General features: G+C 47.7%; 28 non-coding genes and 1 pseudogene across 28 annotated transcripts; all 29 read left to right on the top strand.

Annotated features, from left to right (window-relative positions):
* The first annotated feature begins 19,000 nt into the window (after positions 1-19,000).
* On the top strand, positions 19,001-19,072 carry TRNAA-UGC (transfer RNA alanine (anticodon UGC)). The gene has a single exon. It is a non-coding gene; the product is annotated as a tRNA-Ala (tRNA).
* A 266-nt stretch (positions 19,073-19,338) lies between these two features.
* On the top strand, positions 19,339-19,412 carry TRNAK-UUU (transfer RNA lysine (anticodon UUU)). Its single transcript has one exon. It is a non-coding gene; the product is annotated as a tRNA-Lys (tRNA).
* Positions 19,413-19,676: 264 nt separating this feature from the next.
* TRNAA-UGC (transfer RNA alanine (anticodon UGC)) lies at positions 19,677-19,748 on the top strand. The gene has a single exon. It is a non-coding gene; the product is annotated as a tRNA-Ala (tRNA).
* An 11,461-nt stretch (positions 19,749-31,209) lies between these two features.
* Positions 31,210-31,281, top strand: TRNAA-UGC (transfer RNA alanine (anticodon UGC)). The gene has a single exon. It is a non-coding gene; the product is annotated as a tRNA-Ala (tRNA).
* A 266-nt stretch (positions 31,282-31,547) lies between these two features.
* Positions 31,548-31,619, top strand: TRNAA-UGC (transfer RNA alanine (anticodon UGC)). The gene has a single exon. It is a non-coding gene; the product is annotated as a tRNA-Ala (tRNA).
* Positions 31,620-31,885: 266 nt separating this feature from the next.
* Positions 31,886-31,957, top strand: TRNAA-UGC (transfer RNA alanine (anticodon UGC)). Its single transcript has one exon. It is a non-coding gene; the product is annotated as a tRNA-Ala (tRNA).
* Positions 31,958-32,223: 266 nt separating this feature from the next.
* Positions 32,224-32,295, top strand: TRNAA-UGC (transfer RNA alanine (anticodon UGC)). Its single transcript has one exon. It is a non-coding gene; the product is annotated as a tRNA-Ala (tRNA).
* A 1,286-nt stretch (positions 32,296-33,581) lies between these two features.
* Positions 33,582-33,653, top strand: TRNAA-UGC (transfer RNA alanine (anticodon UGC)). Its single transcript has one exon. It is a non-coding gene; the product is annotated as a tRNA-Ala (tRNA).
* A 268-nt stretch (positions 33,654-33,921) lies between these two features.
* On the top strand, positions 33,922-33,993 carry TRNAA-UGC (transfer RNA alanine (anticodon UGC)). Its single transcript has one exon. It is a non-coding gene; the product is annotated as a tRNA-Ala (tRNA).
* A 5,168-nt stretch (positions 33,994-39,161) lies between these two features.
* Positions 39,162-39,233, top strand: TRNAA-UGC (transfer RNA alanine (anticodon UGC)). The gene has a single exon. It is a non-coding gene; the product is annotated as a tRNA-Ala (tRNA).
* Positions 39,234-39,496: 263 nt separating this feature from the next.
* On the top strand, positions 39,497-39,568 carry TRNAS-UGA (transfer RNA serine (anticodon UGA)). Its single transcript has one exon. It is a non-coding gene; the product is annotated as a tRNA-Ser (tRNA).
* Positions 39,569-39,824: 256 nt separating this feature from the next.
* Positions 39,825-39,896, top strand: TRNAA-UGC (transfer RNA alanine (anticodon UGC)). Its single transcript has one exon. It is a non-coding gene; the product is annotated as a tRNA-Ala (tRNA).
* Positions 39,897-40,160: 264 nt separating this feature from the next.
* On the top strand, positions 40,161-40,232 carry TRNAA-UGC (transfer RNA alanine (anticodon UGC)). Its single transcript has one exon. It is a non-coding gene; the product is annotated as a tRNA-Ala (tRNA).
* Positions 40,233-40,487: 255 nt separating this feature from the next.
* TRNAA-UGC (transfer RNA alanine (anticodon UGC)) lies at positions 40,488-40,559 on the top strand. The gene has a single exon. It is a non-coding gene; the product is annotated as a tRNA-Ala (tRNA).
* Positions 40,560-40,821: 262 nt separating this feature from the next.
* TRNAA-UGC (transfer RNA alanine (anticodon UGC)) lies at positions 40,822-40,893 on the top strand. Its single transcript has one exon. It is a non-coding gene; the product is annotated as a tRNA-Ala (tRNA).
* A 263-nt stretch (positions 40,894-41,156) lies between these two features.
* On the top strand, positions 41,157-41,228 carry TRNAA-UGC (transfer RNA alanine (anticodon UGC)). The gene has a single exon. It is a non-coding gene; the product is annotated as a tRNA-Ala (tRNA).
* Positions 41,229-41,485: 257 nt separating this feature from the next.
* TRNAA-UGC (transfer RNA alanine (anticodon UGC)) lies at positions 41,486-41,557 on the top strand. Its single transcript has one exon. It is a non-coding gene; the product is annotated as a tRNA-Ala (tRNA).
* Positions 41,558-41,812: 255 nt separating this feature from the next.
* On the top strand, positions 41,813-41,884 carry TRNAA-UGC (transfer RNA alanine (anticodon UGC)). Its single transcript has one exon. It is a non-coding gene; the product is annotated as a tRNA-Ala (tRNA).
* Positions 41,885-47,049: 5,165 nt separating this feature from the next.
* TRNAA-UGC (transfer RNA alanine (anticodon UGC)) lies at positions 47,050-47,121 on the top strand. The gene has a single exon. It is a non-coding gene; the product is annotated as a tRNA-Ala (tRNA).
* A 5,192-nt stretch (positions 47,122-52,313) lies between these two features.
* On the top strand, positions 52,314-52,385 carry TRNAA-UGC (transfer RNA alanine (anticodon UGC)). The gene has a single exon. It is a non-coding gene; the product is annotated as a tRNA-Ala (tRNA).
* A 242-nt stretch (positions 52,386-52,627) lies between these two features.
* Positions 52,628-52,699, top strand: TRNAA-UGC (transfer RNA alanine (anticodon UGC)). Its single transcript has one exon. It is a non-coding gene; the product is annotated as a tRNA-Ala (tRNA).
* Positions 52,700-63,112: 10,413 nt separating this feature from the next.
* Positions 63,113-63,184, top strand: TRNAA-UGC (transfer RNA alanine (anticodon UGC)). The gene has a single exon. It is a non-coding gene; the product is annotated as a tRNA-Ala (tRNA).
* Positions 63,185-63,447: 263 nt separating this feature from the next.
* Positions 63,448-63,519, top strand: TRNAA-UGC (transfer RNA alanine (anticodon UGC)). Its single transcript has one exon. It is a non-coding gene; the product is annotated as a tRNA-Ala (tRNA).
* A 5,705-nt stretch (positions 63,520-69,224) lies between these two features.
* TRNAT-UGU (transfer RNA threonine (anticodon UGU)) lies at positions 69,225-69,296 on the top strand. The gene has a single exon. It is a non-coding gene; the product is annotated as a tRNA-Thr (tRNA).
* A 31,840-nt stretch (positions 69,297-101,136) lies between these two features.
* On the top strand, positions 101,137-101,210 carry TRNAA-UGC (transfer RNA alanine (anticodon UGC)). Its single transcript has one exon. It is a non-coding gene; the product is annotated as a tRNA-Ala (tRNA).
* Positions 101,211-101,474: 264 nt separating this feature from the next.
* Positions 101,475-109,225, top strand: LOC142574912 (uncharacterized; annotated as a pseudogene).
* Positions 109,226-112,679: 3,454 nt separating this feature from the next.
* On the top strand, positions 112,680-112,751 carry TRNAA-AGC (transfer RNA alanine (anticodon AGC)). The gene has a single exon. It is a non-coding gene; the product is annotated as a tRNA-Ala (tRNA).
* A 256-nt stretch (positions 112,752-113,007) lies between these two features.
* TRNAA-UGC (transfer RNA alanine (anticodon UGC)) lies at positions 113,008-113,079 on the top strand. Its single transcript has one exon. It is a non-coding gene; the product is annotated as a tRNA-Ala (tRNA).
* Positions 113,080-124,056: 10,977 nt separating this feature from the next.
* Positions 124,057-124,128, top strand: TRNAA-UGC (transfer RNA alanine (anticodon UGC)). Its single transcript has one exon. It is a non-coding gene; the product is annotated as a tRNA-Ala (tRNA).
* Positions 124,129-137,158: the final 13,030 nt, after the last annotated feature.

The raw sequence follows: 137,158 nt of genomic DNA on the forward strand, positions 1-137,158 counted from the left end.
CAAACTGCTCAATTTTTGATACGATTCCATCAAAAAACTACACGGAGTGCGTAATATTCCCGTTCAAACGCAATTCGGGGGTATAGCTCAGTCTTCATCCACTGTTGGGAAGGGGACTTTTTCTGGGACGTGTTACAAAGGACTCTAAAAAATGAGCTACCTATAGATCCCCACGGAATCAGGTTTCTGCCAGTATATGACGACGAAGGTTTCCCGTACGACCTGATCATGCTTACGGGTCTCCACTGTTTATGGCGCGCAAGAATGGCGGGTTACCATTGTTACCCGGATGCCCGACCGGCGCGTCTATACTTTTGTGAATGCATGCAACGGTATGTCGAAGTGCAGAAGTTGCAACAGCCTGTTCCTGAGTGGCTGTCGAGGGTTGAACCCCTGACAGCACTAAAGGAATTTTAATCCGACAACGTCGTGCCACAGTAGCGGACGGCAACGAATGTAAATATTACTGTTCTTTGTTTCGTTTGTGTATTCATTCCTTTTTGCTTCTTTGGTATTTGTTTATATCATTTAGGAATTTGAGTTGTGATATGTCGAGGACTGGCAATAAAGAAAGAAAAGGGGGGTGCTCAGAGGTAGGGCGCTTGTTTTGCATGCGAGTAGCCCCGGGTTCGAACCCCGGTTACTCCACGTTGGCTGAATTACTTTTTTTTTGTACAATAGTGAAAACGATGAACTAATTATTTAGCACTGCACACATAATAGCACGCAAGGCGCACTGACGTAATCGCCTTCCGTGTACTGACTTCCTCCGCCGCCACATAGTGTAGGCCTTAGCGCTTCAAGCCATAATGCACGTGATTAGATCAAACTGCTCAATTTTTGATACGATTCCATTAAAAAACTACACGGAGTGCGTAATATTCCCGTTCAAACGCAATTCGGGGGTATAGCTCAGATGCATTCCACTTCCGGCGAGTGTAGTGTAAGGACGTGGCTGTCATGAGCTCCGTCGGAGCGGCATCAGCGGCCCAGCAGGGCCGCGGTTCTAGGTTTTTTGTTAACGAGGATCCTCATTATCAGGTGCTACTGCCTCAACTACCAACAGGGCGACTTGTTACGAATACTTTATTTTTGCATGCTGATATGCGTGCAAGGCCATACCGGGCGGAAAACTTCCGTGATATGCTGTCGAGCATGAAGTTGCTGTCTGACGTTGTCGCCCTAGGGGCGTATCCAATGAGTCATGTGTGGGCCGTGAATTTCAAAAGTAGTGACGGAGTGAAAGAATTTCTGCGGGCAAAGGACGTGAAAGTGAAGGACAGACCATGCATCGTCGTTGACCCTGGAAATCAAGCAATGCACCTCAAGCTACACTGGATGTTACACTACGTGCCGGACGACAACATCCGTGAAGCCCTGGCGCCTTACGGCCGAGCCACGGATGTGGTAAAAGATTGGTGGCGGGTGCATGGCCTTCAGCATAAAGGTTCGTCGACGCGCCTGGTCACCCTGATGCCGAGGAAGGGCTTGGGGGCGGATGACGTGCCTCATCTGTTACGGATAGCCGGTGAGGAAGCTCTCGTGCTGATTCCTGGAAGAGCACCGCTCTGCCTTCGTTGCCGCAACACACGGCACATCCGGCGCGACTGCCGCGTCCCTCGCTGCGCACGTTGTCGCCGTCATGGCCATGACGAGTCGCAGTGCGTGAGGACATACGCAAACGTGACGCGGCGGACGGCTGCGGATGAAAGGGCTGAACTTCTTATGGACGAAGTGGATGCCGAGGAAGCCTCTGCCGGGAGCGCCAACGAGGCGAAGGTCACAGCGACACAACCACCGAAACCGCAGGGGCAAACGACTGCCGGAGCGGTGGGTGTGCCAGGAACGCCTACGCGACCTGCGAGCAAGGGCTCGGCCGTCGACGTTCATAAGCAAGACATCGCGGCCAAAGAAACGCCTGACGTCTCGACTATGCCATCAGCTGACAACGAAGCGATGGACGTTACCAATGCTAGTGTGGCGATCGGGAAGCGAACACACGAAGAATCAACGAGCGACGGCGGGAAAACTGGCAAACCGAACAGCGAGGAACCGCCGCCAAAGTCGGTGGTCACGCGCCGGCCGTCATTACGGCCGACGCCGAATATCCCGCCAGACAAAAGATCGGCGGCGCCGACGCCAAAGTAGCCGTAGGGACTTGTGCCTGCAAAGGCACTCAGACGCGAGCTTGCGAGAACCCAACGCTACCGAAGGGTCGGGGAAGTCAGCTGCTGCTCAAGCAAGGTATTTTATGGACTGCACTTCAATGTGTCGCGAAACAGCTGCGCTGTCCGTTAGCACTTGTAGACGAAACTATAAGTAGACCTAGAAGTGCTACGTGTGATTATATACCTTTTTCTTTTATGCCTACCTTTCCCGCCTATTAACAACGATTTTGAAGAGGGGAATACAAGTTGCTACTATTAATGTACGCGGCCTCGCTTCAAGACGGAGGCAGTACCAGCTCAGCCGACTATGCGTTGAAAATGAACTCGATATTATAGCTATACAAGAGACGAAAGTTGAAAGCGAGGAGCAAACAAACAAAGTGGTAACACCTTTCAGAACATATTATTACGTGTAGCTGACGTACGAGTCTACAATATATTTACACGTAGACAAGCGGTGGCAATGATGGCGACGCTATATCAAGCGGTGGCCACGTCGTCTTCCTTCTCCTCAGTGCAGCCACACTGTGGCGGCTGTTCCGTAGCATCACCCCCGGCAGTAGAAGCGCCGTCCCGGTGCTTAATCTACACATCCGCGGCGAAAGGTGCGTGGCATGGCTTTAGTCTCGCCACGTGAACGATGTCACTTGCAGCCGACGATGACGCTGAGAGGCTGGCGGGGATGACTTCATACGTGACATCGGTCACTTGTCGCACCACACGGTATGGGCCAGTGTAGCGGGACAGCAGCTTTTCGGAAAGGCCCACAAGCCGAATGGGGGACCAGAGAAGCACCAGAGAACCCGGAGTAAATTGTACGTCGCGATGGTGGCAATCATAGCGGCGTCTCTGATGCTCCTGCGAGGCCTCGAGACGGGTGCGGGCCAGCTGGCGCGCGTGGTCGGCGTGTGCGATCGCGGCGCGGGCGTATTCAGTGGTTGAACGTGTGGCCGAGGGCAACAATGTGTCCAAGGGAAACGCGGGTTCTCGGCCATATAGGAGATAGAATGGTGAATAGCCGGCGGTGTCGTGACGCGATGAATTATACGCGAACGTCACATATGGTAAGTGAAGATCCCAGTCGTGGTGGTCGGTAGCGACGTACTTGGATAGCATGTCGGTGATGGTCCGGTTGAGGCGCTCCGTGAGGCCGTTGGTCTGTGGGTGGTAGGACGTGCTGAACTTGTGCTTAGTCGAGCAGGAGCGGAGGATGTCCTCGACGACTGCCGACAGAAAGCTGCGGCCACGGTCAGTGAGTAATTGGCGCGGGGCACCATGCACTAAAATGATGTCATAGAGCAGAAACTCAGCAACGTCAGTAGCACAACTTGTCGGGAGGGCTCTGGTGATTGCGTACCGCGTAGCATAATCAGTAGCGACGGCGACCCATTTATTTCCGGAGTCCGAGAGAGGGAACGGTCCAAGAAGGTCTAGACCAACACGGAAAAGGGTTCCGGTGGGATGTCGATCGGCTGAAGACATCCAGCTGGAGGTGTGGAGGGCTTCTTCCGGCGCTGACAGGGCTCACAAGCGGCAACGTAGCGCCGCACGGAGCGAGCGAGACCCGGCCAAAAGAAGCGACGGCGTACACGGTCGTATGTGCGCGAGACACCCAAGTGTCCAGCCACGGGAGCGTCGTGAAGTTGTTGGAGGACAGTCGACCGCAAGTGGGATGGAATTACGAGCAGAAGGTCACGGCCGTGTGGATCGAGATTGCGGCGGTATAGTGTCCCTTCCTTAAGGAGAAACATCCGGAGAGAGGCGTCGCCAGGCGTTGACTCCAGATGGTCGATGAGGGGCTCGTAAGGAAGGATCGCGGCGTTGCTCATTGCCGATTTCGAGCAACCTGGACACAGAGAAAACGCAAGTGATGGTGTCCGCATCAGCCGGGTCGTCGACGGGGTAGCGGGACAAACAATCGGCATCCTGATGCAAGCGTCCCGTCTTGTATACCACTGAGAAGGTATATTCTTGCAGGCGTAACGCCCAGCGAGCGAGTCGTCCCGTGGGGTCCTTGAGCGAGGATAGCCAGCAGAGCGCGTGGTGATCAGTGATGACACAGAAGGGGCGTCCGTACAAGTATGGGCGAAACTTGGCAACAGCCCACACAAGAGCGAGGCACTCGCGCTCTGTGATTGAATAATTGCGCTCGGCGGGTGATAGAAGTCGGCTGGCATAGGCTATAACGCGATCATGTCCACGCTGGTGTTGTGCTAATACTGCTCCTGTGCCGTGACCACTGGCATCAGTTCGAACTTCCGTTGAAGCAGACGGGTCAAAATGGGCCAGAATTGGAGGCGTGGTAAGGAGAGTAGTGAGCTGCGAAAAAGATGCGGCATGGTCAGGTCCCCAAGAAAATAGGGCGTCTTTCTTCAAGAGGTCGGTAAGGGGACGGGCGATGGTCGCAAAATCCTTCACAAAGCGTCGGAAATATGAACACAGCCCTACGAAACTACGAACGTCCTTGGTAGACTTCGGAACAGGAAAGTTCGTAACGGCGCGAATCTTGTCCGGGTCAGGTCGCACGCCTCTGGCGTCCACGAGGTGTCCAAGGACGGTGATTTGGCGGCGAGCGAAGTGACATTTTGACGAGTTCAACTGGAGACCGGCGCGGCGGAACACGTCAAGAATCGCGGAAAGGCGGTCTAGATGCGTGTCAAATGTGGGTGAGTAAACGATGACGTCGTCCAGATAGCACAAACAGGTGGACCACTTGAACCCCTGAAGCAAAGAGTCCATCATTCGTTCGAAGGTGGCGGGCGCGTTACAGAGACCGAAAGGCATCACCTTGAACTGATAAAGGCCGTCAGGGGTAACAAATGCAGTCTTCTCTCTGTCCATGTCGTCGACGGATATCTGCCAGTATCCGGACCGTAAGTCGATAGAAGAAAAATAAGTGGCACCGTACAGGCAGTCTAGAGCGTCATCAATACGTGGAAAAGGGTACACGTCCTTTTTTGTGATTTTGTTCAGGTGGCGATAATCTACACAAAAACGCCACGTTCCATCCTTCTTTTTGACAAGTAGACGGGAGAAGCCCAGGGACTACAGGAAGGCTCGATAATGTCCTTTGCAAGCATCTTTTTGACTTCCTGTTGGATAACAGCTCGTTCTGACGCAGAAACACGATATGGACGACGGTGAATAGGGTTCGCATCGCCAGTGTTTATGCGATGGGTCACGACGGACGTTTGACCTAAGGGTCGATTGTCAAAGTCAAAAATGTCGCGATAGCCTTCAAGAACGCGGCAAAGGGCTGCAGCTTGAGCAGGTGTAAGGTCAGAGGAGACCATCTTCTTCATGTCGACGTCAGTACTGTGCGATGACGTCACGGTATGGGCTGAGCTGTAACGATCTTCCACTGTGAATGGCTCGACTTCATCATCCTGCAAAGCGCGAATTATAGCCAAGGAGATCCCCTGAGGCAGAACTTGCGCGGTTAGCGCGAAATTGACGAGTGGAAGGCAGGTGCGGTTACCAGTAATTTTCAGCACAGTGTGCGGCACGATAACACCATGTGTAAGCATAACGGCCGGAATTGGAGCGGCCACGTAATTGCCGTCAGGTACAGCTGGTGAGGACAACAACTCTACGTGTGTCATAGAGTGAGGTGGTAGGCGAATAAAATCTATGCAGCTCAGATGGCTGGGAGGCGGGACCACAGGGCCGGCAAGAAGAGGCAAGTCAAGGCGAAGTGAGCCGGCCGAACAGTCAATGAGGGCAGAATGGTGGGCAAGAAAATCCAGACCGAGAATGAGTTCGTGAGGGCAATGCTCGATGACGGTGAAGAGAACGACGGTGTGTCTCTCAGCAATGGTGAGTCGGGCAGAGCACATGCCAACAATAGCGACAGTCCCTCCGTCGGCGATTTGTACAAATCGGTTCGGGGCAGGCGTCAGAACTTTCTTGAGCCGACGGCGAAGAGCAGCACTCATAATGGACACATGCGCCCCGGTGTCAATCAACGCGCACACAGAAACATTGTCACCGAGAACGTCCAAAAGATTCTTGTTCGTCGGTAAGGTGAAGCGAGGATTTTGAGCCAATGTCGTCTTTGCAGCTTCACCTCCAGAAGCTGCGCTGTCTAGTTTTCCGGTCGGGGGTGCGGCAAGTAGGTCGGAGAAGGAGCACGGCGAGACGGGGGCGAGCGAGATTGACGACGGGAGGGAGAAGGCGAGCGGGAGTAGCGGGGTCGTGTCAAAGGCGTCCCAGGGTCAGATGATGGGGTGGGCATAGAAGGGGCGAAGGAAAAGGACGCACTAGAGGGGGGAGGGTGGTAATTAGGAGAATAGCGTGTGGGGGAAGTCCAGCGGCTGCGGCAGTGGCGAGCGACATGTCCAATGCGTCGGCAGTTAAAACAGATCGGCTTGTCGTCCACGGTTCGCCATTCGGAGGGGTTGCGCTGTCCATAAAAGTAAGAAGGGCGCGGTGGGGCCGTGCGTGGAGAGAGAGGTTCCGAGCATGCGGAACGAATGGAGTGCAGGCCGACGTTGGATAACTCTTGACGGACGATGGCCTGGATCAAGGAGATTGTCACCGGAGAATGATCAGGTGACGGAAATGAAGGGGCCGCCGGTTGTGCCGCTTCGACCTCACGACGAATAATGCGGGTCAAGTTGTCACATCGCGGCGGCTGGTGGAAGAGGTCGTCACAGGATGACGTAGCAGCTGTGTTGGGAAGTCGCGTGATGTGCTGGGATAACCGGCGGCTTTTAGCATGCTCAAGACGGCGGCACTCCTTGAGGATCGTATCGATGCTGGTAACGTTGGTAAACACCAGTAAATTGAAGGCGTCGTCAGCAATCCCTTTGAGGACGTGATTTACCTTATCGTCCTCAGACATGGTCGGGTCAGCCTTGGCACAAAGGGCCAAGACGTCGAGAATGTAGGACACGTAGGACTCGGTCGACGTCTGTACACGTGTGGCTAGGGCTTTCTTGGCATTGACTTGACGACCGAAGGGATTGCCAAAAAGGTCGCGGAGCTTCTCTTTGAAGAGATCCCAGCTCGAGATCTCCTCTTCGTGAGTCTGGAACCATGCAAGTGGAGCTCCGTCGACGTTCGCGAGCATAATAGTCGAATCCCACCTGTGACTGGTGCTGACACGTTCGTATAAGCGGAGCCAGTCGTCAACATCAGGACTGCCGACTCCGTTGAAAACACCAGGATCCCGAGGTGGGGAAATGGCGACGTAGGTCGGGGCTGCAGGCGGAGACGGATGCGTAGAGGAAGCGCCGCCAGCAGGAGCCGAAGTTGCGCTGTCGCCGTTGCGACCGCTGCGAAGCTCCATGACAGGTACGGGGAACGTCCACCTCCACCAAATTAATGTTACGTGTAGCTGACGTACGAGTCTACAATATATTTACACGTAGACAAGCGGTGGCAATGATGGCGACGCTATATCAAGCGGTGGCCACGTCGTCTTCCTTCTCCTCAGTGCAGCCACACTGTGGCGGCTGTTCCGTAGCAATATTATAAAATATGCATATGTCACGCTGTTTGCATGTCTGGCGGATGCGCTGTGTTGGTTCGAAGGGGTATTGATATAAATGAAGATATGGTTACTGTGAGCGAAAGTGGGCGTTTTATTGTTCTTGATTTTTCTTTTAATGGATCATAATGGAGGATTATATGTGTGTATGCGCCAAATGATATCAATGAAAGATGTCGTTTTTTCTCGAATCTAGAAGAGTACCTTCGTTGTGAGAAGTACATCATCTTTCTTGGTGACTTTAATTGGGTGTGTCATGCAGAAGATCGTGCTAAACGTAAATTCCCGCAGAACAAGAGTGCAGTGATATTGAGCACCTTAGTAAATGACTACAACCTAGAAGACGTTGGTCGCCTTTTGGCCAGTACTTTGCAGCCGCAATTTACACGCTATCAACGATATAGCCAGGCACGACTTGACAGAGCTTACATCTCGTTAGATCTTGTGCCTCTATTCGATAACTATGTCGTGAAGCCGGTGACCTTTAGCGATCACAGTATAGTGTTGTTTGCACTCGGTGCCAAGCCAAAAAAGCCGCGGTTCGATTGGGCACTTTGGAAATTTAACAAAAAACACCTAAGTGATGACAAATTTATAAACCATGTAAAGCACGAAATTAAAGACATGTTGAGTAATGATAGTGTACCTTCGGCAGAAGTATGGGAAGACATTAAGGTTCGCGTGAAAATGGTTGCAATTGAAGTAGGAACTGTTAGAAGACACAATGAAAAAATGAAAGAAAATGAGCTCCAGAAGGAACCAAATTTTCTGATTTTTATGGACAGTGCGTACTTGGAAAATTTAGTGATGAAATCAGAACAGTTAAAAGCGCGACGGAAGCTATTGAAATGGAAAAATATAGAGCAGCAGTTATTCGGGCACGGACGGAAAGACTGTGGGTTGATGGAACGCCGAACAAACGCGCCATTTCCGATGAAAAGAGGTACGCAAGTAAAAATGAAATAAGACAGATTAATTATCTGGGTGAGGTTACTTCCGACTCGAATATGATTGAACAGGCCTTTACCGAACACTATCGCAAGTTGTTCGGCGTCCCAATCCATGTGGGAGCTCAGTCTGAAGCAAGTTTCTTGAATTTTATGCCGCGCGTTGATGGCGAGGTAAAAGCCAGTCTCGAGGAACCGATAAGCGTCCGAGAAATAGAAAACGCGATCGAAGAACTTCCTGCAGGCAAATCACCGGGTCCCGATGGCTTAGGAGCCGCCTTTTATAAGGCATTTGCACCTGGGCTTGCTCAAGTGTTGGAGCATGTATACTCTGAGGCACATAAATATAAGCGACTGCCACCTTCTTTCAGAAGTGCACACATGGTTTTAATACTGAGAACAGATGACCACAAGGCGCTTTTATCGGTTGGGTCATACAGGCCAATTAGCCTTACAAATACCGATTATAAAATACTCATGAAGGTAGCAGGGATACGCAATGACAACGTCCGAGGATTTCGGCTACAGCTTTCTGAAGTCAAGGTACTGGCATACGCTGATGACATCGCAGTCTTTTGCGAGGATCGTGATAGCGTTCTTGAAGCTGTACGTCTTGTAAAGAAGTACTGTGAACAATCTGGATCCCAGATCAATTGGCAAAAGAGCATCGGTATATGGCACGGTCATTGGGACATTATACCAGCTCACTTTGCAAACATCCGGTGGTCAACAACGCCAACTAAGTACTTGGGTGTGCCGCTCGAGCACTATAATGACACCGCACAGTACTGGTCCGATGAAGCTGATAGAATGAGTGAAAAATCAAAGGGTTGGCTTGGCCGAGATTTGTCAATGTTTGGACGCGCTTCTGTGTGCAATCTCTTTTTAGTAGCGAAAGTGTGGTATATTATGCAAGTGCTATCAATGTGTCCTTCAAGTGTGCAAAAAATGCAATGTGTTTTTGCCGTATTCATATGTGCTTCTAGTTGGGAGTGGATAAGCAGAACCAATTTGTTTCGTTCAGCTCGAAGTGGTGGGCTAGGCCTGTCGCATTTGTTTATCAGACAAATTGTGTCGCGTTTTCTTTTTTTTCGGGATCAGAGAAATGATTTTCTACGCACAGTAATTCAAGTCCGTTTGGGAAAAGCACTGCCGCAATATATTGTAACAACCAGTGATGTGAAGGGAGGAAGTATTAGGGGATATCTGCGCAAAGTGGTTGATTCACTTCATATGTTGCGTGTGCGGTTTCCCATGGAATATCTGTGCTCTGTGACAGGAAAAACACTGTATAAAGACTAAGTTGACACAATGTTGCCAATACCATTGTACAGGTCTGTAAACTGGGGAGGCCAAGATGATCATGTACTGAAACGGGTGAAAAAATGCCAGTTAGACCCTCTCAAAAAACGTTTTTCTTTAAGCTACACACAAACACGCTACCCGTAAAAACATGCTTAGACGAAAAAGGAATATATGTGCCATGGACAGTAAACTGCTTACTTTGTAAAAAGCCAGAGACCATTGGACACGTTTTCATCGATTGCTGGAATCCAATATTTCATGGGGATGTTTTACAACGTACACTTAAAAAAGAACTACCGATTACACCTCTTGGTATTCGATATTTGCCAACCGATAACGAAGGAGGAGTTCCGAAAGATATGTTTATGCTCCTTGGACTCCACAGTCTGTAGAAAACGAGAATGGCAGTGCGACACTCGGATGTCGATACCCGTCCGGCGAGAATAAACTTCATCGAAAGTGTCGCGTATATTCGGGAAATATATCGTGCCCCGAGTGAGTCTCCCGAGTGGGTGGCTAGTCTTGATGAACTGATCAAGCTGAAGCGGTTTTAATATATAATGTTAGCCAAAGGGTGCTTGACATGTTTTAGCATTTGAATGTGTTCTTTGTTTGTGCTGCAAACAGGCAATAAAGGAAAAAAAGGGGTATAGCTCCGAGGTAGAGCGCTCGCTTTGCATGCGAGAAGCCCCGGGTTCGATCCCCGGTACCCCACGTCGGCTGAATTACTTTTGCTTTTTTGTACAATAGTGAAAACGATGAACTAATTATTTCGTACTGCACTGAAGGAATCGCCTTCCGTGTACTGACTTCTTCCGCCGCCTTAGCGCTTCAAGCCATAATGCACGTGATTAGATCAAACTGCTCAATTTTTGATACGACTCCATTAAAATATTACATGAAGTACGTAATATTCCCGTTTAAACATTACGGTCGATCTACGGCAGGCGGGTAAACCGCCTCCGTAATTCCGTTCTGTCTAGTTCGAGTAGGGTTGGGAGGTTGGTGAGTGCAATGGCCGTCATCCTGAGCGCTAGTTTTTCAGAAACTTGCCAGGAAGGGGGGCCCAAGTTGCACTTGAGTGCCCTTTCGGAAGGTCGAGCGGCGTCTCCTTTATAGGCATTCGACGTGGTTATCGGCGCACCTGTATGAGCGCTCATACCTGTGTAACTGTGATGGGCACCACTCTACCGTGTAGCCATGGCGGTTAATATTGAAGGAACGCTACGTGTAGCTACGTTAAATGTACGAGGGCTCAGTGCAAGAAGACGGCAATGTCAGCTAAGTCGTCTCGTCTTGGATAATGACTTACATATAGTGGGAATCCAAGAAACGAAAATTGAGAGCCAAGAGCTAACCGACAGAATGGTGTCCAATTTTAGAGCTCCCTTTGACGTGGGCGTTTGTCACGCGGTTGGTGGATGAGGCGGCTGCGCTATATTCCTAAGAAATAATTTTGGCATTTGTGTGCAGTCAGTGTTTTCGTGTGAAACTGGGCGCCTCTTAGTGGCTGATTTTTGTTTTGTGGATGAGGATTACCGTGCTATTTGTATCTATGCGCCGAATATTGAAACGGACCGTCGATCCTTCTTTGAGCGTCTTGAAGCGTACGTAAACTGTTCCAAGGTCGTAATACTGCTGGGTGATTTTAACTGTGTTTGCCATGCTGAAGACCGAGCAAAATGTTCACGCGTTCGTGATAAGAGTGCCGAATTTCTAAACGCAGTGGTGCATGATTATGACCTGGAAGATGTGGGTAGTGTTTTTGCCAGCGGTACTCGCCCACGGTTTACCCACTTCCAGCGTGATAGCCACGCTCGATTAGATAGATTATACGTGTCAGCCGAACTGGTGCCCTTATGTTGTGAATATGATGTGCAAGCTGTAGCATACAGTGATCACTGCTTGGTAACTGCCACGTTCGGGAAAGGACAGAGCAAATGGCCCTTTTACTGGGATCTCTGGAAAATGAATGCGCAGTTGTTACATGACGATGTTTTTGTCGATGCCGTAGTAAAGGAACTAGAAAACCTGACTTCAGCCAAGCCATTAAGCTTTGCCATTCAACGGGAAGAATTTAAACACAAAGTCAAAACATTGGCCATTCAAAGAAGCAGTGTCATTAGACACAAGTAGAAACAAGCAGAAAGAAATCTTCGTCAGCAACTGCAATTTTTTATCAGCATGGAAAGTGTTGAGCCTGGTGTGTATGTTCACGAATTAAAGAAAGTGAAAACTGAACTAGAAAGGATAGATACAGAAAAATACAAAGCAGCACTTGTGAGATCAAGGTCTGAGAAGTTGTGGGCGGGAGAAATTCCAACGAAACGAGCCTTGTCAGACGAGAAAAGGTACGCATGTCGGAAGGAAATCCGCCAGCTAGCTAAAGGCAATCACATTACGTGCGACAAAAATAACCTCAAGCAAGGGATCGCCGATCACTTTAAAGCATTTTAGGTCATCCGCGGGACCTTAAAGTCCCGCGCACGACCAAAGCGAGCATTAAGGAGGCAACGACTGTCGTTGAAAAGTTTTGTGATTCAACTGCAGCGCAGATAAACTGGGATAAGAGTTACGGCTTCTGGCATGGTAGTTACGGCTTCCGGAGACCTTTTATCGACTGAAGTGGTCGACGTTACCAACGCAATACTTGGGTGTGCCTCTCGGAAATTACCGTGAACCTGAATCGTACTGGCTCGATCAAGTTTCGAAAGCAAAGGAAAAGGCTGACGGGTGGAGAGGAAAGCAATTGTCAATGTTTTCTAGAGCCACTGTCTGCAACCTCTTCTTAGTGTCTAAGATATGGTACGTTATGAATGTGTTGTGTGCTGCGAGGGTAAGCGTACAAAAAATTCACCGAGTTTTTGCTATTTGCATTTGGGCGTCTACCTGGGAGAGGATGAGTCGAACGAACTTGTTCCTCCCTGTCAAGAAAGGTGGGCTTGGTCTAGCTCATTTGTTTCTGCGACAAGTCGTGTCACGTTTTGTGTTTACGTGATCAAAACGATCCTTTTCTCCGAACGGTAATACAGGTACGGTTGTGTAGACAAATACGAGGATTCATTGTTTCGACTGTTCACAACATTGCAGGAGCCGTGACTGGTTACCTGCGTGAAGTGGTATGTTCATATCGGATGTTGAATGTACTTTTTCCACAGCAATACCTGTCAACTGTTACAAGGAAAAAACTATACAGAGATCTCGTGGACACGATGTTCCCTGCACCTTTGTACCGTCTTCCACACCGTGGAGGCCCAGGAAAAGACGTCCTAAAGAGAGTGAAAAAAATGCCGATACGGCAGTCAGGTAAATCTTTCTTCTTCAAATTACACACAAACACACTTCCCGTTATGACCTGGCTTCATGAAAAGGGTATATTCATCCCCTGGACCACCGACTGCTTATTATGTAAAAAACCGGAAACCATAGAACATGCATTCATAGACTGCTGGGACGCCATCTTTCACTGGGATGTTCTGCAGAGAACATTGAAAAAACACTTACCCCTAGACACATATGGAATACGCTTCTTACCGATTGATAACACCGAGGATGTCCCGTATGACCTTATTATGGTCCTGAGCCTCCACGCAATGTGGAAAACTAGACTGCAATTCCAAAACGGAGACATTGTTGTTCGACCGGTTCGGGAAAATTTCATTGAGAGTGTCATGTGTGTGAGAGATGATTTCAAAGCGCTGCCTGATCCACCACAATGGATCTCTGTATTTGATGAATTAGCGTTGTTGAAAAGATTTTAGTACCGTGTTGACAAAGTGTGGCTCACACGTTTTATCCTTTGTAAACCATGATTTAGAACGTCGAAGTCGGCAATAAAGAAAAAAAACTAAAGCTCAGAGGTAGCGCGCTCGCTTTGCATGCGGGAAGCCCCGGGTTTGATCCCCGGTACCTCCACGTTGGCTGAATTACTTTTGCTTTTTTGTACAATACTGAAAACGATGCACTAATTATTTCGCACTGCGCACATAACAGCACGCAATGCGCACTGAAGGAATCGGCTTCCGTGTACTGACTTCCTCCGCCGCCACATAGTATTAAGTGTTGGCCTTAGCGCTTGAAGCCATAATGCACGTGATTAGATCAAAATGCTCAATTTTTTATACGATGCAATTAAAATATTACATTAGGTGCGTAATATTCCCGTTTAAACGCAATTCGGGGCTATAGCTCAGAAGGGATTCCACTTCCGGGAGCCGAGGCGAACGGACGTGCTATCATGTGCTCCGAAGGAACGGTATCAGCGGCCCATCTTGGCCGCAGAAACAGGAATGTTGAAGAAGACAACCAGTATTACCAAGGGATGCTGCCCCATCTGCCGAAAGGTCGGATTGTTTTTAATACTGTTTTTTTGCATGGCGATATCCGTGCTCGGCCGTACAGAGTTGAGGACTACCGTGACGCCCTGGCCAGCTTGAAAGTGCTCTCCGAGGTTGTCGCCTTGGGAGCTTTCCAAATGAACCTCGTGTGGGCCGTAACAATGAAGAGCTCGGAAGCCGTCAACAACTGCTAACAGCTGCAGCAATTACTGTCAAGGGCCGGCGATGCCTGGTGGTCGATCCCAACAACCAAGACCTACGTCTTAATATGCACTGAGTCCTCCATAACGTCAGCGATGAAGATGTACGCGAGGCATGAGCGCCGAACGGCGAGGTTACGCAAGTTTCACGAGAGCGCGCGCTCAGGGCGTGACAGACAAGGGCTCCACTACGCGTCTGGTGAATCTCAAGTTGAAGCCTGGTGTGAAAAGTGATGATATCCCGCACCAGTTGCGTGTCACCGGAGAGCCTGCTTTATTAGTGGTGCCTGGAAGGCCACCGCTTTGTTTGCGCTGCCAGGGAAAATGCCACGTTCGCAGAGAGTGCCGGGTGCCACGATGCTCGCGCTGCAAACGTTTCGGTCATGACGAAAGTCAGTGTGCGCCTACATACGCGAATGTCACAGGGCCCGTAAAGAGTACTGACTCTTCTGAGCTCGTCATGGACGAGGCGGAAGCTGAGGAAGCGGCGGCAGTAGAAAGCGCGAAGTTAGAACCACAACCAACGCCCCCGGCCACGGTCCCCGCCCCCTTGCAGCGGGCCGTTACTTCGTTGTCTAGCGAGCAGCAGCCACCGCAAGAAAGGCAGCCTGACCTGTCAAAGGACGCGCTGCACCGGTCGAAAGAAGCTAAGGAAAGCTCAGCAGCAACAACGGATCCCTACGCGCCGAGTGCAATGGAGACCGACGTGACCACATCGTCGAATAAGCGGGCGCACATCGAGACGGTGAAAGTCCACGACCCGGGTGGTGGCCTGAATGCCGAGGAGCCGCCTGCGAAAGCGGCACCGGTACGACGCTCACCATTCAGGCCGAAGCCCATCGTTCCCCTGGATAAACGCGAGGCGGACAAGGCGCCGAAGTAGGCGCTGGGGTCTGCACTTCACGGGTGCCAGTACAAAATGTCGCGTAAGACTTTTAAGCGCACGGACGGCAATGAATTGTCGCGCCGGCAACCGTCCGTCGAAGAAGGTGCAGATGTGCCAGACATAACAATGCAAGGAATGGCCGACTGCAATGAAACGAATGCTGTGCGGTCATGTACAGAGGTGAGCGCTGTGCGACCCATTTGCTCCTCACATAATATGCATGGTGAAACTGAAAAGCCAATGCGAGTAGCCACACTGAATGTCAGGAGCTTAGCGGCCCGGAGAAGGCAGTACCAAGTGAGCCGCCTGTTTTTGGAAAATGACTTAGATCTAGTCGCAGTGCAAGAAACTAAAGTCGAAAGTGAGGATCAGACGGCCCGCATGGTGGAAACCTTTCGAACGCGCTACAATGTTTGCATTTGTCATGCTGTGGGTACATCTGGTGGTTGCGCGATATTCATTCGTAATAACATAGGCGTCTCGGATGTGAGCATTGTTGTCTCGGAAGCAGGACGCTTGCTTATTATAGACTTTTTATTTTCTGGTCAGCCCTGGCGAGTGATCTGTGTTTATGCACCGAATAGCGAGACTGAGCGCGTAGCCTTCTTCGAAAAAATCGAGTGTTATCTGCAGTGTTCGAAACGTATTGTTATGCTTGGTGATTTCAATTGTGTGCTGATGGCAGAGGACAGAGCTAGAGTTGTACTTTGCCGCGACAAAAGTGCAAAGGTACTAGATGCACTAATCCACGAGAATGATTTGGAGGACCTGGGCTGGCTGCTTTCAAATGGAAATCGACCCGTGTTCACGCACTTCCAGCGTGGAAGCAGTGCGCGGCTCGATAGAGTGTGCACCACGGTTGACTTTGTGAGCATGTGCACTAAGTATGAAGTAAAGCATGTCTCTTTTAGTGATCACAGTCTTGTAATGGTCACAGTTGGGGGCAAGAAAGAGAAAGCGCAATTCAATTGGCAGTTATGGAACTTTAATGTTAAACTGCTGGGTGACGAGATATTTAACGAAAAAGTAAAGAAAAAAATAGAAAGCATGGCCGGCATTGCCGCAATGTCACGTGCGGCTGAATGGGACGAATTCAAGAACGAAGCCAAACTGATAGCTAAACGAAAGGGGAACACTGCTCCGTCATAAAGAAAGAAAAAAAAACCGAGGAATTGCAATGCCAGCTTGATTTTATGATCAGCATGGAAGCCTCAAATCCCGGGATATACGGTAAAGATATCCGTGAAGTTAAGGGCGAGCTCGAGGCTATGGACGTCGAAAAGTATCGATCAGCAGTAATAAGGGCGCGAGCCGAGAAGATTTGGATGGGGGAAACTCCTAATAAGCGCGCATTGTGTGATGAAAGGAGATACGCAACACAAAATGAAATCAGAGAAATTACGTATCAGAACACTATTACCAGCGACATTAAAGAAAGTGAACGTGCATTTGTCGAGCACCATGAGAACATAATAGGCGTTAAAAGAAGTGGGAGCATTCCGCTGCACAGGATACCCTTGATTTAATGCCACGGTTAGATGGTGATACTCGAGCCCTTTTGGAGAAACCCATTAGCGTAGACGAAATAAAACAGGCGATAACTGAACTAACGCTGGGAAAGACACCTGGGCCAGACGGTCTCGGTGCCGCATTCTACAAAGCTTATGCCGATGAACTGGCGCCCATTTTAAACGCAGTCATCACGGAGACGTACGAAACGAAAGAAACGCCGCTCTCTTTCTGTGCTGCTCACGTGGTGCTGATTCCTAAAACTGACGACCATGCTACGCTGCTATCTGTGGGTGCGTACCGTCCGATAACGCTCACGAACACAGACCCCAAAGTTTATACGAAAGTGCTGGCAAAACGACTGCAGACCGTCATCAAATTTCTAGTCGGACCACACCAAACATGTGGCATAAAAGGTCGCTCTATCCCTACAAATGTGCATGTAGCCCGTAGTATTCTTGAGTGCTGTGACCTGTTTGGCGGGCGGGTCGCTATGTTGCAGCTGGACTTAGCAAAGGCATTTGATCGTGTGTCGCATGAAGCTCTTTTTTGTATCCTTGAACACGTTAACATAGGCACAGTTATACTCGATGGTTTAAAAATGATATACAATGACAGCATGGTAAACATCGTGCTGAATAAGACACTAACTGAGAACATTAAACTCAGATCATCAGTGAGGCAAGGTTGTCCATTGTCACCGCTGCTCATTGCAATTTATTTAGAGCCTTTCTGTCTATCTCTAATAAGTAATGAAAAAATCAATGGTTGTAAGCTTGAATCGTCCCATGTTAAAGTGCTTGCATGTGCGGATGACGTCGCAATCTTTCGTACAGATCGCCAAAGTGTACTAGAGGCGATAAGTGACGCTAAATGATATTGCAGGCAAATCGGCTGCGAGATCAGTTGGGACAAGAGTATCGGCTTTTGGCACAGAAGCTGGGACATCACACCGTCTGTCTTTGCAAATCTACAAAGGACGGTGTCTCCTTCAAAATATTTGGGTGTGCCGCTTGGGCACTACGAGAGTACCGCGCAATACTGGGAGGATGAGACGTCGTGTGTAAAAGAGAAAACCGGAGGATGGGAAGGTCGTGATTTATCAATGTTTGCAAAGGCAACTGTTTGTAACATATTTTTAATTGCCAAAGTGTGGCATGTCCTCCAATTTTTGTCGATGACCCGTGTGAATGTACAGAAAATACACAGAGTATTTGCTGTTTTTATCTGGGGTACCACTTAGGAAAGGGTCAGCCGAACCAACTTGTTTCGTCCTGTTCGAGATGGTGGTCTTGGATTATCGCATTTGTTCTTACGACAGATTGTTTCTCGTTTTGTCTTCTTACGAGATCAAAGTGATTCATTCTTGCGTACGATGATCCAGGTCCGTCTGAAAAGCGTTTTACCTGAATTTATTGTGTCTAGTGCACAGCCTGTAAACTATCGGCTTAAAGGCTACTTGCGACGGGTAGTCGACTCCCTTCGAATACTAAAAGCTTAGTTTTCCCTTCAGTACCTGAGCACAGTAACAAGAAAGAAACTTTACAAGGATTTAGTTGAAGTTATGATGCCAGGAGCCCCAGGACAAGATGTTTTAAAAAGAGTTAAAAGGATGCCTGTGAGAGCAAGCGTAAAGTCGTTCTTCTTTAAATTGCATACATCTACCCTTCCGGTCAAAACATGCATGGCCGACATAGGAATATTTGTACCATGGACGACAAACTGCGCTATGTAACAAGCCGGAGACCATTGAGCACGCCTTCATTGAATGCTGGGATGCAATATTTTATTGGGACATCATGCAAAGAACTCTTAAAAAGGAACTGCCGATAACAGCACAGGGTATACGTTTCCTGCCTGTAGACAGCCATCAGGGCTTTCCGTACGACATGATAATGCTCCTGGGCCTCCATAGTCTTTGGAAGAGAAGGATGGCGGTAACGCACGCTGATGTGTATGTGCGCTCAGCAGGAGAAAATTTTGTTGAGAGCATTATTTTCATACGTGAGATATATCGTGTACAGGCAGATCCGCCTGACTGGTCGGGTATTCTTGATGAATTGGTGAATTTCAAGAAATTTTTGCTTCTCACGTTGGTCCAAGAAGGCCAACGTGTTATTATGTATGTAGGTCATTTTGTGACTAAAAAAAAAGGGGGGGGGTATAACTCAGAGGTAGAGGGCTCGCTTTGCATGCGAGAAGCCCCGGGTTCGATCCCCGGTACCTCCACGTTGGCTGAATTACTTTTGCTTTTTTTTATACAATAGTGAAATCGATGAACTAATTATTTCGCAGTGCGCACATAATAGCACGCAATGCGCACTGAAGGATTCGCCTTGCGTGTACTGACTTCCTCCGCCGCCACATAATAGTAAGTGTAGGCCTTAGCGCTTCAAGCCATAAGGCACGTGACTGGATCAAAACTTCTCAATTTGTGATACGATTCCATTAAAATGTTACACGAAGTGCGTAATATTCCCGTTCAAACGCAATTCGGGGGTATAGCTCAGAGGTAGAGCGCTCGCTTTTTGCATGCGAGAAGCCCCGGGTTCGAACCCCGGTACTTCCACGTTGGCTTAATCACTTTTGCTTTTTTAGAGAATAGTGAAATCGATGAACTAATTATTTCGCACTGCGCACATAGTAGCACGTAATGCGCACTGAAGGAATCGCCTTGCGTGTACTAACTTCCTCCGCCGCCACATAGTAATAAGTGTAGGCCTTAGCGCTTCAAGCCATAAGGCACGTGACTGGATCAAAACTTCTCAATTTTTGATACGATTCCATTAAAATACTACACGAAGTGCGTAATATTCCCGTTCAAACGCAATTCGGGGGTATAGCTCAGAGGTAGAGCGCTCGCTTTGCATGCGTGAAGCCCCGGGTTCGAACCCCGGTACCTCCACGTTGGCTGAATTACTTTTGCTTTTTTATACAATAGTGAAATCGATGAACTAATTATTTCGTACTGCGCACATAATAGCACGCAATGCAAACTGAAGGAATCGCCTTCCGTGTACTGACTTCCTCCGCCGCCACATAGTAATAAGTGTAGGCCTTAGCGCTTCAAGCAATAATGCACGTGACTGGATCAAAACTTCTCAATTTTTGATACGATTCGATTAAAATGTTAGACGAAGTGCGTAATATTCCCGTTCAAACGTAATTCGGGGGTATAGCTCAGAGGTAGAGCGCTCGCTTTGCATGCGAGAAGCCCCGCGTTCGAACCCTGGTACCTCGACGTTGGCTGAATTACTTTTGCTTTTTTTATACAATAGTAAAATCGATGAACTAATTATTTCGCACTGCGCACATAATAGCACGCAATGCGCACTGAAGGAATCGCCTTCCGTGTACTGACTTCCTGCGCCGCCACATAGTAATAAGTGTAGGCCTTAGCGCTTCAAGCCATAATGCACGTGACTGGATCAAAACTTCTCAAGTTTTGATACGATTCCATTAAAATACTACACGAAGTGCGTAATATTCCCACGCAATTCGGGGTATAGCTCAGACCATTCTGCTTCCGGCAGCCGAGCTGATCGGATCGTTGAATCATGGCCTCAAGCGGGGCGGCGACAGCGGTCACTTTGGGCCGCGGAAACAGGTTCAGCAACGACGACGAAAGGGACTACCAGTTTATTTTGCCCCAACTGCCAAAAGGACGAATTGTTCTCAACACCGTCTTTTTACACGGTGATGTAAGAGCGAGGCGGTACAAGGTCGAGGATTTTCGGGATGCGCTTACGCCCACAAGCCTGCTGCCGGAAGTTGTGTACCTCGGGGCCTACCAGGTCAATCACGTCTGGGCCGTGACCCTCAGTGACGCAGCTGCAACAAAACGCCTGCTGGCCCTGAAAGAGCTTCAGGTGAAAGGGCGTCGATGTGTCATCGTCGACCCGTAGGACCAGCAGGTGAAACTCCGGCTTCACTGGCTGCTGTACGGCGTTTCCGACGAGGACGTCCGGGCGGCATTCACAACCTTCGGCAAGGTAGAAGAGGTGAGCAGGGAGCGTTGGCGCGTCCAAGGCATGGGAGACAAGACCTCAACCACCCGGACCGTGCTACTGAAGCTGAGAAGCGGCATTAAAGTGGAAGACCTGCCTCACCAGGTCCGCGTCGGCGGAGAGCTGGCATTGGTGGTCGTACCTGGGCGGCCCATGCAGTGCCTGCGCTGCCAAGGGACAGGACACCTACGCCGTGATTGCAAAGTCCCCCGCTGTTCGAGATGCAGACGGTTCTGCCACGTCGACGCTGACTGCGTTAAATCTTTCGCGGCCGTGACAGGACCAGCAGCGAGTGATGTTGCTGCAGAGCACGTCATGGATGCAGTCGAGACAGAGGAAGCAGCTAAGGGAGCCGGTGTGCAAGTGCCTTCATTGACGACAAATGCCACGACGGTACCGGAGGTCGCTCAAGCCAAGGTAGCCGAGGGTGCTGAGCAGGTGACTGGGCCTGCACGTGTCGAGAGGGACGAAGACCCTGTGAAGGCAGGTGCAAATGAAGGCGAACGCGAGGAGACTGAGTCAGCGATGCAACAGGGCGAGGATGCAAACGACGAGGACCGGGCGGCTAGTCTCGGTGCCACCTCCAAGCGCCCCCGTGACGAGGGCGGAGACAAGGACAGCGCGGCATCCAGCACAAGTGACGGGCCACCAGCGAAGACGCCTCTTGGGAGGCGGTCGGTCTTCAAGCCGAAGCCAAATGTTCCGCCCGAGAGAAAGCCTGGTGACAAAGCACAGCAAAAGAATAACGCCGGGAAGACGGGTGGTCCCGGAGGCGGCTAGCCGAGGGCTGGTGGTGAAAGGTAAGCACCATGCTCCGGGTCTATCTCATACTTTAGTTCATAATGGCTCCTAATCCGTCGCTCACTATTGCCACACTAAACGTGAGAGGGTTGGCGGCCAAGCGTAGGCAAAGCCAAGTCCTACGGTTGGCCGCTGACCAAGACCTAGACGTTCTAGCTGTCCAGGAGACAAAGGTTGACGGAGAGGAGGAGACCGGGAGCATGGTGCGGCGTTTCATGACTAGATATTATGCGGTCGTGAGCCATGCGGTAGGGACGTCCGCCGGTTGTGTCCTGTTTGTTAAGAAGTTGCCTGGCCTTGTTGTTAAAAATGTATTTTCATGTCAAACCGGAAGGATCGTTTTTTGTGATTTTGTTTTTCGTGAATTGGAATTCAGAGTCATGTGCATATTTGCACCGAATGCTATGGAAGAACGCGCTTCATTTTTTGCGAACCTTTTTCAGTATATTAGCACTGATAAGTGCATGGTTTTGTTGGGGGATTTCAATTGCGTTTTGTGGGCTCGGGATAGAGTCAATAATGCTGGTATTCGCGATAAAAGCAGTAGTGTGTTGACTAAGCTAATTAGTGATAATGAACTGGACGATGTCTGTGAGTGCCTGGAGGGGGAGCGGGAAGTCATGTACACACGATTCCAAGGTAGTAGTCATGCGCGGTTAGACCGCATATACGTATCGCAAGACATAATTCCAAAGTGCCATAGTTATTCGGTGGCACCAGTATCGTTTTCAGATCACTGCATTGTGAAATGTCATATAGGCACGGGGAGGAAGAAACAAGATTTTAATTGGGAACTATGGAAAATGAATGCCTTACTACTAAAAGACGAGCCATTTGTAGAGGCAGTACGTGAGGCCGTCAGGAAAGTAAGTGAAGAAAACAGTGAAACAATAGCAGAGAAATGGGAATACTTCTAACAAAACGTAAAAATGAAAGCTTTAGAAAGATCGAGCTGCTTACGATTTGAGAAGGAAATGAAAGAAAGGGGCTTACGAAAGACACTTAAGCAGCTGATAGCGCTGGAGCGCGAAGAGTCTGGGACGTATGAGCAAGATGTAGGAGCCATTAAAGAAAAAATCGAGCAGCTTGACAAGGAACGGTATCAAGGAGCGATTGTGCGAGCAAGAGCTCCTTGATACCGTTCCTTGTCAAGCTGCTTGAGCATTAGTAGCTGGAGAGACGCCCACTAAACGGGCGCTGGGACTCGAAAAAGCGCAAGCTCGACGGAATCATGTCGACAGAATTTTATGGAACGGCACAGTTGCCGACGATAGTAAGAGCATAGGCCGAGCGTTTCTAGAGTATTATCAGTCACTCTTTGCGTTTCAAGAAGTGAATATAGACGAGTTCAGAAGGGCCTTTCTATCTCGGATGCCGCGAGTGAGTGACGATACGAAACAACGATTGGAATGGAAAATAACAGAACGTGAAGTTGAAAAAGCGATTGATGATTTGAACCAAGGCAAATCAGCTGGACCGGACGGTCTGGGCGCGTGTTTATATAAAGCTTTTAAGAAACAATTGTCGCCGTTACTAACAGAGCTGTTTAATGATGCGTATGATAACGAAACTTTGCCGCCTTCTTTTGGAAAAGCTTATACCATACTCATCCCTAAGAGTTACCATGCGGAGAAACTTAGGCTAGTAACATCTTACAGGCCAATATCTTTAACCAATGTTGATTATAAGGTTTTTATGAAAGTTTTGGCTGCCAGATTTCAAAGCGTCATAAATGACATAGTGGCAGATCACCAAACGTGTGGTATCAAAGGAAGGCCCATTTTTTCGAATATTCACACGATGCGGTGCGTGCTGGAGTGCTATGACGCCACCTCGGGTGGAGTCGCGGTGCTCCAGCTGGACCTCGAGAAAGCGTTTGATTGTGTCTCTCATGATATTTTGTTTGCCATTTTGGATTACGTTAATGTTGGTTCCATCATCACTGAGGGAGTGGCGTTGGCGTACCAGAACTGCACAACATGCTTAATTGTGAATAAATCATTGGGGGCCCCCATTAACGTCATGCGTTCTGTGCGTCAGGGCTGCCCTCTCAGTCCTCTTTTGTTTGACATTTACATAGAAACTATGTGTTTGGCAATAACTGAGAATGAGCAAATACGCGGGTATAGCTTGGCAGCCACACAAATCAAGCTCTTGGCATATGCAGATGACATCGCGGTGTGTTGTACAAGCAAAGAAAGTGTGACGGAAACAATAAGGGTAGTGAAAAATTTTTGTGATGTGACGGGCAGTAGAATGAACTGGGGAAAGTCCCTCGGTTTGTGGCACGGAGAGTGGTCTTCGGCCCCGGACCATTTTGCAAATGTGAGCTGGATAAAATCCCAGACCAAGTACTTAGGTGTCCCCATGGGCAGTTACAAAAATAGCGACGAATACTGGACGAACCAAGCAAAAGAAACAAGAGAAAAAGCAGACAGGTGGAAAGGCATCAACCTGTCGATTTTCAAAAAAGCAACTGTGTGTAACATGTTTTTTATTACGAAGTTGTGGTACGTCATGCAAACGTTGTACTGTTCAAGGGTAAACGTGCAAAGGTTGCACAGAGTGTTCGCGGTTTTTATCTGGGGCTCTACCTGGGAAAGGAGTAGCCGAACCAATCTGTTCCGGCACGTGAAGAAAGGGGTGCTGGGCTTGGCGCATCTTTTTGTACGCCAGCTTGTGAACAGGTTTTTGTTTTTTCGGGATGTGCGTGATCCGTTTCTGCGCACTGTATGCCAACTCTGGCTGAGAGGTGCTTTGCCGGCACTTATTGTTAGTACAGATAGTATGCCCGGAACGCTTCGTGGCTATCTTAAAGAAGTTGCAGATAGTGTGCGCTTTCTTTCTGTGCGTTTTTATTTTGAGTATGTATGTAACGTTAAAAGGAAAACATTGTATAAAGATATTTGCGATATTGTATTTCCAGTGCCATTGTACAGAGCGCTATACAGTGGAAGATCAGGACTAGATGCCCTTAAGCGAGTGAAAAATATGGAGGTGCCTACTGGGGTAAAGACATTCTTTTTTAATTTACACACAGGAACACTCTCAGTGAAGACATTCATGGAAGAACGTGGCTTTCTTGTACCCTAGGGCTCGCACTGCTTGATTTGCAAGCAACCAGAAACAATAGACCATGTCTTTTTGCATTGCTGGGCCGGAGTGTTCTTCTGGGGTGTCCTACAAAGAACAATGAAGAAGGAGTTACCGTTAAATCCGCATGGCATCAGGTACTTAGCGGTAACGAATGACGACGGGGTTCCCTTCGACCTAATAATGTTCAAGGGCCTTCATAGTTTATGGCGTGCAAGGATGTCTGGGTACTACTGCGACCCGGCCCCGCAGGGGCGTCTGCGCAAGCAGGCGTTTGGTGTGTTGCGACACCACGTACCCGAGCACACGAGGGTTGGACCCTCCCGCGTGTAGCCGTGCGCGGCTTAGCCGTGTCCGGGGAAAGGGGGATCCTGGGGGTTGAGCCGATGCCGGGTGTTTGGACCATTAAGGCCCCCCGGCGGAGGCAACACGCCTCTTTGGCCTCTGCTTCACGTAGACGGCACCCCCGGACTGACCCACCCGGGGGAAATCGGTAGTCGCCTTTTCCTGTCCTCCTCTCCAATCTTCGTCTTTCTCTCTCGTCTTTTTCATCTTTCCTGTCTTCTCATCACTTCTCCTCACTTCCTAGTTTCTCGGCGGCAAGGGTTAACCTTGTGTAGCTAGCCAGCCTTGGTTAAGCTGTATTTGGTTATAGCAGCGATGTACGGCTGGCGTTGGCAGGGTTTCTATAGCAAGAGCTCCTGTCACGTCCCCCTGTTGGGCTCCATGGTGGGTGATCGGCATCGCGGCCGAAAACCCAACTGTACTTATGGAAAACGCTTTTCCTAAACTGCCTGATCGCCCTCAGAAACGAGGGCGCACCGAAGAAGTGTTTAAGTTTTTCGGACGCCAAGTCCACAATTTTCCTCGTTTTCATGTAATCCACGCAGAAAAACCAGCTAAACAAGTACGAACAATCTCCCCATTTCTAGTATCTAAGTCCCTCACCGAAGTTTTTGGCCCAGGATATAAGGTGTCGAGGATGGCTAGCGGTGACCTCCTCCTGGAGCTCCGCGACCAGAAGCAATTTGAGAAGCTGCCACAGCTAGTATCATTTGGGGAGACCCAAGTAGTAGTAACCCCGCACCGCACGATGAATACCACCCGCGGCGTTGTCTCGGATGATGATTTGCTGGAGCTCACTGAGGCTGAACTCTTGGAGGGCTACAGCGAACAAAATGTCATAAATGTCAAAAGAATCAAGATAAGGCGCGAGGGTAAAGAAATTGCGACCAAGCACCTAATCCTCACCTTCAATTCAAGTGTCCTGCCCGAATCAATCGAGGCCGGGTACATCAAGCTCCGTGTAAGACCGTATGTGCCAAATCCCTTGAGATGTTTCAAATGCCAACGTTTTGGCCACAGCTCGCAGAGCTGCCGAGGCCGCCAAACATGTGCGAAATGCAGTGCCCTTGAACACGCAACTGAAGAATGTAAGAACTCTCTACACTGTGTAAACTGTGATGGGGATCACGCCGCGTACTCACGGTCGTGCCCCTCCTGGAAGAAGGAAAAAGAAATTGTAACCATAAAAGTAAAAGAGAATATATCGTTCAAAGAGGCACGAAGGCGGGTAGCATACCTGCCAAAGAAAAGCTTTGCCGAAGTGGCGCGTCAGGGGGCAGCGTCACAACGGCCTCCGGCGGCTGTCGGACCCACAGTGAGTGAGTCGCCAGTTACGCCGTCTGCCCCCGCGGCGGTTGCAGCTAGCGCTGCTCCGCCAACCGAGAAGGGACCATCGACCCCGAAGGTGGGCGCAGCCGAGGCTGCCTCAACCTCCCAGGTCCCATCCAGCGCTGGCAACAGCCGGCTCAGCCAAATCCCCCAGGGAGCCCCATCGACCTCCGGGCTGGTGGGCGCAGGGGTCTTGCCCTCCAAGGCGGGACTCTCCCTGGTGACTTCTCGCTCGCAAGAGCACGTGTCCGGCGCCTCACAAGAGGCAATGGACACTACACCTATCCTCAAGGCGCATCAAGCGCCTAAGGAGCGGCGAGGCTCCCTCGAACGCTCCAGAAAGGGCAGAACCCCTGTTACAGGGCCTCGAAAGAGCTCTGTAACCTAAGGCATCACCTCCCTTTCCATAGACACAGCACTTATTTATTTCCAATATGGCTACACAAATAATTCAATGGAATGTCAGAGGTCTTCTTAGGAACCTTGATGACTTACAAGAGCTTATCCAAAAACACAATCCAAAAGTGCTGTGTCTACAGGAAACACACTTAACACCACAACACACAAACTTTCTCCGACCGTATGTCAAGTTCCGCAAAGATCGCGATGATGCTGTCGTATCATCAGGCGGTGTTGCCATTCTTATTCATAAAAGTATTTCCTGTCAGCGTTTACAGCTACAAACGCCCCTTGAAGCAGCGGCGGTTCGAGCTGTTTTTCTCAATAAACTCGTCGCCATTTGCTCGCTTTACATACCCCCACACTACAAGTTAACGAAACATGAATTCCAATCGTTTATAGACCAATTGCCAGAACCTTATGCTGTTCTTGGCGATTTCAATGCGCACAGCTCCCTGTGGGGCGACTCTCGTATAGATGCGCGAGGACGTCTTGTCGAACAATTCCTTTTCTCTTCTGGTGCGTGCATTTTAAATAAGAAAGAACCCACTTATTACTGTCTTGCAAACAATACCTTTTCTTCAATCGATCTGAGCATAGTTTCCCCGTCCATACTGCCTGAACTCGAATGGGAAGTTACGAACAATCCCTACGGAAGCGATCACTTCCCCATACTATTAAGAACACTTAAAGAAAATGAATATCCACCACAGGCTCCTAGGTGGAAGGTTGACACAAGAGACTGGAAGAAATTCCGAAACTTAACTAGTATATCATGGGATGACATGTCTTCTTTAGAAATCGATGCTGCTGTAGAGTACTTCACAGCCTTCATAATAGATGCCGCATCTAAATGCATACGTGAAGTAAGTGGTTCGGCATGCAAACGGCATGTCCCGTGGTGGAATGATGAATGCAGAATCGCACGTAAGAATCAGAACAAAGCGTGGGGGTTGCTACGCGCTTCCCCCACTGCAGAAAATCTTGTCAACTTTAAGAAAATAAAGTCCCAAGGCAGAAGAACCCGCCGACAGGCTAGAAGAGAAAGTTGGGAGAAGTTTTTATCGAGTATAAACTCTTATACAGATGAGGCGAAAGTATGGAACAAGGTAAATAGAATTAGAGGGCGACAAACATATTCACTCCCTCTGGTAAATACACAGGGCGATACACTGCAAGATCAGGCAGACTCACTTGGGGAGCACTTTGAGCAAGTGTCGAGCTCAACGCACTATTCCCAATCCTTGCTTAAACATAAAGAAATAGTAGAACGTAAGCCAATCATACGAAAGTCCAAGCAGAATGAACCGTATAACCGGCCTTTCGGTATTGCCGAGTTGAGAGCTGCCTTGAACACATGTAAAAGCACTGCACCGGGACCTGACAGAGTCATGTATGACATGATCAGAAACATACATACTGACGCACAAGTTACACTTCTTACACTTTTCAATACTATTTGGGCTTCAGGATACCTCCCATCCACATGGAAAGAAGCGATTGTAGTTCCTGTTCTAAAACAGGGAAAAGACCCTTCTCTAGCATCAAGTTATCGTCCAATAGCTCTAACTAATTGTCTGTGTAAGCTTTTTGAAAAAATGATAAATCGTAGACTTATACATTTCCTTGAGCTCAACATTATGCTCGATCCTTATCAGTGTGGATTCAGAGAAGGGCGGTCGACAACCGATCATCTGGTGCGCATTGAAGGAAATATCCGCGATGCATTTGTACATGGGCAGTATTTTCTATCGGTATTCCTTGACATGGAAAAAGCGTATGACACGGCATGGCGTTACGGGATGTTGCGAGACCTGTCGGAGATGGGCATCCGTGGAAACATGCTGAACATAATTGAAAGCTATTTGTTGGATCGTAGCTTCCGCGTGAAAGTCGGCAACGTATTGTCGCGACCTTTTATACAGGAAACAGGTGTACCCCAGGGAGGAGTACTCAGTTGCACTCTGTTTATCGTTAAAATGAACACACTTCGTCGTTCACTGCCAGCGGCCATTTTTTATTCCGTCTACGTAGATGATATACAGATAGGTTACAAATCTTGCAACCTTACTGTGTGTGAAAGACAGGTACAGCAGGGCCTAAACAAGGTGTCCAAGTGGGCAGACCAAAATGGATTTAAAATCAACCCGCACAAAAGCTCTTGTGTTCTCTTCACAAGAAAGAGAGGCCTGGTACCTGATCCCTGTGTAGAACTGGGTGGACAACAAATTCCCTTCAAGAAAGAGCACAAATTTCTAGGTGTTATTCTCGACTCCAGGCTCACTTTCATTTCACACATAAAATATCTTAAAGAAAAATGTCTAAAAACCATGAACTTACTTAAAGTTCTATCCCACACTACATGGCGTAGCGACAGGAGGTGCCTCCTAAATCTTTACAGGAGCCTAGTTAGATCACGATTAGATTATGGTGCCGTAGTATATCACTCTGCTGCACCGAGTGCGCTAAAAATGTTAGACCCCGTTCATCATCTGGGTATCCGCCTGGCCACTGGCGCATTTAGAACAAGCCCGGTGGAAAGTCTATATGCAGAGTCAGACGAATGGTCACTACATTTTCAGAGAACGTACATCAGCTTTATTTATTTTCTCAATGTGCGCTCCAATAAAGAACATCCGTGTTTCAAGACTGTTAATGACTTAACGTGTCAAACACTTTTTAATAATAAACCCTCCATGAGACTTCCTTTCTCACTGCGTGCAAGAGAACTTAGCATGGAAATGGATGTCCCTGTTCTTGAACATCGACTAATGCCTCCAACTAAGCTATTACCGCCCTGGGGGTGGCAGGTGATAGACTGTGACGTATCCTTTGTAGAGGTCACAAAACACGCACCCGACATCGAAATCGCTATGCATTTCCGCGAACTTCAATCGAAGTACAGGTGCTCCGAATTCTACACAGACGCGTCTAAATCACATGCTGGTGTATCTTATGCTGCTGTTGGTCCCTCTCTTTCTATATCTGACTTACTGAACCCGCAAACAAGTATCTTCACTGCAGAAGCTTATGCAGTACTGTCTGCAGTAAGACATATACAGAAATTAAATCTCGACCGAGCAATTGTATACACAGACTCGCTAAGTCTCGTAAAAGCGTTAATTTCATTACAAAACCTTAAAAATCCTGTATTCATTGAACTTTACTCCCTCTTATGCAGTATTTATATATCACATATACATGTAGTAATATGCTGGGTACCTGGCCATAGAGGCATCGAGGGTAATGTACTGGCTGATAAAATGGCCACATCACTCACATCACTAAACACTTTTTCTGCAGCTGCTGTCCCGGTGACAGATCTGAAGCCTTTCTTGCGTAAGAAACTGCGACAATACTGGCAACGCATGTGGAACGCAGAAATAAACAATAAACTTCACGTTATAAAGCCACAGCTAGGTTTTTGGCCCTCTCCAACAAAATCACGGCGAACAGATGTCTTATTCTGCCGCCTCAGAATAGGGCACACATTTGGTACACACAATTTTCTGCTTACTGGAAATGAACCGCCAACCTGTGGTCGATGTGGTGAGAGGCTGACCGTCCTCCACGTCCTCTTGGAGTGTCGCAAAGCTGAACCTGAAAGAAAGAAGCATTTTCCTCTTGCATATCGTTATTGCATAACTCTTCACCCAGCTATGTTTTTTGGTAAAGAACCATTTTTCAACACCAAAGCAGTCCTCAATTTTTTAAATGAGTTTGTCCTACATGTTATGAGCCCAATAAATTCGTAGCGCATCCTCTCTCCAGAGGATGCCGCTGTGATAGTTGTTTTATATAGCACCTGCCTCCAGGCCCTTGTGTCTCAAGGGCTCTAACGAGGCCATGGTGCTCTAGTTAATTTTAGAAACCTATGCATTATTTTATATCGTATCATTATTTTACAATGCACCTTAATGCTCATAGTACACGTCATTTGTCACCGCCATAATTTTATTAAACGTACATTTTACGCACTTCACAGCGACTATATTTTAGGCCCCTTTACAGCCACGTCACACCAACTTCACAGAATTCACAAATCACTAACACTTGCATGGCGCTCTTTGGCCATACCTGGCCCTTGCGCCAATAAAACCCACACATTCATTCATACTGCGACCCGGACGCTAGGCCTGCGGGTACGTATTTCCGCGAAAGCATGTCTCGTTTCATTGAAATAAAGAAAATAAAAGAATGTGTACCCGAATGGCTGTCGAGCATAGAACCTCTGACAGCACTGAAAGAATTTTAATTAGACAACGCCAGTCGTTATAGGACTGATGGCATGCATGTTCTTTCAAAATGTTTTGTATTTTTTAATTGTGCATTGTAATTTTGTTCTGTATTATGTGCTCTGTACAATGTCGAAGACCGGCAATAAATAAAAAAGGGGGTATACCTCAGAGGTAGAGCGCTCGCTCTGCATGCGAGAAGCCCCGGGTTCGAACCCCGGTACCTCCACGTTGGCTGAATTACTTTTGCTTTTTTTTGTACAATAGTGAAATCGATGAACTAATTATTTCGCACTGCGCACATAATAGCACGCAATGCGCACTGAAGGAATCGCCTTCCGTGTACTGACTTCCTCCGCCGCCACATAGTAATAAGTGTAGGCCTTAGCGCTTCAAGCCATAAGGCACGTGACTGGATCAAAACTTCTCAATTTTTGATACGATTCCATTAAAATACTACACGAAGTGCGTAATATTCCCGTTCAAACGCAATTCGGGGGTATAGCTCAAAGGTAGAGCGCTCGCTTTGCATGCGAGAAGCCCCGGGTTCGAACCCCGGTACCTCCACGTTGGCTGAATTACTTTTGCTTTTTTTTATACATTAGTGAAATCGATGAACTAATTATTTCGCACTGCGCACATAATAGCACGCAATGCGCACTGAAGGAATCGCCTTCCGTGTACTGACTTCCTCCGCCGCCACATTGTAATAAGTGTAGGCCTTAGCGCTTTAAGCCATAAGGCACGTGACTGGATCAAAACTTGTCAATTTTTGATACGATTCCATTAAAATGTTACACGAAGAGCGTAATATTCCCGTTCAAACGCAATTCGGGGGTATAGCTCAGAGGTAGAGCGCTCGCTTTGCATGCGAGAAGCCCCGGGTTCGAACCCCGGTACCTCCACGTTGGCTGAATTACTTTTGCTTTTTTTTTTACAATAGTGAAATCGATGAACTAATTATTTCGCACTGCGCACATAATAGCACGCAATGCGCACTGAAGGAATCGCCTTCCGTGTACTGACTTCCTCCGCCGCCACATAGTAATAAGTGTAGGCCTTAGCGCTTCAAGCCATAAGGCACGTGACTGGATCAAAACTTCTCAATTTTTGATACGATTCCATTAAAATGTTACACGAAGTGCGTAATATTCCCGTTCAAACGCAATTCGGGGGTATAGCTCAGAGGTAGAGCGCTCGCTTTGCATGCGAGAAGCCCCGGGTTCGAACCCCGGTACCTCCACTTTGGCTGAATTACTTTTCCTTTTTTTAATACAATACTGAAATCGATGAACTAATTATTTCGCACTGCGCACATAATAGCACGCAATGCGCACTGAAGGAATCGCCTTCCGTGTACTGACTTCCTCCGCCGCCACATAGTAATAAGTGTAGGCCTTAGCGCTTCAAGCCATAAGGCACGTGACTCGATCAAAACTTGTCAATTTTAGAGCGCAGCTCTTTGGCGTCCGTTCCTGGGTTTCGCGTCGTCGTCGTCGTCGGCCTCGTAACCAGCTCCGCCCCCCTTTCATCCCCCCAGCGCTAGCAGCGACCGACTGATACCGCTGGATGCCGCTGACGCCGCTAGAGAGTCAAGATAACGTGACTGCATAGAACACCGTCGCCGCCATGCAGAAAGAGGAGGAAAGGGTCCCCCCCCCCTGTTCTTTTGTGGCGGATAGGGTGCTCTTCAGTTGCCGACGCGCCGGTTATTCGTTGTCCCTGAAACCAACTCCGCAGCTGGGGTTGACTCACTATCGGCGTCAGCGGCATCAGTCAGTCGCTGCTATCTCTTCCCTCCTCCCTTTATCGTGTTGTCCGCTTGCTGCGCGCGCTTCTGCCCCCATCGTTTGCCGCTGGGTGTACACGCCGCCCCCCTCCCCCCTCTTCCTGCGAGTCTCCGGTTGTCAAAGCGCCGGCTCGAACTTAATTCCTTTCTTCGCTCCTCCTCCAATGCAACCCCTGTGCGGTGGCAATCAGAGAGCCAGATCGGTGGCGGCGGATCTGTATATGTGCACCGCCCGAGCCGAAATTGCCGCTGCCGTTCGGCCTGTGCGGTGGCAATCAGAGAGCCAGATCGGGGGCGGCTTGACATAAAGACAAACAGCAATTTCCTAACACTTATGCGGGAGAACATCCCGTTCCTCTCGCTCGTAACGCGTCCCACGGCTGTGACAACCTCGCGAGGCACTTGTATACATCTCGTCTTTGAGAATCAAGCATTGGTGTACCAAGTCGAACATATATCAGTCTATTTCTCCGACCACAAAGCTTCCTTCATGACTGTCAAGAACTGTTAGTGGAGTCTTTGTTAAAGGAATACGTGTGAAAAATAAACAAAAAATTCTGTGATAGCGCATACATGTGTTGCTCGATTTCTTTGCCTCAATCTATCGAATAGGTGAAACAGCTTATTTGCTGCGCTCAAACTTCGCATTAGGAAGTAACGTAATCGTCGGTAATTTTTTTTGATACGATTCCATTAAAATGTTACACGAAGACCGTAATATTCCCGTTCAAACGCAATTCGGGGGTATAGCTCAGAGGTAGAGCGCTCGCTTTGCATGCGAGAAGCCCCGGGTTCGAACCCCGGTACCTCTACGTTGGCTGAATTACTTTTGCTTTTTTTGTACAATAGTGAAATCGATGAACTAATTCTTTCGCACTGCGCACATAATAGCACGCAATGCGCACTGAAGGAATCGCCTTCCGTGTACTGACTTCCTCCGCCGCCACATAGTAATAAGTGTAGGCCTTAGCGCTTCAAGCCATAAGGCACGTGACTGGATCAAAACTTGTCAATTTTTGATACGATTCCATTAAAATGTTACACGAAGAGCGTAATATTCCCGTTCAAACGCAATTCGGGGGGGGTATAGCTCAGAGGTAGAGCGCTCGCTTTGCATGCGAGAAGCCCCGGGTTCGAACCCCGGTACCTCCACGTTGGCTGAATTACTTTTGCTTTTTTTTGTACAATAGTCAAATCGATGAACTAATTATTTCGCACTGCGCACATAATAGCACGCAATGCGCACTGAAGGAATCGCCTTCCGTGTACTGACTTCCTCCGCCGCCACATAGTAACAAGTGTAGGCCTTAGCGCTTCAAGCCATAAGGCACGTGACTGGATCAAAACTTCTCAATTTTTGATACGATTCCATTAAAATGTTACACGAAGTGCGTAATATTCCCGTTCAAACGCAATTCGGGGGTATAGCTCATTCTGCTTCCGGCTCCCGAGCTGAACGGATCGCGGGATCATGGGCTCCAATGGAGCGGCATATGCGGCTGTTAGCCGCGGCAACAGGCTTTCGACGGAAGAAGATAAAGATTACCAGATAATTTTGCCTCGCCTACCTACAGGACGTATTGTTCTGAACACAGTTTTTTTGCACGGCGACGCTCGTGTTCGCCCGTTTCGTGTAGAAGATTTTCGAGACGCGCTTCAAGCTGTTGGTATGCTCTCTGGCGTCGTCGCCCTTGGAGCATACCAAATCAACCATGTATGGGCGGTGACGATGAAGACAGCCGAGGCTGCCGAAAAGCTGGCGGCCCTGAAGGAGCTGCAGGTGAAGGGGCGTCGCTGCCTGGTCATCGACCCCAAGGAACAACAGGTGAAGCTTCGTATCCACTGGCTTCTGCATGGGGTGGACGACGAAGACGTCAAGACCGCGCTGGCCTCCTTCGGCAAGGTGACGGAAGTGACCCGGGAGCGCTGGCGAGTGGATGGCGTTTCCGACAAGGGCTCGACGACCCGAGCAGTGCTGCTGCAGCTGAAGGCAGGAATGAAAGTCGACGACCTGCCCCACCAGATCCGCGTCGCCGGCGAGCTTGCGCTGGTGGTAGCCCCAGGACGTCCCATGCAGTGCCTGCGCTGCCGAGGCTCTGGCCACGTTCGTCGTGAATGCAAGGTTCCCCTTGCTCGCGGTGCAGGCTTTTTGGACACAACGACGCGGACTGTGTGCGTTCATACGCAGTAGCCGGGGGTTCGGCGGAGAGCGAGCCGTCGACGTTAGACCATGTAATGGACGTGACCGAGGCGGAGGAAGCGGCCACGGGAGCTGGAAACGGCAAAGTGGCGGCAGAAACCGGCGTGACGACCAAGCAAGCCGAAGGAGGAAGGAATATCCCTCCCCCCAAAGAACCAGCAGCTACAGTCGAGAGCGTGAAGACGGCCCCGCATGAAAATGAGAGCCGCCAGCCAGCTACGGATGCAACGCGGGCAGAGGCGGACGACAACGCGACCCCTGCTAGCGCCCGCGTCGAATCCGTCTCGGCACCGGTCAAGAGATCCCTGCAGCACGAGGAGAAAGTCGACGGAAAGGCTGGCGGTGACTCCGAGGCACCACCCGCTAAGACGCTACCTGGAAGGCGCTCCACCCTCAAGCCTAAGCCGAACTTGGAGACTGACCGTAAGCTTACCCCGAAGCCGACCAAAGAGGAACCCGGGCGACGGCCGCCGGATGGCCACGGAGGCGTCTAGCGGTCAGCTAGACGTTAAGGTGAGCACCATGCTCCGGGCCTTCTCCCCTCCGGTTTTCACCAATAATGGCTACCAACCCGTCGCTTAGCCTCGGCACGCTAAACGTTCGAGGTCTGGCCGCCAAAAGGAAACAGAGTCAGGTTTACAGACTACTAGTGGACCACGACCTCGACGTTTTAGCCGTGCAAGAAACCAAGGTAGACGGCGAGGAGGAGACCGGGAGCATGGTGCAAAGATTCACGTATAACTACTATACGGTAGTGAGCCACGCCTTAGGGACTTCGGCAGGGTGTGTGCTGTTCGTGAGGAAGCTCCCTGGTCTTGTTATAGATGGTTACTTCTCCTGTACTTCTGGTCGACTTGTCTATTGTGACTTCAGCTATTGTAATGTCCAATGGCGCGTGTTTTGCATTTATGCGCCTAATACTGTGCAAGAGAGGGCAAATTTCTTTTTGAGTTTAAAGCATCATTTACATGTGCAAAAAATGATAGCCTGTGTAGGCGACTTCAACTGCGTATTGAAAGCTGAGGATAGGTCTACGCGTCGCGTGGTTTGTGACAAAAGTAGTGATATCCTGGCGCAGATCACACACGAATTCGAATTAGAAGATATCGCAGAATGTTTTCGCGGTCACGGAGACGTAAGCTACACTCACTTTCAGGGCACAAGTCACGCACGCTTAGACCGTATGTATCTTTCATATGATTTAGTTGAAAAATGCCAGTGCTACACAGTTACGGCCATATCATATTCTGACCACTGCCTGGTAAAATGCACGGTGGGAAGGAAGAAAGAACGAAACAAGTTCGTCTGGGAACTGTGGAAATTGAATGCAGAGCTGTTACGGGATGAAACTTTTAACGAAAATGTAGTGGCTACTCTGAATTCTTTTGGAACAGACAGTTCTACGAAATTTGGTGAGGAATGGGAGTTGCTGAAGCAAAGCATTAAATTGAAGGCAATCGAAAGAAGTAGCGTACTGCGATATGAACAAAAGGCCAGAGAAAAGGATTTAACAACATTGCTAGAAAAATTTGCGAAGCTTGAATGCATGCAACCTGGCGCCTATCAACAAGATATGCGCGCCGTTAAGAAGAAGCTCGAGGTATTCGACGAAGATCGCTTCCGAGGTGCGCTAGTGCGCGCCAGAGCAGAAAGGCTATCATGCGGGGAAACGCCAACGAAAAGAGCACTGGGGTTAGAAAAAAAGCACTCGAGACGTAAGCAGATTGAGGCTATCGAATATGAAGGGGTGGTATTAACGGATAACAATAATATAGGGCGTGCTTTCTTTGAGCATTACAAAGAACTTTTTACATTCAGGCCTGTCAACATGCACGATTTCAAGAAATTATTTTTGCAACGAATCCCACAGCTGTCGAGTGAGGTTAAAGAAACCTTAGAACGACCATTAACAGAACATGAAGTGATGAAAGCCATCGAAGACCTGAATCCTGGGAAGTCGCCAGGTCCAGACGGTCTTTGTGCCGCATGGTACAAATCGTTCAAAAGCCACCTAGCTCCTATCTTAACAGCAGTTTTCCAGGAAGCATATAAACTGAAAATACTTCCACCATCCTTTGGCCAGTCCCATACAGTACTAATACCGAAAACAGAAGAGACCGAAAAGCTCAAGCAACTTTCCTCCTACAGACCCATAGCGCTTACTAACTGCGACTACAAAATATTGATGAAGGTGTTGGCACGACGGGTCCAGTCAGTTATTCAGGAAGTAGTCGGCCCACACCAGACGTGTGGTATTCGTGGAAGAACCATTTTCACTAACATCCATAAAATGAAGTGTGTGCTGGAGTGTTGTGACGCCATGTGCGATGCAGTAGCCATCCTCCAGCTAGACTTGGAGAAGGCGTTTGATTGTGTTTATCACGACATATTGCTTACCATCCTTGAACACGTTAATTTTGGCCACATAATCACTGAAGGGGTGACCATGGCGTACCGGAGCTGCTATACCAGACTTATAGTTAATCAGATGTTGGGGGCCCCCATTAACGTGAAGCGCTCCGTTCGCCAGGGTTGTCCACTCAGTCCACTCCTGTTTTGTGTCTACATAGAAACGCTATGTCTGGCCATCATTGAAAATGAATGTATTAAGGGGTTTAGTCTTCAATCAGCAGAAGTGAAGCTACTGGCATACGCTGACGATGTGGCTGTGTGCTGTAAGGACAAACAAAGTGTATTGAATACTGTGAATATCGTCAAAAAGTTTGGTAACGTCACTAACAGCTACGTTAACTGGCAGAAATGTTTGGGGTTTTGGCATGGAAGATGGGCGTCTACACCAGGCCACTTTTCGAACGTAAACTGGGTCACGACGCCAGTGAAGTACCTTGGAGCACCCCTTGATGCCTACAAGGACAGTAGCGAGTACTGGAAGGAGCGGACAAAACAACTAAAAGAAAAAGCCGACCGATGGAACGCCTGTTACTTGTCAATATTCGCGAGAGCTACAGCGTGCAACATGTTTCTCGTGACAAAGATCTGGTACGTAATGCAGGTACTACACTGCTCTCGTATTAATGTGCAGAAACTGCACCGCGTGTTCGCTGTATTCGTGTGGGCATCAAGCTGGGAGCGATGTAGCCGAGATAATCTCTTCCGGCGCGTGAAGGATGGTGGTCTGGGGTTGGCGCACCTCTTCCTGCGTCAACTGGTGAATAGATTCTCCTTCTTTCGAGATACAAACGACCCATTTCTGCGCACGGTGATCCAAATGAGGCTGTCAAGATCACTTCCCGAATTCGTTGTAGGTACGGAAATAATGCCAGGACCAGTCCGTGCTTTCTTTCGGGAAATAGTTCAGAGTGTTTCCTTTTTGCGTGTTCGTTTTTCAAGTGCATATTTGTGGAGTGTAAAACGGAAAAAGTTATATCGTGATTTATGTGACAGTGTTTTGCTGGTACCTATGTACAGAGCCCCGTACAGTGGAGGCCCAGGCCTAGATGTATTGAAAAGGGTGAAGAAGATGCCAGTTCAACCAGCCACTAAATCGTTCTTCTTTAAATTACACACCGGTACTCTACCTGCTAAATTCTTCCTTGAACAACGTGGGTTCTACATGCCATGGGGAACCCACTGCCTTATATGTAAAAAAACAGAAAGCATAGATCATGTCTTCATCCACTGTTGGGAAGGGGTCTTTTTCTGGGACGTGTTACAAAGGACTCTAAAAAAGGAGCTACCTATAGATCCCCACGGAATCAGGTTTCTGCCAGTATATGACGACGAAGGTTTCCCGTACGACCTGATCATGCTTACGGGCCTCCACTGTTTATGGCGCGCAAGAATGGCGGGTTACCATTGTGACCCGGATGCCCGACCGGCGCGTCTGTACTTTTGTGAATCCATGCAACGGTATGTGGAAGTGATGAAGATGCAACAGCCTGTTCCTGAGTGGCTGTCGAGGGTTGAACCCCTTACAGCACTAAAGGAATTTTAATCCGACAACGTCGTGCCACAGTAGCGGACGGCAGCGAATGTAAATATTACTCTTCCTTGTTCCGTTTGTGTATTCATCCCTTTTTGCTTCTTTGGTCTTTGTTTATATCATTTAGGAATTTGTGTTGTGTTATGTCGAGTACTGGCAATAAAGAAAAAAAAAGGGGGGGGTATAGCTCAGAGGTAGAGCGCTCGCTTTGCATGCGAGAAGCCCCGGGTTCGAACCCCGGTACCTCCATGTTGGCTGAATAACATTTGTTTTTTTGTACAATAGTGAAAACGATGAACTAATTATTTCGCACTGCGCACATAATAGCACGCAATGCCCAGTCAAGGAATCGTCTTCCGTGTACTGACTTCCTCCGCCGCCACATAGTAATGAGTATAGGCCTTAGCGCTTCAAGCCATAATGCACGTGATTAGATCAAACTGCTCAATTTTTTATATGATTCCATTAAAATACTACACGGAGTGCGTAATATTACCGTTCAAAAGCTATTCGGGGGTATAGCTTAGAGGTAGAGCGCTCGCTTTGACTGCGAGAAGCCCCGGGTTCGAACCCCGGTACCTCCACGTTGGCTGAATTACTTTTGTTTTTTTGTACAATAGTGAAAACGATGAACTAATTATTTCGCACTGCGCACATAATAGCACGCAATGCGCAGTCAAGGAATCGTCTTCCGTGTACTGACTTCCTCCGCCGCCACATAGTGTAGGCCTTAGCGCTTCAAGCCATGATGCACGTGATTAGATCAAATTGCTCAATTTTTCATACGATTCCATTAAAATTCTACACGGAGTGCGTAATATTACCGTTCAAAAGCTATTCGGGGGTATAGCTCAGAGGTAGAGCGCTCGCTTTGCATACGAGAAGCCCCGGGTTCGAACCCCGGTACCTCCACGTTGGCTGAATTACTTTTGTTTTTTTTTGTACAATAGTGAAAACGATGAACTAATTATTTTGCACTGCGCACATAATAGCACGCATGCGCACTCAAGGAATCGCCTTCCGTGCATTGACTTCCTCCACCGCCCCGTAGTAATGAGTATAGGCCTTAGCGCTTCAAGCCATAATGCACGTGATTATATCAAATTGCTCAATTTTTCATACGATTCCATTAAAATTCTACACGGAGTGCGTAATATTCCCGTTCAAACGCATTTCGGGGGTATAGCTCAGAGGTAGAGCGCTCGCTTTGCATGCGAGAAGCCCCGGGTTCGAACCCCGGTACCTCCACGTTGGCTGAATTACTTTTGCTTTTTGTAGAATAGTGAAAGCGATGAACTAATTATTTCGCACTGCACAAATAATAGCACGCAATGCGCAGTCAAGGAATCGTCTTCCGTGTACTGACTTCCTCCGCCGCCACATAGTGTAGGCCTTAGCGCTTCAAGCCATAATGCACGTGATTAGATCAAACTGCTCAATATTTTATACGATCCCATTAAAATACTACACGAATTGCGTAATATTCCCCTCCAAACGCAATTCGGGGGTACAGCTCAGAGGTAGAGCGCTCGCTTTGCATGCGAGAAGCCCCGGGTTCGAACCCCGGTACCTCCACGTTGGCTGAATTACTTTTGTTTTTTTGTACAATAGTGAAAACGATGAACTAATTATTTCGGACTGCGCACATAATAGCACGCATGCGCACTCAAGGAATCGCCTTCCGTGCATTGACTTCGTCCACCGCCCCGTAGTAATGAGTATAGGCCTTAGTGCTTCAAGCCATAATGCACGTGATTATATCAAATTGCTCAATTTTTCATACGATTCCATTAAAATTCTACACGGAGTGCGTAATATTACCGTTCAAAAGCTATTTGGGGGTATAGCTCAGAGGTAGAGCGCTCGCTTTGCATGCGAGAAGCCCCGGGTTCGAACCCCGGTACCTCCACGTTGGCTGAATAACTTTTGTTTTTTTGTACAATAGTGAAAACGATGAACTAATTATTTCGCACTGCGCACATAATAGCACGCAATGCCCAGTCAAGGAATCGTCTTCCGTGTACTGACTTCCTCCGCCGCCACATAGTAATAAATGTAGGCCTTAGCGCTTCAAGCCATAATGCACGTGATTAGATCAAATTGCTCAATTTTTCATACGATTCCATTAAAATTCTACACGGAGTGCGTAATATTACCGTTCAAAAGCTATTCGGGGGTATAGCTCAGAGGTAGAGCGCTCGCTTTGCATGCGAGAAGCCCCGGGTTCGAACCCCGGTATTTCCACGTTGGCTGAATTACTTTTGTTTTTTTGGTACAATAGTGAAAACGATGAACTAATTATTTCGCACTGCGCACATAATAGCACGCAATGCGCACTCAAGGAATCGTCTTCCGTGTACTGACTTCCTCCGCCGCCACATAGTGTAGGCCTTAGCGCTTCAAGCCATAATGCACCTGATTAGATCAAACAGCTCAATTTTTGATATTATTCCATTAAAATACTACACGGAGTGCGTAATATTACCGTACAAAAGCTATTCGGGGGTATAGCTCAGAGGTAGAGCGCTCGCTTTGCATGCGAGAAGCCCCGGGTTCGAACCCCGGTACCTCCACGTTGGCTGAATAACTTTTGTTTTTTGTAGAATAGTGAAAGCGATGAACTAATTATTTCGCACTGCACACATAATAGCACGCAATGCGCAGTCAAGGAATCGTCTTCCGTGTACTGACTTCCTCCGCCGCCACATAGTGTAGGCCTTAGCGCTTCAAGCCATAATGCACGTTATTAGATCAAACTGCTCAATATTTTATACGATCCCATTAAAATACTACACGGATTGCGTAATATTCCCCTTCAAACGCAATCCGGGGGTATAGCTCAGAGGTAGAGCGCTCGCTTTGCATGCGAGAAGCCCCGGGTTCGAACCCCGGTACCTCCACGTTGGCTGAATTACTTCTTTTTGTACAATAGTGAAAACGATGAACTAATTATTTCGCACTGCGCACATAATAGCACGCATGCGCACTCAAGGAATCGCCTTCCGTGCATTGACTTCCTCCGCCGCCACATAGTAATGAGTATAGGCCTTAGCGCTTCAAGCCATAATGCACGTGATTAGATCAAACTGCTCAATTTTTGATATGATGCCATTAAAATACTACACGGAGTGCGTAATATTCCCGTTCAAACGCAATTCGGGGGTATAGCTCACCATTCTGCTTCCGGCTCCCGAGCCGAACGGATCGCGGGATCATGAGCTCCAGAGGAGCGGCTTATGCGGCTGTTAGCCGCGGTAACAGGCTTTCGACATCGGAAGATAAGGATTACCAGATTATTTCGCCTCGGCTACCTACAGGACGCATCGTGTTAAACACAGTTTTTATGCACGGCGACACTCGTGTTCGCCCGTGTCGCCTAGAGGATTTTCGGGACGCGCTTCAAGCTCTTGGTATGCTCTCTGGAGTCGTCGCCCTTGGAGCGTACCAAATCAACCACGTATGGGCGGTGACGATGAAGACAGCAGAGGCGGCCCAAAAGCTGGCTGCACTGAAGGAGCTTCAGGTCAAGGGGCGTCGCTGCCTGGTCATCGACCTTAAAGAACAGCAGGTGAAGCTTCGTCTTCACTGGCTTCTTCATGGTGTGGATGATGAAGACGTAAAGACTGCGCTGGCTTCCTTTGGCAAAGTCACGGAAGTAACCCGGGAGCGCTGGCGAGTGGATAGCGCTTCCGACAAGGGCTCGATGACCCGAGCTGTGCTGCTGCAGCTGAAGGCTGGACTGAAAGTCGACGACCTGCCCCACCAGATCCGCGTTGCCGGCGAGCTTGCGCTGGTCGTAGCCCAGGTCGCCCCATGCAGTGCCTGCGCTGCTGGCGCTCTGGTCACGTTCGTCGAGAATGTAAGGTTCCCCGTTGCTCCCGGTGCAGGCTTTTCGGACACAGCGACACGGACTGTGTACGTTCATACGTAGTAGCCGCGGGGTCGGCGGAGAGCGAGCCGTTGACATCAGACCAAATGATGGACATGACCGAGGCCGAGGAAGCGGCCAAGGGAGCTGGAAGCGGCAATGCGGTGGCAGAGGCGAGCGGGACGACGACGCCGACTAAAGGAGGACCGAATAACGTCCCTCCTCCCGACGAGCCAGAAACCGCACTAATCAGCGTCAGGTTGGCCCAGAAAGATAATGAGAGCCGCCAGCCGGCTACTGATACTACGGAGGCAGCGGAAAACGACAACGCGACCCCTGCTAGCGCCCGCGTCGAAAGCGTCTCGGCACCGGTGATGAGGTCCCTGCAGCAGGAGCAGAAAGTCGACGGAAAGGCCAGCGGTGACTCCTAGGCGCCGCCGGCTAAGACGCTACCCGGCAGGCGCTCCACCCTCAAGCCTAAGCCTAACCTGGAGGCTGACCGTAGGCTCACCCCGAAGCCGACCAAAGACGAACTCGGACGACGGCCACCGGATGGCCACGGAGGCGTCTAGCGGTCAGCTAGACGTTAAGGTGAGCACCATGCTCCGCGCCTTCTCCCCTCCCGTTCAAATCAGTAATGGCTACCAACCCGTCGCTTGGCCTCGGCACGCTAAACGTTCGAGGTCTGGCCGCCAAAAGGAAACAGAGTCAGGTGTATAGACTGCTAGTGGACCACGACCTCGACGTTTTAGCAGTGCAAGAAACCAAGGTAGACGGCGAGGAGGAGACCGGGAGCATGGTGCAAAGGTTCACGTACTACTATACGGTAGTGAGCCACGCCTTAGGGACTTCGGCGGGGTGTGTCTTGTTCGTGAGGAAGCTTCCAGGCATGGTTATAGACGGTTACTTCTCGCACTCTTCCGGTCGACTTGTCGTTTGTGATTTCAGCTATTGCGATGTCCAATGGCGCGCGCTGTGCGTTTATGCGCCTAATACAGTGCAAGAAAGGGTAAATTTCTTTTTGAACTTGAAGCACCACTTCTCTGTGCACAAAACTATAGCCTGTGTTGGGGACTTCAATTGTGTATTGAACATCGAGGATAGGTCTACGCGACGCGTAATTTACGCCAAAAGCAGCGATATCATGGCGCAGATCATACACGAGTTTGAATTAGAGGCTATCGCTCAGTGTTTCGGGGCTGACCGAGAAGTGAGGTACACCCACTTCCACGGAATAAGTCATGCAAGATTAGACCGTATCTATCTATCATATCAATCAGTAAAAGAATGCCAGTGCTAGGCAGTTCCTGCCGTATCCTTTTCTGACCACTGCCTGGTAAAATGCAGGGTGGGCCGCAAAAAAGAACGAAAACAATTTGTCTGGGAACTGTGGAAAATGAATGCTGAGCTTCTACGGGATGATACTTTTAACGAAACGGCAGTGAATGCTCTGAATTCTTTTGGAAAAGACAGTTCTATGAAGTTGGGCGAGGAATGGCAGCTGTTGAAACAAACTATTATAATCAAGGCAATTGAAAGAAGCAGCGTACTACGACATGAAGGGAAGGCAAGAGAAAGGGATTTAAAAACATTACTGGAAAAATTTGTGACGCTCGAATGCATGCAACCCGGCGCTTATCACGAAGATATGCGTGCTATTAAGAAAAAGCTCGAGGTTTTCTATGAAGAGCGTTATCGAGGTGCGCTCGTGCGTGCGAGAGCAGAAAGACTAGCATGCGGGGAAATGCCTTCAAAAAGAGCACTGGGATTAGAAAAAAAAAGCACTCCAGAGGCAAACAGATTGAGGCCATCGAATATAACGGGGTGGTAGTAACTGATATGAATAATATAGGGCGTGCCTTCTTTGAACATTTCCAAAAGCTTTTCGTATTCAGGCCCGTCAACATGCAAAGTTTCAAGCACTTATTTTTGCAGCGAATGCCACAGCTGTCGAGTGACGTTAAAGAAACGTTGGAAGGACGAATAACTGAACAGGAAGTGATAAAGGGCATCGAAGACCTGAACCCTGGCAAGTCACCAGGTCCAGACGGTCTTTGTGCCGCTTGGTACAAATCGTTTAAAAGCCACCTAGCTCCTATCTTGACCGCAGTTTCCAATGAAGCATACGAAATGAAAATATTTCCATCATCCTTCGGCCAGTCCCATACAGTACTAATACCTAAAACAGAAGAGACCAAGAAGCTCAAGCAACTTTCCTCCTATAGACACATAGCGCTTACTAACTGCGACAACAAAATACTGATGAAGGTGCTGGCACGGCGTATGCAGTCAGTCATTAAGGAAGTAGTCGGCCCACACCAGACGTGTGGCATTCGCGGAAGAACCATCTTCACTAACATACATAAGTTGAAGTGTGTGCTGGAGTGTTGTGATGCCATGTGTGACGCAGTTGCGATCCTCCAGCTCGACTTGGAGAATGCGTTTGATTGCGTTTCTCACGAGATATTGCTCACCATCCTAGAACATGTTAATTTTGGCCACATAACCACTGAGGGGGTGACCATGGCGTACCGGAGTTGCTATACCAGACTTATAATTAATCAAATGCTGGGGGCCCCCATTAACGTGAAGCGCTCCGTACGCCAGGTTTGTCCACTTAGCCCACTCCTGTTTTGTGTTTACATAGAAACGCTATGTCACGCCATCATTGAAAATGAATAGACTAAGGGATTTTGCCTCCAAGCAGCAGAGGTGAAGTTATTGACATATGCTGACGATGTGGCTGTACTTTGTAAAGATACGCAAAGTGTATTGAACGCTGTGGGTATCGTCAGACAGTTTGATAATGCCACTAATAGCTTCGTGAACTGGCAGAAATGTGTGCGGTTTTGGCACGGGGGATGGGCGTCCACACCAGACCACTTTTCGAACGTCACCTGGATCACGACGCCAGTTAAGTACTTTGGCGCACCCCATGATGCCTACAGGCACAGTAGCGAGTACTGGAAGGAGCGGACAAAAGAAACAAAAGAAAAAGCCGATCGATGGAACGCGGGTCACCTGTCAATGTTCGCGAAAGCAACAGCGTGCAACATGTTTCTCGTAACAAAGATCTGGTACGTAATGCAGGTACTACAGTGCTCTCGGATTAATGTCCAGAAACTGCACCGCGTGTTCGCTGTTTTCGTGTGGGCATCGAGCTGGGAGCGATGTAGCCGAGATATTCTCTTCCGGCGCGTGAAGGATGGTGGTCTGGGGTTGGCGCACCTCTTCTTGCGTCAACTAGTAAACAGGTTCTTCTTTTTTCGAGACACAAATGACCCATTTCTACGCACCGTTATCCAAATGAGGTTGTCAAGATCACTTCCCGAATTCGTTGTAGGCACCGAAATAATGCCAGGACCAATTCGTGGTTTCTTTAGGGAAATAATTCAGAGTGTTTCCTTTTTGCGTGTTCGTTTTTCTTGTGCATATTCGTGGAGTGTAAAACGGAAAAAGTTATATCGTGATTTATGTGACAGTGTTTTGCTGGTACCCATGTACAGTGCCCCGTACAGTGGAGGCCCAGGCCTAGATGTATTGAAAAGGGTGAAAAAGATGCCACTTCAACCAGCCACTAAATCGTTCTTCTTTAAATTACACACCGGCACTCTACCTGTTAAAATCTTCCTTGAACAACGTGGGTTCTACATGCCATGGGGAACCCACTGGTTTATATGTAAAAAAACAGAAAGCATAGATCATGTCTTCATCCACTGTTGGGAAGGGGTCTTTTTCTGGGACGTGTTACAAAGGACTCTAAAAAAGGAGCTACCTATAGATCCCCACGGAATCAGGTTTGTGCCAGTATACGACGACGAAGGTTTCCCGTACGACTTGATCATGCTTACGGGCCTCCACTGTTTATGGCGCGCAAGAATGTCGGGTTACCACTGTGACCCGGATGCCCGACCGGCGCGTCTGTACTTTTGCGAATCCATGCAATGGTATGTGGAAGTGCACAAGTTGCAACAGCCTGTTCCTGAGTGGCTGTCGAGGGTTGAACCCCTTGCAGCACTAAAGGAATTTTAATCCGACAATGTCGTGCCACAGTAGCGGAAGGCAACGAATTTAAATATTACTGTTCTTTGTTTCGTTTGTGTATTCATTCCTTTTTGCTTCTTTGGTCTTTGTTTATATCATTTAGGAATTTGTGTTGTGATATGTCGAGGACAGGCAATAAAGAAAAAAAAAAGGGGGGGTATAGCTCAGAGGTAGAGCGCTCGCTTTGCATGCGAGAAGCCCCGGGTTCGATCCCCGGTGCCTCCACGTTGTTTGAATTACTTTTGTTCTTTTATACAATAGTGAAAAGGATGGACTAATTATTTCGCACATAATAGCACGCAATGCGCACTGAAGGAATCACCTTCAGTGCACTGACTTCCCCCGCCGCCACATAGTAAAAAGTGTAGGCCTTAGCGCTTGAAGCCATAATGCACGTGATTAGATCAAACTGATCAATGTTTGATACGATTCCATTAAGATATTACATGAAGTGCGTAATATTCCCGTTCAAACGCAATTCGGGGGTATAGCTGGATTACACTTCCGGCCGCGAAAGCCTACGGACGTGTTTTTCATGTGCTCCAACTGGGCGGTGTTAGCGGCCCAGTTTAGGCGCGGAAACAGGGACGACATGGAAGACAGCCAGGACTACCAAGTGTTCCTGCCTCATTTTCCAAAAGGTCGTATTGTTTTGAATACACTTTTTTTTGCACGGTGACCTACGAGCAAGGCCATACAGAGTTGAAGACTACCGGGATGCCCTTGGACGTTTGGAACTGCTGCCTGAGGTTGACGCCTTAGGAGCATTTCAGATGAATCATGTGTCATGAAAGTATGAAGAAGTTGTTGACTGCGGGGAATATTACTGTGAAAGGCAGAAAATGTCTGGTAGTAGACCCGATAAACCAGGATGTCCGAGTGAAAATCCACTGGGTCCGCCCTAGTGTGACGAACGACGACATACGTGTGGCCTTTGAGCTATACGGCGAGGTTATGGAAACGGCAAAGGAGCGCTGGCGTGTCCTTGGCATTTCTGAAAAAGGTATGACAACGCGCGTGTTGAACCTCAAGCTGAAGGCCGGGGTCACGACTGAAGATATTCCATATCAAGTACGTGTCGCTGGGGAGCCTGCTCTCGTAGCTATTCCAGGCAAGGCGCCACTTTGCTTGCGCTGCCAGGGTAAAGGGCATATCCGCCGCGACTGCCGGATTCCGCGATGCTCACGGTGCCGACGCTTCGGCCATGACGAAAGCGAGTGCGTGCCCACGTACGCAAATATAACGGGCCACAGAAAGGACGCTGACATATTGGATAATATCATGGACGAGGCTGAAGCTGAAGAAGCAGCTGCCACGGTGACGAAGGATCAAAAACCTGTGGAAACGCCTCCGGCAGCGGTACAACAACGTGAGCCAGCTGTTGAAACAATAACGTGTGAAAAAAAATCTGGCTGGTGCAAACAGTGACGACGTGCACAACAAAATGAATGGAAAATATCAATAGAAACCTTCTAGTGAAGCTATGGTGACGTTGCCAAATGAAACACCGACAGTGCAGTGTCAAACAATGGAAGGTGTTGTAGAGGCGTCGGCAAAGCGCATGCACAGCGACAGTGTCGGCGAACCGGACCATCTGGGTGGTGCAGGTGGCGGGGCGCCGCCTTTGAAAACGGCGTTCACGAGACGAACGTCGTCAAAGCCGAAACCAAACATTCCTCCTGATAGACGCCCGGTGGATAAACCGCCGAAATAAAGGCGGGGATCCGCTTCCCCTTGGTGAGTGAGCAAGATGGCACCGAATAACCGACGCCGCCTAGACGATGCTGTCCCGTCCAGCTACCGAACTTCGGTTGAGGAAGCAGGCGACGGGCAGCGAGTTCATCCTGGCCCACTACTGCCACAACAGAGTGAAGACTCCACTGCATCCTTGACTTCTGGGGTAAAGACTGCCCGATCCGAGTGCTCTTCACAAATTAAGGACGAAAAACTTGCTCTTCCCTTACGTGTTGCCACTTTGAATGTACGGGGATTGGCGACTAAGAAACGGCTAAATCAACTTAATCGACTTTTTGTGGAAAATAACTTCTACATAGTAGCCGTGCAAGAGACAAAGATAGAAAGTGAGGAGCAGACGGATCGAATGGTGGGAACTTTTCGAAGGCACTTCAATGTTTGTGTTAGCCATGCTATAGGCACCTCTGGGGGTTGTGCAGTTTATATAAGGAACAACGTGGGCATTGAAGGTGAAAAAGTAGTTGCGTCAGAGGCGGGACGGTTGCTTGTTGTTGACTTTTCATACTGCGCAAGGCAATTACGTGTTATCTGTATATATGTGCCAAACATCGATTATGAGCGTGTTTTGTTTGAAGACTTAGAACAATTTTTAAAAAGTGATAAATACTTAATTGTGCTTGGTGATTTTAATTGTGTATGTTTGGCTGAAGATCGAGCCAAGAACACCCCTGTACGAGATAAAAGTTCGCGAGTGCTTGTTTCACTGCTCCAGGAATATTATTTAGAAGAACTCGGTTATTTATTGTTAAGAGGAAGTAGCCCTATCTATACCCATTACCAGCGCGGAAGTTGTGCTAGGCTGGATAGAATCTATGTCACAGTTGACTTTGCAAGGGATTGTGGCCACTATGAAGTGAAACATGTGTCTTTTAGCGACCATAGCCTTGTCATGACTACACTAGGAAGCAACCTCAGAAAAAGCCGTTTTGATTGGTCTTTGTGGAAGTTCAACGTGAAACTTTTGCAAGATGAAAAATTTATGGAGTGTGTAACAAAAAGACTTAAACAATTGACATCCAAAGGGCCACACGGGTGGGTAGCTGAGTGGGAAAACTTTAAGAACGACGTCAAGATTATTGCGATTGAAAGAGGAACCATTATTAGTCAAAAACAAAAGTGTAATGAAAAAGAACTCCAGTGCCAACTCGATTTTCTTATATGTATGGAAAGCGGCAATCCCGGCATGTATATAAAAGCAATTCGCGATGTGAAAAGCAAACTAGAAGTAATTGCAACCGAAAAGTACAGAGCAGCAGTGATAAGGGCACGAGCCGAAAAGATATGGTTGGGTGAAACGCCCAACAAGCGAGCGATGTGTGACGAAAGAAAATACGCGGCTCAAAACTAAATACGACAGATCAACTACCGTAACGAAGACACATCAGACAGGCGTAAAATTGAGCAGGCATTTGTCGAACATTACAGCGAATTATTTGCGAATAAAAAAGGCGATAGAACTGGACTCAGAACCGAGGTTATTAATCTAATGCCTAAGCTCGATGAAGAATGTAAGGCGCGACTAGAACAGCCATTAAGTATAGAGGAAGTGAAAAGTGCCATAAAAGAATTAACTCCAGGAAGAACACCTGGGCCGGACGGAATAGGAGCAGCCTTTTACAAAATATTCATTGAAGAAATCAGCCCAATTTTGCATAACGTTATTAGCAAAGCCTATGAGGTAAAACGGTTACCGCCTTCCTTCCGCGCGGCCCATATTGTTTTGATACCGAAGACAGGTGATCCAACTAGACTGTTATCAGTAGGGCCCTATCGCCCAATAACTCTTACAAATGTGGACTATAAGATCTATACCAAAGTTTTAGCTAAACGTTTGCAAAGCGTTATTATGCTTCTCGTTGGACCGCACCAGACTTGTGGAATAAAAGGACGTTCGATATGTACAAATGTGCATGTAGCCCGCAGCGTTCTGGAATGTTGTGATGCCATCTTGGGACGAGTTGCTATGTTACAACTCGATCTCGCCAAGGCTTTCGACCGTGTCGCACACGATGTTCTTTTCTCTGTGCTTGAACATGTCAATATTTGCAAAGTGTTATTAGAAGGTATAAACATGGCTTATAATGATTGTACTGTACGCATCATAGTTAACAAGAACCTCACCCAGAGTATTGACGTCCGGTCATCTATAAAACAAGGATGTGCGTTGTCATCGCTGCTTTTCGCTCTTTATCTTGAACCCTTCTGCCTCAGTCTTATTATTAATGAAAAAGTACATGGTTTCAGGCTTCAGACGCATCATGTGAAAATCCTTGCCTACGCTGATGATGTAGGACTCTTTTGCACTGACCGCAATAGCATAGAAGAAGCCATAAGCGTCACCAAAGATTTTTGCAAACAGACAGGTTCCGCGATAAACTGGGAAAAAAGTGTCGGTTTCTGGCACGGAATATGGGACTTTAAACCAGAAAGATTTGCGACCATCACGTGGGCAAGAAGTCCTTCTACGTATTTAGGCGTGCCTCTCAAGCAATATAAACAAACTGCAGATTACTGGGATGACCTGACGCCAAGGGTGAAGGAAAAAAATTGGCGGGTGGCAAGGCCGCGAATTATCGATGTTTCCTAGGGCCAGTGCGTGCGATGTTTTTTTGATTGCCAAAGTGTGGTATGTGTTGCAGTTTTTGTCAATGTCACGCGTCAACCTGCAGAAACTGCACCGAATATTTGCGGTTTTTATTTGGGGCTCCAATTGGGAGAGAATCGGCCGCACTAATCTGTTTCGCCGAGTGAAAGACGGAGGCCTCGGCCATTTTCATCTGCTCATCCGACAAATTCTGTCGCGTTTTATATTCCTACGGGACACGAGAGACCAGTTTTTGAGAGCGATGATGCAAATGCGCCTTAAGAATGTATTGCCCGAATTTGTTGTGTCTAGTGCGGCTGCAATCGACTGTGGTGTAAAAGGTTACTTCAGGGAATTAGTCACGTCGTTTAGGATACCTAAAACACGCTTCTCATTCGAGTACCTGAGCCTTGTACCAAGAAAGAAACTATATAAAGATTTAATCGATGTAATGATGCCAGTACCATTATACAGATCGCAAAACATTGCAGGCCCAGGGCAAGATGTATTAAAAAGATTTCTAAAAATAACTGTTAGAGGAGCTGTTAAAACAATCTTTTTCAAATTACACACAAACACACTCCTTGTAAAAACATGGCTTGATGAAAAGGGAATATTTGTACCGTGGACAACAAACTGCCAATTGTGCAAGGAACCAGAAACAATCGAACACACGTTCATTGATTGTTTGGATCCAGTGTTTTTTTGGGATGTTTTGCAACGAACCCTGAAGAAAGAGTTACCGATAACACCACACGGAATTCGATATCTTTCAGTACAGAATGAAAACAGCTTCCCCTATGACATGATCATGATACTGGGGCTACATAGCCTTTGAATCACAAGAATGGAAGTCAGGCACGCAGACCCCAATGCAAAGTCAGCCAGAGAAAACTTTATAGAGAGCATAACCTACATGCGCGAGGTATATAGTACTTTAACCGAGCCACCAGATTGGATTTGGGTACTTGATGAGTTGGTATGAATGAGAAATTTTTAATTAACCACACTGGTCAAGCAGACCAAGGTGGGTTTTGTGTATGACATGCCTTTTCTGAATAAAAGTTTCAAAAAAATCGGGGGTATAGCTCAGAGGTAGAGCGCTCGCTTTGCATGCGAGAAGCCCCGGGTTCGATCCCCGGTACCTCCACGTTGGCTGAATTACTTTCGTTTTTTTATACAATAGTAAAAACGATGAACTAATTATTTCGCACTGCGCACTGAAGGAATCGCCTTCCGTGCACTGACTTCATCCCCCCCCACATAGTAATAAGTGTAGGCCTTAGCGCTTGTAGCCATAATGCACGTGATTAGATCAAACTGATCAATTCTTGATACGATTCCATTACAATAATACATGAAGGGCGTAATATTCCCGTTTAAACGCAATTCGGGGGTATAGCTCAGAGGTAGAGCGCTCGCTTTGCATGCGAGAAGCCCCGGGTTCGAGCCCCGGTACCTCCACGTTGGCTGATTACTTCTGTTTTTTTAGACAATAGTAAGAACCATGAACTAATTATTTCGCACTGCGCACATAATAGCACGCAATGCGCACTGAACGAATCGCCTTCCGTGCACTGATTTCCTCCGCCGCCACATAGTAATAAGTGTAGGCCTTAGCGCTTGAAGCCATAATGCACGTGATTAGATTAAACTGTTCAATTTTTGATACGATTCCAGTAAAATATTACATGAAGTGCGTAATATTCCCGTTCAAACGCAATTCGCGGGTACAGCTCAGATTCTGCTTCCGGCCACCAAGCGTGACGGACGTATGATGACGGGCTCCGTTGGAGCGGCTTCAGCGGCCAGTTCTGGCCGCGGTAACCGGGCTATTGAACAAGGAAACCGACTACCAGGTTGTTCTGCCAAGTCTCCCAACCGGGCGTTTAGTTTTAAATACAGTTTTTTTTTTTTTTTGCACGCGGATATCAGGGCCCGCCCGTACCGAGTGGAAGATTTTCGAGACGAGTTGGCTAGGCAATCGCTGCTCTCGGATGTCATCGCCCTGGGGGCGTATCGGACGAGCCATGTCTGGGCCATCCCGCTGAAGGATGCGGATGCCGTTAAGAAGATTGCAGGCGTCGGTGAGCTGCGCGGGAAAGAAAGCCGCTGCTTGGTTATTGACCCAGCGAACCAGGACGTACGTCTCAAGTTCCATTGGCTGCTTCACACCGTGCGGGACGAGGACGTGCGTGTCGCGCTTGCACCGTACGGAAAGGTCTCCGAGGTGGCCCGGGAGCGCTGGCGTGTGCACGGCGTGTCAGAGAAAGGCTCAACGAGCAGGACGGTCACGCTGAAATTGAAAGCTGGCGTTAAGCTGGACGACTTGCCGCACCAGCTTAACGTTGGGGGTGAGTTGGCACTTGTGGTTGTGCCTGGAAGGCCTCCGTTATGTCTTCGCTGCCGAGGTACGGGACACATTCGTCGGGAGTGTAAGGTCCCGCTATGCGGAGCTTGTCGACGTTTCGGTCACGAAGACGGTGAGTGCCCCCGTACTTATGCGAGCATCGCCGGCCCTGGAACCAGTGAAGATGCCTCGGAGCATTTGATGGATGAGGCGGACGCAGAAGAGGCAGCGAGGACAACTGGGAAAACGGGGACGAAAGTTTGGGCCTTCGTTTACGTCTCTGGTTAAGCAGAAGACAACGACTAGGTTGACGTCTCCTGCAGTGGTGCCATCTCAGCTAGCGCAGCGTGGCCCCGAAAGCGACAGCGGTCACAGTGCGGTGGCCGATACGAAAGCTTCGCTGAAAACCCCAGACCGCGTGGAGCCTCGCATTGCCGACGCCATGGACGCCGACGATGAAGCGGCTGCCCTAACCGCTGGAAAACGGTCCCGCGAAGAGAGCGCCGGTGAGAACCTGCAGCCTGGTGGTAGTAGCAGTGGGGAGCCGCCTCCAAAAACGGCAGGAAGTCGACGTTCGTCGTTGAAGCCGCGGCCAAACCTTTTGGCCGAGTCACGGCAGGCAGGTAAACTGCCTCCGTAATTTTTTTCTGTGTTCTGTGGAATGTCAGCGTCGGTTGTGTATCGACCGACACAGTGTTTTTGGCTGGCTTTTCGAGTTTGCGCGCATGCAAGGTGGAGGATGCGACGAGGAAGTGCCTCAGACCACGTCGAGACAAACACCAGACAACCCTTTGGGTGGCCTGACAGACCCCCCGAACACCATTGCGAAACATCAGTCGGGAGAATCACATGGTCGACAGAGGTAGGCACCATGCGGATCACGCCCCTTTTTATTGCGTAAATCTATGGTAGTTGAGCAAAGAGCCCCATTGCGTGTAGCAACTTTGAATGTTAGAGGGCTGGGAGCACGAAGACGGCAATGTCAGCTTAATCGCCTGCTTATTGATAATGACCTTGACCTAATAGCTGTGCAAGAATCAAAGATAGAGTCGCAAGAACATGCTGACCGCATGGTGCCCCCTTTCCGCGCCAACTTTGAAGTGTGTGTGTATCACTCCGTTGGGACATCGGGTGGATGCCTTATCTTCATTCGCAACACATTAGGTATAAGTGTGGAGTCTGTATTTGCATGTGAAAGTGGCCGCCTCTTGGTTGTTGATTTTTCTTTTTCAAACTTACACTGGCGCGTTGTATGTGTTTACGCCCCCAATGTTGAAAGTGAACGTAAATGTTTTTTTTTATTCCATTGAGCCGTACTTGAATTGTGACAAGGTGTTGCTTGTATTGGGAGGCTTTAACTGCGTATGGGCTGCTACTGACCGAGTGTAGACCAGTGAGGGACAAGAGCGCGGAACTGTTGACTGAATTTGTGCAAGATTATTTATTGGAGGACGTTGGAAGTGTGTTTTCGGCTGGAACACGTCCTGATTACACACACTTTCAACGCGACAGTCACGCAATATTAGATAGGCTGTATGTTCCCGCTGATCTCGTGCCACTATGCACAGCGTATGATGTAAAACCTGTGTCATTTAGTGATCATTGCCCTGTGAGCGCGACTTTTGGAACGAAGGGAAGGAAATCACGCTTTAATTGGTACCTTTGGAAACTAAATGAGAAAATTTTAGACGATGAAGGATTTGTCAAGGAAATTAAAAGCGATCTTGATGGTGTACTAGCTGAGCAAGCGGACTGCTTTGCCGTTGAATGGGAAAGTTTCAAAGAACGAGTGAACCCTAAAGCTATAGGAAAAAGTAGCGCAATTCGGTATAAACAGAAAGAAAAAGAAAGGGAACTTTGCGAACAACTCGAGTGCTTGGTTAGGATGGAAACCAATAAGCCAGGAAATTTTAGTAAAGAAATAAAAGACGTGAAGTGTCAGATCGAAACAATTGACACTGACAGGTACAGAGCAGCAATAATACGCTCAAGGAGCGATAACTTATGGGCAGGCGAAGCGCCTACAAAGCGGGCGCTATCAGATGAAAAGCGGTACGCTTGCCAGAAGGAAATCAGGCAATTAAGATACGAGGGGCACATTACAAGCGACCCTAGTGAGACCTTAGCTATTACGGAATACTTTGCTGAACTTTTCCGCAATAGGCGCAAGCGTGCGCAAGGGTTTGAAGATTTCCTCCGACTAATGCCAACACTCGACAATGATGTAAGAGAGCGTCTTGAATTGCCTATTACTTTGGAAGACATCGAGAAAGCAATAGATGATCTTCCGTCTGGAAAAGCGCCGGGGCCAGATGGGCTGAACGCTGCCTTCTATAAAACCTTTAAACATGATGTTTCTCAGTTCTTGTTACAAGTGATAACAGAAGCCTATGAACGCAAAACAGTTCCATAGACCTTTGGTACTTCACACATTGTACTTATTCCCAAGTCTGATGATCCGGAGAAACGAATGTTAGTTGGTTCCTACAGACTTATCAGCCTCACTAATGTCGACTACAAGGTGTACATGAAGGTACTAGCCAGACGACTTCAGAGTGTAATCGACAAATTAGTAGGGCCGCACCAAACCTGTGGCATCAGAGATCGCAGCATTGCAACAAATATACATGTGGCCCGAACCGTATTGGAGTGTGTTGACGCGCTTGGAAGCCAGGTAGCTATGATACAGCTGGACTTGGCCAAAGCGTTCGACCGCGTTTCACATGACATTCTTTTCTCCATTCTAGAGCATGCTATCCTGGGTGGTGTAATAGTAGGAGTAAAAATGGCGCACGCAAATTGTATGACGCGCATTATAGTTAATGGTGACCTTACTGAGCGCCTCACAGTGCGTTCTTCGGTGAGGCAAGGTTGTCCGCTCTCTCCCCTGCTTTTTGCAGCGTATCTAGAGCCTTTATGTCTGGCCATTATCAACAGTGATTACGTCACGGGTTTCAAGCTGCAATCTGCTCAGGTGAAACTTCTTGCGTATGCGGACGACATAGCGGTATTTTGCACGAACAGAGAAAGCATTTGTGAAGTTACAAACATTCTGGAAAGGTTTTGGAACCAGACTGGATGTCAAGTAAACTGGGAAAAAAGTTCTGGATTTTTGCACGGGGAATGGGATATTACACCGCAATTTTTCTCACGGCTGCAATGGTCTCCCATGCCAACGCGATACCTTGGTGTGCCCCTAGAATGTTATCGCGATCCCAGCCCACTTTGGAACGAAGAGATGTTAAGGGCGAGAGAGAAAGCGGCAGCGTGGCAAGGAAGGAATCTGTCAATTTTCTCACGTGCATTTATCTGCAATATTTTTCTCATTTCAAAAATATGGTACCTCATGAATGGGCTGTGTGCTTCGCGGACTTCTATTCAAAAATTGCATCGTATATTTGCCGTCTTTGGACTTCGACCTGGGAAAAAACGAGGAGAACAAACCTGTTTCTTTCAGTGCAGAGTGCAGGCCTTGGACTGGTTCATTTATTTTTGCGTCAAGTGGTATCGCGCTTTATTTACTTTCGTGATCAAAATGACACCTTCTTAAGAACGGTTATACAGGTCCGATTGCAGAGACTACTCCCAAGAAACATAGTGTCCTCTTGTGAAAACATGTGCGGTGCTGTAACCGGATTTTTGCGCGAGGTTGTGCTTTCTTGTAAGTTGTTAGAAGTGCGTTTTTCCCCAGACTATTTGTACAGTGTTCCCAAGAAAAATCTCTACAAAGATCTTGTGGATATCATGCTGCCGGTGCCATTGTACCGTGCGCCTTATCGTGGAGGCCCAGGGCAGAATATTTTAAAGCGAGTGAAGAAGATGCTGTCCTCAGCTCAAGCGTAGCTGAAGTGCTTTATCGTTTGTGACTTATTCTCCCTCATGTGAACCTCGGAAATAAAGAAAAAAATGGCTCAGAGGAAGAGCGCTCGCTTTGCATGCGAGAAGCCCCGGGTTCGATCACCGGTGCCTCCACGTTGGCTGAATGACTTTTGCTTTTTTGTACAATGGTGAAAACGACGAACTAATTATTTTCGCACTGCGCACATAATAGCACGCAATGCGCACTGACGGAATCGCCTTCCGTGCACTGATTTCCTCCGCCGCCACATAGTAATAAGTGTAGGCCTTAGCGCTTCAAGCCCTAATGCACGTGATTAGATCAAACTGCTCAATTTTTGATGCGATTCCATTAATATACTACACGAAGTGCGTAATATTCCCGTTCAGACGCAATTCGGGGGTATACAGCTCAGAGGGCGATTCTATTTCCGGCTACCGTACGGTGCGGACGCAGAATGTCTTGCTCCTCAGGGGCGGTTTCAGCGGCCCAGCTGGGTCGCGGCATCAGGTTGAACGATACGACATCGCAGGAATACCAGATCATTTTACCGCAGTTGCCTTCAGGTACGACCGTTAAGACTACTGTTTTTTATTTTTTGCACGCTGATGTAAATACAAGGCCATACCATGTCGAACATTTCCGAAATGCTTTAGACCGTCTGCAGCTCATGCCGGAAGTTGTGGCCCTAGGGGCGTGTCAAATGAATCACGTCTGGGCGATAACATTCAAAACGGAAAAGCCAAGCAGAAGATTTTGACAGCCCCAGCCTTCAGTGTTAAGGAGCAGCGGTGTGTTGTCATAGACCCCTGCAACCAAGACATCAGGATGAAGCTGTATTGGCTTCTGCACACCACACCGGACGAAGACGTGAGAACTGCCCTGGCGCCTTACGGCACTATTAGTGATATATCGAGGGAGAAGTGGCGCGTGGCAGGCTGTAATGACAAGGGTTCCCACACGCGTCTAGTGTGCCTGCGCCTGATGGATGGCTACACCGTGGAACACCTGCCACACCAGCACTGTGCATGTACTGCACCAGACCAGACCATGCACCAGACCATGCACTAGTGCATGTACCAGGGAGACCGCCGCTCTGCCTCCGGTGCCACGGCACGGGTCACATGCGGCGCGAGTACCGAGTTCCACGCTGCGGGCTCTGCCGTCGCTATGGAAACGGCGATACCCAGTGTGTGCGTAGCTACGCAAACGTAACAGGGTCCGGTAGAAATGACACTGTGAACGAACACCTCATGGACCACGTCGATGCGGAGGAAACAACCAGCAGAGGTGGGGTTGCATCAAGCTCTGGCGGCAAGCCATTAAAACAACCCTCCTTTGAAAACGTTGAAGGAAAGGACGACAGCCAGGACAGCAAAGCCAACGAGCTACAAGAAACGGCAAAAGATGATAGTCTCGGACAACACAAGCGTTCCTGCGACCGTCATGGAAACCCAGGAGCTCGAACTTAACAAGGAAGACGCCGACAAAGACGGAGGCAAAAGCGGCAGTTCAGCTGTCTCAAAGAGGCCGCGTGAACGGAATGAAGACGTCGGCAAGCGAGGCGAAGACTGGGGTGCCAGTCCTGAAGACACCAGTCATCAGAAGAAGTTCGCTTAAAGGAAACCCAGCGTGCCGCCAGACAAAAGGACCACGACGGTTCAACTGGGTCGAACGAGCAGCGCTGTGTGTCGGCAATGTGTGCCGCCCAGGAACACGCTTCGGCCTCGTTTCACACAGCGAGGCCACTTCTTACAGAGCGGCGTGAGACTGAGTCTGAGTCCCAGAATCATGAATCCATCGCACTGCGGTCGGCTTGACCCCTCACATTCAATGTCCTTTAAATTACCGTCAGCGCTTCGGATAGGTACTCTCAATCTAAGAGGGTTAACGGCAAGAAAGCGACAAGTACAGTTCAAGCGTCTGTTAATTGAAAATGATATAGACATCTTAGCGTTACAAGAATAAAAAATTAAGAGCGAGGAGCAGGCTGGACCGCATGGTTGATAACTATAAAGCAAATTTTAATGTCTGTGTATGCCATGCCATTGGAAAGTCGGGAGGATGTGTCATCTTTTTAAAACGGCCTACTGGTATTATTAAAGAAACTGGCACAACTTCTCAAGATGGCAGATTAGCACTTTGTGATTTTTCTTTTCATGAAAAAAAGCCGAATTATTTCTGTATACGCACCTAATACAAGTTCTGACAGAAAATGTTTTTTTGATTACGTAACTAATTATTTAAAGTGTGACAGAATTGTCGCGTTACTTAGTGACTTCAATTGCGTTTCCATGCCTGAAGACACGGTTAGTAATAATCAAGTTCGTGACAAAAGTGCGCTACAGCTTCGACCTTTAACAGAGGACTGTGACCTTGTGGACTTTGGTGATGTTCTTCGCGGAAATCACGCGCAGTTCACACACTTTCAGCTTCAGAGCCGCGCAAGGTTAGATCGCGTGTACATTTCGCAAAGTATCTTGGCTTTTGTAGCAACTACATAGTGAAACACGTTAGCTTTAGTGACCATAGTCTTGTAATGTTCCAAGTAGGTAATAAAAGAAAAACAAGTGCGTTTAATTGGGACCTTGGGAAGTTAAATGAAAACCTTTTGAAAGACGAAGCGTTTGTTAAACTGGTGAGCCAAAAGTGCAAAGAAGCTCTGATTAATGATACCACAAGCTGTACCACGGTTTGGGAGAATTTTAAAACCGAAGTAAAAATGTGCGCAATGAAGAGGTCAAGCATCCTACGATATAAAGAAAAACAAAAAGAAAACGAGCTACAAGCCACACTGGCCTATCTTTTAAATGCCGATAGCACGATACCCGGATTGTTCAGAAAAGAAATTAAAGAAGTGAAAAGACAGATGCAATCCATTGCTGTGGAAAGATATAAAGGCGCCGTGGTAAGGGCACGTGCGGAACGGTTTTTGGTGGGAGAAACACCCGCCGAACGCGTGCTAGCTGAAGAAAAGAGGTGTGCTACCAAAAAGGAGATAAAAGAAATACGCTATCGTGGCACGGTTTCGTCAGACCAGAAGATTATCGAACTGGCTTTCCCTGAACGGTATCGTAGCTTGTTGGGCAGCGAAGCAGAAGTGCAAGATCCTTTTGTAAAAGATTTTCTGTCACTTCTGCCCAAACTGGATGAGGACGTTAAAATTGGTCTTGAAAGGCCAATAGCAATAGAAGAAATTCAGAAAGCGATTGATGACCTCAGTAACGGCAAGACACCTGGACCAGATGGCATCGGGACTGCCTTTTATAAGTTTTTCAAAACAGAAATTTCAGAAATGCTTCACCGTACCATAACGGAGGCATATGACATCAAACAAATGCCCATGTCTTTTAGGAAAAGCCATATTATACTTATACCGAAAACTGAAGACCCTGAAAGACTGCAGTCGGTAGAAAATTATAGGCCAATAAGTCTAACAAATGTTGATTACAAAGTGTATATGAAGGTTATTGCAAAAAGACTTCAAGCGGTAATTACCGATATTGTTCGTGCACACCAAACATGTGGAATGAGAGGAAGAAGTATCTTTAGCAATATTCATACGGCAAGAACAATTTTAGAGTGCTGTGATGCGTCATATGGCCGTATAGCCATGATTCAGTTAGATTTGGAAAAAGCATTTGACAGGGTGTGTCATAACATACTTTTTGCATTGCTGGATTATGTAAGTGTAGGAGCGGTAATAAGAGATGGTGTGAAAATGGCATACGATCATTTCCAGGCTAAAATCGTAATTAACAGGAAACTCAGCGAAGATATAGCCGTGCGTTCTAGTGTCCGTCAAGGATGTCCCGCATCAGCCTTGTTGTTTGCTATTTACTTGGAGCCCTTTTGTTTAAGAGTGTTGAGCAACGCAAAAATAACGGGTTATCAGTTTTTATTGCATGAAATAAAAGTTTTGGCCTATGCAGACAACATCGCGATTTTTTTGAAAATAAAGAGAGCATACAAGAGGCAGTCAGTGACGCAAGAACTTTCTGTAGACTCACTGGAAGTGCCATTAGTTGGAAAAAGTGTCTAGGGTTTTGGCATGGGGAGTTGGATTCTAGACCAGAACAGCTTGAGGCGATCAACTTTACCACTTCTCCGTCCAGGTATCTTGGCGTACCTTTAGGATGTTATCAGGAAAATACCGAACAGTGGACAGATCAAGTGGAACACGTTAGGACGCAGACAACAAAGTGGGGCGGATGCGACCTGTCGATATTTGCGCGCGCAACAGTTTGCGATGTGTTTCTCGTGGCGAAAATTTATTATATGCTACAGGTGCTATGCATGTCGCGAACGTGTGTGCAAAAGATCCATACAATTTTTGCTATCTTTCTCTGGAGATCGACTCGGGAGAGGACCGGCAGAATAAATTTCTTTCATTCTATCAAGAAAGGCGGGCTTGGCCTTTCGCACTTGTTCCTTAAGCAACTTGTTTCGCGATATTTTTTCTTGCGTGATCAAAGTGATGGCTTTCTACGTACGGTCATGCAAGTGCGCCTGCGTGATGCGCTACCACAGTACATTGTATGCTCTTTTTGTGTACCGCATGTAGCGGCAAAAGGTTTTTGAAAGAAGTTGTTTATGCTGCTCGTTTTCTTGAAGTGCATTTTTCTAGGGATTATTTGTCATCAGTAAGCAAACAACAATTGTATAAGGATTTACTTGATGTGCTATGCCCTGTACCTTTATATCGTGCAAAGTATGCATTAGGACCCGAACGGGATGTACTGAAACGTGTTAAAAATGCCTATTAGAGCATCAACTAAAACGTTTTTCTTCTTACTGCACAGTGGCAAGCACCCTGTTAAACCATGGTTAAAAGAAAAAGGTATCTATCTGCCTTGGGGTGTAAATTGTGTGATATGTAACAAGCCAGAAACAATTGAACATATTTTCTTAGAATGCTCTGATTCAATTTTCTTGTGGGACGTCCTACAGAGGACGCTTAAAAAGGATTTTTCGCTAACGCCATGCGGAATTCGGTTCTTGCCATTTGCGCAAACAGGGGACGTGCCATATGATGTTATGATGTTGGTTACAATGCACAGTGTCTGGAAAACAAGAATGGATTTCAGACACGAGCATGTGGATCCCAAGCCAGACAAGACATATATTGCTGAAAATATTTCATATGTTAGAGATGTGTTAAAAGCTCTCAACGAGCCACCTGAATGGTTGCCCATAATCGAAAAGTTATTGGAGCTTAAACCTTACTAACCAAGCTACATGGGACGAGCTGAAAGTCCCGTTTTTAGTATGTATTGACATGTGTCCAGTTATGTTGATTTCAGTTTCGAATTCTTTCGTGACGTATAATTGACGAAATCCGGAAATAAAGAAAAAAAGGGTATACAGCTTAGAGGTAGAGCGCTCGCTTTGCATGTGAGAAGCCCCGGGTTCGAACCCCGGTACCTCCACGTTGGCTGAATTACTTTTGCTTTTTAGTACAATAGTGAACACGATGAACTAATTATTTCGCACTGCGCACATAATAGCACGCAATGCGCACTGAAGGAATCGCCTTCCGTGCTCTGACTGCCTCCGCCGCCACATAGTAATAAGTGTAGGCCTTAGCGCTTCAAGCCATAATGTACGTGATTAGATCAAACTGCTCAATTTTTGATACGATTACTAAAATATTACATGAAGTCGTAATATTCACGTCTTAACGCAATTCGGGGGTATAGCTCAGAGGTACAGCGCTCGCTTTGCATGCGAGAGGCCCCGGGTTCGAACCCCGGTACCTCCACGTTTGCTGAATTACTTTTGCTTTTTTGTACAATAGTGAAAACGATGAACTAATCATTTCGCGCTGCGCACATAATAGCACGCAATGGGCACTGAAGGAATCGCCTTCCGTGCGCTGACTGCCTCCGCCGCCACATAGTAATAAGTGTAGCCCTTAGCGCTTCAAGCCATAATGCACGTGATTAGATCAAACTGCTCAATTTTTGATACGATTACATTACAATATTACATGAAGTGCGTAATATTCACGTTTAAACGCAATTCGGGGGTATAGCTCAGAGGTAGAGCGCTCGCTTTGCATGCGTGAAGCCCCGGGTTCGATCCCCGGTGCCTCCACGTCGGCTGAATTACTTTTGCTTTTTTGTACAATAGTGAAAACGATGAACTAATTATTTCGCACTGCGCACATAATAGCACGCAATGCGCACTGAAGGTATCGCCTTCCGTGCACTGACTGCTTCCGCCGCCACATAGCACTAAGTGTAGGCCTTAGCGCTTCAAGCCATAATGCACCTGACTGGATGAAAACTGCTCAATTTTTGATACGAGTCTATTAAAATATTACATGAAGTGCGTAATATTCACGTTTAAACGCAATTCGCGGGTATAGCTCAGAGGGATTCCACTTCCGGCCACCGAGCGTGACGGACATGTATATCATGGGCTCCGTAGGAGCGGCTCCAGCGGCCCAGACCGGCCGCGGTAACAGGATTTCTGCCTCGGACAACGAGTATCAAGTTGTTTTGCCTAGTCTGCCAACAGGGCGTTTTGTTTTGAATACGGTTTTTCTACACTGTGATATCAGGGCCCGCCCATACCGGGTGGAAGATTTTCGCGATGCGCTCGCTCAGTTATCGCTCCAGCCGGAAGTGGCTGCTCTCGGGGCCTACCGTATGAGCCATGTATGGGCCGTGACCTTCAAGAACAACGACGCGGTGAAATAGATTGTCATCGTTGGAGAGCTGCAGGTCAAAAAGGGCCAGTGTCTCGTCATCGACCCCGCCAACCAGGACGTACGCCTGAAAGTGCATTAGCTGCTGCCCAGCGTTCCTGACGAGGACGTACGTCTCGCCTTGGCGCCGTTTAGAAATGTCACCGACGTCGTCCGCGAGCGCTGGCGGGTTCACGGCGTGGCTGATAAGAACTCAACAACAACGCTGGTTACGCTGAAGTTCAAGCGTGCCGTAAAGCTCGACGACCTTCCGCATCAGGTGAGCGTCGCCGGGGAACTGGCTCCCGTGGTTGTGCCGGGCAAGGCTCCTCTCTGCCTACGCTGCCGCGGCGCGGGCCACATTCGTCGCGAGTGCCGCATTCCACGGTGTGGTGCCTACCGAGGCTTCGGTCATGAAGACAGTCAGTGCGAGCGCACGTATGCTAGCGTGACCAGACCTGTGGGCAACGAGGACAACTCTGCCCTACTAATGGACGAGGCGGACATGGAAGACACGTTGTCCGCGGCGGGTGAAGCAGCTGACGTCGTGGCAAAGTCGGCGGTACGGCTTTAACAGGAGGAGAGAAACAAGTCGCTCAGGCTGTTGCCACAGGACACCAACAAGCGACTGCAGAGGGCACCGCGGCCATGCCGAATGCTGAAGAGAAAACCCCACATGAGACGGAGGTGACCTCCTGCCTCGTTGAACCTGAAGGCATGGACACCCTTACCGGCCCAACTAGCCAAACGACGGGGAAACGGCCCCACAACCAGACCGTTAGCCGGACGGCGAAACAGGACGGCAGCGGCGGAGACGAGCCACCGCCCAAAACGCCAGGTATATGGAGGTCGACCTTGAAGCTGCGGCCGAACATTACGGTCGATCCACGGCAGGCGGGTAAACCGCCTCCGTAATTCCGTGCTGTCTAGTTCGAGTGGGGTCGGGGCGTTGGTGAGTGCAATGGCCGTCATCCTAAGCGCTAGTGCTTTAGAACCTTGCCAGGAAGGGGGGCCCAAGTTGCACCTGAGTGCCCTTTCCGGAAGGTCGAGCTGCGTCTCCTTCAGAGGCATTAGACGTGGTTATCGGCGCACCTTTATGAGCACTCATCCTTGTGTAACTGTGATGGGCACCATTATACCGTGTAGCCATGGCGGTTAATATTGAAGGAACGCTACGTGTAGCCACGATAAATGTAAGAGGGCTCAGTGCAAGAAGACAGCAATGTCAGCTAAGTCGTCTCCACCTGGATAATGACTTGCATATAGTGGGAATCCAAGAAACTAAAATTGAGAGCCAAGAGGTAACCGACATAATGTGTCCCATTTTCGTGCTCACTTTGATGTGTGCGTTTGTCACGCTGTTGGTGGATCAGGCGGCTGCGCTATATTCCTACAAAATAATTTTGGTATTTGTGTGCAATCAGTGTTTTCGTGTGAAACTAGGCGTCTATTAGTGGCCGTTTTTTGTTTTGGTGATGTGGATTACCGGGCTATTTTGTATCTATGCGCCGAATATTGAAACGGACCGTCGATCTTTCTTTGAGCGTCTTGAAGCGTACGTAAACTGTTCCAAGGTAGTAATACTGCTGGGAGATTTTAACTGTGTTTGCTATACTGAAGAACTAGCAAAATGTTCACGCGTTTGTGATAAGAGTGCCGAATTTCTAAACGCAGTGGTGCATGATTATGACTTGGAAGATGTGGGTAGTATTTTTGCCAGCGGTACTCGCCCGCGATTTACCCACTTCCAGCGTGATAGCCACGCTCGATTAGATAGATTATACGTGTCACCGAGTTAGTGTCCTTATGTTGTGAATATGATGTGCAAGCTGTAGCATACAGCGATCACTGTTTCGTAACTGCCACGTTCGGGGAAAGACAAAGCAAACACACCTTTAACTGGGATCTTTGTAAAATGAATGTGCAGTTGTTACATAACGATGTTTTTGTCGATGCCGTAGTGAAAGAACTAGAAAACCTGACTTCAGCTAAGCCAGTAAGCTTTGCCATTCAATGGGAAGAATTGAAACAGAAAGTCAAAACATTGGCCATTCAAAGAAGCAGTGTCATTAGACACAAGCAGAAACAAGCAGAAACGAATCTTCACCAGCAACTGCAATTTTTTATCAGCATGGAAAGTGTCGAGCCCGATGTGTATGTTCACGAATTAAAGACAGTGAAAACTGAACTAGAAAGAATAGATACAAAAAAATACAAAGCAACACTTGTGAGATCAAGGTCTGAGAAGTTGTGGGCGGGAGAAATTCCAACGAAATGAGCCTTATCAGACGAGAAAAGGTACGCATGTCAGAAGGAAATCCGCCAGCTAGCTAAAGGCAATCACGTTACGTGCGACAAAAATGACATCAAGCAAGGGATCGCCGATCACTTTAAAGCCACTTTAGGTCATCCGCGGGACCTTAAAGATCGCTACGAAAAAGAATTTCTCTCATTGATACCAAAGCTCGATGAAGAAGTTAGGACACGGCTGGCACTACCAATAAGCCTGAGTGAGATAGAGTGCACAATAGATGAGCTGCCCATCGGTAAAGCACCTGGGCCCGATGGCTTGGGAGCCACTTTCTATAAAACCTTCAAGTCTGCATTGGCCCGTGTTCTTCACGAAGTTATCAGCGAAGCGTATGAGCGAAAAATATTGCCGTTGTCTTTCACAACCTCATATATCGTGCTAATTCCGAAGAGTGAAGACGAGGAAAAACTTTTGTTGCCAGGGTCATATCGCCCGATAACTCTAGCCAACGTCGACTATAATATATTCAAGAAAGCTTTGGCCAAACGACTGCAAAGTGTAATTAAAAAATTGGAGGACGCTTAAGCTTCGCCTTCAAGAGTGGAACGCGACAGCGTTCCCATCGACCCGCCAAGGGGTGTAAGACAATGGGCTACGGCGCAGCGACTACGCGCCCCGCATCGGACGCGGTGAGCGTCGAGCAACACAGCGTTCGGCGCGACAACGAAATGTGCGACTGAGCAAGCGACGCACGCCTGAGCCATAGAAACAGCTCGTTTCTAAGGCAACACCGCGTTCACTAGAGGCGCTTTTGTACCGCTTTGAAGCATCGAACTCGTGGCTCAGTGGTAACGTCTCCGTCTCACACTCAGGAGACCCCGGTTCGATTCCCACCCAGCCCATCTTGGAAGTTGCTTTTTATTTATTAAGTGCCTGCCGTGATTTATCGCTCACGGCCAACGCCGCGGACGCCGACGCCGACACCGACGCCGACGACACCGGCTTTTCTGCGACACGAGCTCCTTAACGCTATCGCGTTAAAATATTGGTAGGACCGCACCAGACTTGTGGCCTTAAAGGCCGCGGCATCACAACAAATGTGCACGTGGCTCGAAGTGTGCTTGAGTGCTGCGATGCGATTGGCGACCAAGTCGCGATGATGCAGATCGATTTGGCAAAGCTCTTCGACCTCGTCTTGCACAAGGCTTTGTTCTGCATACTGGAACATACGAACGTTGGCAACGTCATAACGGAAGGCGTCATGATGGCGTACAGAGAAGCTCAACGCGCATTACTGTTAATGTGGAGCTCAACGATAGCTTTCGCGTGCGCTCGTCTGTGCGGCAAGGATGCCCGTTGTCGCCCCTTCTATTTGCTATGTATCTAGAACCACTCTGTTTGGAGATTGAAAATGACGAACGCATAGCAGGCTATCGACTGCAGGCAGCGCACGTAAAAATCTTGACATATGCCGACGATATCGCCATTTTCTGCACAAACAAAGCGAGCATTAAGGAGGCCACGACTGTCGTTGAAAAGTTTTGCGATTCAACTGGAGCCCAGATAAACTGGGATAAGTGTTACGGCTTTTCGCATGGTAGTTGGAAAGACACGCCGGAGACCCTTTATCGATTGAAGTGGTCGTCGTTACCAACGCATTACTTGGGTGTGCCTCTCGGAAGTTATCGTGAACCTGAATCGTACTGGCTCGATCAAGTTTCGAAAGCAAAGGAAAAGGCTGACAGGTGGAGAGGAAAGCAATTGTCAATGTTTTCTACAGCCACTGTCTGCAGCCTCTTTTAGTGTCTAAGATATTGTACGTTCTGAATGTGTTGTGTGCTGCGAGGGTAAGCGTACAAAAAATTCACCGAGTTATCGCTATTATCATTTGGGCGCCTACCTGGGAGAGGATGAGTCGAACGAACTTGTTCCTCCCTGTTAAGAAAGGTGGGCTTGGTCTAGCTCATTTGTTTCTGCGACAAGTCGTGTCACGTTTTGTGTTTTTACGGGATCAAAACGATCCTTTTCTCCGAACGGTGATACAGGTGCGGCTGTGTAGACAAATACCAGGATTCATTGTTTCGACTGTTCACAACTTGCCAGGAGCCGTGACTGGTTACCTGCGTGAAGTGGTATGTTCATATAGGATGTTGAATGTACGTTTTTCACAGCAATACCTGTCAACTGTTACAAAGAAAAAACTATACAGAGATCTCGTGGACACGATGTTCCCTGCACCTTTGTACCGTCTTCCACACCGTGGAGGCCCAGGACAAGAAGTCCTAAAGAGAGTAAAAAAAATGCCAATACGGCCATCAGCTAAATCTTTCTTCTTCAAATTACACACAAACACACTTCCCGTTAAGAACTGGCTTCATGAAAAGGGTATATTCATCCCCTGGACCACCGACTGCTTTTTATGTAAACAACCGGAAACCATAGAACATGCATTCCTAGACTGCTGGGACGCCATCTTTCACTGGGATGTTCTGCAGAGAACATTGAAAAAACACTTACCCCTAGACACATATGGAATACGCTTCTTACCGATTGATAACACCGAGCATGTCCCGTATGACCTTATTATGGTCCTGAGCCTCCACGCAATGTGGAAAACTAGACTGCAATTCCAAAACGGAGACATTGTTGTTCGACCGGTTCGGGAAAATTTCATTGAGAGTGTCGTGTGTGTGAGAGATGGTTTCAAAGCGCTGCCTAATCCACCAAAAACGGATCTCTGTATTTGATGAATTCGCGTTGTTGAAAAGATTCTAGCACTGTGTTGGCCAAAGTGTGGCTCACACGTTTTATCCTTTGTAAACCATGGTTTAGAACGTCGAAGCCGGCAATAACGAAAAAAAAAGTATAGCTCAGAGGTAGAGCGCTCGCTTTGTATGCGAGAAGCCCCGGGTTCGAACCCCGGTACCTCCACGTTGGCTGAATTACTTTTGCTTTTTTGTACATAGTGAAAACGATGAACTCATTATTTCGCGCTGTGCACACGCAATGCGCACTGAAGGAATCGCCTTCCGGGTGCTGACTTCCTACGCCGCCACATAGTAATAAGTGTAGGCCTTAGCGCTTCAAGCAATAATGCACGTGCTTAGATCAAGCTGCTCAATTTTTGCTTTGATTCCATTAAAATATTACATGAAGTGCGTAATATTCCCGTTTAAACGCAATTCGGGGTGTATCTCAGCGGTAGAGCGCTCGCTTTGCATACGAAAAGCCCCCGGTTCGATCCCCGGTACCTCCACGTTGGCTAAATTCATTTTATTTTTTTATACAATAGTAAAAACGATGAAATAATTATTTCGCACTGCGCACTGAAGGAATCGCCTTCGGTGTGCTGACTTCCTCCGCCGCCACATAGTAATAAGTGTAGGCCTTAGCGCTTCAAGCCATAATGCACGTGATTAGATCAAACTGCTCAATTTTTTATACGATTCCATTAAAATCTTACATGAAGTGCGTAATATTCCCGTTCAAACGCAATCAGGAGCGTAGCTCACGGTCTGCTTCCGGCCATCGAGCGTGACGGACGCATGAGGACGGGCTCCGTTGGAGCGGCTTCAGCGGCCCCGCGGAAACAGGACGATGGAACAGGAGGGCACCTACCAAGTTGTTCTGCCTGGTCTGCCAACAGGTCGTTACGTTTTAAGTAGAGTTTTTTTGCACGCTGATATTACGGCGCGACCTTACCGGATTGAAGGTTTCCGTGACGCATTGACACAGCATTCGCTTCTTCCGGATGTTATCGCCCTGGGGGAGTATCGCATGAGCCACAAGGTAGATATATACCTGGTAGCGAAGCTTCCATAGGAGCCCATACTTTCAAAACATGGCGGTCCATCGGCGGTTCATGGGGCTTAGCGCCATCTGTATGTGGTGGGAACACTTCCGGCGGAAGAAAAAATAATGTGACGCCATGTCCGTTAAAAGCAGAAGTGACGTAATTTTGTTTTCGAAGGCGCGAAATTTGTTTTGTTGTCCTTCCTTTGGAGCTGTATATTCAAATGCCCCGCCATTCAATTTGATGGGCGTTTCCAGCTTTCAGCGTGGAAAGCGATGCAGGAAGAGGCCAGCCGTACGGTTGTCGAAATCGCATCCGTGCACAGAACATACTTTCTTTGGAGGCCGACGAAAGCTTTAGGTGTAGAGTGCCGATCCTATTGCCGGATGCCAAGCCCGTCGGCTTTCGCAGTCTCACGAAAACAACTACACAATTATCTGGCGGTCGTAACCCACTCCTTTTAACTGAACAGATTAAGAAGCGATGAAGCTACCCGCGTCAACTAATTCAGAAAAACTTCGACAAGCAAGAAAGCACGAATTGTGAGGGGGGCGTATTTAAACAGATGAACTTTACGAGTGCGCCTTCCTGCCCATTTCAAGACGTGCATTGCATTGCGAGTGATAGTGGCGTCAACGCCCCCTGTAGCGATGGGCGCTGAAAAGAAATGCATTTATTAATAATAATAAAATTAAACTTACCTTTTCTTAACTCGTCACGAATATATAAAAATGACTAGGAATTTTATTTTCGCTGAATGAATCTAACTGTGTCTCGTTTGAATTAAAAAACGCGTTTTTCTTTCCCAATGTTTGTTCCCTCCGAACATAGTCGCGCTTCAATCGCTGCTCCCATAACCCCCCATGCTGATGTCGGTGACAATCTGTACTGAACCGCTTTTCGCCCGAAGCTTCGCGACCTATTTGAATCGACCTTGTGAGCCATGTCTTGGCTATCACTTTCAAGGACGCGGACGCGGTGAAGAAGATCTCGAGCATCGGGGAGCTGCGTGTGAAAAGCCGGCGCTGCCTGGTGATTGACCCGGCGAACCAGGACGTTCAATGAAGCTCCACTGGCTTCTACACAATGTGCCTGATGAGGGCGGGCGTGTCGCCTTTGCGCCCTATGGAAAAGTTACCGAAGTAGGCCGGGAGCGCTGGCGTGTGCAAGGTATGACAGAGAAGGGCTCAACTACCCGGCTCGTCACCCTCAAGTTGAAAGCGGGCGTGAAGTTGGATGACTTGCCGCACCAGCTAAGCGTTGGCAGTGAGTTGGCGCTTCTTGTGGTACCAGGTCGACCCCCGCTGTGCCTTCGGTGTCGCGGTACGGGCCACATCCGCAAGCAATGTCGAGTCCCGCGTTGCGGAATCGGCCGACGCTACGGGCACGAAGAAGACCAGTGTACTCGCACTTACGCGAGCATTGTGTACCGGTGCAGCATAAGCCAGAACAGGACGACGTTGACAATGTGAATGAGGTGGCGAAAGCCGCGGTCGCCGAAGAAAGCAACGTGGAGAGCCCCGGCATTGATACCATGGAGACGAACCAGGAAGCGGCGAGCACCATGGCTGGGAAACGCCCGCATGAAGAAAGCGTCGACGTGAAGCTGCAGCCTGGCGGTGCCGGCGATGAGCCTCCGCCGAAGGCAGTTGGATTGAGGCACTCGACTTTAAAACCGCGGCCGAACCTTCCGGCGGAAGGCGGAAGGCGGGGAAACCGCCTCCGTAGTAGCACAGGATCCTGGTCGGTGTCAGCGCCGGTTGTGTTCGTCGACCGGTGTCAAGAGGTCCTGGCAGTCGTGAGGAAGGCTAAGTCAACCATGAAGGTAGGCACCATGCGGATAGAGGCGTTTCTTCTTCTAAGACATGGCTTTTAATCTTATTGCTCCACATCGAGTTGCGACCTTGAGTGTCAGAGGACTGGGAGCAAGAAGGCGACAATACCTGCTTAATCGCCTTCTTCTGGATAACGATATTGATATAATTGCTATACAAGAGTCGAAAATAGAAAGCCAAGAGCACACTGACCGCATGGTGTCTTCCTTTGAAGCAAACTTTCATGTGTGCGTCTGTCATTCTGTTGGGACGTCGGGTGGGTGCCTTGTATTCATCCGTAAGACGTTAAGAGTGAACGTAGAGTCTGTATTTGCATGCCCAAGTGGTCGCGTTTTAATTGCTGATTTCATTTTTTCGAATTTATGGTGGCGAATTGTTTGTGTATATGCTCCCAATGTAGAAAGTGAGCGTAAATTTTTCTTTGAATCCCTTGAGCCATGGTTGAAAGGCGACAAGTTTTTGCTTGTGCTGGGAGACTTCAACTGTGTGTGCGCCGCAGTTGACAGAGTGAAGTGTATGCCGCTGAGAGACAAGAGCTCTGAAGTGTTGAACACTTTTGCCCCATGAGTATGGTCTCGAGGATGTTGGCAATGTGTTCTCCACTGGGACTCACCCAGAATACACGCACTTTCAGCGGGAGAGCCATCCGAGACTTGACAGGATGTATGTATCTGTCGATCTTATGCCGCTATGCTCTAGTTATGACGTTAAACCTGTGCCTTTCAGTGATCATTGCCTCGTGAGTATGACTTTAGGAATGAAGGGCAGGAAATCGCGCTTTACCTGGCACTTATAGAAACTGAACGCAAAGGTTTTGGAGGATGAAGGGTTCATTATGCAAGTCAAGACCAAGCTATACAAACTGCTAGACGCGCAGCCAGCTAGTTTTGCAACTGAATGGGAGGGGTTCAAAGAGTGGGCGAAAATGAAAGCAATAGAAAAGAGCAGCGTGGCTCGTTATAAAGAGAAAGAAAAAGAAAAAAGAAATGAACAGCCAACTTGAATGGATGCTGAGCATGGAAAGTAGCGCGCCGGGAACTTTCACGAAAGAAATACGGGAAGTGAAATGCCAGCTCGAAAGAACTGACGCCCACAGGTATAGAGCCGCCGTCATACGCGCAGGGTCAGAAAAATTGTGGGCTGGCGAAACGCCGACAAAACGAGCGCTATCAGACGAGAAAAGATACGCTTGCCAGAAAGAAATTAGGAGCCTCCGATATGACGGCCGGACTTCGGAAGATGCGAGAGATATTCAGAGCGCTATAGCCGAACATTTCACGGAACTTTTTAGCAATAAGCTCGAGACCATAGAAGGCGTTCATGTAGACTTTTTAAGACTGGTGCCAACACTAGATGACGAAATTAAGGAAAGCCTTGAACTGCCTATAACTTTACAGGAGATAGAAAAAGCAATAGACGACCTACCATCTGGAAAAGCTCCTGGGCCAGATGGGCTAAGTGCGGCCTTTTATAAAACCTTTAAGCTTCCTGTTGCACAGTGCATGCTCCATGTGGTAACTGAGGCTTATGAACGCAAACAGGTTCCATTGTCTTTCAATACGTCCCACATCGTTCTAATTCCGAAGACTGATGATCCGGAAGAACGACTGTTGGTGGGGTCATATCGAACGATTAGTCTCACCAACGTCGACTACAAAGTATTTATGAAGGTTTTAGCAAAAAGACTGCAGTCTGTGATCACGAAATTGGTAGGGTCTCACCAGACGTGTGGAATTAAAGGACGTAGCATCGCCACAAATATACATGTCGCACGCAGCGTATTAGAGTGTGTCGATGCAGTTGCCGGTCAGATAGCAATGATGCAGCTAGACTTGGCAAAAGCCTTTGACCGCGTCTCCCACGAAATTCTTTTTTCCATCCTGGAACATTCCAAACAAGGCGACGTTATAGTAGAGGGCGTTAAAATGGCATACAAGAACTGTACAACCTGCATTATAGTTAATGGCGATCTCACTGACAAACTTGCTGTACGTTCTTCAGTAAGACAGGGATGCCCGCTTTCCCCCTTGCTTTTTGCAGTGTATTTAGAGCCACTATGCCTGGCAATTATCAACTCTGACTGAATTTCAGGTTACAGACTGCAGTCATCACACGTGAAAGTACTCGCGTATGCTGACGATATAGCGGTGTTTTGCGCTGATAGACAGAGCATCTGTGAAGTCACGAGTGTGGTCGAAAAATTCTGCGCTCAGACTGGAAGTCAGATCAATTGGGGGAAAAAGTTCCGGTTTTTGGCATGGCGAATGGGACGTAACACCGGGTTGTTTTTCTCGGCTTCGATGGTCCACCTTGCCAACGCGGTATCTAGGAGTGCTCCTGGATTGTTATCGGGATCCCAGCTCGTACTGGAAACAATTAACTTTGAGAATGAAAGAGAAAGCGGTCGCGTGGCAAGGAAGACAGCTATCAATGTTTTCCCGTGTCTCTATCTGTAATGTCTTTTTGATTTCGAAGCTCTGGTATGTCATGAATGTGCTGTGTGCGACACCAACAGCTATTCGAAAAATGCATCGTGTTTTTGCTGTATTTATTTGGGCGTTAACCTGGGAAAGAACCAGCCGAACTAACCTGTTTGTGTCCGTTAAAAGCGGAGGCCTTGGCCTGGCGCGTCTTTTGTTTTTTTGCGTCAAGCGGTCTCGCGATTTATGTTTTTGCGGGATCAAAGTGATCCCTTTCTAAGAACTGTTATGCAAGTGCGCCTACAGAGACTGCTCCCTGGAAGGGTAGTCTCCTGTGATAACATGTGTGGTGCTGTGACAGGATACATGCGCGAGGTTGTTCTTTCGTGCAAGACGTTGGAAGTACGTTTCAGCCCTGAATACCTATGTAATGTTAATAAGAAAAAGCTGTACAAAGCGCTGGTTGACGTGATGTTGCCGGTACCCATCTATCGGAGACCACACTTTGGAGGCCCAGGGCAAGATATTTTTAAGAGTTAAGAACATGCCCGTTAGACCTGTGGTCAAAACCTTTTTTTATAAACTGCATTCCGGTACGCTGCCTGTTAAAACCTGGCTGCATGATAAAGGGCTATTCGTGCCATGGACAACAAACTGCTTTTTATGCAGGAAGCCCGAGACAGTGGAACATGTTTTCCTAGACTGCTGGGATCCAATTTTTTATTGGGTTGTCTTTCAGAGGACGATTAAAAAGGAACTCCCTTTAAATACTTACGGCATCCGGTACTTACCAGTTGAAAGTGAAGAAGTGCCCTACGGTTTAATTATGCTTCTTGGCCTCCACAGTTTGTGGAAAACGCGAATGCAGGTGCGACATGTAGACATAAATACAAGTTCCACACGTGAAAACTTCATCGAAAGTGTTGTTTATCTTCGCGAATGTTTCAGGGCTCAGACTGAACCACCAGAGTGGATATCACTGCTTGATGATTTAGCACAAATGAAAAGATTTTAGCACAACTCGCCTCAGCCCAAGTGTGGCTGAAGTGTTTTACCATATGTTACTTTGTATTACGCGTCCAAGACGGCAATAAAGAAAGAAAAGGGGCTATAGCTCACAGATAGAGCGCTCGCTTTGCATGCGTGAAGCCCTGTGTTCGATCCCCGGTACCTCCACGTTGGCTGAGTTACTTTTATATTTTTATACAATAGTAAAAACGATGAGCTAATTATTTCGCACTGCGCACATAATAGCACGCAATGCGCACTGAAGGAATCGCCTTCCGTGCGCTGACTTCCTCCGCCGCCACATATAATAAGTGTAGGCCTTAGCGCTTCAAGCAATAATGCACGTGATTAGATCAAACTGCTCAATTTTTTATACGATTCCATTAAAATACTACACGAAGTGTGCAATATTCCCGTTTAAACACAATTCGGGGGGTATAGCTCAGGGATTCCACTTCCGGCCACTGTAGTGTACGGACGTGGCTGTCATGAGCTCTGTCGGAGCGGCATCAGCGGCCCAGCAGGGCAGCGGTTCTAGGTTTTTTGTCAACCAGGATTCTGGTTATCAGGTGCTACTGCCTCAACTACCAACAGGGCGACTTGTTACGAATACCATATCTTTGCGTGCTGATATGCGTGCAACGCCATAGCGGGCGGAAAGCTTCCGTGACATGCTGTCGAGCATGAAGTTGCTGTCTGACGTTGTCGCCCTAGGGGCGTATCGAATGAGTCATGTGTGGGTCGTGACTTTCAAAAGTAGTGACGGAGTGAAAGAACTGCTGCGGGCAAAGGACTTGAAGGTGAAGGATAGAACATGCATCGTCGTCGACCCTGGAAATCAAGCAATGCGCATCAAGCTACACTGGATGCTGCATAACGTGCCGGACGACGACATCCGTGAAGCCCTGGCGCCTTACGGCCGAGTCACGGATGTCGCAAGAGAGTGGTGGCGGGTGCATGGCTTTCAGGATAAAGGTTCTTCAAGCCGCCTGGTCACCCTGATGCCGAGGAAGGGCTTGGGGGCGGACAACGTGCTTCATGTGTTACGGATAGCCGGTGAGGAAGCTCTCGTGGTGATTCCTGGAAGAGCACCGCTCTGCCTTCGTTGCCGCAACACAGGGCACATCCGGCGCGACTGCCGCGTCCCTCGCTGCGCACGTTGTCGCCGTCATGGCCATGACGAGTCGCAGTGCGCGAGGACATACGCAAACGTGACGGGCCGGACGGCTGCGGATGAAAGGGCTGAACTTCTTATGGACGAAATGGATGCCGAGGAATCCTCTGCCGGGAGCGCCAACGAGGCGAAGGTCACAGCGACACAACCACCGAAACCGCAGGGGCAAACGACTGCCGGAGCGGTGGGTGTGCCAGGAACGCCTACGCGACCTGCGAGCAAGGGCTCGGCCGTCGACGTTCATAAGCAAGACATCGCGGCCAAAGAAACGCCTGCCGTCTCGACTATGGCATTAGCTGACAACGAAGCGATGGACGTTACCAATGCTATTGTGGCGGTCGGGAAGCGAACACACGAAGAATCAACAAGCGACGGCGGGAAAACTGGAAAACCGAACAGCGAGGAACCGCCGCCAAAGTCGGTGCTAACGCGCCGGCCGTCATTACGGTCGACGCCGAACATCCCGCCGGACAAAAGACCGGCGGCGCCGATGCCAAAGTAGCCGTAGGGACTTGTGCCTGCAAAGGCACTCAGACGCGAGCTTGCGAGAGCCCAACGCTACCGAAGGGTCAGGGAGGTCAGCTGCTGCTCAAGCAAGGTATATTGTGGACTGCACTTCGATGTGTCGCGAAACAACTGCTCTGTCGGTTAGCACTTGTAGATGAAAATATAAGTAGACCTAAAAGTGTTACGTGTGATTATATACGTTTTCTTTTGTGACTACCTTTCACGCTTATTAACAATGGATTTGAAAAGGGGAATACGAGTTGCTACTATTAATGTACGTGGCCTCGCTTCAAGACGGAGGCAGTACCAGCTCAGCCGACTATGCGTTGAAAATGAACTGGATATTATAGCTATACAAGAGACGAAAGTTGAAAGCGAGGAGCAAACAAACAAAATGGTAACACCTTTCAGAACATATTATAACATGTGCACATGTCACGCTGTCGGCACTTCACGTGGATGCGCTGTCTTGGTTCGAAGGGGTATTGGTGTAAATGAAGATATGGTTACTGTGAGCGAAAGTGGTCGTTTTATTGTTCTTGATTTTTCTTTTAATGGATAACAATGGAGGATTATATGTGTGTATGCGCCAAATGACATCAATGAAAGATTTCGTTTTTTCTCGAATCTAGAAGAGTACCTTCGTTGTGACAAGTACATCATCTTTCTTGGTGACTTTAATTGTGTGTGTCGTGCAGAAGATCGTGCTAAACGTAAATTCCCGCAGGACAAGAGTGCAGTGGTATTGCGCACCTTAGTAAATGACTACAACCTAGAAGATGTTGGTCGCCTTGTGGCCAGTACTTTGCAGCCGCAATTTACACACTATCAACAAGATAGCCAAGCACGACTTGACACAGCTTACATCTCGTTAGATCTTGTGCCTCTATGCGATAACAATGTCGTGAAGCCGGTGTCCTTTAGCGATCACACTATAGTGTAGTTTGCGCTCGGTGCGAAGCCAAAAAAGCCGCGGTTCGATTGGGCACTTTGGAAATTCAACGAAAAACACTTAAGTGATGACACATTTATAAACGATGTAAAGCATGAAATTAAAAGCTAGTTAGTTAGCTAATTCGGGTTTAATGGCGCAAAAGCGACTAAGGCTATGCTGCGCCAGCCACACGATATTAGGAATTCAAATCTTAAAGCAGTGCAAGCTGCGATACTTTAGAGTCTGTGTAAAAAACGAGTTTCTTCTAAAAAGCTGAACAAGTCAGTGAAGGGCACTAGCGGTTCATCTCCGAGTATTGATGTGGGGTGTAAAGGTATGTGTAAGTTGTAGAGATTCTGTAAAAGCCTTTGTCTCTGTGTTTCAATATTTCGACATGTCATAATAATGTGCATTATGGTGAGTGGTTCATGGCACTTCTCGCAAGTTGGCGGGTTTTCGTTTTGAAGTAGAAAATTGTGTGTCAGGTGTGTATGCCCAAATCGAAGTCTACATAGGATCACCTCATAGAAGCGTTGCTGGTGACTGCACGACTTCCATTCTCTAAGCAGGGGTTTTATTGTGTGTAACTTGTTATTTGTGCATGAGTCCCATTCTAGTTGCCACTATGATGTCAGGGCCTTATGAATCGCTCGAATACTGTCTTTGTATGGAAGTGTTGTTTGTGTTATACCTTTGTGCGCTGCCATGAACGCGCATCTATCTGCTGCTTCATTCCCTGGTATCCCAACATGGCTTGAGACCCAGCAGAATCGTAAGGTTCTTCCGTATTCATTATAGGCCAACATGTTTAGGATATCACCAATTATGGGTTCAGACGTGGATTTAAGGTTTAGAGATCTGAGTGCGCTTAACGAATCGGTATATATGATAGCATTCATCTGCTTGTCGCTAGTAATTTTTTTTACTGCCGTCCATAATGCAAAAACTTCGGCGGTAAACACTGAAGAAAAATTATTTATCCGAATGCTATTTTGCCAATTTTTCGTTACGATCCCGACACCTACGTATTCTTGTGTTTTGGAGCCGTCAGTGTAAAACTCCGTGTAATTTTTATATTTTTCTTGAATGGCTCGGAACTCTTGTATTATGTGTTATTGTGGAATGTCTTTTTTCTTTAGATGTGTTAGTGTCCAGTCACATAGCTGTGAAAAGTTGTACCATGGTGGCAACCTTGGTGGCCTTTCAGCAACCTGCAGGGCCTCATGAGGAACATCATAATTCTGAGAGTATTCTTCGTGTCGTAAGATTAGTGGCCGAATCATGTTTGGTTTGTTTATGTAGTGGATACGTGATTTGCACTGGGTTACGATGCTGTAGCATATATGTTGTGGTGATGATCGAATTCGTAGTACATAGGAAAGTGTAAGTAGTGATCTGCGTTGCTGTAAGGACGGCTCATTGCAGTCAACATATAAACTTTGGACAGGCGATGTTCTGTAGGCGCCGCTCGCCAGTCGTAGGCCAAGATTGTGCACTGGATCAAGTCGCTTAATGTAGGACTGCCTAGCTGCACCATAAACTACACTACCGTCTTCGAGAATGCTACGTACAAGAGATCGGTATATACGTAATAGACATGTTCGGTCAGATCCCCAGTGCTTGTGCGATAAAACCTTAATGATATTTAATGCTTTATTTGCTTTTATCTTAGTTGAGTTAATGTGGGCAAGGAAATTCAGTTTTGTGTTAAAAGTTACACCTAAAAATTTGTAGTCTTCTTTGACTGGCAGCGTTGTACCATACAATGTGAGAACTGGGGTGCAGTGTAAACCTCGCTTCTGGGAAAAGAGAACTATAACAGTTTTGTATGTTGAAAACCGGAAACCATTTTTGTCAGCCCATTGTGTCAGATTATTTATCGTTATTTGTAGTTGTCTTTCGCAGGCGGGTAGATTTGAAGCGCAGCAAGCCACTTGCAAATCGTCGACATATAATGAGTGCATAACAGATGATGGGATAATTTTATTAATAGAGTTCATTTTGACTATGAAAAGTGTCGTGCTCAGAATGCAACCTTGTGGAACGCCATTTTCTTGTGTAAATGTGCGTGAAAGTATTGTGCCGAGACGTACTTGAAATGTTCTATTTGACACGAAATCACATAGAGAATTTAGCATTCTGCCGCGAATTCCCAGGTCAGCCAGGTCTCTTAGGATTCCGTATCGCCACGTTGTATCTTAGGCCTTTTCTAAATCGAAGAAAATCGTCAGACAATATTGCTTGTGTAGGAAGGTGTCACGTATTTCCTGTTCTAGTCGCACGAGATGGTCAGTGGTAGAGCAACCCTTTTTGTATCCGCACTGGTGCATATCTATTAGGCGTCTTGTTTCAAGGATAAATGTGAGTCTTGTGTTTATGATGCTCTCATAGGTTTTAACTAGACAGCTTGTTAATGCAATGGGTCTATAGCTACTAGGGGATGTTGCGGGTTTACCAGATTTTAGAAAAACACTACTATCGCATTTTCCCAATCTGTGGGCATTACCCCAGACTCCCATATCATATTGAAAAATTTAAGAAGTGTCCCTACTGATGCTTGAGGTAAGTGTGCCAGCATTGTGTAGTGGACACGGTCAAGACCTGTTGCTGTTTTGTTACCGGCAGAGAGAACTCTGTTCAATTCATGTATTTTGAAGGGGTTATTATACATTTCAGCTGAAGCCCCAGTGGTGGGCAGTCTCTGTTTCTCCGCCGACTCTTTATATTTTAAGAATGAATTTAAATAGTTTGTCGAGCTGGAGATGTTGTAAAAGTGTTCACCTAATGAGTTGGCCTGGTCCTGTAGTGTTGTATGTGTGCCTGGGCATGTAAGTAGTGGTATTCTGTAAGATGAGTACTCTCCTCTAAATTTCCTCACCTGGTCCCACATTCGTTTCGATGTTACCGTACTATTAATTGAAGAGATGTATTTTTGCCATGATGATTTTTCAGCATGTCTGCGAATGAACCGTGCTTCGGCTTTGGCTTGTTTGAAGGTTAACAGGTTGCTATAGGTGGGGTACCTTCGTAGGATTCCCCAGGCCTTATTTTGTGCTTTTTTAGCGTCGGTGCACTCCTTTGTCCACCAGGGGTTTAGCTTTTTGTGCACAATATCCGATGACTGGGGTATGGCCTTTTCTGCCGCACAGATTATAACCTCAGTGATTTTTTTATTAAGTTTGCCAATACTTAGCTCTGGCGAAAATACATCTTCTAGTATCGCGTTCTCCATAAAGACCGGCCAGTCCGCGAGCTGTAATTTCCATCGACGTGGTCCAGTTACTAGGGTTTGTGGCGATGATAGAAGTTTGATGAGTGCGGGTAAGTGGTCGCTACCATATGATGTGTCCAGAGCTTCCCATTTAAAATCAGTAAAAAGTGAAGGCGAGCAAAAAGCTAAGTCTAAAGAAGTAAAAGTGCGGGAAGTTGGTGAAAAGTAGGTCGGGGCGCCTGAATTTAAGAGGCAGATGTCATTGGATAAAATAAAATCTTCAACCAACTGTCCTCTTTGGTCAGTTTTGACACTACCCCAAAGAGTACAATGAGCATTAAAATCCCCTACTAAAACAAATGGTTCTGGTAACTGATCTGTTAGATTTTCTAAGTGTTTAGTAGTAAAATGTGTGTGGGGTGGAATATACAGTGAGCAAGTGGTGATGGTTTTGTAAGATAGAATGGGGACAGCTACGGACTCTAAAGATGTATTTAATTGGACATTTCGTGTGGGAGTGCCACCCTGCACGACTATAGCCACTCCACCTGAGAAACGGCTGGAACATTCGCGGTCCCTTCGGACAACGGTGAAGCCTTTAAGGAATTGAGTGTGTTTAGGGCCTAAGTTTGTTTCCTGTAGGCAAAATGCTACGGGCGAAAAGTTATTTGTTATGTCTTTTATGTCACCTAAATTGCGAATCAGTCCTCTACAATTCCAATGCACGATAAAAGCCATAGTGGCAGAATTGAGAATGGTAATTTACATATATGTACTAAGTAACTGTAGGTGACATTTGTTAGTGGGAATGTACTATTGCAAGAACGGTAACCGTTCAGGTTACCGGTCCCTTTGTTCGCGTAGTTATTGTGAGTTTGTCTTTCTTAGTGCGCTCCAGAGAGCGCTGGTGTTTTGGCGTCGATGACGCCGGAGTTTTCGTGTCGACATCCATAACCTTCTCCGACGCGCTGGATGAGCGAGAACCAAGCGCTCAGACGCGCGTCTCAGGCCTGGGAGTTCGATTAAGCCTGGGACCCTGTGGAACCGGCGTCTGCAGGCCCGTCTGTGATGATGATGATGGAGCAGCACTGGCTGCTGCCACCAAGGGGACGGGTGGAGTTGCTACTGGGCCACTGACTGCGGTCCCTGTAGACTCCTGAGACCACTGCGGTGCTGTCCCCTGCCGCACCGCACTGGCGTAGGTTGTTTGAGGTAAGTGTGCTAGTTTCTTTCTAGCTTCATAAAAGGAAATCTTCTCTTTCACTGTGAGTGCAATTATCTCTTTCTCTTTCTTCCAGCAGGGACAAGATCTTGAATATGCTGGATGATCTCCTTTGCAGTTTGTACAGTGTGGGGCAGCATTGCAGTTCTCCGACTGATGGTCATTGGCACTACACTTTGCACATGTCGATTTACCTCTGCGTGATTGCGATGCATGTCCGAATCTCTGGCACTTGAAACACCGCCTCGGGTTTGGGATATACGGTCATACGTTGATCTTAAGATAGCCTGCATCAAGTGTAGTAGGTACAATACTGGTACCAAAGGTAAGTATAACATGTTTGGTCGGGATTTGTTCATCATTTCTTCGGAGAGTTATTCTTTGAACCTTGATTACATTTTGTTCTTGGAAACCTTCCAGGAGTTCTTCATCGCACAGGTTTAAGAAATCTTCTTCTGATATTACGCCTCTGCTTGTGTTAAGCGAACGGTGTGCTGAGATTGTGACTTTGATGTCTCCGACACTGGCGAGATCAGCGAGCTTTTCGACTTGATCTTTGGTTTTGAGTTCAAGGAGGAGGTCCCCACTTGACATCTTTGAAGCTTTGTATTGTTTTCCGATTTTTTCTATTAGGCATTTAGCTATTAGGAATGGCGATAGTTTTCTCATTGGCAGGGATCCTTCACTGTAGATCACATGGTAGCGTGGGAACGTTTCAGCGTTGGTTTTCAAAGTGAAATCGAAGATTGCTTCGGTGCGCCCTCTTTTGTTAGGACGATCTGCAAGGGGGGGGGAATGCATTTGCCATGTATTCTTAGAATATTCAGCGGCGATGGTAGCCACCCACCACCGAGCCCAACAAGGGGACGCTACGAGGTTAGGAACATACCTGTAGACGTCAGCTATACAACGCCGCTATAACCTAATATATGTACCCAAGGCTGGGTAGATACACACGGTTAGCCCTTGCTGCCTGGAAAATGAGAAGTAAACTGAAGTGAGTAGAAGACAGGAAAGATTCAAAGTGAGAGAGAAAGACGAAGAGTGGAGAGGGGACAGGAAAAGGCAACTACCGATGTCCCCCGGGTGGGTCAGTCCTGGGGTGCCGTCTATGTGAAGCCGAGGCCGAAGAAATGTGTTGCCTCCGCCGGGACGCCTTAAAGGTCCAAACACCCAGCATCGGCTCAACCTCCAGGATCCCCTTTTCCCCAGACACGGCTAAGACGCGCACGGCTAAACGCGGGAGGGTCCAACCCTCGTGTGCTCGGGTACGTGGTGTCGCAACACACCAAACGCCTGCTTGCGCAGACGCCCCTGCGGGGAAATTAAAAGCATGTTGAGTAATGAGAGTGTACCTTGGGCAGAAGTATGGGAAAACTTTAAGGTTCGCGTGAAAATGGTTGCAATTGACGTAGGAATCGTTAGACGACACAATGAAAAAAAGAAAGAAAATGAGCTCCAGAAGGAACTCGATTTTCTAATTTTCATGGACAGTGCGGAACCTGGAAAATTTAGTGAAGAAATCAGAACAGTTAAAAGCGCGATGGAAGCTCTCGACACGGGAAAATATAGAGCAGCGGTTATTCGGGCACGGACGGAAAGACTGTGGGTTAATGGAACGCCGAACAAACGCGCCATTGCCGATGAAAAGAGGTACGCAAGGAAAAATGAAATAAGGCAGATTAATTATCGGGATCAGGTTACTTCCGACTCGAATATGATTGAACAGGCCTTTACCGAACACTATCGCAAGTTGTTCGGCGTCCCAATCCACATGGGAGCTGAGTTTGAAGCAAGTTTCGTGAATTTTATGCCGCGCGTTGATGACGAGGTAAAAGCCAGTCTCGAGGAACCGATAAGCGTCCGAGAAACAGAACACGCGATAGAAGAACGTCCTGCAGGTTAATCACCGGGTCCCGATGGCTTAGCAGCCGCCTTTTATAAGGCATTTGCACCTGGGCTGGCTCAAGTGTTGGAACATGTATACTCTGAGGCACATAAAAATAAGCGACTGCCACCTTCTTTCAGAAGTGCACACATGGTTTTAATACCAAAAACAGATGACCACAAGGCGCTTTTATCGGTTAGGGGATACAGGCCAGTTAGCCTTACAAATACCGATTATAAAATACTCATGAAGGTATTGGCAAAGAGACTTCAAACAGTCATTACAAATCTTGTTAGTCCGCATCAAACTTGCGGCATAAAAGGCCGCACTATTGCTACAAACAGCCACGTAGCGCGAAGCGTTCTAGAGTGTTGTGATGTTTTCACTTGACGCGTTGCTTTGTTGCAACTCGACCTGGCGAAAGCCTTCGACCAGGTGTCCCACGATGCTGTTCTTCTTGTTTTGGAATATGTTAAGGTAGGGAAAGTAATCTTAGACGGCGTTAAAATGGCCTACGACCAGTGCACGGCACAGATTATAATTAATAAGTCTCTCAGCGAAAAGCTTTCCCTAAGATCTTCCCTTAGACAGGGGTGTCCATTAAGTCCATTGCTTTTTGCATTGTACCTCGAGCCTTTCTGTGTAGCACTGATACGCAATGACGACGTCCGAGGATTTCAGCTACAGCTTTCTGAAGTCAAGGTACTGGCATACGCTGATGACATCGCAGTCTTCTGCGAGGATCGTGAGAGCGTTCTTGAAGCTGTACGTCTTGCAAAAAATACTGTGAACAATCTGGATCCCAGATCGATTGGGAAAAGAGCATCGGTATATGGCACGGTCATTGAGACATTATACCAGCCCACTTTGCAAACTTCCGGTGGTCAACAACGCCAACTGGCACGGCGCGGGCATCGTGAACATGCGTCTGAAACACCCGCTTCTGTTTCTTGTGCAGGCCGTTCTTTTCGTCAAAGGCGCCTCGACGTCAACTGAACCACGTGTCAATGATTCCGTGGTGGGAGTGATGGAGCAGCAGATGCATTGGCTCAACGTTTCCTTGACAAGATCAACTCCGGAAATGGTCATGCGCGACGGTGCTACTGACGTCGACAGATTTTCAGCGCCACCATCGGCAACGTTGCCTTGCGACAACGCTATAAAAGAAGAAGCATCACGGATGTTCGCCAGTGGGCACGGCGCGGGCATCGTGAACATGCGTCTGAAACACCCGCTTCTGTTTCTTGTGCAGGTGAGAAACGATCGCCCCGTTCATTGTTATAGAAGTAACAATGTATGTCTGCTCCTTGTGCCGTGCCCACGGCGAGTGTTTTCGCTGTTTGCCGCCCCATACCACCACTGTATCGGGGTGCTTCCATGCCTAGAAGCCTTGTTAATGCCTTTGTGTGAACTACTGCTGTTGATATGCGGCGATGTCGAACGGAATCCGGGTCCCATGAATGATCAACTTACGGAGATGCACAAATTAATGAAGGACATGCATGAACGTTCAATTCGCATTGAAGCTGCACAGATGACGATGTCAAGCCACATCTTAGAGCTTAAGAGTCAGCAACAATCACTTACTAAAGATATTTCTAACATAGTTACGCGCCTAGAATCTGTCGAAAAGCGGACATCTATTTTAGATGATGTACAGTGCGAATTAGCAACAACGCGTAAACTAACTGATCAGCTGGAAAGCGAGGCACTTACGCTACGCGTGCATCTTGATGAAGCAGAAGATCGCTCTCGGAGGGACAATTTAGTATTTTTTGGTATCGTTGATAACGCTTCTGAAACGGCGCAGCAGACGGAAGATAATGTTTTAAGTTTAATTCGCCAATCTCTCGAAATAACCTTATCTGCCGATAACATTGCGCGCGCGCACAGGATCGGGCGATTTTCTACCAACAAAGTTCGACCTATTATAGTAAAGTTTTCCACCTACAAAACAAAAGAAACGATTTTTTCGAAGCGTCACATGCTCAAAGGAAGCAGCGTGGTCATGCGCGAAGATTTTTCAGCCAACACTCGTTGTATTAGAGAGAAACTAACTAATTATGCCAAAGAACTGAACTGCCCTTTCAAACTGCGCTATAACAAATTAATTGCTAATGACACATGCTACGGCTATGATTGCAGTACTGACGCAGTATATGAAATAGGACCATCCAGACGCGCAACCAATGTCGCCAACTGCTCCCCGCGGCACCTTCGTTCTGGTCGCGCACTGGCTTCCTCGGGAAGCTAGGAGAAAGCCAGGGGAGTCGGCGCTTCCGCTAACAATAGCCACCTGATTGTGCTCTCTACTAACGTTCGCAGCTTTTTTTTTCGAAGAAAGATGAAATGTGTGCATTGATCAACGATTCTAACGCTGATATTGTCGCGTTAACCGAAACTTGGCTTTCTGATAAAATACCAAAGGAAGAGCTGTTTTGCTGTGAAAGAAAATACAAAATATTTCGATGTGATAGGTCTAATCGATGTGGCGGTGGCGTTCTTCTTGCTGTAAACATGGAAGTTGAAAGCTACGCTGTTGATATCAAGACTAGTTTGGAGGCAACATGGTGTTGCCTCAACCTGGCTTTTAAAAAAAATTGTCATTGGTGTATGCTACCGCCCTCCTTCTGGGTGTTCCAATTTTCATGACGACCTTCATGATTGCCTGAATCACGTAAACATTTTGTTTCCCGGAGCGCCAGTCATTCTGCTAGGTGATTTCAATTTTCCTAACATTATGTGGTCAAATTCGTACTCGTATTCATCGCCTAAATCAGCTGAAGCAGATCATTTCCTTCACATCTGCTCTGATTTCGGTTTGACACAGCTGGTTCAATTTCCTACACGCGTTACAAATAATACATCTTCAATTCTTGGCCTTGTTTTGACATCAACGCCGGAAATTGTATCTTGTGTGTCTAACACGCCTGGTATTAGCGATCATGTAATTATACAGGCAAATATTTCACTGCCTTTCTCACGCGCCCGAAAGCATCTCAAAACAATACGCGACTACAAAAAAGCGGATTTTGATGCAATTAACAATGAATTATGCTCCTTTTTAGATGAGTTTTTGTCCGATTACCTTGAACGATCTGTGCAAAGCAACTGGGACTTATTTAAAACGAAAATTTCAGAACTAACCTTTAAACACATTCCTACCAAGAAAGTTTTTTTTTTCGAATACGAGAGCCCCGTGGTACAACAGATATACAAACCGTCATTCTAACTGTAAGAAAACACACCCGTGTGCTTAGATTTAGGTGCACGTTAAAGAACCCCAGGTGGTCAAAATTTCCGGAGTCCTCCACTACGGCGTGCCTCATAATCAGAAAGTGGTTTTGGCACGTAAAACCCCAAATATTATTATTATTATTAACTGTAAGAAAAGGCTCTATCGCGCTGCTATCAAATCTCGGTCGGATAAACGTTGGTCAGCCTATAAATCTGCCACCACAACTTACTTATCTGAAATGAAACGATCTAAATTCTTGTTTTTTAATCGCACCCTTCCAGAGATGCTAAAGAATAACTCTAGACAATTTTGGAGTGTCATACGGGGCAATGAGCGCAGTGCAATAGCTTTACTAACAACGGAAGGACATCCAGTGCTTGACGTAGAATGCGCGTCCGTATTCAATGATACATTTGTAAAGGCTTTTTCTCACCCAGTAGTTACCAATGCACAAGATACCTTGCCATTACGTCATTACTTGCCCATGGACGCCATCTTTATTACTTCTGAGGGTATTCGTACAATCATTAAGAAACTGAAAAACTCATCATCATGTGGCGTCGACAGCATCAGTACAAAATTCTTGAAAAATACTATTGAATACTCCTCTATCATATTGGCATGCATTTTTTCACAGTCCCTGCAGCTATCTAGCCTTCCGGAAGACTGGCTGATAGGTAAGGTTGTGCCAGTTCACAAGTCAGGGGTAACACACAATCCATCAAATTTCCGTCCAATTTCACTCACATCTGTTCCATGTAAAGTTTTTGAACACATTATCTTCACTCACCTTGTCAATTTTCTTGAGTCATACCAGTTTTTTACACCCTCACAACATGGCTTCCGCAAAAAATTTTCTTGTGAAACACAGCTTCTAGTCTTTACTAACGACCTGCATCATTTACTTGATTCTGGATTCACAATAGACTGTATTTTTTTAGATTACTCCAAAGCATTTGACAAGGTTAGTCATCATTTACTACTTTTTAAGCTCGGTCAGTTAAATCTAGATCCCAATCTTCTAAACTGGATTCGAGCTTTCCTTTTTAACCGTACTCAGTTTGTTTCCGCAAATAATGTTGATTCCCCAGTCCAGCCAGTGCTATCGGGAGTTCCCCAGGGGTCTGTATTGGGACCATTACTTTTTTAATTTTCATGAATCACTTACCCGATAACATTTCATCAAAGATTTGCCTATTTGCGGATGACTGTGTAATTTATCGGAAAATAACTAACCAAGACGATGTTGCCTTACTTCAGACCGACTTAAATACTATACATTCCTGGTGTCAAACGTGGAACATGGAATTGAACATTTCGAAATGCAAATCAATGCGCGTATCCCGCACCTTATTAGCATCACCACACTATCATCTTGATAATACGCCTCTTGAGTCTGTTTCATCTTACAAATATCTCGGTGTTAACGTTTGTAGTAACCTATCATGGAACCATCATGTGAGGCACGTCGTCACCAAAGCTAGCCGATCACTTGGATACTTTCGAAGAAACTTCTATATGACACCCCCATCACTTAAAAAGCTTCTCTACACAACTTACATTCGTCCGTCACTTGAATACGCATCATCTATCTGGGATCCCGCTGGTACTACACTGATAAAAGAACTTGAAAGAGTGCAGAATCGTTCCGTTCGCTTCATCTTATCCAATTATGACCGCACAGCCAGTGTTACCATGATGAAGTCACTACTTAACCTTCCAGAACTTACAATTCGGCGTAAAATAGCCCGGATCGCTCTTTTTCATAAAATTTACTATCACAACAATCATCTCCGCAATCAGTTCATTAAATCCCCTCCTTTCATTTCATCTAGAATTGACCACCTCCAAAAAGTTGATGTTCCTCGTTGCAGAACTGTAACCTATTCACATGCATTTTTACCTAGAACCACCTCCGAATGGAATCAGCTGCCACGAGTAGCTACAGCTATCATGGATACAACACGCTTTAAGGATTTCTTGAATAACATGCTTAATATTGCTTAATTATTTGTATTGAATTTGTCCTTCTGTTTTTTGCTTATTGTTGTTTTAGTTTTAGATGTTCAAATTACTCTGCTTTATCTTGAATGCGACTGTTTCAGTTCATTTTTGTATTAAGATGGTGATTGTTCATGCTTCTTATTGTGATTGTATCAACTGTTTTTCCAATTTTCGTCTGTAATATGCCCCTCCCCTCTGTAATGTGCAAACCCTGAGGGTAAAATAAATAAATAAAACTAAGTACTTGGGTGTGCCGCTCGAGCACTATGATGATACCACACAGTACTGGTCCGATGAAGCTGATAGAATGAGTGAAAAATGAAAGGGTTGGCTTGGCCGAAATTTGTCAATATTTGGACGCGCTTCTGTGTGCAACCTTTCTTTAGTAGCGAAAGTGTGGTATATTATGCAGGTCTTATCAATGTGTCGTTCAAGTGTGCAAAAAATGCATCGCGTTTTTGCGGTATTCATATGGGCTTCTAGTTGGGAGAGGGTAAGCAGAACCAATTTGTTTCGTTCAGCCCGCAGTGGTGGGCTAGACTTGTCGCATTTGTTTATCAGACAAATTGTGTCGCGTTTTCTTTTTTTTTTCGGGATCAAAAAAATGATTTTCTACGCACAGTAATTCAAGTCTGTTTGGGAAAAGCACTGCCGCAATATATTGTAACGACCAGTGATGTGAAGGGAGGAAGTATTAGGGGATATCTGCGCGAAGTAATTGATTCACTTCATATGTTGCGTGCGCGGTTTTCTGTGTGTATGTGTGCTCCATGACAAGAAAAACACTGTAAAAGATTTAGTTGACACAATGTTGCCAATACCATTGTTCAAGTCTGTAAACTTGGGAGGCCAAGGAGATGATGTACTCAAACGGGTGAAAAATATGCCAATTAGACCCTCTCAAAAAACGTTTTTCTTTAAGCTACACACATACACGCTACCCGTTAAAACATGGTTAGACGAAAAAGGAATATATGTGCCATGGACAGTAAACTGCTTACTTTGTAAAAAGCCAGAGACCATCGAACACGTTTTCATCGATTGCTGGGACCCAATATTTCATTGGGATGTCTTGCAACGTACGCTTAAAAAACAACTACCGATTACACCTCTTGGTATTCGATATTTGCCAACCGATACCGGAGGAGTTCTGTACGATATGTTTATGCTCCTTGGCCTCCACAGTCTGTGGAAAACGAGAATGGCAGTGCGACACTCGGATGTCGATACCCGTCTGGCGAGAATAAACTTCATGGAAAGTGTCGCATATATTCGGGAAATATATCGTGCCCAGAGTGAGCCTCCCGAGTGGGTAGCTATTCTCGATGATCTGGTTAAGCTGAAGCGATTTTAATATATCATGTTAGCCAAAGTGTGGTTGACATGTTTTAGCATTTGAATTTGTTCTTGGTTTGTGCTGTAAACAGACAATAAAAAAAAGGTACAGCTCAGAGGTAGAGCGCTCGCTTTGCATGCGAGAAGTCCCGGGTTCGATCCCCGGTACCTCCACGTTGGCTGAATTACTTTTGTTTTTTTATACAATAGGAAAAACGATAACCTAATTATTTCGCACTGCGCACATAATAGCCCGCAATGCGCACTGAAGGAATCGCCTTCCGTGCACTGACTTCCTCCGCCGCCACATAATAAGTGTAGACCTTAGCGCTTGAAGCCCTAATGCACGCGATTGGATCAAAACTGCTCAATTTTTGATATGATTCCATTAAGATACTACACGAAGTGCGTAATATTCGCATTTACACGCAATTCGGGGGTATAGCTCAGACATTCTGCTTCCAGCTCCCGAGCTAAACAGATCGCGGGATCATGGGCTCCAACGGAGCGGCTTATGCGGCTGTTAGCCGCGGCAACAGGATTTCGACGGAGGAAGATAAGGAATTCCAGATTATTCTTCCTCGGCTACCTACAGGACGTATCGTTGTAAATACAGTTTTTTTGCACGGCGACGCTCGTGTTCGCCCGTTTCGTGTAGAAGATTTTGGAGACGCGCTTCAAGCTGTTGGTATGCTCTCTGGCGTCGTCGCTCTTGGAGCGTACATAATCAACCATGTATGTGCGGTGACGATGAAGACAGCCGAGCCTGCCCAAAAACTGGCGGCACTGAAAGAGCTGCAGGTGAAGGGGCGTCGCTGCCTGGTGATCGACCCCAAGAAAAAACAGGTAAAGCTTCGTATCCACTGGTTTCTGCATGGGGTGGATGACGAAGACGTGAAGACCGCGCTGGCCCCCTTTGGCAAAGTGACAGAAGTGACCCGGGAGCGTTGGCGAGTGGATGGCGTTTCCTACAAGGGCCCTACGACCCGAGCAGTGCTGCTGCAGCTAGAGACTGGGATGAAAGTTGAAGATCTGCCCCACCAGATCCGCGTCGCCGGCGAGCTTCCGCTGGTGGTAGCCCCAGGTGGCCCCATGCAGTGCCTGCGCTGCCGGGGCTCTGGTCACGTTCGTCGAGAATGTAAGGTTCCCCGTTGCTCCCGGTGCAGGCTTTTCGGACACAATGATGCGGACTGTGTACGTTCTTACGCAGTAGCCGCGGGCTCGGCGCTGAGCGAGCCGTCGACATTAGACCACTTGATGGACGTGGCCGAGGCGGAGGAAGCGGGCAAAGGAGATGGAAACAGCAACGAGGCGCCAGAAACGAGCGGGACGACCACGCCGACCGAAGGAGGACGGAACATTGTATGCCCCTCCAAGGAGCCGGCAGCTACAATCGAGAGCGCGAGGACGGCCCCGCAAGAAAATGAGAGCCGCCAGCCAGCTACGGATGCTACGCAGGCGGAGGAAGACAACGCGACAGCAACTGGCGCCCGCGTCGAATGCGTCTCGGCACCAGTCAAGAAGTCCTTGCAGCAGGAGGAGAAAGTCGACGGAAAGGTCGGCGGTGACTCCGAGCCACCGCCCGCTAAGACGCTATCAGGAAGGCGCTCCTCCCTCAAGCCTAAGCTGGAGGCTGACCGTAGGCGAACTCCGCTCACGGCGACTGGATGGCCACGGAGGCGTCTAGCGGTCAGCTAGACGTTAAGGTGAGCACCATGCTCCGGGCCTTCTCCCCTCCCGTTTAAATCAGTAATGGCTACCAACCCGTCGCTTAGCCTCGGCACGCTAAACGATCGAGGTCTGGCTGCCAAAAGGAAACAGTCAGGTGTACAGACTGCTAGTGGACCACGACCACGACGTTTTAGGAGTGCAAGAAACCAAGGTAGACGGCGAGGAGGAGACCGGGAGCATGGTGCAATGGTTCACGTACAACTACTATACGGTAGTGAGCCACGCCTTAGGGACTTGGGCGGGGTGTGTCTTGCTCGTGAGGAAGCTTCCAGGCCTGGTCATAGACGGTTACTTCTCGTGCACTTCCGCTCGACTTTTCGTTTGTGATTTCGGTTATTGCGATGTCCAATGGCGCGTGCTATGCATCTATGCGCCTAATACGGTGCAAGAAACGGTAAATTTCTTCTTGAACATAAAGCCCCACTTCTCTGTGCGCAAAATGATAGCCTGTGTTGGGGACTTCAATTCTGTATGAAACATCAAACATCGTCTACGCGACGCGTAATCTACGACAAAGCCATCGATATCATGGCGCAGATCATACACGAATTTGAATTAGAGGATATCGGTCAGTTTTTCGGGGCTGACCGAGAAGTGAGGTACACGCACTTCCAGGGAATAAGTCACGCACGATTAGACCGTATCTATCTATCGTATGATTCAGTAGAAAAATGCCAGTGCTATGCAGTTACTGCCGTACCTTTTCTGACCACTGCCTGGTAAAATGCAGGGTGGGCCGCAAAAAAGAACGAAAAGAATTCGTCTGGGAACTGTAGAGCATGAATGCTGAGCTTCTACGGGATGATACGTTTAACGAAACGGTAGTAAATGCTCTGAATTCTTTTGGAAAAGACAGTTCGATGAAGTTGGGCGAGGAATAGGAGTTGTTCAAGCAAACTATTAAAATCAAGTCAATTGAAAGAAGTAGCGTGCTACGATATGAAGAGAAGGCCAGAAAAGGGGATTTGAAAACATTGCTGGAAAAGTTTGTGACACTCGAATGCCTGCCACCCGGCGCTTATCAAGAAGATATGCGTGCTATTACGAAGAAGCTCGAGGTTTTCTATGAATAGCGTTATCGAGGCGCGCTCGTGCGCGCGAAAGCAGAAAGACTAGCATGCGGGGAAATGGCTTCGAAAAGAGCACTGGGACTAGAAAAAGAGCACTCCAGACGCAAGCAGAAGACAGCCGAGGCTGCCTTCTGCTTTTTACTACGACCCAGTTACTACCACCCCGTTATATTCAATGGTCTCAAGGCCATCGGATATAACGGGGTGGTAGTAACTAATATGAACCATATAGGGCGTGCATTTGAACATTTCCGGAAGCTTTTCGCATTCAGGCCCGTCAACCTGCAAAGTTTCAAGCACTTATTTTTGCAGCGAATGCCACAGCTGTCGAGTGAAGTCAAAGAAACGTTCGAAAGACGAATAACTGAACAGGAAGTGATAAAGGCAATCCAAGACCTGAACCCGGGCAAGTCACCATGTCCAGAGCGTGTTTGTGCCGCTTGGTACAAATCGTTCAAAAGCCACCTAGCTCCTCTCTTAACTGCAGTTTGATGAAATGAAACATACGAACTGAAAATATTTCCACCATCCTTTGGCCAGTCCCATACAGTACTAATACATAAAACAGAAGAGACCGAAAAGCTCAAGCAACTTTCTTCCTATAGACCCATAGCGATTACTAACTGGACAACAAAATACTGATGAAGGTGTTGGCTCGACGTATGCAGTCAGTCATTAACGAAGTAGTTAGCCCACACCAGACGTGTGGCATTCGCGGAAGAACCATCTTTACTAACATTCATAAGTTAAAGTGTATGCTGGGGTATTGTGACGCCGTGTGCGATGCAGTAGCGATCCTCCAGCTTGACTTGGAGAAAGCGTTTGATTGTGCTTCTCACGAGATATTGCTCACCATCCTTGAACATGTTAATTTCGGCCACATAATCACTGAGGGGGTGACCATGGCGTACCGGAGTTGCTATGCGAGACTTACAAATAATCAAATGCTGGGGGCCCCCATTAACGTGAAACGCTCCGTTCGCCAGTGTTGTCCACTCAGCCCACTCCTGTTTTGTGCTTACATAGAAACGCTATGTCAGGCCATCATCGAAAATGAGTACATTGAGGGATTTAGTCTTCAAGCAGCAGAGGTGAAGTTATTGGCATATGCTGACGATGTGGCTGTATGCTGTGAAGATACGCAAAGTGTATTGAACGCTGTGAGTATCGTCAGACAGTTTGGTAACGCCACTAATAGCTTCGTGAACTGGCAGAAATGTTTGGGGTTTCGGCATGGAAGATGGGCGTCCACACCACACCACTTTTCGAACGTAAGCTGGGTCACGACGCCAGTTAAGTACCATGGCGCACCCCTTGATGCCTACAAGGACAGTAGCGAGTACTGGAAGGAGCGGACAAAAGAACTAAAAGAACGAGCCGACCGATGGAGCGCCGGTCACCTGTCAATATTCGCGAAAGCAACAGCGTGCAACATGTTTCTCGTGACAAAGTTCTGGTACGTAATGCAGGTCCTACAGTGCTCTCGGATTAATGTGCAGAAACTGCACCGCGTGTTCGCTGTTTTCGTGTGGACATCGAGCTGGGAGCGATCCAGCAGAGATAATCTCTTACGGCGCGTGAATGATGGCGGTTTGGGGTTGGCGCACCTCTTCTTGCGTCAACTGGTAAACAGGTTCTTCTTTTTTCGAGACAGAAATTACCCATTTCTACGCACCGTTATCCAAATGGGGATGTCAAGATCACTTCCCGAATTCGTTGTAGGCACCGAAATAATGCCAGGACTAGTTCGTGGTTTCTTTACGGAAATAATTCAGTGTGTTTCTTTCTTGCGTGTTCGTTTTTGAAGTGCATATCTCTGGAGTGTAAAACGGAAAAGTTATATCGTGATTTGTGTGACAGTGTTCTGCTGGTACCTATGTACAGAGCCCCGTAAAGTGGAAGCCCAGGCTTAAATGTATTGAAAAGGGTAAAGATGATGCCTGCTCAACCAGCCACGAAATCGTTCTTCCTTAAATTACACACCGGTACTCTACCCATTAAAATCTTTCTTGAACAACGTGGGTTCTACATGCCATGGGGAACCCACTGCCTTCTATGTAAAAAAAAATAGAAAGCATAGACCATGTCTTCATCCACTGTTGGGAAGGGGTCTTTTTCTGGGACGTGTTGCAAAAAAAGGAGCTACCTATAGATCCCCACGGAATCATGTTTCTGCAAGTATAGGAGGACGAATGTTTCCCGTACGACCTGATCATGCTTACGGGCCTCCACTGCTTATGGCGCGCAAGAATGGCGGGCTACCATTGTGACCCGGATGCCTGACCGGCGCGTCTGTACTTCCGTGAATGCATGCAGCGGTATGTGGAAGTGCAGAAGTTGCAACAGCCTGTCCCTGAATGGCTTTACAGGGTTGAACCCCTGACAGCACTCAAGGAATTTTAATACGACAACGTCTTGCCACTGTAGCGGACGGCAACGAATGTAAATATTACTGTTTTTTTTTCCATTTTGTGTATTCATTCCCTTTTTCTTCTTTGGTGTTTGTGTATTTCATTTAAGGAATTTGTGTTGTGACATGTCGAGGACTGGCAATAAAGAAAACGAAAGGGGGTATAGCTCAGACTTCCGGCCACCGTAGTGTACGGACGTGGCTGATATGAGCTCCGGCGGAGCGGGTGTAGTGGCCCACCATAGCCGCGGTTCCAGGAATGAAGTGTCGCAGGATTATGCAATCATTTTGCCCGCACTGCCAACTGGGTACGTTGTTCAAAATACCGTTTTTCTACATGCTGATGTGAAAGGTAGACCATTTCGCGCAGAAGATTTTCGTGAGCCACTGTTTCAGCGTGTTCCGCCCACCGAGGCTCTTGAGCTCGGCGCCTATCAAATGAATCATGTATGGGCGGTTACGTGCAAGACTGCTGAAGGCGCGACAGCAGTTATTGGCCGAACCGGAATTGACGGTCAAGGGCCGGAGATGTATCGTAATTGATCCAAGCCACCGCGATGTCCATCTGAAGCTTCATTGGCTGCTCTACCATGTACGCGAAGAAGACGTGCGAAACGCCCTGAATCCCAACGGACCGTCTTGGAAATACGACTAGATAAATGGCGCCTTGATGGCTACAGCCAACAGAACACCATGACACGCACAGTTGTGGTGCGACTGAAGGCTGACGTTACGTTGGACGATATACCACATCAGCTGCATGTTGGAGGTGAGCTAGCCCTTGTCGGAGCGCCCGGAAGAGCGCCAAGGTGTTTGCGCTGCCAACAAATTAGTCACATAAGGAAGGACTGCCGCGTGCCGAGGTGCAACGTTTGCAAACGCTTTGGCCATGCCGTAGAAAACTGCTCGAGGACAAATTCGGCAGCTGCCATGACCACGTTGAGCACGGAGAAATCCGAGCTCACCATGGACGAAGCGGAAGCAGAATAATGTGTGAATTCTGCTACAACATCAGGAGTACAAGGGACAAGCACGAAACCGTCGTAAGCAACCTGAAAATACTACCGCGGAAAATTTGACAGCCACTGCACAGGTAGAAATTGCAGTAGATGCAACAGCCAAGATAAAGGGCTCCGAATTCATTGAGGGTGGTGCCAACAAAACAACTGGAAATAAAGAGACAGCGCATGTTCACCACAAGAGTGCCGAAGTGGACGCCATGGATTGCCGTGAACCAGAAGACAACAGTGCGCTGGGAAAGAGACCAGGAGACGACGCCGGTGCAGAGACAAAGTACGCCAACAGCAGCGAACCGCCGACGAACGCGTTCACCAGTCGCCGGCTGCGGCCCACCCCAACGCCAAACGTTCCGGAGGGGGAGAAGAGCGCGGCTAACCCGCCCACTTGACAAGACGGTTAACGCACTGAGGGTGTACCCGAATAACAGGGCACAGACTGTTTGGTGAGCGCATCCTTTCTTTAAGATAAAAATAGCTGTTAGACTTGAAAGAGCAGTTCGTTTCGCCACTCTAAATGTACGCAGGCTGTCGTCTAGAAGACGCCAATACCAATTAGGTAGGCTGTTTGGGGAACATGATTTAGACGTGATCGCCATGCAAGAAACAAAAGTACAGAGGGAGGACGAAACTGATCGAGTGGTTGCGCCTTTCCGCACAACGTATAATGTTTGTGTGTCGCATTCCAACGGCTTATCGGGAGGGTGTGCAATTTTTATAAAAAGATCGATAGGCGCTGTTGAGACAAGCATAAGAAGCAGTGAGAGCGGACGCTTCGTGGATTGTGATTTTTCGTTACTGAATTTTGAATGGCGCGTGATTTGCTTGTATGACCCAAATCATCAGAACAAAAGAAAGGCATTCTTTGAAGATATTGTTGGCTTTCTTGATTGTAGTAGATATTTGATATTGATTTGTGACTTCAACTGTGTGTGCGCGACTGAAGACCGCTCGAAACGTGTAAATTTGCGCGATGAGAGCGCACTCTTTTTGAGGGGATTGATTGCATAGAATGGGCTAGAAGATGTGGCCCTCTGTATGTGTAATGGCCAGGTTGAGTTTAAGCATTTTCAAGGCCAAAGTCAAGCGCGTTTGGATAAAGCCTACATCCCGCTTGACTTTGTGATGTGTTGTAACGGATAGGTTGTTATACCAGTGTCTTTTAGCGACCACTGTTTGGTAAAATTCCCGCTTGGGACAAAGTAAAAAATGCCTAAGTTCAACTGGCACCTCTAGAAATGAAATAATAGCATCATGAAAGATGAAATTTTTTCTAATAAAGTAAGTGAAGCGTTAACGATGTTGTATGAAGTTGGAAAAGATGACTGGGAAACGAGGTGGGAAGCTTTTAAACAAGATGGTAAATTGAGTGCTATAGAACGTACGACTAACCTTAATTTTGAGAAGAAACAAGACGAGAAGAAATTGCAGTCGCAACTGCAAGCGCTAATAAAGGAAGAGAGCGTCCAACCGGGCTCTTTCACTGAAGAAATCCAAAATAACAAAAACAAGCTGGAACTTTTAGACAAAGAAAGGTACAGAGGTGCTATTATTAGGTCAAGAACAGAAAACCTTTGGATGGGCGAAACACCGACAAAGCGGGCACTAAGTGATGAAAAGCAATATGCACAAGGAAAAGAAGTTAGGGAAATAATGTACAATGGCAGACTGACGAAAGAAAAAAGTCAGATAATGAACGAGTTTGTTGAACACTAACGCGATTTGCTTGGAAAACGTATTCTGATGGCGAGTGGATTTAGTGAACATTTCCTTTCTTTACTGCCCAAGTTTGACGACGAAACTGAAAAAAAGTTTGGAGGCTCTTATCAGTACACAGGAGATTAAAAAAGCTATTGATTACTTAAGCACTAGAAAGACACCTGGCCCAGATGGAATCGGAGCACAATTCTATAAGATGTTTAAAGAGATGGACAGCGCGCTGTTCGAAGTTATCGAAGAGGGGTATGAAAAGAAGCTACCACGGTCTTTCACTGAAGCGCACACTGTTTTAATGCCCAAAACGGATGATGACATCAAACATCAGTATGTGACGTCATATCGCTCTATTAGCCTCTTGAATACGAATTACAAAATTTTCATGAAGGTGCTGGCCAAGAGAATGCAGAATGTCATTCAAAACATTGTAGGACCGCACCAGACATGTGGCATAAGAGGTCGTAGCATTACGACAAATATACACGTAGTAAGAAGTGTCTTAGAGATTTGCGATGACTTTGGAGACCAAATAGCAATGATGCAATTAGACTTGGAAAAAACTTTTGACCGTGTCTCCCATGAAGTGTTGTTCAACGTGTTAGAACATGTGCAAGCTGGAACTGCGTTTCTTGATGGATAAAAGATGGCGTACTCGCAGTGTGGAACACGCCTGGTGTTTAACAGGACACTCAGTGAAGAAATTGACATACTCAGTTCTATCAGACAAGGATGCCCGGCCTCAGTCTTACTTTTTGCCATATACCTAGAGCCTTTTTGTTTATCAATTATCCAAAATTCAAACGTGCACGGATTTAGATTACAGAGTACTGAAGTAAAGATTCTTTCATATGCTGACCATGGTGGCCGTACTCTGTCAAGATAGGCAGAGTATATGTGAAGTTGTTCATACAGCCAAACAATTTTCTTCCATGACAGGTAGCATGATTAATTGGGACAAAACAAGTGCGTTTTGGTATGGTAATTGGGATATGAAGCCTGATGTATACGTAAATGTAAGATGGTAAACCCGCCCACTGAAGTACCTAGGGCTGCCACTCGAGGTTTATCGTGACAATGAGTACTGCAAGGACGAAGCAGAAACAATCGGGCAAAAAACAAACGCCTGGGGTGGGCGGGAGTTCTCTATTTTTGCACGGTCGTCTGTATGCAACGTGTTTTTAATAGCCAAAATATGCTATGTGTTCGAAGTCTTTTGTGTGTCAAGGGTGAATGTGCAGCAATTTCACAAGGTTTTCGCCGTGTTTGTGTGCAGATCGACCTGGGAACGAACAAGTAGCTCAAATTTATTCTTACCGGTCCGAAACGGTGGATTGGATTTGTGTCACTTATTTATTAGGAAAGTTATGTCTCGTTTTATTTTTCTCCGCGACCAAAGAAATGACTTTTTGCAAACTCTAATAAAATTAAGGCTGTGTTCACACGTTCCAGAATTTGTTGTGTCATCGAATAACAATATGCGCCATTATGTGACTGGATTCTTGCGTGAAGTAGAGCATTCTTTTCAATTTCTGAAAGTGCGCTTTCCACTAGAGTATTTGTCCTCTGTAAAACGGAAAACACTTTACAAAGACCTTGTCGACTGTTTGTTGTCAACACCGCGGTACCGATCTTTATTCAATGTCAGACCCGGACAGGACGTGCTAAGAAGGGTTAAAAAGATGAACGTAAAACCGGGAACAGTAACTTTCATCTTTAAACTTCATTCTGGGACGCTCGCCGTAGAGCAATGGTTAGCTGATAAGGGACTCTACGTGCCATGGAAGACAAACTGTCTACTTTGTAAGACGCCCGAAACGGTAGAACACGTGTTTATTTACTGCTGGGACGCCGTTTTCCATGGGGACATTCTGCAGCGCACACTGAAAAAGGACCTACGCATCACGAGTTATGGCATTCCTTTTCTGAGTGTGGACAATGAAGACGGCGTCCCGTACGACATGTTCATGCTGATAGCACTTCACAGCATCTGGCAGTCTAGAATGGCGGTCCGCGATGCCGACGTTCACGCACGTCCTGTCAGGGGAATTTCATTTTAAACATGGATTATATACGCGAACTGTATAAAGTGCAACCAGAGCCTCTACCTCTGTGGCTACCTCTCTTGGACGAATTGTGTAACTTGAAAAATTTTTAATGCGAACACACCGGATCAAGACTTGGTGCAAGTGTTTCCTTTTATCATTCACGTTTCTCTGTTTCCACGACCTGTAAAAGAAAACAGGCAATAAAGAAAACAAAGGGGGCGTATAGCTCAGAGGTAGAGCGCTCGCTTTGCATGCGAGAAGCGCCGGGTTCGATCCCCGGTACCTCCACGTTGGCTGAATTACTTTTGTTTTTTTATACAATAGTAAAAAGGATGAACTAATTATTTCGCACATAATAGCACGCAATGCGCACTGAAGGAATCGCCTTCCGTGCACTGACTTCCTCCGCCGCCACATAGTAATAAGTGTAGGCCTTAGCGCTTGAAGCCATAATGCACGTGATTGGATCAAAACTGCTCAATTTTTCATACGATTCCATTAAAATACTACATGAAGTGCGCAATATTCATGTTTAAACGCAATTCGTCTGCGATGAGCTCCGCTGGAAACAGCGCATCGGCCCTCGGCCGAGGATCACACCCACCGTCAACTACTGATTCCGGTAATTATAAAGTCGTTCTCCCTCGTCTACCGACTGGCAATACCGTTCTCAATTCAGTCGTCCTGCATGCTGACCTGGCGGGGCGGCCGTATCGGGCCCCGGACTTTCGCGATGCACTCCTTTCAGTGCTAAATGCAACTGAGGTGGGCCACCACACTGCTGCTATGCTTCCGTACTCACGCAGAACACTTGTACTGGTGCTTCTGCTGCTGATCCTGGACAATCTACCGAGTCGACCCCGCTGTCTGGATGGGCTCATGATGAACGTTTGGATTAACGATACCAGAGCCTTCATAACGGAACCGTTTGCGAGTTGCTGCGCGCCTTTGGGTTGCCTGCATCACATTGCATCGCCAACGCTGGAGGCCACTGCCGTGTTCGTCGGGCAACAAGGGGCCGCGTCACTTATCTGGCTGCTTGAAAAAGGAGGGATTCCTGCGGACACCGTGGGCCACGACACTGCTGCTTTGCATCCGTACTCACGCAGAACACTTGTACGTCACCCTCGAGAACGACCCTAAACTGTTAACTAAGAGAGTTACGGAATTGGAATTCATACTTCAAACTCTACCTTCTAATCAGCCCGTTTCAAATGAAAATACTGACATCTCTAAAATTCAGGACAAGGTGCACGACCTGGAAAATCGGTCAAGGTGGTCAAACGTGTTGTTTTTTGGCACTAATGACAGCGATGCAGCTGAGCCTAGGGAAAATTCAGAGCTACATGTGAGGGAATTTTGCCCTCAAAAGCTTGGCATTGCTATTACCTCCGTTGCCAGAGCTCACTGCTTAGGACGTTTTTCGACAGACAAGAAGCGACCCATCATTGCAAGATTTTATAATGAAAAAGAAGTCGAATCTGTCCTTAGTCTTGGCTACAAACTAAAGAACACTAATTTAAGTCTATCACGCGATTACTCGGAGGCAGTTTGTCTGAAACGCCGTGGACTGTGGCAGTTTTCTAAAACGATAAGGAAGGAGGGGGACCGCATTCGTCTGTTGTTCAATAAACTTCGTGTGAACAATGATGTTTATCTCTGGGATACCACTGGCAATCGGGCTGTGCGTGTGTCCGAGTCTTCTACCGAATGACACTATCAAAGTCATCATGATGTTTCCGATCGTGCACCACCATCATTGTCAAGACAGAAGTGTTTAGATAAGATGTTTCCTATACACTAACATCAGAAGCGTTACGGCGAAAAGTGTTGCCCTCTCCTCCCTTATCGACTCCACTGGAGCCTTGATATTAGCACTGACTGAAACGTGGCTTAACGATTATATTGACGACGATGACATCCTTTCATGCGGATCAGGTTTCAATTTTTTTTTATGTGACAGAAAGGACAGGAGAGGATGTGGCGTCCTTATTGCGGTGAAGCAAGAACTGATTACCGTACCAGTTGTTGTTTCCTCTTTTCTGGAATGTATATTCATCGCGATAAAGTGCATTACTACAAATATTATTGCCGGTGTGTTGTACCGTCCTACCGACCTGTACGATGGGTTTGCTGACGAATTTTGCTGCCTACTGACTGATGTGTGTGCGCGTTTTCCAACTTCTGTCCTAATTATCTTTGGTGATTTTAATTTCCCCAGTATCAATTGGGACACTCTGTCTCAGCAAGTGATAAGGATGCGCACGCTTTTCTGCAGTCTTGTCAAGATTTTCACCTAACTCAGCTCATTACAAAGCCCGCGCGATCCGCAGGTACCACTGCCAACATTCTCCACCTGATTCTAACCAATAATCCCGATGCTTTTTCTAAAATATCTCACCTTAGTGGTCTTTTTGACCATGCCATCATTACCGGGTGCATCAATCACCGTATGCTTAACAGGAAAACTACCTCTAAGCTGATCAGGTGTTATAACTGGGCTAATTTTGACCAGATGAATCTCGAATTAACCAGTTCTTCTGGACGGTTCTTAGCTGAATGTACTTTCCTTTCCATAGAGTAGAACTGGACGCTGTTCAAAACAACCCTACTTAACCTCATTACAAGATTCATACCGTATCTCAATTAGGTGCAGTAAAAGAGCGCCTTGGTTCAGTGAGTGGCTGCGAAGAGCCAATAAAAATAAAAAGCGTCTGTATAGGCAGGCAGTTGCTAACAACCTATTAACTACGCGATAAACCTACAGGAAAAGCGACAAGGGTTACCAAAGAATGCTGAAAGCCACCCGGCGCCAGTTTTACAGTGACGTCTTACCCACTATGCTATCTAACAATCCCCAAAGATTTTGGATCGTAATTCACCCACATTCACGTCCCGATTCATCCTTAACAAATTCTAATGGGGATCAGCTGGATGATGCCCATTCTGCTCAACTTTTTAACAACGCTTTTTCGTCTGTTTTCACTCATGAAGTCATTACCCGTTCTCTAGCACTCAGTTCACTTCACGATTATTCCATGCCCTCTATAGTCATAAGTGATGATGGTATTCTTTCTTTATTAAATAACCTTAAAGATACTACAAGCACGGACCCGCTTGGCTTTAACTACAGAATACTTCGAAATATATCTCAGAGTATTTTTCAAGTCCTATCTGCACTTTTTCTCAGTCTTTATCATCTGGCTGCATCCCTCATGACTGGCGAGTAGCTAAAGTAATGCCAATTTTCAAATCTGGCAGCCGCTCTGATCCCCTGAACTACAGACCCCTTTCATTGACTTGCACCTTCTCAAAGCTCCTTGAACATGTCATACACACCTGTATCATTAATTATCTGGAAGATCGCAACATCATATTTATTAGCACCGTTTTCGCAAGGGATTTTCTTGCGACACTCAGCTTGCTGGATTTACTAATGACTTATTTACTTTAGTAGACGCCGGGATTCAAGTCGACGCTTTGTTTCTCGATTTTCCTAAGGCATTTGATCGGGTCCCCCACCATACTACTCAAGTTATCGCATCTCAGTGTTCACCCTCAGGTTTTAGCATGGATTAAAGACTTCCTCTCATCTCGCGTTCAGTTCACCGCTGTTAATGGTTCTAACTCTTCAATGGCTCAAGTCACATCCGGTGTACCCCAGGGAAGCGTGCTTGGTCCCCTGCTCTTTCTAATATTTATTAATGATTTACCCAATTTTGTATCTTCCCAAATTAGACTGTTCGCGGACGACTGTGTTGTGTACCGAGTCATTAAATGTGAGACTGACCACCAATTTTTACAAACTGACCTTGATTCAATTAACACTTGGTGTTCACCGTGGCTAATGATCCTAAACCACTCTGAGACAAGGCTGGTCTCCTTTACAAGAAAGTCTTCCCGCATCCCAACCGCATACACTATTAACCCTTTCAGCCCTGGCGTCGTTAAATGACGACAGGACCTGCAATCGGAATTTTCAGCATGAAAAAAGAACCGAAACTGCTTGTATTTTTCCCCACTCGTACTATTGGAAGTACTAGTGCCATCGCCATGTTTAGTCACGTGACTCTGCGGAACCGTGTCGAACGAGGAAGAAGAAATGACAACAATCAACATGGCAGACACGCCGTCAGGTACGTGCGCTCTTTTTTAATATTTAATTTAATAGCCCCTGCGTAGTTTACGTTGCGATTTTTTATATAGTCTCTAAACAGATTGCAGAGAACGCGTGTGCTTGAATAAGCATCATTGCATGGTGATATTACTTGTAAGAAGATGTTTTTTCCGTGTGCGGTTTTGACGACAGCAGGGCTTTGTGGTTGTGTATGGCGTGCCGTCGGTTTGCCATGCGTCCGATTTCAGTGCGTGTTTTCTTTTTTTTTTTTTTCAGGCACGCCTATACTGTGTATACCGACAGATACATTCTATTCCCGCCAGGACTTGCGTTCTAGGCATCTGGAAGAATGCACGGATGCAATTTTCCGTGAGCTTGATAATGGAAACTTGTCTGATGTGGAGGGAGAAATCGACGGATCTTCCGACAGCGGTGACGAGTTTGAGCAGCCTGAGCCAGAACAGGCAGAAAGCGAGGATGAAAGCTCGGACGATGATTGCCAACCATCGACAGCTGCATGGACAAGGAAGAAGTTCATAAAACCGGACACAACTTTTCAGTGCGAAGAATTTGCTTCAGTGAATGCAGATGAAGAAATGCACTCACCGTGGGGGTATTTCTGTCGCTACATTCCGAAGAGCGTATTCATTGAACTAGCCGAAAAGACGAACCAGTATTCGGTACTGCAAGAAGGCAAATCGGTAAATACAAACGAGCAAGAGATCCGACAACTCTTTGCACTTCACCTCATCATGGGCGTCATGCGATACCCAAGGCTGCGGTTATATTGGAAGCCGGAAATGAAGACTAGGCTGGTTGCATCTACCGAGCTCTCACGGAACCGCTTTGAAAAGCTGAGACACAATCTCCACATTGTTGACGTGTCTCGGCCTGACCCTGATGATCGCCGCTGGAAGGTAAGACCTCTTCTTGATAAATTCGAAGAAAGGTGTCAGGCACTGCATGTGGAGGAGCGATTGTGTATCGACGAACAAATTGTTCCCTTCAAAGGAAAGCTGGATATCAAACAGTACGTGAAAGGGAAGCCACACCCCTGGGGTATAAAAATCTTCATGCTTTGTGGAGAGTCTGGCATTGTGTATTCTTTGCTGCCGTATCAGGGGTCAACGACATGGTTAGAAGAAAGTCTCAAGCAACAATGTGATGTGACAGGTGCTATAGTGTCACAGCTGGCTTATCGAATTCCCTGCGACAAGGGACACAAACTATATTTTGACAATTATTTTACATCGCTACCTCTTCTGCGCGCGCTGCTACACAAGAAAATATTTGCGGCAGGAACTATTCGAACCAACCGGTGTGAAAAATGCCCATTGGAGTCAGAGAAAATTCTAAAGAAAAAAGGCCGCGGAACTTCTGCTTCCATGGTCAGCAAGGACGAAAAAGTAGCTGTCACGCGATGGTATGACAACAAAGCTGTGACCATGGCATCGAACTTTGTGGCCATTGATGACGAGGACAACGCCAAGCGGTGGAGCAAGACGGATAAGTGCTACATTGAAGTGAAACGCCCAGCTGTTGTAAGGATGTACAACAGCAGCATGGGTGGAGTCGATAAAACCGACTTCCTTGTAGCGTTCTACCGTACGAAGATTCGGTCACGAAAGTAGACGCTGAGGATGATATTTCACGTTATCAATGCCTCGGTTGTGAACGCATGGCTGGAGTATAGACGTGATGCATCTGCACGAGGGCTGGTCCCTGCCAAGCAACTGGACTTACTTGACTTCACCCTCCATATTAGTGAAGCACTTGCACGAGCCGACAGCCTGCCAAAGATGCAAAACCGAGGAAGGCCGTCACTCTCCCCTCTGGTGACTTCGAAAAAAGCAAGATATGCTGAAAATCGGCCTGTACAAGACGTAAGGTTTGATAATGTGGGACACTGGCCTCTTCGTACCGACAGCAGGGAACAGCGTTGTAAGCTCGAGGGATGCACAGGACAAACCCGTATCGTGCGAAAAATGCAACGTCCACCTGTGTCTTGCAAATGCTCGAAACTGCTTCAGAGGCTTCCACATGAACAATTAGTGATGTTTGTGTTTGCCATGACTGTGTTTTCCATCTCTGAATAAATTAGCTTTTCACTGCCTTTCGCAACCACTGAGCCCTGATGTGCGGTTTTGACGACATGATTGTAAACCGGTAAATAATAACACAAATGACTTATTTTTTGCTCAGGCATGATTCTAGAGTCCTTATGGTGCAAAATATGCACAGCAAAAAAATATATGCAAATAATAGAAAATCCAGGGCTGAAAGGGTTAATCACGTAACAGTTGAGACAGCTTCTACTTACATATATTTAGGAGTTCACCTTCAGTCCGACTTAACCTGGAACTATCACACTGATCTGATTCTAGCAGCTGCTACCCGTTCTCTTGGCCTCTTAAAACGTAACCTTCGACACGCTCCGGCGCCTGTGCGTAAACTTGCTTATATCACCCTAATCCGAACTAAAATCGAGTACGCTTCAGCCATATGGGACCCGGATCAAACGTACCTCATAGATAACATCGAATCCCTGCAGAACCGTGCTGCTCATTTCATTTTTTCAGATTACTCACGTTTCACTAGCGTCACAGTGTTAAAGGCTCGTGCTGGTCTTGATAACCTTTCCCATCGTCGCAAACTTGCTCGCTTAACACTTTTTCACAAAATTTACCATCATCCGTTGCTTCATGACGATTTCTTTCAATCACCATCGGCGGTCTTTCCACGCCGTGACCATCCTTTCAAGACCAAACGCATCATTTGCCGCACTTCATATTTTGCGAAATCATTCATACCCAAAACAATTATTGAGTGGAACCTGCTGCCAGCTTCAATCGCAACTGAAATGAATTCGTCTAAATTTCATGGACTCCTAAAAAATTAATCCGATGAGTAGCTTTACTTCTAGTTTTGTTCCGTTACCGCAATGTGTTTCATTTTTAATACACACATGTATTTGTTTGTGTTCTGTTTATTTCGTTGCGTTTTTCCATTATGTCTCATTGAGTGTTGTTCTTCTGCTTTTTTATTCATGTTGCCTATTCCTTGAAAACGCTTCTCTAGATGTTTGTAGAATTTTTGTCACCCCCCTATGTAATACCCTCGTTGTGAGGGCCTTTAGGGGTTTCCTGATATAAATAAATAAATAAATAAATAAATAAATAAATAAATACCCTCGGCGCTGGACAATACCAGATGAGCCATTTGTGGTTAGTCACACGTGTCAACAGCAGCGCGAAACAGAAACTTGTCGACAAAGACGAGTTGCTGGTGAAGGGCCTCAAGTGCCTTGTCATAGACCCGGAATGCAAAAATATCAAGATGAAGCTTTTTTGGCTTCCCCCACACCTCGAGCAGAGACGGATTGTTGAAGCGCTAAAGCCATATGGCACAGTGCAGTCCATCACGAGAGAAATGTGGCGGTGTGACGGCATGGAAGGCTGGCAAATGACTAATCGAGACGTAGCGTTCACATTGAAAGATGGGGTTTCTGCCAGTAATCTGCCGCATCTATTGAGCATATACGGCCACCAGTGCCTTATCTTGGTTCCTGGCCGACCACCACTTTGCCTCCGGTGCAACAGAGTTGGGCATATCCAACGACATTGTAGAACACCGCGCTGCAGTAACTGTCACCGCTACGGTCACCCTGCTGATGCATGCGCCGGAGCCTACGCCGATAACCTTCGTGGAAATAGACCTGCTGAGAATGTATACCATCACCGATCATCTAATGGACGTGAGCGAAGTTGTGGATGCAACTGGCGAAACACTCCCTGAGATTCATCGACAAGAACAGATTAAGCCGTCATCGGCTGACATTAGCCTCAGTCAGAAGCCTGCGAGCGAGGATGAGACTAAGGCGCCTGACGACGAACCAACTGTGTCATGGGCAGAATCGCCACCAGTTCAAGATCGCTCACCGTCAGTGGAATCTGGATCGACGTGCGAGGCCGCTAAGAAGCGTCCAGCGCCATCTGACAATCCATCGCCCTCGGGAAAGGAGGCTCGCGTTCCCAAAGTGTCAAAGTTGACAAAACCGCTCCGGAGAACACCTACTCCTGCAGATTTCCCTTTTGTTAACGTGCACCAAAAGGACCATAGTGCATCACCTCATCAAGAAGGGAGTGGTGCACCTCTGGAGCAGCGTTCAAACGCTGCACCTACCTAGGTAATCATGGCGGGCGCTCTTCAATTCTATTTTGGCACTTTAAACGTCCGTGGCTTACGAAGTAAGCGACGGAAAGTACAGCTTCTTCATTTGTTACGCAGTAGAAAATTAGATATTGCTGCTATTCAAGAAACAAAGATTGAATCCGACAAAAATACACAAGTAGCTGTATCTCCATTCCTATCTGACTATAATGTTTGTGTCAGCCATGCAGTAGGCGTTTCCGCTGGTTGTATGTTATTTGTTAGCAAACATGTACGACGTGATTTGCTACATTTGTTTACAGATAGGGAAGGGCGCCTAATCTGTTGCGATATTGATATCAGTGGCACCAGTTTTAGATTTGTGTGTGTTTATGCCCCGAACAAGTTACGTGAGCGCGAGTGTTTCTTCTTATCTCTAGAACATCAGTTTTGTACTGAACGTGCATTGGTCATCTTCGGAGACTTTAATCGTGTTTGTAACGCGCAAGATCGTACGTCACTGAAGCTGAGACACGATCCAAGTAGTGATGATTTGCAACGCCTGATGTGTGATTATCAGCTTGTGGACATTGGAGAAAATGAAAAGGCGGGATGTCGATAAACACACTTCCAGGGTACCTCGCATGCAAGGCTTGATCAAATTTATGTTTCACTTAGCGCGCTACCTCTTATTTATGGTTACACTGTGCACCCTATATTCTTTAGTGAGAATTGCCTAGTCTCAGCATCGTTTGGCAGCCGTCGTTACCAAAGTCGGCGTATGTGCTGGGGGCTGTGGAAGTTTAATAACCAATTACATTCGCGTGAGCATTTCTTAAATCGTATTACTGAGCTTATAGCTCATGTGTCATGCCGTAAGGACTTGCAATCTTTGCTTTGTGGGAATTATTCAAACAGGAAGCTAAAATGATAGCTATCGAAGAATCATCAATATTAGCCTTTGAAAAAAAGAATAATTACAAAGAATTATATAGTTTTTGAGTGAATTGCACAAGCTTAAATGCCTACATACGGGTCAATACATTGATGATATTTATAAGGCCAACGCACAGTTACAAACTCTGAGCGCAGAAAAATACAGAGGTGCACTAGTGCGCGCGCGAGAGCAGCCTTTCCTGGAAGAGCAGCCTTGCAGTAGGGCCCTTGGTAATGAGCGCCGACACGCGCTGTATAAACAAATACTAGAGATAGAGTATGGTGGAATCATTGCTATTGAGCCTACTCTAATAACTAAAGCGTTTTTTGAACATTATCAAAAACTACTTTGAGACCATAAGCCATTGGATACAGATGCTGCCAAAAAATTGTATCGTTGCTGCCCCAGTTAAATCAGGATGCTTGCGATTATACGAACGGAAACATTGATATTTATGAGGTAACTTAGGCATCGATCCGTTAGCGAAGGGCAAGACGCCCGGCCCGGATGGCCTTACTGCCGAATTTTATCAGTGTTTTCGTTCCCTCTTATCGCCATTATTACTTCAAGTGTACCGAGAGGCCTTGCAAGCAGGTTACCAACCGCCATAATGTACGAAGGGCACACCGTCTTTATAGCCAAAAGCGATGATGAGACTAAATTGCAAAAAGCTGAAGGATATCGGCCTCTCTACTTATGCAATGTGGATTATAAAATTTTAGCTAAGGTATTAGCTAACCGTTTGCAAGTAGTAATAAGATCTGTGGTCGGTGTTCATCAAACATGTGGCATCAGGGGCCAGTCCATTCAGACGAACATTCATGTTGCGAGATCGGTGCTAGAGTGTGTAGCTGAGGGGATTGGACAAGTGGCAATGGTGCAGCTAGATCAGGCTAAGGCGTTCGACAGGGCGAATCACTCATTCCTGTTTACTGTACTAGAGCATATAAATATCGCATCTCTGCTCCTTAGAGGTGTCAGGATATATTATGCTAATGGGTCAACGAGACTGATAGTGAATGGCTCTCTATCCGATCCGATTAGGCTTTTATCATCAGTACAAGGATGCCCTTTGTCACCACTTCTGTTTTGCTTGTATTTAGCGCCACTTTGTATGAGCATTCTTAAAGAACAAAATTTCCAAGGGTTTAAATTACTGACTAATGAGGTTCGGGTTCTTGCGTATGCAGACGATGTGGCCTTTTTTCGTAACGATAAAAAGATTGTAAGGACTGCTCTTGCAATTACAGAAGAATTTTCTGCGGCGTCTGGTGCAAGTGTTAACTTTGAAAAAAGTTCAGGTTTTTCGTTTGGATTATGGGCCACAATGCCATCACATTACGCAGGCATTCAATGGAAAGATGATCTGCTTTATTTAGGTGTGCCTCTCTCACAGTATAGAAATAGCAACGCTCATTGGTCGGGAGAAGTTGGCAAAATTCAACGTAAAGTGAATTCATGGCGAGGGCGGAATTTCGCAATGTTCATTCATGCTGAAGTGTGCAACGTGTTCTTAGCTTCCCGTCTTATGCATGTGCTGCAAGTACTGCACTGCTCACGAGTTCGCCTTCAGGCACTGCATCGCGTATTTGCAACATTTATTTGGAGTTCGAGCTGTGAATCGATGCGGCGCGACAATCTGCTCATCCCCCTTGAACGTGGTGGTCTAGGATTAGTACGCCTCTTTGTCAGGCAAATTGTTTCTCGCCTGCTTTTCTTTCGAGACAGTGACCATCCGTTTTTGCGTGAAATGTTGCAACTCCGTTTAGTTCATCATGTTCCTAATATAGTAGTGTCATCAAATGCCAAAGGTGTCCCACAGGCTCCTCGGGTCTTTCTCAAGGAGGTTGGTGACACATTTCTTTACTTGAAAGTTAGATTCAGCCTTGAGTACGTGTTTACTGCTAGGCGAAAAGCAATTTCTGCGGCACTGGTGGGCTCTATTTTCCCAGATCCTTTGTATCGTGCACCTTATTTAAGCCGACCATATCATGATGCACTTAAGCGCGTCCGAAAAATGTTTGTACCTCCTCGAGTGAAAACATTTTACTTTAAATTACATTCAGAAACAGTTCCTGTTAAAACTTGGTTAAATTCGAGGGGTTGCTTTGTGCCGTGCTCAACAACCTGTCTGCTCTGTCCCCGTGCAGAAACCATAGATCACTGCTTCATAGACTCTAGGGACGCTGTATTTTTTGGGACATTCTCCAACGGACGCTTAAAAAGGACATTGACATAATTCCATATTCAATTAGGTTTCTGCCGTTTCAGGTTTCGGATTGTCCTCCCTATGACATGTTCATAATACTTGGCTTATATAGCATGTGGAGAAGTAGATTGTGTGATCGCCATGCCGAAAGCCTGCGATCTACAAAATCCTTCTTTCGTGAAAGTGCTGCCTATGTAAGAAGTGTGTACGCTGTGCAGGACCCTCCGCCAGGCTGGATGCACCTGTTGGATGCTTGTGTGTGTTTGCCTGAGATTTAAGTGTCTAGTTGTGTGAACGTTTTAATACACTTTCAGTTTTGTTTTCTATGTAATAAAGAAGAAAAACGGGGGTATAGCTCAGAGGTAGAGCGCTCGCTTAGCATGCGAAAAGCCCCGGGTTCGATCCCCGGTACCTCCACGTTGGATAAATTATTTTTATTATATAATAGTAAAACGATGAACTAATTATTTCGCACGGCGCACATAATAGCACGCAATGGGCACTGAAGGAGTCGCCTTCCGTGCGGTGAATCCTCCGCCGCCACGTCGTAGTAATTGTAGGCCTTCGCGCTTCAAGCCTAATGCACGTGATTGGATCAAAACTGCTCAATTTTTCATACGATTCCGTTGAAATACTACACGGAGTGCGTAATATTCCCGTTCAAACGCAATTCGGGGGTATAGCTCAGAGGTAGAGCGCTCGCTTTGCATGCGAGAAGCCCCGGGTTCGAACCCCGGTACCTCCACGTTAGCTGAATTACTTTTGTTTGTTATGCAGGTAAAAACAAGCAAAGCGAGCGCTCTACCTCTGAGCTATAATTTTGTTTCTTTATTCACATAATCACCTACATATATAAAAACACGTTGGCCTACTTGGACCAATGTGACAAGCTAAAGTTTCTCGAAATTCACCAATTCATCAAGAATACCCAACCAGACAGTGGGATCTGCCTGTACACGATATATCTCACGTATGAAAATAATGCTCTGAACAAAATTTTCTCGTGCTGAGCGCACATTCACATCAGCGTGCGTTACCGCCATCCGTGTCTTCCAAAGACTATGGAGGCCCAGGAGCATTATCATGTCGTACGGGAAGCCCTGATGGCTGTCTACCGGCAGGAAACGTATACCCTGTGCTGTTATCGGCAGTTCCTTTTTAAGAGTTCTTTGCAAGATGTTCCAATAAAATAATGCATCCCAGCATTCAATGAGGGAGTGCTCAATGGTCTCCGGCTTGTTACATAGCGCACAGTTTGTCGTCCATGGTACAAATATTCCTTTGTCGGCTATCCATGTTTTGACCGGAAGGGTAGATGTATGCAATTTAAAGAAGAACGACTTTACGCTTGCTCTCACAGGCATCCTTTTAACTCTTTTTAAGACATCTTCTCCTGGGCCTCCATAGTATTTCATTCGGTACAATGGCACTGGCATCATAACTTCAACTAAATCCTTGTAAAGTTTCTTTCTTGTTACTGTGCTCAGGTACTGAAGGGAAAACCGAGCTTTTAGTATTCGAAGGGAGTCGACTACCTCTCGCAAGTAGCCTTTAAGCCAATAGTAACAATAAAATTCAAACAGCGCTAGACGACAGGACCAGAAAGAGGAGGAGACAAGCACGGCGCTGACTCAATGAATGGAAAACAAGCAATAATAGCGCCGTGTTTGTCTCCTCCTCTTTCTGGTCCTGTCGTCTAGCGCTGTTTGAATTTTATTGTTACCATGGAACACCAACTAGCCCAATCCGCTGCCCTTCTGCTAAGCCAATAGTTTACAGGTTGCGTACTAGACACAATAAATTCAGGCATAACGCTTTTCAAACGGACCTGGATTATCGTAGGCAAGAATGAATCACTTTGGTTTCGTAAGAATACAAAACGAGAACCAATCTAACGTAAGAATAAATGCGACAATCCAAGACCACCATCTCGAACAGGACGAAACAAGTTAGTTCGACTGACCCTTTTCCCAAGTGGAACCCCAGATAAAAACAGCAAATACTCTGTGCATTTTCTGTTTATTCACACGGGTCATCGACAAAAATGGGAGGACATACCACACTTTGGAAAATAAAAATAAATTACATACAGTTGCCTTTGCAAGCATTGATAACTCCCGACCTTTCCATCCTCCAGTTTTCTCTTTTGCACGCGACGTCTCATCCTCCCAGTATTGCGCGGTACTCTCGTAGTGCCAAAGCGGCACACCCAAATATTTCAAAGGAGACACCATTCATTGTAGGTTTGCAAAGACAGACGGTGTGATATCCCAGCTTCTGTGCCAAAAACCGATACTCTTGTCCCAACTGATCTCGCAGCCGATTTACCTGCAATATCTTTTAGCATCGCTTATCGCCCCTAGAACACTTTGGCGATCTGTACAAAAGATCGCGACGTCATCCGCTCATGCAAGCACTTTAACATGCGACGACTCAAGCTTATAACCATTGATTTTTACATTGCTTATTAGAGATAAACAGAAAGGCTCTCATTATTGTTATCAGTTAGTGTCTTATTCAGCACGACGTTTACCATGCAGTCATTGTATATCATTTTTAGGCCATCGAGTATTGCTGTGCCTATGTTAACATGTTCAAGGATACAAAAAAGAGCTTCATGCGACACACGGTCAGATGCCTTTGCTAAGTCCATCTGCAAGATAGCTACCCGACCGCCAAAAATGTCACAGCACTCATGAATAGTACGAGTTACATGCACATTGGTACAGATAGAGCGACCTTTTATTCCACACAAAAAATAATTTAGCCAACGTGGAGGCACCGGGGAGCGAGCGCTCTACCTCTGAGCTATACCTTCTTTTTCTTCTTTATTACCGGTTTTGCAACAACAATACACACACAAGACATGAAAACTCAAGGCGGGGTTACAATACAATTTGTCAATACATTGAGCGAAAAGCCCTCAGTCGTGCTGTGATTGACGTTGTCACTTAAAATTTCTTTAGTGTGACCAAGGGTTCTACCCTGGCTACCCAGGAAGAAAGACATTCTTTTGTTTTTTCCACTTCTAACAACCGAGCCATGCTCTCTCGAAAGTACAGCCTTGCTGGTCTTCCATCCGGTTCACCGTAGAAGCCAGCCATTCGTCAGCGCCATATACTGTGCAGGCCTGTCAGCATGATTGGATCGAAAGGTACTCCTTCTTCGTTGTCTATCGCAAGTTACCTAATGCCATGTGTGTCTAGTGGGAATTCGTTTTTGATTGTCCTCTGCAACACATCCCAGAAGAACACCGCTTCCCAACAGTGAAGGAAAACGTGGTCGATCGTTTCCGGCTTTTTGCAAATAATGCAGTGAGACCCCCATGGCATATAAAACCCACGCTTCACTAAGAAGGTTCTTACAGGGAGACTTCCGGTATGCAGTTTCAAAAAGAAAGTTTTTGCACTTGGTGCTACTTGCATTCTTTTAACCCGTTTGAGTACGTTCCGACCCAGGTTTGCACTGCATATCACCCTGTACAACGGGATTGGCAACACTATATCCCATAAGTCTTTATACAGTTTCATCTTTTTAACAGAATATAAATAATCATTAGAAAAACGCACACTCAAAAATCGCACACTCGCTACTACTTCCCGAAAATAACCTTGTGCCGTCGCCGTCAGGACTTGCGTGCTAATAACATATCCAGGTAGCAGTCGCCCTAATCTGGCCTGGCACACCGTTTGCAGAAATGGGTCGCTGACCTCGCGAAAGAAGAAAAATCTATTAAGTAATTGTTTGAGAAAAAGGTGTGCCAGTCCAAGTCCCCCACACTTTACACTCCTGAACAAATTTGTTCGACTGCACCTTTCCCACGTAGATCCCCACACAAACCTCGCAAAAACCCCATGCAGTTTCTGCGCATTTACCCTAGAACATTGCATCACTTGTATCACATACCATAGTTTAGCCACAAAATAAATGTTACACATGGTTGCCCTCGCAAACATGGAGAGATAATTCGACCTCCAAGCATTCGCCTTTTCGCGTAAGAGTTCTGCTTCTTGCTGCCAGTAGTCATTATTATTTTTGTAGGACTCAAGCGGCACACCAAGGTACTTCACAGGCGTTTTCTGCCATACAACATTGGCAAAAATCTCCGGGGTGAACGGCCACACGCCGTGCCAAAACCGCAGACACTTTCCCCAGTTTACTCGGCTTCCTGTAACGTCGCTGAAAATTGTAACACTTCGAATGGTTTCTTGAATGCCTTCGTAGTCAATACAACATACCGCGACATCATCGGCATATGCGAGCAGCTTTTTTTTTTTATGCGAAGCATATTACTAGAGCTCAACCCAGCTCCTCAGGCGCGGCGGTGTCGTCTTCAATGACCTTTGACCCCATGCCATACCACGTGACACCGTGACGTCACGACAGAGAAGAAACGGGGCTCCAACTCGCGCCGTCGCTCGCCGCGTCGCGGCGGTATATAAGCAGCTGCGCTTGTTTCTAGGTGGCTTTGGCTCAACTCTTGCAAGATGGGCTGGGTGGGAATCGAACCAGGGTCTCCGGAGTGTGAGACGGAGACGCTACCGCTGAGCCACGAGTACGATGCTTCAAAGCGGTACAAAAGCGCCTCTAGTCAATGCGGTGTTGCCTTAGAAACGAGCAGTTTCTAAGGCTCAGGCGTGCGTCGCTTGCTCAGGCGCACATTTCGTTGCCGCGCCGAACGCTGCGTTGCTCGACGCTCACACGTCCAATGCGGGGCGCGTAGTCGCTGCGCCGTAGCCCATTGTCTTACACCCCTTGGCGGGTCGACGGGAACGCTGTCGCGTTCCACTCTTGAAGGCGAGGCAGAGTAACGCATGATTTGTTTCTTCGTCTAGCCGAACCAAATATAGCCAAGCAACAGCAGTTCACAAGGCTAAACAGTGGTTCAACAACTAAAATAAAGGCTAGTATGCTTCGCATCCTGGGCTTAACCTTAGCTAAGCCACAGCCATTTTTTACCTCTGAAGATTGTAAGCGAAAACCATGGATACAATTATTTTCAATTATTGACAAACATAAGGTTTCAATATATATACAAAACAAAAGTGGACTGATGGGACAGGCCTGACGCACGGAACGCTGCACTTTAATGGGGCCCCCCAATTCTTTGTTAATAATTAGTCTAGTAGAGCAGTTCCGATACGCCAGAGTTACACCATCCGTTATGACGGATCCGACATTAATGTGTTCCAACATTGCAAACAAAATAGCATGCGCTAAGCAATCAAATGCCTTCTCCAGATCCAACTGAAATATGGCCACAAACGCTTCAAGGGAGCCACAACATTCAAGAACCGAGCGCATCTTGTGAACATTCGTCGCTATAGTGCGACCCTCAATTCCACACGTTTGGTGTGGGCCGACTATGTCTTTAACAACCGACTGAAGTCTAGCTGCTAAGACTTTCATTAGTATGTTGTAGTCTACATTTGTGAGTGCTAGTGGTCTGTATGATGTTACACTTTTCAACTTATCTACATCCTCTGTCTTCGGAATCAACACCGTGTGTGATTGACCGAAAGATGGCGGTAACGCCTTACCATCGTACGCTTCGTTAAAGATTCCTACAAGTACTGCTGACAATTCCTTTTTAAACCGCTTGTACTACAGAGCGCAAAGCCCATCAGGGCCCGGTGACTTGCCAGGATTCAAATTGTCAATTGCTCGTTCCACTTCAAAAACAGTTATTGGCGTTTCTAATGCAACTTTTCTTTCTTCATTCAGTTGAGGCATGCTTTTCAAGAAGTTCGTCTTAAACCGTTCTAGGTCCACCTGCCTAAATGCGAACATCTTTTCGTAGTGTTCAAAGAACGCACGTGCGATACTATCACTATATGTAACTTCGTTACCACCCACCTCGATCACGTCAATATGATTACGTCGAGCGTGCGATTTTTCCAGTCCGAGCGCCCTTTTTGTGGGCGCCTCCCCTATCGCAAAGGATTCGGCTCGAGCACGAACTATCGCTCCGCGATAACGTTCCTCATCATGCAGTTCAAGTTTCTGTTTAATATTCCGTATGTCGCTTTTGTATGCTCCCGGTTCTTGGCACTCCAGTTCTGTCAGCTTTTCCGAGATTATTCGCAGTTCCTTCTCTTTTTTTTTTTGTTTCATGCATTATTGCGACGGAACGATCAATGGCTTTCATTTTAATGCACTGTTTAAACTCTTCCCATCGATCTTTTAATTCACCCTCGCCGCTCATTAGAATTTGTTTGATGTAGTCCGATACATATTCTCCGTAACTTTCGTCAGCAGTTAAGTTTGAATTCATTTTCCACAGCTCCCAAGAGAAGCTGCCGCCTTTTTTCGTCCTTGCTATGTCGCATTTAACTAGACAATGATCAGTGAAGGAAATAGGATATACACTGTAACTATTACACATTGGTATCGCTTGAAGCGACAAGTAAATACGATCTAAGCGTGCATGGCTATTTCCTTGGAAGTGCGTGAAACGCACATCTCGCGTCCCTATCATACGTTCAGCCACATCCGCTAATTCGCATTCAGTAATTATCTCGTTCAAAACATCCCTATTTTTATCGCTCCTTAATCCTTTATTACACCGATCTCGGGCACTGAGAACACAATTAAGATCACCTAACAACCCCATCTGCTTTTCAAAAGATATTTACTCTTTTAACATGAAAAAAAACAAAGCCCGTTCCTCCAACGCATTTGGTGCATAAATACATACCACATGCCATTCAATTCCACGCAAAGCAAAATCACATAAAACTAATCTACCAGATGGACTTGAAAACAAAACCTTGCACCGTGATACCGGATAATTTTCTAACAAACAGCACGCAGCCCGCCGACGTCCCTAAGGCGTGGCTCACTACCGCGTAGTACCGCGGCGTAAACCGCTGCACCATGCTGCGGGTCTCTTCGTCACCATCTACTTTTGTCTCTTGCACGGCTAACACATCAAGGTCATAGTCCACCAGCAGCCTACACACTTGGCTCTGCTTTCTCTTGGCGGCCAGACCTCGAACGTTTAGCGTGGCCAATCTAAGCGACGGGTTGGGAGCCATGATTATAGGTCTAGTGAAAAGATTTGGCCCGGAGCATGGTGTTTACCTTTACCGCCTAGCACACCGCTAGACGCCCCCGGAGCCGCCCGGTGGACCGGTACCACTGGAGAGCGGTGGCGGCTTCTTCTCGGACTTGTCTGCGTAAGCGGTGTTCGGTCGTGGCTTGTAGCTGCTGCGCCTGCCCGTTTGCGTCTTCGAAGGCGGCCCATCTTCCCCAATTCCTTGGTTCGCTGCGCTGCTGTCTGCAGCCTTCTCAAGAGGCCGTTTGACCGACGCTCCGACATTGCTGCTCATAGGGTCGTTCTTTGCCGACTGGTCCTCAGCTGTCTCCATTTGCTCGCTGGCTTCCGTTAGGCTGCTATTGCTTTCTTCCTTGGTCTCGTCTGTTGGCTCTTTTGCCGCACCTTCCGTAGCGTTTTCCTTGTCCGGTGGAGAGAGAAGTATGGAGATGCACTGGTGTGGAACAGTGGGTGACAACAAAGCGGGAGGTTTCCTTGGTGTTCAAGGACACTATCACCGTAAGCTCAATACCGCACATTATGTCCATTTATGGACACCAGTGACTCGTACTTATCCCCGGTAGGCCTCCGGTGTGCCTTCGTTGCAAGCGTGTGGGACACGCTCGGCGACAATGCAGAACACCGAGATGCTTACAGTGCCACCGATTTGGTCACTCAGCGGACGCCTGCGTGTCCACCTACGCCAATAAGCTTCGTTCTGGGCAATATAGCGCAGACTAGCCACAACTGGACCATCTCATGGATTCTACACAGGTAGTAGATGCCACCGGAGAGACTGCAGGTGGCATTAGGGACGAATACCAGGAGTCCTTGAAGCCAATGCCAAGCAGTCAGAACAGCTCAAGTAATACAAGCGAAGCTACAGGCGAGGAAGACTCAGTTTGCCAACCTGGCCTAGCAAGCCTTAAAGAAAAGCCCCCTGATGACAAGCAAGAAGAGGAAGAGGCGATGTACATAAGTCAGGCAAGGAAACGTCCGGCACCTTGCAACGACGAAGCAACAGAAAGTTCACTACAGGCGACCGAGAAAGTGTCTCCTATGCCTAGTGCTCAGCGAACTCCCTCTCCTGGTGATAATGTGACGCGCCGGTTTTATCAGCGTAGTCAGGAGAGTGCCACAAAGAAGTCGAAGGGGAGCAAGACCACAGATTTACCTGGCGCCAAGGGCGATGAAACACAAAAGCTTTAGGTGAGCAAAATGGCTACCGCCTTCACCCTCCCCTTATGTGTAGCGACACTCAAGGTAAGTGGGCTGAGGAATATAAGGAGTCAGCTGCAGTTACTATACGTGCTTAGGCAGCATGAAGTTAATGTTGGTGCAGTGCAAGAGACAAAGATATCGTCTGCTGGTGATGTCAACCTTGCGCTGCAAACTTTTCAACCTGATTACGAGGTGTGTATTAGCCAAGCATGTGGTGCTTCCGCTGGATGCTTTTTGTTAGTCAAAAAGCAGTAAAATCATTCTTCATTGTCGCTACGTGTTGATGGGGAAGGCCGTCTTATATGCTGTGCCCTCTCTTTTCATTCCCGTAATTCGTGGTTTATTTGCGTTTATGCTCCCTCAAAAGTGAGTGACAGGAAGGCTTTCTTCCTCTCACTTGCTCCGCTCCCAGATACTGACAGAGATTTGGTACTGTTGGGAGGCTTCAACTGTGGTTGTCATTCCAGAGATCACTCATACCTAACTAATCGTTATGATGCAAGTGCTACTTTCCTGCATCAGTTAACGGAAGATCACAATCTAATAGACGTGGGAGCCTACACACCTCCTTGCGTGTGGTTCACGCACTTTCAAGGCATCTCCCATGCTCGACTTGATCGTGTGTATGTTTCGACGAATCTCTGGTCTCACATTCACAACTACGCCGTGAAGCCTGCTTTTTTCACAAACCACAGATTAGTAGCTGTTTCATGGGGTCCCCGAAAATTTCGCAAGTTTGCTCCAAACTGGGAACTCTGGAAACTTAATACACAACTTTTGCGAGAGGAAAGTTTTGTAAACAAAGTGAAAGAATTATGGCTAGAAATAACACAATGTCAACAGCTTCCATTGTTTGCTCAATGGGAAATGTTCAAAATAGAGCAAAAAATGAAGCGATTGCCATTTCATGTGAGCTGTCTCAAAGAAAAAAAAGCTGAAAAGCATTGCCTTCATGATCTACTTCACAAGCTGCACGCATTCGAAAGCCAGGAACCAGGGTTGTATAGCGATGAAATAAATACAGTTCGCGCACAAATACAGAAATATGAGATGAAAGTGTACAAAGGAGCAAAGGTTCGTTCACGTACAACTCGCTTCACAGAGGAGCAGCCCACAAAAAGGGCTCTCGGTGATGAAAAGCGATACGCGCTTTCCGAGCAAATAGTGGAAATTGAGTCCGGTGGGTCTATATACACATAAACGTCCCAAATAATAAGCCTATTTGAAGCTCATTGTACAGATCTTTTCACTGTAGTTAAGCCTCAGAATGGATACAAAGAAAACGCTGATCAGTTTATTTCACTTATGCCACACTTAGAAGAAGATGATCGACTCAGCGTTGATGGGCCAATAACTCGAGAAGAAATTAATTTTGCCGTCGAAACGCTGCAGAAGAACAAGACGCCTTAGTGCTGAATTTTATATAAAATTTCAGGAATTCCTGTGTCCGTTTTCTGAGCAGCTTTTCGAGGAAGCCTATCAATATGGTGAGCTTCCTCCATCTTTCTATCAGGACCACACAACCTTAATACCAAAGAGCACTGATGCTGAAATAATAAAGAGGGTAAACGGATATATGCCGATATCGTTATGTAACGTGGATTACAAAATATTTGCAAAAGTACTGACAAATAGATGGCAGTCATTACTAAATTAGTAGGTGATTATCAAACATGCGGAATTCGAGGCCGCTCTGTACAGACAAATGTTCATATCGCACGTTCACTCCTTGAGTGCATAGAGGGTAGTACGGATCAAGTAGCTCTTCTCGAGATTGACGTCGTCAAAGCCTTTGATAAGGTTCAACACGAATTTTTGTTCCAACTACTGTGACATCTTCAGTTAGGGGATGTATTATACAATGGTATAACACTTTGTTATGAACATTGCACTACAAAGTTAATTGTGAACCGTACACTCTCAGATATAATACAAGTACAGTCATCCGTTCGTCAGGGTTGCCCGCTCTCGCCTTTACTCTTCGCCATATACTTAGAACCGCTTTGCTTAAGCGTGTTTTGTGACTCGAGCATTAAAGGATACAGGTATGCCGATGAGGAAATGAAAGTGCTAGCTTATGCAGATGACATTGCCTTCTTTTGCGTCGATAAGCCAAGCATTACCAAGGCAATAAACGCTACCCTGCGTTTCTGTGAGACTGCAGGAGCTACTGTAAATTTTGACAAAAGTAGAGGCTTTTGGCTAGGCCTGTGGGCGCTCACTCCCTCTGTATTCGCGAATATTCATTGGAATCAGTCTCCGTTGCGATATCTTGGAGTACCTCTCGATAACTTCCGTAATAGTGGACCTCATTGGACGTCCACGATAACCACTATCCGTCGAAAGGTGACAGCCTGGCAAGGACGTGATCTCTCCATTTTTGCGAGAGCTAAGGCATGCAATACATTTCTCGCTTCTAAGCTTATTTATGTTCTGCAGGTCTTGCACTGCTCACGTGTCCATGTCCAGGCATTTCATAGAATATTTGCATGTTTTATTTGGAATTCATCATGGGAAGCCATGAGGAGGGACAACCTTTTTCTCCCGCTCGATAAGGGAGGCCTGGGTCTTGTGCATTCGTTTGTGCGACAATTGGTCATGCGCTTATTTTACCTTAAAAATGTCCGACATCCATTTCTTCTCGCAGCTAATCGAGCACGTTTTGCGTCACACCTCGCTTTTCTTTTTGTCACGACAAACTTTGCTCAAGAACTACTGTTGTGGGGCTTCGATCCTAAAGGAACTTATCGACACTATTTCATTCTTAAAAGCCAGATTCACCCTTGAATATTTGTTTACCGTTAATCGCACGTCGCTAAATGCAGCACTTATAGATAACCTTTTCCCTGAACCTCTGTACCGAAAGCCGTGTCTGTCTCTATTTGTTCAAGATGTTCTTTGCCGTGTCCGTAGAATATGCACTGCGCCAGCAGCGAAAACGTTTTTTCTTTAAGCTGCACACCTCCACACTGCCAGTTAAAACATGACTTCAGGAAAAAGGACTGTATGTATCCTGGAATACACACTGTAGACTTTGCAATCAACCCGAGACAATAGAACATTGCTTTATACTTTGTCTTGACGCATTTCATTTTGGGACATTTTACAAAGAACTATCAAAAAAGATTTTCCTCTCACATATTATGGTATCCGGTTCCTTCCTTTCAAAAAGACATCAAGTAGTACACCATACGATTTGTTTATGTTATTAGGACTTTATTCATTATGGAGAAGTCGAATGATCGACAGACATGCCGAGCCGCCTCGCTCGACAAGGTCTAACTTCCCAGAAGAGACTGCTCAATCTACATATGATCCCGTACCTATATGGATTTCGCGTCTGGAAGCTTGTGTTTGTTTGCCAGAATTTTGAACTGTCATTGGACTGCATACTGTGCGTGAATTTGTTTCTCATGTATGTTCATATGTAATGTAACTGCATTGGTTTGACACTACCGATAATTCGGGGGTATAGCTCAGCGGTAGAGCACTCGCTTTGCATGCGAGGAGCCCCGGGTTCGATCCCCTGTACCTCCACGTCTGCTAAATTATTTTTATTTTCTATGCAATAATAAAAACGACGAAGTAATCATTTCGCACTGCGCACATAATAGCACGCAATGGGAACTGAAGGAGTCGCCTGCGGTGCAGTGACTTCCTCCGCCACCACATCGTATTAAGTGTAGGCCTTAGAGGTTCAAGCCATAATGCACGTGACTGCATCGAAACTGCTCAGTTTTTCATCAGGCGATTCCGTTACAATACTACATGAAGCGCACAATATTCACGCTTTAGCACGGTTCAGGGGTATAGCTCAGAGGTAGAACGCTCGATTTGCATGGGAGAAGCCCCGGCTTCGATCTCCGGTGCCTCCACGTTTGTTAAATTATTTTTATGTTTTTATGCAATGATGCGATTGCCACGAAACACCTGATGGTCCTGAAGGAACTGCAAGTGAAGGGACAACGGTGCGTTTGCGTGGACCTGCAGGACCAGCAGGTGAATCTTAGGCTTCGCTGGCTGCTGTATGGCGTTTCCGAGGAGCACATCCGGACGGTGTTCGCAACCTTCGGCAAGGTGAAAATGGTGAGCAGGGAGCGTTGGCGCGTCCAAGACATGGGAGACAAGACTTCAGCCACCCGGAGCGTGCTTCTGAAGCTGAAAACTGGCATAAAGTGGAGGACCTGCGTCATTAGGTCCGCATCTGCGGAAAGTAGGCTTTGTTGGTCGTTTCCGGGCGGCCCATGCAGTGGCTGCGCTGCCAAGGCACATGACATGTCCAACGTGATTGCAAAGTCTCCCGCTGCTCAAGGTGCAGACGTTCCGGCCACGTTGACGCTGACTGCATCAAATCCTAAGCTGCCGTGACAGGACCAGCAGCGAGTGACGTTGCTGCAGAGCACGTCATAGATGTGGTCGATACGGAGGACGCCAATAAAGGAACCAGAGACCTGGTTCCGACAGCGACAGTCAGTGGGACGTCGGCCGTCGGCGCAGAAGGCGCGGTTGCTGAGGTTGCCGAGAAGACGAGATGGCCGGTGCAGGTCATGACTGCAGTTGGTCAAGCTGCGGGGCCTTTAACGAAGACGCACCCGGCGACGGCATGACGGCAATGCTGTAGTACGAGGACGTCAACGACAATGAGTGGACAACGACTCTGTGCCCTAGTTAAGCGCCCCCACGACGAGACCAAGAACCGGGACGGTGGTGATTCCAGAACCAGCGAGGTGCCGCTGACGAAGACGCCTCATGGGAGGCGGATGGGCTACAAACCAAAACCTATTGTTCCGCCTGAAAAGAAGCCTGTGGACAAAGCGGTGACGGCCAGAAGGTCGGATGACAGCCAGAAGGGTGACGGCCAGAAGCAAGCTGGAAGCTCCCGGAGGCGGCTAGCCGAGGGCTAGTCGTGAACGTTAAGCACAATGCTCCGGGCCTACTTTTGCCTTAGTTTAAGATGGTTCTAATTCCGCCACTTATTATTGCCACATTAAACGTGAAAGGGTTGGCGGCATGTCGTAGGCAAAGTCAGGTCCTAAGGTTAATCACAGACCACGACATAGACGTACTAGCCGTCCAGGAGACCATGATTGACGGAGAGGAGACCGGGAGCATGGTTCGACGTTTCACTACTTGGTATTTTGCGGTGGTTAGCCATGCGATAGGGGCACGTCTTGGGGTTGTATTCCTTTTGTGAAAAAGCTGCCGGGACTACAGATTCAAAGTATATTTTCATGTAAATATTGTCACGTGGTCGTGACGTCAAAGAACGCAGTAGCAATACTGTGAAAGGCAAAACTAGCTTTTATTGGGCGAACCTGTGCCCACAAAACAGGCTACACTTAAAGCGCAACGAGAGCGGCGAACACAGTCGGCGATCGTCGAAAATCGGATCAGCGGGTCACGCGCGTCTGCCTTTGTAGAGCAGTCGTCGGATGTTCCAGACTAATCGTTCGGACCCGCGTGACTTCCACAAAGTTCTACGCCATTCGCGTCAGGTGATGAAATCAGATAACATAAGGTTCGGCGACAACATACAGCGGATGGAAGCATCGATAACTTTCCAGAAACTTCGGATACATGCAGGCGCGTCCCACGCTGTGCGATTACATTTGTTAGGCGGCGAAACGTGGTTGCCCGATAAAGATAAGTACCGTGTCAATACCCCCCTCTTAAAAAGCATCGACCTGATGCTGCATACAAATGAAAGTAATAAAGAAAAACACCCGTAGCAAAGAAAAAAAATAAGGAAGTTCGTCAGCGTACATAAAGGGGTTTCAGACGCACCACGTGGACCACTTCAGATCGTGTGCGGCGCCGCTGTGAATGCGGAATTCCGTCTGGCACGACCTCATAGTCCAGTGCGCCAATACGTCGAATGACCTTGTAGGGTCCGAAATAGCGGCGTAATAGTTTCTCATTCAGTCCTCGTCGGCGTATCGGTATCCAAACCCAAACACGGCTGCCGGGCTTGTACTCGACGAAGCGTCGTCGGAGGTTGTAGTGTCGGCTGTCGGTCCTCTGTTGGTTCTTGATCCGTAGGCGGGCGAGCTGTCGGGCTTCTTCGGCGCGCTGGAGATAGCTAGCGACGTCAACATTCTCTTCGTCAGTGACGTGGGGCAGCATGGCGTCGAGCGTCGTCGTCGGTTTCCTGCCATAAACCAGCTTAAACGGCGTGATCTGTGTTGTTTCTTGCACCGCAGCGTTGTAAGCGAATGTTAAGTACGGCCGGACGGCATCCCAGGTCTTGTGTTCGACGTCGACGTACATTGCTAGCATGTCGGCGAGGGTCTTGTTCAGGCGCTCCGTGAGACCATTCGTCTGCGGATGGTAGGCAGTTGTCCTCCTGTGCCTTGTCTGGCTGTACTGCAGAATGGCTTGGGTGAGCTCTGCTGTAAAAGCCGTTCCTCTATCGGTGATGAGGACTTCTGGGGCACCATGTCGCACCAGGATGTTTCAGCAAAGTTTCAGCAAACCGGGTAAAGTAGTCCGTCGCCACGACGATCCACTTATTTCCAGATGTTGACATCGGAAACGGCCCCAACAAATTCATCCCAATCTGCTGGAATGGTCAGCGAGGAGGTTCGATCGGCTGTAGTAATCCTGCTGGCCTTGTCGGTGGTGTCTTGCGTCGTTGACAGTCTCGGCATGTATTGACGTAACGGGCGACGTCGGCGGTCAGACGCGGCCAGTAATACCTTTCCTGTATTCTCGACAGCGTCCGGGAGAATCCGAGGTGACCAGCGGTTGGATCGTCGTGTAGGGCGTGCAGTATTTCTGGACGCAGCGCTGACGATACAACAAGAAGGTAGCTGGCGCGGACTGGTGAGAAGTTCTTCACGAGCAGGTTGTTTTGTATCGTGAACGAAGACAACCCGCGCTTAAATGCCCTAGAGACAACGTCGGTGTTCCCTTCCAAATACTCGACGAGGCCTTTTAGCTCCGGGTCTGCTCGTTGCTATTTAGTGAAGTCTTCCGCGCTTATTATCCCAAGGAAGGCGTCGTCGTCCTCGTCGTCTAGCGGCGGGGGATCGATGGGGGCGCGCGATGAGCAGTCGGCGTCGGAGTGTTTTCTTCCGGACTTGTATATTACCGTGACGTCATATTCTTGCAGTCTGAGGCTCCACCGCGCCAGCCGTCCTGAAAGGTCCTTTAATTTAGCTAGCCAACACAACGCGTGATGGTCACTGACGACTTTGAATGGCCTCCCATAGAGGTAAGGGCGGAATTTAGCTGTAGCCCAAATGATGGCGAGGCATTCCTTTTCAGTCGTAGAATAATTGCTTTCCGCTTTTGACCGCGACCGGCTAGCATACGATATCACCCGTTCAAGTCCTTCTTTCCGCTCGACTAGGACGGCACCGAGGCCTAGGCTACTGGCGTCAGTGTGGATTTCGGTATCGGCGTCCTCGTCGAAGTGTGCGAGTACCGGCGGCGACTGCATGAGTCGTTTGAGTTCTTGAAATGCCTTGGCCTGCGGCGTTTCCCACTTGAACTCGACATCACATTTGGTTAGATGTGTTAGCGGCTCCGGGATGCGTGAAAAGTCCTTGACAAAGCGCCTATAGTAGGCACACATGCCAAGGAATCTGCGCACTGCCTTCTTGTCGGTTGGCTGCGGGAATTTTGCGATGGCAGCTGTCTTCTGTGGGTCGGGGCGTACTCCTGATTTGCTGATGACGTGGCCTAGGAACAAAAGCTCATCGTAAGCGAAGCGGCACTTTTCCGGCTTCAGAGTGAGCCCTGATGACTTAATGGCCTCTAACACTGTCGCAAGCCGCCTGAGGTGATCGTCTCGAAATTTCCGGCGAAGACAACGACGTCATCCAAGTAAACAAGGCACGTCTGCCACTTTAGTCCGGCTAACACCGTGTCCATGACGCGCTGAAACGTTGCAGGCGCCGAGCACAGTCCGAATGGCATGACCTTGAACTCGTAGAGGCCGTCTGGCGTGATGAAGGCAGTCTTTTCGCGATCTCTCTCGTCGACCTCTATTTGCCAGTAGCCAGACTTGAGGTCCATCGACGAGAAGTATTTAGCGTTGCAGAGCCGATCCAATGTGTCGTCTATCCGTGGAAAGGGGTACACATCCTTCTTCGTGATCTTGTTCAGTCGACGATAATCGACGCAGAAGCGTAGGGTTCCGTCTTTTTTCTTCACCAGTACTACAGGAGAGGCCCACGGGCTTTTCGACGGCTGGATGATGTCGTCGCGCAGCATTTCGTCGACTTGTTGTCTAATAGCTTTACGTTCTCGCGTCGAAACTCGGTAAGGGCTCTGGCGGAGTGGTCGAGCCCTCTCTTCGGTTATTATGCGATGCTTTGCAAATGGTGTTTGTCGAATCCTCAATGACGTCGAAAAGCAGTCTTTGTATCGTCGGAGAAGACTTCTGATCTGTTGCTGCTTACTCATAGGAAGACTTGGATTCACGTCGAAGACTGGTTCGGGGACTGTGCTCATCGAGGTAGATGCGGCTGAATCCGAGATGACAAAGGCAGTGCTGGTTTCCACAATCTCCTCGATATATGCGATTGTCGTGCCCTTGTTGATGTGCTTGAACTCTTGGCTGAAGTTGGTTAGCATAACTTCAACTTGCCTTCCGTGGAGTCGAGCGATCCCTCTTGCGATGCAAATTTCACGGTCGAGCAGTACATGTTGGTCGCCCTCGATGACGCCTTCTACGTCAGCGGGTGTTTCGGTGCCGACGGAAATAATAATGCTGGAGCGCGGCGGGATGCTCACTTGATCTTCGAGCATGCTCTAGGCGTGGTGACTACGACAGCTCTCCGGCGGTATCGCTTGACCTTGCGACAGCGTTATCGATTTCGACTTCAGGTCGATGACTGCGCCATGTTGATTCAGGAAGTCCATGCCGAGAATGACGTCTCGTGAACACTGTTGGAGGATAACGAAGGTGGCAGGGTAAGTCCGGTGATGAGCGGTAATTCCTGCCGTGCAGATCCCAGTCGGCGTAATCAGGTGTCCTCCAGCGGTCCGAATTTGAGGGCCTTCCCATGCAGTCTTTACTTTCCTCAACTGGGCGGCGATGGGTCCACTCATGACGGAGTAATCGGCTCCTGTGTCTACTAAGGCGGTGACTGCGTGGCCGTCGAGAAGCTCGTCGAGGTCGGTGGTTCTTTGTCCTGCATTACAGTTCGGTCTTGGCGTCGGATCACGGCTGCGTCGTGTTGAACTGAAGTTGGAACGTCACGTCGTCAAGTCGTCTTTCGTCGGTGTAGTCTTGGCTTCCTGATTTCGTCGGGACGGCGGCGTGTCGTTATGTCGTCGAGGTAGCTTCTTCGGTGTCTTCGTCGGCGGCGGAGGATCTTCGTCAGTTCGACGAACAGCAAGCGCACCTCCATCGGTTGCTGCTTTTAGTTTTCCGGATATGGGCTCGCTGACCGGCCCCGGGCTGGGCCAATGTATGGTCGGCGCTGCGGCGACAGGTAGCGGCCTGGTGATGGCGAACGCTACGGTCGTCGAGAGCTCCAATGAGTAGCGGCGAGGTAGTCGGCGATATCGCGGGGGCGTTCACCTTGCTGCGGGCGCGGAGCGTTCACGGCGCAACCTCGCAGTCCCATCTCCCGGTATGGAGATCGTCGGTAGACGTGACCCGCTTCACCGCAGTAGTAGCAGAGCGGGCGGTGGTCAGGGGCGCGCCAAATGTCCGTCTTCCTCGGGTAGGTGCGCTGGGCGACGGGTGGTCGTGATGGCGGCCGCGGCGGCGGACGACGGAACTGCGGCGTGACAGGGCCCTGGCGCGGTCGCGGAGGGGGACCTTGACGGCGTGCGACGGCGGCGTAGGTCATCGCTTGTGGCTCAGGCTGGGGCGATTCAGGGGCTACTCCAAGTTGTTGGAGCTCCTCACGCACGGCGTCGGCAATCGAAGCCACTTGAGGCTGTGATGATGGGAACAGCTTTTGTAGCTCCTCCCGCACGACAGCTCGGATAGTCTCGCGTAGGTCGTCGGTGGCCAGTGACTGAACTCCGGCGTAGTTTGTCGGGTTCGTGCGGCAGTCGAATTGCCGGTTTCGTATCTCGAGTGTCTTCTTGATGCTGGTGGCCTCGCGAAGAAACTTGTCGACGGTCTTCGGTGGGCTTCGCACCATTCAGGCAAAAAGTTCCTCCTTCACACCACGCATCAGCAGGCGGGCTTTCTTCTCCTCGGACATTTCTGGGTCGGCGTGGCGGAACAGACAGCTCATTTCCTCAGTGAAGATCGCAATCGTCTCATTCGGCAGCTGCGCTCTGGTCTCCAGTAGAGCTTGGGCTCGCTCTTTTCGCACGACGCTTGTAAATGTTTGCAGGAAGCCGCTACGGAAAAGTTCCCAGGTCGTTAAGGTGGCTTCTCGGTTCTCGAACCACGTCCTGGCCGCGCCTTCCAATGCGAAGAAGACATATCGCAGTTTGTCGTCGCTGTTCCAGTTGTTAAACGTAGCGACTCTCTTGTACGTCTCAAGCCAGCTTTCCCGGTCCTCGAAAGTTGAACCGCGGAACGTCGGGGGCTCCCTGGGCTGCTGCAGCACGACGGGGGACGCTGGGGCTGCCATTGGGGTGGACTTGGTGGCTATCTTCCTAGTCGTCTCCGGCAAAAGTCCGTGCCCCGGGGGCAGTCCTTGCAGCCTGCAGCTACCTCGCTTGTTCTTGGCGACGTTGGTGTCTTCCGCGTGAGGGCTTGGGTCACGGCTTTGTGGGGGCGTCCGGTACATGAACGCAAAGCACCTCCACCAGATGTCACGTGGTCGTGACGTCAAAGAACACAGTAGGAATACTGTGAAAGGCAAAACTAGCTTTTATTGGGCGAAGCGGTGCCCACAAAACAGGCTACACTTAAAGCACAACGAGAGCGGCGAACACAGTCGGCGATCGTCGAAAATCGGATCAGCGGGTCACGCGCGTCGGCTTTTATAGAGCAGTCGTCGAATGTTCTGGACTAATCGTTCGGACCCGCGTGCCTTCCACAAAGTTCTACGCCATTCGCGTCGGGTGATGAAATCAGATAACATAAGGTTCGGCGACAACAGACAGCGGATAGAAGCATCGATAACTTTCCAGAAACTTCGGATACATGCACGCGCGTCCCACGCTGTGCGATTACATTTGTTAGGCGGCGAAACGTGGTTGCCCGATAAAGATAAGTACACGTGTCAATATGGAAGAATTGTGTTTTTTTACGTTGTGATGTGTGATGTTAGTATCGTGTCACATGCGTGTATACGCTCCGAATTCAGTGGATGGGCGTGTCCTTCTTTTTCGACCCTTGTACAGTATGTCCGTTGTGATATGCGAGTTATCTTGTTAGAGAACTTCAATTGTGTCTTGAGTGCTTGAGACGGAGTCAATAATGCCGGTGTGGGTGACCGAGGTAGTGAAGTTTTATCAAAACTAATAAGTGAAAATGAACTCGATGATGTTTTTGAGTGCCTGGTAGGGGGGCGTGAAGTGACTTTTGCAGTTTTTCAGGGCAGTAGGCATGCACGATTGGATAGCATCTATATTTTGTTGGACACGATGCCAAAATGCCACGGGTATTCTGTTGTACCCGAGTCGTTTTCGGATCACTTCCTGGTAAAGTGTCATGTAGGTATAGTGGAAACGGGACATGCTTTTAATTGGGATTTGCGGAAATTTCATGCCTTGCTACTAAAGAATGAGTCATTTGTAGGGACAGTACGCGATGCGCTTGATGAAATACGCGAATTTGTAGCGGGAAATATTGCGTAGGAGTTAGAATACTTTAAACAGAATGCTATAATGGAGGCCTTAGATGCATCGAGGTGCCTAAAATTTGAGAGGGAATGAAAGAAATGTGCTTACGAACACTTCTTGAAACGCTGATAACGCTTGAATGCAGAGACCCTCGCCTGTACAGACGTGTCAAACGTCTGTCGTCTGAAATGCTTCAGCTGTTCGACAAGGAGCGTTATGAAGGTCTCGTGATGCCTGCGGCACGAGAACGTGATTATTTTATCGTTAATTTATTTATGTTTCATTAATTTATCGTTTCTTTATTTCATTTATTAAGAACAAGTAATTTCCCCTATGTTGTCCTTGGTGTCAGTGTTTTTTGACTTCTTTTGATATGACTAATAAAAATCGGGCCCCTCAGTTAACCCCCTTTCTTATCGTTTGTTTTGTGACGTGTAATAACTGTGTTTGTTTTTGTTTCCACGATCGTCCCGACTTAGTCCCACCTGACATGTGTACCTCGGTCAACTATTCGTTTGTAGCGCTTTTCGGATTAAAACACATGGGAGACTGCGCTTGTGTCGCGTGCTTCCTGAATCCGTTTTCTTCTCGGTGCAACGGCACATGCGCGTTGCCCTAGCGAATTAGTCACAAAACGTTTCGAAGGGTAGCGCGCGCGCGACCTTTTGGCGTTCTTTTACCTTGGCATTGCCTTTCAAAAGAAATCATTCACATAAAAAACTTCAACTTTGTTGCTCAGAAACAATCATTTATCGTCGCGTGCAATCTTAGGAAAGCAGACGAACACGGAGAATCAGTCACTAAGTTCACTTGCATGCGTCCGCAAGCTGAAGGTACAAAATGTACACGGTGTAACGAAGAAGAAGAGCACCCATTACAACGGGAATAAGTAAACTCGAATGCCTTGCTCTCGTTCTAAGCGGCGGTGCCTTACCGATTGCAACTGTCCGCGTTACGCATTAGAACAAAGTAGGCTTGGACCAGCTACACATCCAGTCAAGGAAGATAAGGGCGGACATTGAAAAGGTTCACGTCAGTGCTGGCATTAAGCACGTGGCGTAGCAGAATGTACCGCTCGCTGCCCCTGCAGGGCTCCACGTACGCGTCCATGTCCAGATCATGTACGAGTACGCACATGTCGCGGTCACGAGGCCCTTCCTTGCCGTACGACAGTTTTCTCCTCAGCGACTCGTAACTATCCACCGAATACCACGTGCCATCCTCCACCGCCGCGCGCACAATAGCCTTGGACGCGTTTGCAACCTGACGAAATGGGGCGCCGGAGCACAGTTCAGAGATGGCCCTGTACCCCACCCTGCGGCTCACGTTGGTAGCAGGCAGAGGACGCTCCGTCTCTCCTCGTCTGGCGTAGATGGCGAGGGAGAGGCTGACGCATATCTTCGACCTTAGCTCTGCGTAAGCGCGGAGCCTCTCGAGAAAGCTCTTCATGACTCGAAAGGAGGCCATGGGTCCTTCGGCCGCGGGCACTACCTCGGTGGACGCGTGGATTGAAAGAAACAGAATGTCGACTCGGTCTCCGAGTTGCGAGAGCATGGAGTTAGCCAGTGGGACGTCTGCAGGCACCATGAGTCCCACTAGGCCAGCGCCCTCGGGAAAGTTCAGCGCCAGAATGTCCCGCAGGTCGGCAAGCAGGTCTGCGAGCCACGTGAGCGGGTCCTTCATGCGCTCACGGCAGAGCTGGCTGCCGTGAGCAACCCAGTGGACCACGACGCCGTCCAGCCTGTGCCGCCGAATGTTCATTAGCACGTCTGCCACGAAGAGTGAGCGCGTTGGTGGGCTGACGCCGAGAAGGTACATGTCTGCGGCGTCCTCTGCGCGACCTCCGACCGTCACATAGATGGGAATGGACGAACCTTGCACTGCTCGAACCCTGTGGAGCTGCTCGATTCCGTAGCGTCGGTCGAACTCGGGCACCCGGCTCCTCAGTCGGCCAGCCGACAGTCCCATGGACCAGTAAATGAGGCCAGAACAGAGGTTGAGAGGCAGGTGACGCGGTAGGAAGTCGCGACCGTCGGCACCCCGATAGAGCGAGTTGTTGTAGAGGCAGAGCACGGGAGCCGACGGGTGTACGGAAAGTCGCAAGGCGCCGTTGTCGGGGTAGTTATCGTTGATTCCGGTAAGGTCATCGGGGCTGACAGTGCCGAAGCTTTCCGCGCGGCAGGAAGTTGGCAAGCCCAAGAACAGGTCGTCATCTGTGCCCCTGCTGGCGTTGTCGGGAAGGACAGCGTTCTTCGCCGAAGTCTCCTTCCACGCACCGACCTTGGTGTGACCGATCCAGTAGGGAAGCAGGAGCAAGAAGAGCGGCACGATGAAGAACGAGGTGCACACGGCGCCGAAGACCCACAGCTGCAAGAGGCGCCCTGCGGTGACGGGCGACTGGTCTGAAAGCTGCTCAGGCAGCACTTGCACCTCGGAGGCGAGAGGGCGCAGCGCCGTTGGTTGGCTATTCGGCTGCAGTGCCAGGGCCGAGGAGCCTTCGAGGAACGAGGTCAAGGCCTTGTTGGTGCTCGTGCTGATCCAGGTGAAGAAGGTGGGCTCGCTATCACTTCCTTGGATCCGCGCCGGGGGCCTAATCTCGTCTGACGTCGTAGACGAACGCCTAGAGGCATTCATGGCGTTCATCAGAACGATCTTCTTCTTCTGCTAACGGACACAGGTTCACGTGCGTATAGGCACTGCCGTTAGAATGGCGTGATATTGCGAAAGACGATAAAGACTCGCGCATGCATGGTAGCCGGTAGACCGTAGTTTCTGATGGGCCCGGCTAATGTCAAACCATTACAATCTGTTTTTATTCAAAATGCGCAATTATCTGTCCTGGGTAGTCCAAGTGACTTGGACCGTTAAAGCTACCTTCTTCAGCTACATTTGCAGTCGCGTTATACTTTTTCGTGTGTGCCAATGGCTTAAACAACTAACTCGAGACGGCGCCGATGAAATCATATGACCTGCAGCTCTTTTCTCAATTCGTCTGGGCGAAGAAAGAATTCTTTCACGCTGACTCTCAAAATACATGTTTCTCGGTCTCTCTCCCTATTTCTTCTGGGGTCTTCCCCCCTGCCGGTTCGCTGCACAGTAGCATGCAGGCGATTTTTTGCCGGCTAATCAATTAGCCTGTCAATAAAGAGCTTCCTCTTTCCCTCTCTCTCGAGGCGGTGCCAAGTAAATTTGTACATATCCCACGATCAACCTGCGTAATACGAAGGTTATTCACTAAGCGTCTCTCGGAATCGGTTGTCAGTCTCAATATGTGTTCGGGATACGCACCGTAACGCAGCCGTGCAATATCTGATTCGCGACAACTGTGCTCGAAGAGGCCGACCACACGAATGTGGTTCTATTAAGAAGTGTTCATAGGGTCAACGTTACGGCACGCGCGCGGTGCCGTCGAAGACGCTGTTATATTGTACCATTATTTAAGGAATCCACACCAACAGCGTGATCGCGGTCCGCAGAAGAAGAAGGCGACGACGAGGTAAGGTCGCCATGCCTCGTAGAGCCGTTTCTACGCAGGGCCTATTTCCTCTGCTTTTCGCCGTCAGCGCTCCATTAGCCCTGTCGCCGCTGCTTTACGAAAGTGCCCCGGTAAGTCAGATAGCGCGCTATTCCTTTGCAGTACGTAGTCCTTCGCTTGCGTTTAGTTGCGCATGGTGGTGTAGGACGGGGTTTTGACGGGCGCCAAGCCGGACGGCGGGAAGATGCCGGCAGGCGACCCGACGTGACGGATTCAGGCGGCTCCTTCCGGAGAGGTCTGACAAACTCGCGTTCCGAGAAGAACAGCACGGCAGCAGGACCACTGAACGATGAAACGACACTGGCGTTGTTTGTCTTTCAGCGGCCCTGATGGTGAGCTGTTTCTCTCGGAATGCTACTCAACCGACCAGCCCTTATTCCAACTTTTGCAAAGCGCGCTTTATTGAGGCCTTTTGTATGATGCGCCGCACCGGGATTGCACCACGTCCGGGTGGGGTAATATATACCGAGACATAGGCAGCACGTAGCTTCTCCCCAGCTGTAGACTTGACGGCAGCTTGAATTAGGTTTGAACGATATACGCAGGATGGTGGCACATACAATATGTAAACTGTGCTCTTTTATTTCACGCTTTCTCAGATCAGCTGCACGGGCTATAATTAAATAGTGCGGTAAACGCATACAACCTGTATTAAAGGCAAGAAAGAAGAGGACTCTCATACATGTTTTGTCTCTTTTCGCAATGTTCGAGATGTCGAGCCTGAACCAACGATTAGGTATTCAAGAAAAATCAACCTCTACATTAGAGAAAATTGTCCCCTTTTTTCCCAACTTCAGCGACCGCTCCTGTGCTTTATCAACTTCAAGCAACCACGGAACTTCCCCGTTAGCCCTTTCATCCGTTTTAGCTCCCAGTAAACCTTCGCGGCAACGTCCATGCAAGGATGAACGGAATTTCGCCGTTCAGTGTGAGAGCCATGATTGGAAGGTTTTTTTACGCGTCAGGGAAAGCGCTTCCCAGTCGCCATCGGCGTAAAAGTAATCCCTCTTGTACTTAGGAAGGCCTGGAAATGCATATCCCTTTTATGCGAGGCCACAGTGCGAAGATTTCTCTATCTTAATGACAAAGGCACGAATCAAGTATACGCTTCGCCGGTTACTTAACGTCGCTCTCTCTTTCAGCGAGGGGTTTGCACGTAGTGATTTTTGAGACTGAATCGAATGCGAATCGAATGGTGACAGAAGCGAATCGAATCAAATACCGAATACTTTTTCAAATAGTTTACGAATAATTAACTGCCTTTATCATAATCAATACAAAGAAACGATGTGCACATCCCAGTATCCTTAAATTTGGCAAGTTTCG

Source organism: Dermacentor variabilis, chromosome 3 (assembly GCF_050947875.1).
Source record: "Dermacentor variabilis isolate Ectoservices chromosome 3, ASM5094787v1, whole genome shotgun sequence".
Classification (NCBI taxonomy): domain Eukaryota; kingdom Metazoa; phylum Arthropoda; class Arachnida; order Ixodida; family Ixodidae; genus Dermacentor; species Dermacentor variabilis.